This window comes from Lepisosteus oculatus, unplaced genomic scaffold (genome assembly GCF_040954835.1).
Source record: "Lepisosteus oculatus isolate fLepOcu1 unplaced genomic scaffold, fLepOcu1.hap2 HAP2_SCAFFOLD_42, whole genome shotgun sequence".
NCBI classification, from domain to species: Eukaryota; Metazoa; Chordata; class Actinopteri; order Semionotiformes; family Lepisosteidae; genus Lepisosteus; species Lepisosteus oculatus.
In genome coordinates this window covers 1312818-1456996 of record NW_027167956.1, presented here as the reverse complement: position 1 = coordinate 1456996, position 144179 = coordinate 1312818, and the positions used below count along the sequence as shown (strand labels likewise).

The following is a 144179-nucleotide window of genomic DNA, read 5'->3' as shown; positions in this document are numbered from 1 at the left end:
AAGGGGGTATACACTTTCTGTAGACACTTTACTTCCTCTTTTTCCATACTCTAAGAAATGATTTGGGAAACCTGTGGGACACTGGAGGTCATTATACATGAGCCTCTTTCTGCACCTTTTAAGCCATTGAAACCTAGTTGCCTTGTTACAAGTTCTAATATTATAGTAGGTGTGGTTTCTGTCTCCTAATTTCTGAGAATGATCAAATTGGGGAATAAGTTGTAGGGAATACCACTCTTGCACTTCTAAGAAAAGACTATCTCAAATGAAACTCGCTATAGAAAGACATCTTGTTGAAAAATTCTTTATTTTTTGTCATTTCTAAAGAAAAAACATTCATCAAGTCCTTCACAAATGTTTTGTTTGTGACTTTCTCTGTTGTTCCCTTTCACACTCAACTGAACTATGTGTTATGTCTTGTAAACGTAATCAAACATTTCACTTAGGTGTGTGGGTTAACACAAACCCATATTGTATGAAACATTCAGTTTTTCATTCAAGTTTTTTCTAACAATTGCATCCATGCTAGGACTACAGTAAACAACACTTTTTACTAAAGTAAATGAAATTGTTCATTAAACAAGACACATTGTTTTAAATGTATGCAATACGACGACACTAAAAACAACACTGAAACTTTTCATTGAAATACTGTACGAGATTGTGCATATTCAATGGATTTCTCCTGGTGCTTTTTTTCATCAGTCTTTTCATATTCTTGTTCTCTACTCAGGTGTCTCCTGTTCCTTTGGTGATGTCTGCTGTACACACATGGTATCATACACTTGAGCAAAGTGTGATACCACCGTTTGTTCTTCTCCTAAAATAAAGATGAACATTGACAAAAGTCAGAAGCACTCTTTTCTTTGACAGACGAACAAAACAATGCAAGAATAACCATACTCTCTGTTCCTTACTCATTTCTACCTACCTGTTTGACCACTTTGTCTGCTTCAGTCAGGACAGGGTGCTGGGGCTGACTCGGAGCAATCTGAGAAGAGCTCTCTGTGATCTTCTCCCCTACAGTGGCTACATTGTACTCTGTTTGAAATCCAGGTATCGCCTCCGGTAAGTTCCTCGGTCCTTTTTGGGACTTGAAAGGGTAGAATCATTTTGTGACTACATTTCCTTGTCATGCACTGATATGTTCTGGTTTGTGTTCGATTACTGCAGGCGTTCAAGTACTTTCTTTTTGTTCTAGATTGGCAGTGTTTGAAATGGTAGGAACTTGTCAAATTCTCAACTCTGAATGCTCTGTAAACATACTATTTTAGCAATTCTTAGAAATCTGAAAGCAGTGTTACCTGTATCATTTTTTGTCTTGGTAGTAGTATTGCAGCTCCAACATCAGCACTTAAATAATGGTTTGTGATGTTACTTGTCCTTGGAGTTAGTATACTCCTGAGAAGTCAAGAGAAATCTTACGTAAGCATTAATTATGTTTCACTTTTGAAAGCAAAGTACGTGTCAAGTACTTTGAAGGCATTTGTTGATACTTTTAAGCACTTTCGTTGATTATTATTATCCTTCAATTAGTTATTACAAGTCCAACATTCTCTACATGATCTCACTCCATATTCAGAATGTGGGAATACAATTGTTTTAAGGAAATGCCACTGAATAGATAGTAGCTGCACTCTACAAAGATGAATTTGCTAATTAATCAGTGAGGGACACAGCTTATACTTCAGTAGTCTTAGATCATGTAATGATGATTATTGTACTTTATAACTAGCAAAATCCCCATATCCTGTTCATTGCCCCTTTTTCAGTTATGTGGATTGACTTATCCCTGAAGTGGTTAATTCTCACCTTGACATCTCATAGAACAACTGAATCTCTACCAAGGGTGAATGTGTCCTTCCTCTTAATGTCTAAAAGAAAAGGTTAAAATTCATTGAAGCAAAATGCAACAACCCAAAATGTTGGGGAGGTCGTTTCCACAGTTATTTCATATGACAGTGCTTGGAGTGAAACTACATGACCATGGTGGAGAAGAAAAAACACTTTACCTTGTTCCTCCTGACTGATGTCCTTATGCGTGTTTTGCACAGTTGAGCGTTTTGTGTCTTGTCGTCTGTGTAGGCAACAGCCCTCTTCCCTGGGATAGAACTAGATGATATTTAGACACGTTAATTTGACTTCTCCATTGCTCACATTGATGTGGATATGATTATAATGCTCTGTTTTGTGGGCTTCCCAAGAAAACAATAAATCCCTTACTACTTGTTCGAAATGCAGTAGCACAGATCCTAACAAATACAAGAAAGAGAATGTCATTCCTGTTTTGAAAAAACTTCACTGGTCACCTGTATTATCTAGGATAAATTTGAAAGTTCTTTTACTTGTTTTTAAAGCTTTAAGCGACCTAGCACGTCTGTACCTTACTGAATGTCTGTCTTCATATGTTCGTATACGTGACCTGAGATCTGCACATACTGGCCTACTGCAAATACCACATGTGAAATGCAGAAAGAGTGGAGAGGCTGCTTTTTGTTTTTATGCTTCCAAATTATGAAACTCACTTCCACTTTTTATTAGGCAGTCAAGCTCGGTACATTGTTTTAAAAAACATTTGAAAATGTTGCTTTTAGTTAAAGTGGTTCTTTGTTCTTTCTATTTCTGTTTCTTTTTTTAGTTCTCTTTAATTGTTCTTATTTTATTACGACTTTCCTAATTTTTATTTATTTAATTGACATGTATGTTGCTTTACTTTATTGCTGTATTTTCCTTTACAACTGAAAGTATATCTCTCAATTTTAATATTTTATTTTTACGCTTGGTTTTTAAAGCACCAAAGCACTATTTGTATGAAAGGTGCTCTATAGATAAAGTTTTTCATTATTATTTTTAATATTATTATTATACTTTGTTACATTTTTGGTTAGGACAAAGATTCTAGTAGAGGTGGCCTCTTTTACCCCGTTCCAAAAAATTGGAAAACTACCTTCAGAATACACTGACAATGACCATCTACTGTCTCCTCTAACTGTGTATTGTCATCATGCATATCTTGTGTATTATTTTTTGTAGTTGGTTTTGTCATTCTGTAAAGAAGCCACCTTTCAAGGCACTATATAAAATAATGTTTGTTATTATTATTTACATTTTTCATCGTCAAATCTGGCGAAGAGTCTTAAGAGAATATCAAAGAACACGTTGCTCTTACCTTTCCATTCCAAGAAATGCCCTCAGCTCGGATTGCAGAGATTGACCTCTCTGTCTCAAATTCTGAGAAACATAGACTCGATTGAAAAATGACCATTTCCTAAGATTCACATAACATCACCAGTCAACATTTGCCACTTGACATCAATAGAAACCATAGAGTACATGTCATTTCCAATCAGTTTTCTTTCAAGGTACAATACCAATCGCCTTGCCAGAAGAGTTATACTGCGGTAGATAAATATTACAAATGTCAGATACACGCAGAGTTGTTTGGATTACTATGAAAAGATTGGCAAATATATTTATGTTCATTATATTTCTTGGAGTGACAGAGCTAAAGAGAAAACAATACTTACCTTTATCTCTGCAGACAGGATCGCAAGGGATTCCCTTATACTGGGTTCCTATGTAACAAATAATACATTATTCAAAAAACATGATATTTCTCTGTCCATTGGCAGCATGATTGTTTATCATTACAGTTTTAGTTAGCTTTAATTTTGTAAACCCCAAGTAAACATAGTTTGTGCCTTTCTCTGAACTTTTTGGCATTTCAATTCAGTTGTTTGTAAGCTTATTTTACAGTTGCTAGGTTGATGAAGTTCCTGAACTGTGCAGTATTTCTTTTGGGTTTGGTGCGAATCATATTCTAGCGGTTGGGGGAAAAAAGCACAGGTGCCATCCCACCATTAAACCCTGAAACTTACCTTAGCCGATTCTTCAACTAAACCAGACATGTTAACTAAGTGTTACAGTATGTTTCAAAGTGTGTATTTTAGCAAACACAACTGAAGTTCTGTTGTCTCCTTGGAGACACCTGGAACTGGTGTGATGCTGGTTCTATGACATCATTCGTTCTAAATGTAAATGCAGGTATTGGCACAACATAGTAAATTGATGTAAAGTTATGGATCTATTTATGATTTTCACTCAGTTTGAAAGAGTTCCTGTCGTGTGGTTAAACTTTGTGTTACGGAGGGTTAACTGGGGTTCTGGCTACTAGTTAGGCTTGGTCATTCAGTCATCTGGTTCATGAAATAGGAAGCTAAGAGATCTGTGTTTTAGTTTTACTGTTTGTTTTTGTTCCATAGAATAAGAAATGTTTCATTAATATTAGTAATAGAGTAGCTGTTTCTCTAAACAGTGTGTGTCAGTTTGCACTGCAGGTGTGCCAGGTAGAGACCATTTAAGAACCCAAAAATATGCTGTCATTTACTGCCGTGGCTAATTTCTGTTAACCTTGTCTCTCACTCACTTTGATGAGCAAAATGTTCATACATAAAGCATACATTTCTGATTGGTCAGAAGAAGCTTCTTAACATATAAGGTATAAAGAAAGTCAGAAAGTTAGGCACTTAGGTCAGCCTTAGGCAGTTAACCAAGACCATAATCCGATAAGAAGCTATTCCCTTTCATGTTGCTAAATCACATGTAGGATACATGAGTTACACCTCCACTTAAGAGACCTTAAAGAGACCTTGGCCAGCCAGGAGTGTAGAAAACCATAAAACAGTTCTTGAGGACCTAATTGTTAACTCTTAACAGGCAAAGGTTCCTTCAGTCCTATGAGAAATATTTTAGAATTGAACTAAAGTGTGTTTCCGATACAGGAGCATATGTCTGTCAGGGCCTGTTGGAGAGGCCCTGGATGAGAACCCCTGGCTGCAGTTCCACATCCCCCTGAAAGTAAATAGAGCCATAAGCACTGAGCTAAGGACACTGCTCCAGGACATGCTGGCTGTCGATCCTGACCAGCGACCAGAAGCCATCCAGCAGAAGAAGCAAGTCAGGCAAGCCATGGCACGAGAGAAAACATCTTTGTAGTGACTGATAGCAAGATGTCCGTGACCAAGGGCAATTCGTCCGAGTAAAGTCTGATTTCATTTTTATGTCCCGAAAGGCCACTGCCTTTGTGCTGTAGATTTCTGATTTAGACGGGCATTTCTATGGACAACTTTGACTTTTCTGTGGGTCCAATGAAAATAAGTTTTTTAACTTATTCTTTGTTACAGTTTTCGAAAGTTTAAAGACATTCACTGAGTTGACGATAAAGGAAAAGTTTCATCTTTCACCTCTTGGAAGGTAGGCCGGTCAGAGGTACAATATATGTCTTCATGTCTTCATCCTCCATGTTTGTAACTACAGGTTTCACAGTGTTGAGCTAAGACACAAAAACACCTACAAATGGCAGTTCCAAATGTATAAACCTGGGCTGAAAAAGTGTGTACAGTATATACTCTGTGTAGGTCTGATAAAAGTATTCGAGTCAAAGTGTCATATGGATACAAATTCTCATGATTTTGTATTGTGTGTTTTTTCTCTGTTCTGCTTTATTGAAAGAAATCAGATGCTCTTCCTGAAACTTACCTTAGCTGATTCTTCAGCTAAACCAGACAGACTTCTGAAATTCTCAAATATTATCAAATCTTGTTGGTGCAGAGGTGGTGGAGCCCATTACCAACAGACTCACAGCTGAAATTGCTGTGAAAAGGGCTTCTACCAAATATTAACATGTGGGTGAAAATGTAAACAATTGTAATATTTCCTTTTTTTCCCATTGAAAGTATAACATATGTGGTGTGAGAAAGAGGTCCTCATTTAATTGCATGAAACTCTGGCACTGGCGCAACAAACTGAACAAAGTTCAAGGGGGTATACGCTTTCTGTAGACACTTTATTTCCTCTTTTTCCATACTCTAAGAAATGATTTGGGAAACCTGTGGGACACTGGAGGTCATTATACATGAGCCTCTTTCTGCACCTTTTAAGCCATTGAAACCTAGTTGCCTTGTTACAAGGTCTAATATTACAGTAGGTGTGGTTTCTGTCTCCTAATTTCTGAGAATGATCAAATTGGGGAATAAGTTGTAGGGAATACCACTCTTGCACTTCTAAGAAAAGACTATCTCAAATGAAACTCGCTATAGAAAGACATCTTGTTGAAAAATTCTTTATTTTTTGTCATTTCTAAAGAAAAAACATTCATCAAGTCCTTCACAAATGTTTTGTTTGTGACTTTCTCTGTTGTTCCCTTTCACACTCAACTGAACTATGTGTTATGTCTTGTAAACGTAATCAAACATTTCACTTAGGTGTGTGGGTTAACACAAACCCATATTGTATGAAACATTCAGTTTTTCATTCAAGTTTTTTCTAACAATTGCATCCATGCTAGGACTACAGTAAACAACACTTTTTACTAAAGTAAATGAAATTGTTCATTAAACAAGACACATTGTTTTAAATGTATGCAATACGACGACACTAAAAACAACACTGAAACTTTTCATTGAAATACTGTACGAGATTGTGCATATTCAATGGATTTCTCCTGGTGCTTTTTTTCATCAGTCTTTTCATGTTCTTGTTCTCTACTCAGGTGTCTCCTGTTCCTTTGGTGATGTCTGCTGTACACACATGGTATCATACACTTGAGCAAAGTGTGATACCACCGTTTGTTCTTCTCCTAAAATAAAGATGAACATTGACAAAAGTCAGAAGCACTCTTTTCTTTGACAGACGAACAAAACAATGCAAGAATAACCATACTCTCTGTTCCTTACTCATTTCTACCTACCTGTTTGACCACTTTGTCTGCTTCAGTCAGGACAGGGTGCTGGGGCTGACTCGGAGCAATCTGAGAAGAGCTCTCTGTGATCTTCTCCCCTACAGTGGCTACATTGTACTCTGTTTGAAATCCAGGTATCGCCTCCGGTAAGTTCCTCGGTCCTTTTTGGGACTTGAAAGGGTAAAATCATTTTGTGACTACATTTCCTTGTCATGCACTGATATGTTCTGGTTTGTGTTCGATTACTGCAGGCGTTCAAGTACTTTCTTTTTGTTCTAGATTGGCAGTGTTTGAAATGGTAGGAACTTGTCATATTCTCAACTCTGAATGCTCTGTAAACATACTATTTTAGCAATTCTTAGAAATCTGAAAGCAGTGTTACCTGTATCATTTTTTGTCTTGGTAGTAGTATTGCAGCTCCAACATCAGCACTTAAATAATGGTTTGTGATGTTACTTGTCCTTGGAGTTAGTATACTCCTGAGAAGTCAAGAGAAATCTTACGTAAGCATTAATTATGTTTCACTTTTGAAAGCAAAGTACGTGTCAAGTACTTTGAAGGCATTTGTTGATACTTTTAAGCACTTTCGTTGATTATTATTATCCTTCAATTAGTTATTACAAGTCCAACATTCTCTACATGATCTCACTCCATATTCAGAATGTGGGAATACAATTGTTTTAAGGAAATGCCACTGAATAGATAGTAGCTGCACTCTACAAAGATGAATTTGCTAATTAATCAGTCAGGGACACAGCTTATACTTCAGTAGTCTTAGATCATGTAATGATGATTATTGTACTTTATAACTAGCAAAATCCCCATATCCTGTTCATTGCCCCTTTTTCAGTTATGTGGATTGACTTATCCCTGAAGTGGTTAATTCTCACCTTGACATCTCATAGAACAACTGAATCTCTACCAAGGGTGAATGTGTCCTTCCTCTTAATGTCTAAAAGAAAAGGTTAAAATTCATTGAAGCAAAATGCAACAACCCAAAATGTTGGGGAGGTCGTTTCCACAGTTATTTCATATGACAGTGCTTGGAGTGAAACTACATGACCATGGTGGAGAAGAAAAAACACTTTACCTTGTTCCTCCTGACTGATGTCCTTATGCGTGTTTTGCACAGTTGAGCGTTTTGTGTCTTGTCGTCTGTGTAGGCAACAGCCCTCTTCCCTGGGATAGAACTAGATGATATTTAGACACGTTAATTTGACTTCTCCATTGCTCACATTGATGTGGATATGATTATAATGCTCTGTTTTGTGGGCTTCCCAAGAAAACAATAAATCCCTTACTACTTGTTCGAAATGCAGTAGCACAGATCCTAACAAATACAAGAAAGAGAATATCATTCCTGTTTTGAAAAAACTTCACTGGTCACCTGTATTATCTAGGATAAATTTGAAAGTTCTTTTACTTGTTTTTAAAGCTTTAAGCGACCTAGCACGTCTGTACCTTACTGAATGTCTGTCTTCATATGTTCGTATACGTGACCTGAGATCTGCACATACTGGCCTACTGCAAATACCACATGTGAAATGCAGAAAGAGTGGAGAGGCTGCTTTTTGTCTTTATGCTTCTAAATTATGAAACTCACTTCCACTTTTTATTAGGCAGTCAAGCTCGGTACATTGTTTTAAAAAACATTTGAAAATGTTGCTTTTAGTTAAAGTGGTTCTTTGTTCTTTCTATTTCTGTTTCTTTTTTTAGTTCTCTTTAATTGTTCTTATTTTATTACGACTTTCCTAATTTTTATTTATTTAATTGACATGTATGTTGCTTTACTTTATTGCTGTATTTTCCTTTACAACTGAAAGTATATCTCTCAATTTTAATATTTTATTTTTACGCTTGGTTTTTAAAGCACCAAAGCACTATTTGTATGAAAGGTGCTCTATAGATAAAGTTTATCATTATTATTTTTAATATTATTATTATACTTTGTTACATTTTTGGTTAGGACAAAGATTCTAGTAGAGGTGGCCTCTTTTACCCCGTTCCAAAAAATTGGAAAACTACCTTCAGAATACACTGACAATGACCATCTACTGTCTCCTCTAACTGTGTATTGTCATCATGCATATCTTGTGTATTATTTTTTGTAGTTGGTTTTGTCATTCTGTAAAGAAGCCACCTTTCAAGGCACTATATAAAATAATGTTTGTTATTATTATTTACATTTTTCATCGTCAAATCTGGCGAAGAGTCTTAAGAGAATATCAAAGAACACGTTGCTCTTACCTTTCCATTCCAAGAAATGCCCTCAGCTCGGATTGCAGAGATTGACCTCTCTGTCTCAAATTCTGAGAAACATAGACTCGATTGAAAAATGACCATTTCCTAAGATTCACATAACATCACCAGTCAACATTTGCCACTTGACATCAATAGAAACCATAGAGTACATGTCATTTCCAATCAGTTTTCTTTCAAGGTACAATACCAATCGCCTTGCCAGAAGAGTTATACTGCGGTAGATAAATATTACAAATGTCAGATACACGCAGAGTTGTTTGGATTACTATGAAAAGATTGGCAAATATATTTATGTTCATTATATTTCTTGGAGTGACAGAGCTAAAGAGAAAACAATACTTACCTTTATCTCTGCAGACAGGATCGCAAGGGATTCCCTTATACTGGGTTCCTATGTAACAAATAATACATTATTCAAAAAACATGATATTTCTCTGTCCATTGGCAGCATGATTGTTTATCATTACAGTTTTAGTTAGCTTTAATTTTGTAAACCCCAAGTAAACATAGTTTGTGCCTTTCTCTGAACTTTTTGGCATTTCAATTCAGTTGTTTGTAAGCTTATTTTACAGTTGCTAGGTTGATGAAGTTCCTGAACTGTGCAGTATTTCTTTTGGGTTTGGTGCGAATCATATTCTAGCGGTTGGGGGAAAAAAGCACAGGTGCCATCCCACCATTAAACCCTGAAACTTACCTTAGCCGATTCTTCAACTAAACCAGACATGTTAACTAAGTGTTACAGTATGTTTCAAAGTGTGTATTTTAGCAAACACAACTGAAGTTCTGTTGTCTCCTTGGAGACACCTGGAACTGGTGTGATGCTGGTTCTATGACATCATTCGTTCTAAATGTAAATGCAGGTATTGGCACAACATAGTAAATTGATGTAAAGTTATGGATCTATTTATGATTTTCACTCAGTTTGAAAGAGTTCCTGTCGTGTGGTTAAACTTTGTGTTACGGAGGGTTAACTGGGGTTCTGGCTACTAGTTAGGCTTGGTCATTCAGTCATCTGGTTCATGAAATAGGAAGCTAAGAGATCTGTGTTTTAGTTTTACTGTTTGTTTTTGTTCCATAGAATAAGAAATGTTTCATTAATATTAGTAATAGAGTAGCTGTTTCTCTAAACAGTGTGTGTCAGTTTGCACTGCAGGTGTGCCAGGTAGAGACCATTTAAGAACCCAAAAATATGCTGTCATTTACTGCCGTGGCTAATTTCTGTTAACCTTGTCTCTCACTCACTTTGATGAGCAAAATGTTCATACATAAAGCATACATTTCTGATTGGTCAGAAGAAGCTTCTTAACATATAAGGTATAAAGAAAGTCAGAAAGTTAGGCACTTAGGTCAGCCTTAGGCAGTTAACCAAGACCATAATCCGATAAGAAGCTATTCCCTTTCATGTTGCTAAATCACATGTAGGATACATGAGTTACACCTCCACTTAAGAGACCTTAAAGAGACCTTGGCCAGCCAGGAGTGTAGAAAACCATAAAACAGTTCTTGAGGACCTAATTGTTAACTCTTAACAGGCAAAGGTTCCTTCAGTCCTATGAGAAATATTTTAGAATTGAACTAAAGTGTGTTTCCGATACAGGAGCATATGTCTGTCAGGGCCTGTTGGAGAGGCCCTGGATGAGAACCCCTGGCTGCAGTTCCACATCCCCCTGAAAGTAAATAGAGCCATAAGCACTGAGCTAAGGACACTGCTCCAGGACATGCTGGCTGTCGATCCTGACCAGCGACCAGAAGCCATCCAGCAGAAGAAGCAAGTCAGGCAAGCCATGGCATGAGAGAAAACATCTTTGTAGTGACTGATAGCAAGATGTCCGTGACCAAGGGCAATTCGTCCGAGTAAAGTCTGATTTCATTTTTATGTCCCGAAAGGCCACTGCCTTTGTGCTGTAGATTTCTGATTTAGACGGGCATTTCTATGGACAACTTTGACTTTTCTGTGGGTCCAATGAAAATAAGTTTTTTAACTTATTCTTTGTTACAGTTTTCGAAAGTTTAAAGACATTCACTGAGTTGACGATAAAGGAAAAGTTTCATCTTTCACCTCTTGGAAGGTAGGCCGGTCAGAGGTACAATATATGTCTTCATGTCTTCATCCTCCATGTTTGTAACTACAGGTTTCACAGTGTTGAGCTAAGACACAAAAACACCTACAAATGGCAGTTCCAAATGTATAAACCTGGGCTGAAAAAGTGTGTACAGTATATACTCTGTGTAGGTCTGATAAAAGTATTCGAGTCAAAGTGTCATATGGATACAAATTCTCATGATTTTGTATTGTGTGTTTTTTCTCTGTTCTGCTTTATTGAAAGAAATCAGATGCTCTTCCTGAAACTTACCTTAGCTGATTCTTCAGCTAAACCAGACAGACTTCTGAAATTCTCAAATATTATCAAATCTTGTTGGTGCAGAGGTGGTGGAGCCCATTACCAACAGACTCACAGCTGAAATTGCTGTGAAAAGGGCTTCTACCAAATATTAACATGTGGGTGAAAATGTAAACAATTGTAATATTTCCTTTTTTTCCCATTGAAAGTATAACATATGTGGTGTGAGAAAGAGGTCCTCATTTAATTGCATGAAACTCTGGCACTGGCGCAACAAACTGAACAAAGTTCAAGGGGGTATACGCTTTCTGTAGACACTTTATTTCCTCTTTTTCCATACTCTAAGAAATGATTTGGGAAACCTGTGGGACACTGGAGGTCATTATACATGAGCCTCTTTCTGCACCTTTTAAGCCATTGAAACCTAGTTGCCTTGTTACAAGGTCTAATATTACAGTAGGTGTGGTTTCTGTCTCCTAATTTCTGAGAATGATCAAATTGGGGAATAAGTTGTAGGGAATACCACTCTTGCACTTCTAAGAAAAGACTATCTCAAATGAAACTCGCTATAGAAAGACATCTTGTTGAAAAATTCTTTATTTTTTGTCATTTCTAAAGAAAAAACATTCATCAAGTCCTTCACAAATGTTTTGTTTGTGACTTTCTCTGTTGTTCCCTTTCACACTCAACTGAACTATGTGTTATGTCTTGTAAACGTAATCAAACATTTCACTTAGGTGTGTGGGTTAACACAAACCCATATTGTATGAAACATTCAGTTTTTCATTCAAGTTTTTTCTAACAATTGCATCCATGCTAGGACTACAGTAAACAACACTTTTTACTAAAGTAAATGAAATTGTTCATTAAACAAGACACATTGTTTTAAATGTATGCAATACGACGACACTAAAAACAACACTGAAACTTTTCATTGAAATACTGTACGAGATTGTGCATATTCAATGGATTTCTCCTGGTGCTTTTTTTCATCAGTCTTTTCATATTCTTGTTCTCTACTCAGGTGTCTCCTGTTCCTTTGGTGATGTCTGCTGTACACACATGGTATCATACACTTGAGCAAAGTGTGATACCACCGTTTGTTCTTCTCCTAAAATAAAGATGAACATTGACAAAAGTCAGAAGCACTCTTTTCTTTGACAGACGAACAAAACAATGCAAGAATAACCATACTCTCTGTTCCTTACTCATTTCTACCTACCTGTTTGACCACTTTGTCTGCTTCAGTCAGGACAGGGTGCTGGGGCTGACTCGGAGCAATCTGAGAAGAGCTCTCTGTGATCTTCTCCCCTACAGTGGCTACATTGTACTCTGTTTGAAATCCAGGTATCGCCTCCGGTAAGTTCCTCGGTCCTTTTTGGGACTTGAAAGGGTAGAATCATTTTGTGACTACATTTCCTTGTCATGCACTGATATGTTCTGGTTTGTGTTCGATTACTGCAGGCGTTCAAGTACTTTCTTTTTGTTCTAGATTGGCAGTGTTTGAAATGGTAGGAACTTGTCATATTCTCAACTCTGAATGCTCTGTAAACATACTATTTTAGCAATTCTTAGAAATCTGAAAGCAGTGTTACCTGTATCATTTTTTGTCTTGGTAGTAGTATTGCAGCTCCAACATCAGCACTTAAATAATGGTTTGTGATGTTACTTGTCCTTGGAGTTAGTATACTCCTTAGAAGTCAAGAGAAATCTTACGTAAGCATTAATTATGTTTCACTTTTGAAAGCAAAGTACGTGTCAAGTACTTTGAAGGCATTTGTTGATACTTTTAAGCACTTTCGTTGATTATTATTATCCTTCAATTAGTTATTACAAGTCCAACATTCTCTACATGATCTCACTCCATATTCAGAATGTGGGAATACAATTGTTTTAAGGAAATGCCACTGAATAGATAGTAGCTGCACTCTACAAAGATGAATTTGCTAATTAATCAGTCAGGAACACAGCTTATACTTCAGTAGTCTTAGATCATGTAATGATGATTATTGTACTTTATAACTAGCAAAATCCCCATATCCTGTTCATTGCCCCTTTTTCAGTTATGTGGATTGACTTATCCCTGAAGTGGTTAATTCTCACCTTGACATCTCATAGAACAACTGAATCTCTACCAAGGGTGAATGTGTCCTTCCTCTTAATGTCTAAAAGAAAAGGTTAAAATTCATTGAAGCAAAATGCAACAACCCAAAATGTTGGGGAGGTCGTTTCCACAGTTATTTCATATGACAGTGCTTGGAGTGAAACTACATGACCATGGTGGAGAAGAAAAAACACTTTACCTTGTTCCTCCTGACTGATGTCCTTATGCGTGTTTTGCACAGTTGAGCGTTTTGTGTCTTGTCGTCTGTGTAGGCAACAGCCCTCTTCCCTGGGATAGAACTAGATGATATTTAGACACGTTAATTTGACTTCTCCATTGCTCACATTGATGTGGATATGATTATAATGCTCTGTTTTGTGGGCTTCCCAAGAAAACAATAAATCCCTTACTACTTGTTCGAAATGCAGTAGCACAGATCCTAACAAATACAAGAAAGAGAATATCATTCCTGTTTTGAAAAAACTTCACTGGTCACCTGTATTATCTAGGATAAATTTGAAAGTTCTTTTACTTGTTTTTAAAGCTTTAAGCGACCTAGCACGTCTGTACCTTACTGAATGTCTGTCTTCATATGTTCGTATACGTGACCTGAGATCTGCACATACTGGCCTACTGCAAATACCACATGTGAAATGCAGAAAGAGTGGAGAGGCTGCTTTTTGTCTTTATGCTTCTAAATTATGAAACTCACTTCCACTTTTTATTAGGCAGTCAAGCTCGGTACATTGTTTTAAAAAACATTTGAAAATGTTGCTTTTAGTTAAAGTGGTTCTTTGTTCTTTCTATTTCTGTTTCTTTTTTTAGTTCTCTTTAATTGTTCTTATTTTATTACGACTTTCCTAATTTTTATTTATTTAATTGACATGTATGTTGCTTTACTGTATTGCTGTATTTTCCTTTACAACTGAAAGTATATCTCTCAATTTTAATATTTTATTTTTACGCTTGGTTTTTAAAGCACCAAAGCACTATTTGTATGAAAGGTGCTCTATAGATAAAGTTTATCATTATTATTTTTAATATTATTATTATACTTTGTTACATTTTTGGTTAGGACAAAGATTCTAGTAGAGGTGGCCTCTTTTACCCCGTTCCAAAAAATTGGAAAACTACCTTCAGAATACACTGACAATGACCATCTACTGTCTCCTCTAACTGTGTATTGTCATCATGCATATCTTGTGTATTATTTATTGTAGTTGGTTTTGTCATTCTGTAAAGAAGCCACCTTTCAAGGCACTATATAAAATAATGTTTGTTATTATTATTTACATTTTTCATCGTCAAATCTGGCGAAGAGTCTTAAGAGAATATCAAAGAACACGTTGCTCTTACCTTTCCATTCCAAGAAATGCCCTCAGCTCGGATTGCAGAGATTGACCTCTCTGTCTCAAATTCTGAGAAACATAGACTCGATTGAAAAATGACCATTTCCTAAGATTCACATAACATCACCAGTCAACATTTGCCACTTGACATCAATAGAAACCATAGAGTACATGTCATTTCCAATCAGTTTTCTTTCAAGGTACAATACCAATCGCCTTGCCAGAAGAGTTATACTGCGGTAGATAAATATTACAAATGTCAGATACACGCAGAGTTGTTTGGATTACTATGAAAAGATTGGCAAATATATTTATGTTCATTATATTTCTTGGAGTGACAGAGCTAAAGAGAAAACAATACTTACCTTTATCTCTGCAGACAGGATCGCAAGGGATTCCCTTATACTGGGTTCCTATGTAACAAATAATACATTATTCAAAAAACATGATATTTCTCTGTCCATTGGCAGCATGATTGTTTATCATTACAGTTTTAGTTAGCTTTAATTTTGTAAACCCCAAGTAAACATAGTTTGTGCCTTTCTCTGAACTTTTTGGCATTTCAATTCAGTTGTTTGTAAGCTTATTTTACAGTTGCTAGGTTGATGAAGTTCCTGAACTGTGCAGTATTTCTTTTGGGTTTGGTGCGAATCATATTCTAGCGGTTGGGGGAAAAAAGCACAGGTGCCATCCCACCATTAAACCCTGAAACTTACCTTAGCCGATTCTTCAACTAAACCAGACATGTTAACTAAGTGTTACAGTATGTTTCAAAGTGTGTATTTTAGCAAACACAACTGAAGTTCTGTTGTCTCCTTGGAGACACCTGGAACTGGTGTGATGCTGGTTCTATGACATCATTCGTTCTAAATGTAAATGCAGGTATTGGCACAACATAGTAAATTGATGTAAAGTTATGGATCTATTTATGATTTTCACTCAGTTTGAAAGAGTTCCTGTCGTGTGGTTAAACTTTGTGTTACGGAGGGTTAACTGGGGTTCTGGCTACTAGTTAGGCTTGGTCATTCAGTCATCTGGTTCATGAAATAGGAAGCTAAGAGATCTGTGTTTTTGGTTTACTGTTTGTTTTTGTTCCATAGAATAAGAAATGTTTCATTAATATTAGTAATAGAGTAGCTGTTTCTCTAAACAGTGTGTGTCAGTTTGCACTGCAGGTGTGCCAGGTAGAGACCATTTAAGAACCCAAAAATATGCTGTCATTTACTGCCGTGGCTAATTTCTGTTAACCTTGTCTCTCACTCACTTTGATGAGCAAAATGTTCATACATAAAGCATACATTTCTGATTGGTCAGAAGAAGCTTCTTAACATATAAGGTATAAAGAAAGTCAGAAAGTTAGGCACTTAGGTCAGCCTTAGGCAGTTAACCAAGACCATAATCCGATAAGAAGCTATTCCCTTTCATGTTGCTAAATCACATGTAGGATACATGAGTTACACCTCCACTTAAGAGACCTTAAAGAGACCTTGGCCAGCCAGGAGTGTAGAAAACCATAAAACAGTTCTTGAGGACCTAATTGTTAACTCTTAACAGGCAAAGGTTCCTTCAGTCCTATGAGAAATATTTTAGAATTGAACTAAAGTGTGTTTCCGATACAGTAGCATATGTCTGTCAGGGCCTGTTGGAGAGGCCCTGGATGAGAACCCCTGGCTGCAGTTCCACATCCCCCTGAAAGTAAATAGAGCCATAAGCACTGAGCTAAGGACACTGCTCCAGGACATGCTGGCTGTCGATCCTGACCAGCGACCAGAAGCCATCCAGCAGAAGAAGCAAGTCAGGCAAGCCATGGCACGAGAGAAAACATCTTTGTAGTGACTGATAGCAAGATGTCCGTGACCAAGGTCAATTCGTCCGAGTAAAGTCTGATTTCATTTTTATGTCCCGAAAGGCCACTGCCTTTGTGCTGTAGATTTCTGATTTAGACGGGCATTTCTATGGACAACTTTGACTTTTCTGTGGGTCCAATGAAAATAAGTTTTTTAGCTTATTCTTTGTTACAGTTTTCGAAAGTTTAAAGACATTCACTGAGTTGACGATAAAGGAAAAGTTTCATCTTTCACCTCTTGGAAGGTAGGCCGGTCAGAGGTACAATATATGTCTTCATGTCTTCATCCTCCATGTTTGTAACTACAGGTTTCACAGTGTTGAGCTAAGACACAAAAACACCTACAAATGGCAGTTCCAAATGTATAAACCTGGGCTGAAAAAGTGTGTACAGTATATACTCTGTGTAGGTCTGATAAAAGTATTCGAGTCAAAGTGTCATATGGATACAAATTCTCATGATTTTGTATTGTGTGTTTTTTCTCTGTTCTGCTTTATTGAAAGAAATCAGATGCTCTTCCTGAAACTTACCTTAGCTGATTCTTCAGCTAAACCAGACAGACTTCTGAAATTCTCAAATATTATCAAATCTTGTTGGTGCAGAGGTGGTGGAGCCCATTACCAACAGACTCACAGCTGAAATTGCTGTGAAAAGGGCTTCTACCAAATATTAACATGTGGGTGAAAATGTAAACAATTGTAATATTTCCTTTTTTTCCCATTGAAAGTATAACATATGTGGTGTGAGAAAGAGGTCCTCATTTAATTGCATGAAACTCTGGCACTGGCGCAACAAACTGAACAAAGTTCAAGGGGGTATACGCTTTCTGTAGACACTTTATTTCCTCTTTTTCCATACTCTAAGAAATGATTTGGGAAACCTGTGGGACACTGGAGGTCATTATACATGAGCCTCTTTCTGCACCTTTTAAGCCATTGAAACCTAGTTGCCTTGTTACAAGGTCTAATATTACAGTAGGTGTGGTTTCTGTCTCCTAATTTCTGAGAATGATCAAATTGGGGAATAAGTTGTAGGGAATACCACTCTTGCACTTCTAAGAAAAGACTATCTCAAATGAAACTCGCTATAGAAAGACATCTTGTTGAAAAATTCTTTATTTTTTGTCATTTCTAAAGAAAAAACATTCATCAAGTCCTTCACAAATGTTTTGTTTGTGACTTTCTCTGTTGTTCCCTTTCACACTCAACTGAACTATGTGTTATGTCTTGTAAACGTAATCAAACATTTCACTTAGGTGTGTGGGTTAACACAAACCCATATTGTATGAAACATTCAGTTTTTCATTCAAGTTTTTTCTAACAATTGCATCCATGCTAGGACTACAGTAAACAACACTTTTTACTAAAGTAAATGAAATTGTTCATTAAACAAGACACATTGTTTTAAATGTATGCAATACGACGACACTAAAAACAACACTGAAACTTTTCATTGAAATACTGTACGAGATTGTGCATATTCAATGGATTTCTCCTGGTGCTTTTTTTCATCAGTCTTTTCATATTCTTGTTCTCTACTCAGGTGTCTCCTGTTCCTTTGGTGATGTCTGCTGTACACACATGGTATCATACACTTGAGCAAAGTGTGATACCACCGTTTGTTCTTCTCCTAAAATAAAGATGAACATTGACAAAAGTCAGAAGCACTCTTTTCTTTGACAGACGAACAAAACAATGCAAGAATAACCATACTCTCTGTTCCTTACTCATTTCTACCTACCTGTTTGACCACTTTGTCTGCTTCAGTCAGGACAGGGTGCTGGGGCTGACTCGGAGCAATCTGAGAAGAGCTCTCTGTGATCTTCTCCCCTACAGTGGCTACATTGTACTCTGTTTGAAATCCAGGTATCGCCTCCGGTAAGTTCCTCGGTCCTTTTTGGGACTTGAAAGGGTAGAATCATTTTGTGACTACATTTCCTTGTCATGCACTGATATGTTCTGGTTTGTGTTCGATTACTGCAGGCGTTCAAGTACTTTCTTTTTGTTCTAGATTGGCAGTGTTTGAAATGGTAGGAACTTGTCATATTCTCAACTCTGAATGCTCTGTAAACATACTATTTTAGCAATTCTTAGAAATCTGAAAGCAGTGTTACCTGTATCATTTTTTGTCTTGGTAGTAGTATTGCAGCTCCAACATCAGCACTTAAATAATGGTTTGTGATGTTACTTGTCCTTGGAGTTAGTATACTCCTTAGAAGTCAAGAGAAATCTTACGTAAGCATTAATTATGTTTCACTTTTGAAAGCAAAGTACGTGTCAAGTACTTTGAAGGCATTTGTTGATACTTTTAAGCACTTTCGTTGATTATTATTATCCTTCAATTAGTTATTACAAGTCCAACATTCTCTACATGATCTCACTCCATATTCAGAATGTGGGAATACAATTGTTTTAAGGAAATGCCACTGAATAGATAGTAGCTGCACTCTACAAAGATGAATTTGCTAATTAATCAGTCAGGAACACAGCTTATACTTCAGTAGTCTTAGATCATGTAATGATGATTATTGTACTTTATAACTAGCAAAATCCCCATATCCTGTTCATTGCCCCTTTTTCAGTTATGTGGATTGACTTATCCCTGAAGTGGTTAATTCTCACCTTGACATCTCATAGAACAACTGAATCTCTACCAAGGGTGAATGTGTCCTTCCTCTTAATGTCTAAAAGAAAAGGTTAAAATTCATTGAAGCAAAATGCAACAACCCAAAATGTTGGGGAGGTCGTTTCCACAGTTATTTCATATGACAGTGCTTGGAGTGAAACTACATGACCATGGTGGAGAAGAAAAAACACTTTACCTTGTTCCTCCTGACTGATGTCCTTATGCGTGTTTTGCACAGTTGAGCGTTTTGTGTCTTGTCGTCTGTGTAGGCAACAGCCCTCTTCCCTGGGATAGAACTAGATGATATTTAGACACGTTAATTTGACTTCTCCATTGCTCACATTGATGTGGATATGATTATAATGCTCTGTTTTGTGGGCTTCCCAAGAAAACAATAAATCCCTTACTACTTGTTCGAAATGCAGTAGCACAGATCCTAACAAATACAAGAAAGAGAATATCATTCCTGTTTTGAAAAAACTTCACTGGTCACCTGTATTATCTAGGATAAATTTGAAAGTTCTTTTACTTGTTTTTAAAGCTTTAAGCGACCTAGCACGTCTGTACCTTACTGAATGTCTGTCTTCATATGTTCGTATACGTGACCTGAGATCTGCACATACTGGCCTACTGCAAATACCACATGTGAAATGCAGAAAGAGTGGAGAGGCTGCTTTTTGTCTTTATGCTTCTAAATTATGAAACTCACTTCCACTTTTTATTAGGCAGTCAAGCTCGGTACATTGTTTTAAAAAACATTTGAAAATGTTGCTTTTAGTTAAAGTGGTTCTTTGTTCTTTCTATTTCTGTTTCTTTTTTTAGTTCTCTTTAATTGTTCTTATTTTATTACGACTTTCCTAATTTTTATTTATTTAATTGACATGTATGTTGCTTTACTGTATTGCTGTATTTTCCTTTACAACTGAAAGTATATCTCTCAATTTTAATATTTTATTTTTACGCTTGGTTTTTAAAGCACCAAAGCACTATTTGTATGAAAGGTGCTCTATAGATAAAGTTTATCATTATTATTTTTAATATTATTATTATACTTTGTTACATTTTTGGTTAGGACAAAGATTCTAGTAGAGGTGGCCTCTTTTACCCCGTTCCAAAAAATTGGAAAACTACCTTCAGAATACACTGACAATGACCATCTACTGTCTCCTCTAACTGTGTATTGTCATCATGCATATCTTGTGTATTATTTATTGTAGTTGGTTTTGTCATTCTGTAAAGAAGCCACCTTTCAAGGCACTATATAAAATAATGTTTGTTATTATTATTTACATTTTTCATCGTCAAATCTGGCGAAGAGTCTTAAGAGAATATCAAAGAACACGTTGCTCTTACCTTTCCATTCCAAGAAATGCCCTCAGCTCGGATTGCAGAGATTGACCTCTCTGTCTCAAATTCTGAGAAACATAGACTCGATTGAAAAATGACCATTTCCTAAGATTCACATAACATCACCAGTCAACATTTGCCACTTGACATCAATAGAAACCATAGAGTACATGTCATTTCCAATCAGTTTTCTTTCAAGGTACAATACCAATCGCCTTGCCAGAAGAGTTATACTGCGGTAGATAAATATTACAAATGTCAGATACACGCAGAGTTGTTTGGATTACTATGAAAAGATTGGCAAATATATTTATGTTCATTATATTTCTTGGAGTGACAGAGCTAAAGAGAAAACAATACTTACCTTTATCTCTGCAGACAGGATCGCAAGGGATTCCCTTATACTGGGTTCCTATGTAACAAATAATACATTATTCAAAAAACATGATATTTCTCTGTCCATTGGCAGCATGATTGTTTATCATTACAGTTTTAGTTAGCTTTAATTTTGTAAACCCCAAGTAAACATAGTTTGTGCCTTTCTCTGAACTTTTTGGCATTTCAATTCAGTTGTTTGTAAGCTTATTTTACAGTTGCTAGGTTGATGAAGTTCCTGAACTGTGCAGTATTTCTTTTGGGTTTGGTGCGAATCATATTCTAGCGGTTGGGGGAAAAAAGCACAGGTGCCATCCCACCATTAAACCCTGAAACTTACCTTAGCCGATTCTTCAACTAAACCAGACATGTTAACTAAGTGTTACAGTATGTTTCAAAGTGTGTATTTTAGCAAACACAACTGAAGTTCTGTTGTCTCCTTGGAGACACCTGGAACTGGTGTGATGCTGGTTCTATGACATCATTCGTTCTAAATGTAAATGCAGGTATTGGCACAACATAGTAAATTGATGTAAAGTTATGGATCTATTTATGATTTTCACTCAGTTTGAAAGAGTTCCTGTCGTGTGGTTAAACTTTGTGTTACGGAGGGTTAACTGGGGTTCTGGCTACTAGTTAGGCTTGGTCATTCAGTCATCTGGTTCATGAAATAGGAAGCTAAGAGATCTGTGTTTTTGGTTTACTGTTTGTTTTTGTTCCATAGAATAAGAAATGTTTCATTAATATTAGTAATAGAGTAGCTGTTTCTCTAAACAGTGTGTGTCAGTTTGCACTGCAGGTGTGCCAGGTAGAGACCATTTAAGAACCCAAAAATATGCTGTCATTTACTGCCGTGGCTAATTTCTGTTAACCTTGTCTCTCACTCACTTTGATGAGCAAAATGTTCATACATAAAGCATACATTTCTGATTGGTCAGAAGAAGCTTCTTAACATATAAGGTATAAAGAAAGTCAGAAAGTTAGGCACTTAGGTCAGCCTTAGGCAGTTAACCAAGACCATAATCCGATAAGAAGCTATTCCCTTTCATGTTGCTAAATCACATGTAGGATACATGAGTTACACCTCCACTTAAGAGACCTTAAAGAGACCTTGGCCAGCCAGGAGTGTAGAAAACCATAAAACAGTTCTTGAGGACCTAATTGTTAACTCTTAACAGGCAAAGGTTCCTTCAGTCCTATGAGAAATATTTTAGAATTGAACTAAAGTGTGTTTCCGATACAGTAGCATATGTCTGTCAGGGCCTGTTGGAGAGGCCCTGGATGAGAACCCCTGGCTGCAGTTCCACATCCCCCTGAAAGTAAATAGAGCCATAAGCACTGAGCTAAGGACACTGCTCCAGGACATGCTGGCTGTCGATCCTGACCAGCGACCAGAAGCCATCCAGCAGAAGAAGCAAGTCAGGCAAGCCATGGCACGAGAGAAAACATCTTTGTAGTGACTGATAGCAAGATGTCCGTGACCAAGGTCAATTCGTCCGAGTAAAGTCTGATTTCATTTTTATGTCCCGAAAGGCCACTGCCTTTGTGCTGTAGATTTCTGATTTAGACGGGCATTTCTATGGACAACTTTGACTTTTCTGTGGGTCCAATGAAAATAAGTTTTTTAGCTTATTCTTTGTTACAGTTTTCGAAAGTTTAAAGACATTCACTGAGTTGACGATAAAGGAAAAGTTTCATCTTTCACCTCTTGGAAGGTAGGCCGGTCAGAGGTACAATATATGTCTTCATGTCTTCATCCTCCATGTTTGTAACTACAGGTTTCACAGTGTTGAGCTAAGACACAAAAACACCTACAAATGGCAGTTCCAAATGTATAAACCTGGGCTGAAAAAGTGTGTACAGTATATACTCTGTGTAGGTCTGATAAAAGTATTCGAGTCAAAGTGTCATATGGATACAAATTCTCATGATTTTGTATTGTGTGTTTTTTCTCTGTTCTGCTTTATTGAAAGAAATCAGATGCTCTTCCTGAAACTTACCTTAGCTGATTCTTCAGCTAAACCAGACAGACTTCTGAAATTCTCAAATATTATCAAATCTTGTTGGTGCAGAGGTGGTGGAGCCCATTACCAACAGACTCACAGCTGAAATTGCTGTGAAAAGGGCTTCTACCAAATATTAACATGTGGGTGAAAATGTAAACAATTGTAATATTTCCTTTTTTTCCCATTGAAAGTATAACATATGTGGTGTGAGAAAGAGGTCCTCATTTAATTGCATGAAACTCTGGCACTGGCGCAACAAACTGAACAAAGTTCAAGGGGGTATACGCTTTCTGTAGACACTTTATTTCCTCTTTTTCCATACTCTAAGAAATGATTTGGGAAACCTGTGGGACACTGGAGGTCATTATACATGAGCCTCTTTCTGCACCTTTTAAGCCATTGAAACCTAGTTGCCTTGTTACAAGGTCTAATATTACAGTAGGTGTGGTTTCTGTCTCCTAATTTCTGAGAATGATCAAATTGGGGAATAAGTTGTAGGGAATACCACTCTTGCACTTCTAAGAAAAGACTATCTCAAATGAAACTCGCTATAGAAAGACATCTTGTTGAAAAATTCTTTATTTTTTGTCATTTCTAAAGAAAAAACATTCATCAAGTCCTTCACAAATGTTTTGTTTGTGACTTTCTCTGTTGTTCCCTTTCACACTCAACTGAACTATGTGTTATGTCTTGTAAACGTAATCAAACATTTCACTTAGGTGTGTGGGTTAACACAAACCCATATTGTATGAAACATTCAGTTTTTCATTCAAGTTTTTTCTAACAATTGCATCCATGCTAGGACTACAGTAAACAACACTTTTTACTAAAGTAAATGAAATTGTTCATTAAACAAGACACATTGTTTTAAATGTATGCAATACGACGACACTAAAAACAACACTGAAACTTTTCATTGAAATACTGTACGAGATTGTGCATATTCAATGGATTTCTCCTGGTGCTTTTTTTCATCAGTCTTTTCATATTCTTGTTCTCTACTCAGGTGTCTCCTGTTCCTTTGGTGATGTCTGCTGTACACACATGGTATCATACACTTGAGCAAAGTGTGATACCACCGTTTGTTCTTCTCCTAAAATAAAGATGAACATTGACAAAAGTCAGAAGCACTCTTTTCTTTGACAGACGAACAAAACAATGCAAGAATAACCATACTCTCTGTTCCTTACTCATTTCTACCTACCTGTTTGACCACTTTGTCTGCTTCAGTCAGGACAGGGTGCTGGGGCTGACTCGGAGCAATCTGAGAAGAGCTCTCTGTGATCTTCTCCCCTACAGTGGCTACATTGTACTCTGTTTGAAATCCAGGTATCGCCTCCGGTAAGTTCCTCGGTCCTTTTTGGGACTTGAAAGGGTAGAATCATTTTGTGACTACATTTCCTTGTCATGCACTGATATGTTCTGGTTTGTGTTCGATTACTGCAGGCGTTCAAGTACTTTCTTTTTGTTCTAGATTGGCAGTGTTTGAAATGGTAGGAACTTGTCATATTCTCAACTCTGAATGCTCTGTAAACATACTATTTTAGCAATTCTTAGAAATCTGAAAGCAGTGTTACCTGTATCATTTTTTGTCTTGGTAGTAGTATTGCAGCTCCAACATCAGCACTTAAATAATGGTTTGTGATGTTACTTGTCCTTGGAGTTAGTATACTCCTTAGAAGTCAAGAGAAATCTTACGTAAGCATTAATTATGTTTCACTTTTGAAAGCAAAGTACGTGTCAAGTACTTTGAAGGCATTTGTTAATACTTTTAAGCACTTTCGTTGATTATTATTATCCTTCAATTAGTTATTACAAGTCCAACATTCTCTACATGATCTCACTCCATATTCAGAATGTGGGAATACAATTGTTTTAAGGAAATGCCACTGAATAGATAGTAGCTGCACTCTACAAAGATGAATTTGCTAATTAATCAGTCAGGGACACAGCTTATACTTCAGTAGTCTTAGATCATGTAATGATGATTATTGTACTTTATAACTAGCAAAATCCCCATATCCTGTTCATTGCCCCTTTTTCAGTTATGTGGATTGACTTATCCCTGAAGTGGTTAATTCTCACCTTGACATCTCATAGAACAACTGAATCTCTACCAAGGGTGAATGTGTCCTTCCTCTTAATGTCTAAAAGAAAAGGTTAAAATTCATTGAAGCAAAATGCAACAACCCAAAATGTTGGGGAGGTCGTTTCCACAGTTATTTCATATGACAGTGCTTGGAGTGAAACTACATGACCATGGTGGAGAAGAAAAAACACTTTACCTTGTTCCTCCTGACTGATGTCCTTATGCGTGTTTTGCACAGTTGAGCGTTTTGTGTCTTGTCGTCTGTGTAGGCAACAGCCCTCTTCCCTGGGATAGAACTAGATGATATTTAGACACGTTAATTTGACTTCTCCATTGCTCACATTGATGTGGATATGATTATAATGCTCTGTTTTGTGGGCTTCCCAAGAAAACAATAAATCCCTTACTACTTGTTCGAAATGCAGTAGCACAGATCCTAACAAATACAAGAAAGAGAATATCATTCCTGTTTTGAAAAAACTTCACTGGTCACCTGTATTATCTAGGATAAATTTGAAAGTTCTTTTACTTGTTTTTAAAGCTTTAGGCGACCTAGCACGTCTGTACCTTACTGAATGTCTGTCTTCATATGTTCGTATACGTGACCTGAGATCTGCACATACTGGCCTACTGCAAATACCACATGTGAAATGCAGAAAGAGTGGAGAGGCTGCTTTTTGTCTTTATGCTTCTAAATTATGAAACTCACTTCCACTTTTTATTAGGCAGTCAAGCTCGGTACATTGTTTTAAAAAACATTTGAAAATGTTGCTTTTAGTTAAAGTGGTTCTTTGTTCTTTCTATTTCTGTTTCTTTTTTTAGTTCTCTTTAATTGTTCTTATTTTATTACGACTTTCCTAATTTTTATTTATTTAATTGACATGTATGTTGCTTTACTGTATTGCTGTATTTTCCTTTACAACTGAAAGTATATCTCTCAATTTTAATATTTTATTTTTACGCTTGGTTTTTAAAGCACCAAAGCACTATTTGTATGAAAGGTGCTCTATAGATAAAGTTTATCATTATTATTTTTAATATTATTATTATACTTTGTTACATTTTTGGTTAGGAGAAAGATTCTAGTAGAGGTGGCCTCTTTTACCCCGTTCCAAAAAATTGGAAAACTACCTTCAGAATACACTGACAATGACCATCTACTGTCTCCTCTAACTGTGTATTGTCATCATGCATATCTTGTGTATTATTTATTGTAGTTGGTTTTGTCATTCTGTAAAGAAGCCACCTTTCAAGGCACTATATAAAATAATGTTTGTTATTATTATTTACATTTTTCATCGTCAAATCTGGCGAAGAGTCTTAAGAGAATATCAAAGAACACGTTGCTCTTACCTTTCCATTCCAAGAAATGCCCTCAGCTCGGATTGCAGAGATTGACCTCTCTGTCTCAAATTCTGAGAAACATAGACTCGATTGAAAAATGACCATTTCCTAAGATTCACATAACATCACCAGTCAACATTTGCCACTTGACATCAATAGAAACCATAGAGTACATGTCATTTCCAATCAGTTTTCTTTCAAGGTACAATACCAATCGCCTTGCCAGAAGAGTTATACTGCGGTAGATAAATATTACAAATGTCAGATACACGCAGAGTTGTTTGGATTACTATGAAAAGATTGGCAAATATATTTATGTTCATTATATTTCTTGGAGTGACAGAGCTAAAGAGAAAACAATACTTACCTTTATCTCTGCAGACAGGATCGCAAGGGATTCCCTTATACTGGGTTCCTATGTAACAAATAATACATTATTCAAAAAACATGATATTTCTCTGTCCATTGGCAGCATGATTGTTTATCATTACAGTTTTAGTTAGCTTTAATTTTGTAAACCCCAAGTAAACATAGTTTGTGCCTTTCTCTGAACTTTTTGGCATTTCAATTCAGTTGTTTGTAAGCTTATTTTACAGTTGCTAGGTTGATGAAGTTCCTGAACTGTGCAGTATTTCTTTTGGGTTTGGTGCGAATCATATTCTAGCGGATGGGGGAAAAAAGCACAGGTGCCATCCCACCATTAAACCCTGAAACTTACCTTAGCCGATTCTTCAACTAAACCAGACATGTTAACTAAGTGTTACAGTATGTTTCAAAGTGTGTATTTTAGCAAACACAACTGAAGTTCTGTTGTCTCCTTGGAGACACCTGGAACTGGTGTGATGCTGGTTCTATGACATCATTCGTTCTAAATGTAAATGCAGGTATTGGCACAACATAGTAAATTGATGTAAAGTTATGGATCTATTTATGATTTTCACTCAGTTTGAAAGAGTTCCTGTCGTGTGGTTAAACTTTGTGTTACGGAGGGTTAACTGGGGTTCTGGCTACTAGTTAGGCTTGGTCATTCAGTCATCTGGTTCATGAAATAGGAAGCTAAGAGATCTGTGTTTTAGTTTTACTGTTTGTTTTTGTTCCATAGAATAAGAAATGTTTCATTAATATTAGTAATAGAGTAGCTGTTTCTCTAAACAGTGTGTGTCAGTTTGCACTGCAGGTGTGCCAGGTAGAGACCATTTAAGAACCCAAAAATATGCTGTCATTTACTGCCGTGGCTAATTTCTGTTAACCTTGTCTCTCACTCACTTTGATGAGCAAAATGTTCATACATAAAGCATACATTTCTGATTGGTCAGAAGAAGCTTCTTAACATATAAGGTATAAAGAAAGTCAGAAAGTTAGGCACTTAGGTCAGCCTTAGGCAGTTAACCAAGACCATAATCCGATAAGAAGCTATTCCCTTTCATGTTGCTAAATCACATGTAGGATACATGAGTTACACCTCCACTTAAGAGACCTTAAAGAGACCTTGGCCAGCCAGGAGTGTAGAAAACCATAAAACAGTTCTTGAGGACCTAATTGTTAACTCTTAACAGGCAATGGTTCCTTCAGTCCTATGAGAAATATTTTAGAATTGAACTAAAGTGTGTTTCCGATACAGGAGCATATGTCTGTCAGGGCCTGTTGGAGAGGCCCTGTATGAGAACCCCTGGCTGCAGTTCCACATCCCCCTGAAAGTAAATAGAGCCATAAGCACTGAGCTAAGGACACTGCTCCAGGACATGCTGGCTGTCGATCCTGACCAGCGACCAGAAGCCATCCAGCAGAAGAAGCAAGTCAGGCAAGCCATGGCACGAGAGAAAACATCTTTGTAGTGACTGATAGCAAGATGTCCGTGACCAAGGTCAATTCGTCCGAGTAAAGTCTGATTTCATTTTTATGTCCCGAAAGGCCACTGCCTTTGTGCTGTAGATTTCTGATTTAGACGGGCATTTCTATGGACAACTTTGACTTTTCTGTGGGTCCAATGAAAATAAGTTTTTTAACTTATTCTTTGTTACAGTTTTCGAAAGTTTAAAGACATTCACTGAGTTGACGATAAAGGAAAAGTTTCATCTTTCACCTCTTGGAAGGTAGGCCGGTCAGAGGTACAATATATGTCTTCATGTCTTCATCCTCCATGTTTGTAACTACAGGTTTCACAGTGTTGAGCTAAGACACAAAAACACCTACAAATGGCAGTTCCAAATGTATAAACCTGGGCTGAAAAAGTGTGTACAGTATATACTCTGTGTAGGTCTGATAAAAGTATTCGAGTCAAAGTGTCATATGGATACAAATTCTCATGATTTTGTATTGTGTGTTTTTTCTCTGTTCTGCTTTATTGAAAGAAATCAGATGCTCTTCCTGAAACTTACCTTAGCTGATTCTTCAGCTAAACCAGACAGACTTCTGAAATTCTCAAATATTATCAAATCTTGTTGGTGCAGAGGTGGTGGAGCCCATTACCAACAGACTCACAGCTGAAATTGCTGTGAAAAGGGCTTCTACCAAATATTAACATGTGGGTGAAAATGTAAACAATTGTAATATTTCCTTTTTTTCCCATTGAAAGTATAACATATGTGGTGTGAGAAAGAGGTCCTCATTTAATTGCATGAAACTCTGGCACTGGCGCAACAAACTGAACAAAGTTCAAGGGGGTATACGCTTTCTGTAGACACTTTATTTCCTCTTTTTCCATACTCTAAGAAATGATTTGGAAAACCTGTGGGACACTGGAGGTCATTATACATGAGCCTCTTTCTGCACCTTTTAAGCCATTGAAACCTAGTTGCCTTGTTACAAGGTCTAATATTACAGTAGGTGTGGTTTCTGTCTCCTAATTTCTGAGAATGATCAAATTGGGGAATAAGTTGTAGGGAATACCACTCTTGCACTTCTAAGAAAAGACTATCTCAAATGAAACTCGCTATAGAAAGACATCTTGTTGAAAAATTCTTTATTTTTTTTCATTTCTAAAGAAAAAACATTCATCAAGTCCTTCACAAATGTTTTGTTTGTGACTTTCTCTGTTGTTCCCTTTCACACTCAACTGAACTATGTGTTATGTCTTGTAAACGTAATCAAACATTTCACTTAGGTGTGTGGGTTAACACAAACCCATATTGTATGAAACATTCAGTTTTTCATTCAAGTTTTTTCTAACAATTGCATCCATGCTAGGACTACAGTAAACAACACTTTTTACTAAAGTAAATGAAATTGTTCATTAAACAAGACACATTGTTTTAAATGTATGCAATACGACGACACTAAAAACAACACTGAAACTTTTCATTGAAATACTGTACGAGATTGTGCATATTCAATGGATTTCTCCTGGTGCTTTTTTTCATCAGTCTTTTCATATTCTTGTTCTCTACTCAGGTGTCTCCTGTTCCTTTGGTGATGTCTGCTGTACACACATGGTATCATACACTTGAGCAAAGTGTGATACCACCGTTTGTTTTTCTCCTAAAATAAAGATGAACATTGACAAAAGTCAGAAGCACTCTTTTCTTTGACAGACGAACAAAACAATGCAAGAATAACCATACTCTCTGTTCCTTACTCATTTCTACCTACCTGTTTGACCACTTTGTCTGCTTCAGTCAGGACAGGGTGCTGGGGCTGACTCGGAGCAATCTGAGAAGAGCTCTCTGTGATCTTCTCCCCTACAGTGGCTACATTGTACTCTGTTTGAAATCCAGGTATCGCCTCCGGTAAGTTCCTCGGTCCTTTTTGGGACTTGAAAGGGTAGAATCATTTTGTGACTACATTTCCTTGTCATGCACTGATATGTTCTGGTTTGTGTTCGATTACTGCAGGCGTTCAAGTACTTTCTTTTTGTTCTAGATTGGCAGTGTTTGAAATGGTAGGAACTTGTCATATTCTCAACTCTGAATGCTCTGTAAACATACTATTTTAGCAATTCTTAGAAATCTGAAAGCAGTGTTACCTGTATCATTTTTTGTCTTGGTAGTAGTATTGCAGCTCCAACATCAGCACTTAAATAATGGTTTGTGATGTTACTTGTCCTTGGAGTTAGTATACTCCTTAGAAGTCAAGAGAAATCTTACGTAAGCATTAATTATGTTTCACTTTTGAAAGCAAAGTACGTGTCAAGTACTTTGAAGGCATTTGTTGATACTTTTAAGCACTTTCGTTGATTATTATTATCCTTCAATTAGTTATTACAAGTCCAACATTCTCTACATGATCTCACTCCATATTCAGAATGTGGGAATACAATTGTTTTAAGGAAATGCCACTGAATAGATAGTAGCTGCACTCTACAAAGATGAATTTGCTAATTAATCAGTCAGGGACACAGCTTATACTTCAGTAGTCTTAGATCATGTAATGATGATTATTGTACTTTATAACTAGCAAAATCCCCATATCCTGTTCATTGCCCCTTTTTCAGTTATGTGGATTGACTTATCCCTGAAGTGGTTAATTCTCACCTTGACATCTCATAGAACAACTGAATCTCTACCAAGGGTGAATGTGTCCTTCCTCTTAATGTCTAAAAGAAAAGGTTAAAATTCATTGAAGCAAAATGCAACAACCCAAAATGTTGGGGAGGTCGTTTCCACAGTTATTTCATATGACAGTGCTTGGAGTGAAACTACATGACCATGGTGGAGAAGAAAAAACACTTTACCTTGTTCCTCCTGACTGATGTCCTTATGCGTGTTTTGCACAGTTGAGCGTTTTGTGTCTTGTCGTCTGTGTAGGCAACAGCCCTCTTCCCTGGGATAGAACTAGATGATATTTAGACACGTTAATTTGACTTCTCCATTGCTCACATTGATGTGGATATGATTATAATGCTCTGTTTTGTGGGCTTCCCAAGAAAACAATAAATCCCTTACTACTTGTTCGAAATGCAGTAGCACAGATCCTAACAAATACAAGAAAGAGAATATCATTCCTGTTTTGAAAAAACTTCACTGGTCACCTGTATTATCTAGGATAAATTTGAAAGTTCTTTTACTTGTTTTTAAAGCTTTAAGCGACCTAGCACGTCTGTACCTTACTGAATGTCTGTCTTCATATGTTCGTATACGTGACCTGAGATCTGCACATACTGGCCTACTGCAAATACCACATGTGAAATGCAGAAAGAGTGGAGAGGCTGCTTTTTGTTTTTATGCTTCTAAATTATGAAACTCACTTCCACTTTTTATTAGGCAGTCAAGCTCGGTACATTGTTTTAAAAAACATTTGAAAATGTTCCTTTTAGTTAAAGTGGTTCTTTGTTCTTTCTATTTCTGTTTCTTTTTTTAGTTCTCTTTAATTGTTCTTATTTTATTACGACTTTCCTAATTTTTATTTATTTAATTGACATGTATGTTGCTTTACTGTATTGCTGTATTTTCCTTTACAACTGAAAGTATATCTCTCAATTTTAATATTTTATTTTTACGCTTGGTTTTTAAAGCACCAAAGCACTATTTGTATGAAAGGTGCTCTATAGATAAAGTTTATCATTATTATTTTTAATATTATTATTATACTTTGTTACATTTTTGGTTAGGACAAAGATTCTAGTAGAGGTGGCCTCTTTTACCCCGTTCCAAAAAATTGGAAAACTACCTTCAGAATACACTGACAATGACCATCTACTGTCTCCTCTAACTGTGTATTGTCATCATGCATATCTTGTGTATTATTTATTGTAGTTGGTTTTGTCATTCTGTAAAGAAGCCACCTTTCAAGGCACTATATAAAATAATGTTTGTTATTATTATTTACATTTTTCATCGTCAAATCTGGCGAAGAGTCTTAAGAGAATATCAAAGAACACGTTGCTCTTACCTTTCCATTCCAAGAAATGCCCTCAGCTCGGATTGCAGAGATTGACCTCTCTGTCTCAAATTCTGAGAAACATAGACTCGATTGAAAAATGACCATTTCCTAAGATTCACATAACATCACCAGTCAACATTTGCCACTTGACATCAATAGAAACCATAGAGTACATGTCATTTCCAATCAGTTTTCTTTCAAGGTACAATACCAATCGCCTTGCCAGAAGAGTTATACTGCGGTAGATAAATATTACAAATGTCAGATACACGCAGAGTTGTTTGGATTACTATGAAAAGATTGGCAAATATATTTATGTTCATTATATTTCTTGGAGTGACAGAGCTAAAGAGAAAACAATACTTACCTTTATCTCTGCAGACAGGATCGCAAGGGATTCCCTTATACTGGGTTCCTATGTAACAAATAATACATTATTCAAAAAACATGATATTTCTCTGTCCATTGGCAGCATGATTGTTTATCATTACAGTTTTAGTTAGCTTTAATTTTGTAAACCCCAAGTAAACATAGTTTGTGCCTTTCTCTGAACTTTTTGGCATTTCAATTCAGTTGTTTGTAAGCTTATTTTACAGTTGCTAGGTTGATGAAGTTCCTGAACTGTGCAGTATTTCTTTTGGGTTTGGTGCGAATCATATTCTAGCGGTTGGGGGAAAAAAGCACAGGTGCCATCCCACCATTAAACCCTGAAACTTACCTTAACCGATTCTTCAACTAAACCAGACATGTTAACTAAGTGTTACAGTATGTTTCAAAGTGTGTATTTTAGCAAACACAACTGAAGTTCTGTTGTCTCCTTGGAGACACCTGGAACTGGTGTGATGCTGGTTCTATGACATCATTCGTTCTAAATGTAAATGCAGGTATTGGCACAACATAGTAAATTGATGTAAAGTTATGGATCCATTTATGATTTTCACTCAGTTTGAAAGAGTTCCTGTCGTGTGGTTAAACTTTGTGTTACGGAGGGTTAACTGGGGTTCTGGCTACTAGTTAGGCTTGGTCATTCAGTCATCTGGTTCATGAAATAGGAAGCTAAGAGATCTGTGTTTTAGTTTTACTGTTTGTTTTTGTTCCATAGAATAAGAAATGTTTCATTAATATTAGTAATAGAGTAGCTGTTTCTCTAAACAGTGTGTGTCAGTTTGCACTGCAGGTGTGCCAGGTAGAGACCATTTAAGAACCCAAAAATATGCTGTCATTTACTGCCGTGGCTAATTTCTGTTAACCTTGTCTCTCACTCACTTTGATGAGCAAAATGTTCATACATAAAGCATACATTTCTGATTGGTCAGAAGAAGCTTCTTAACATATAAGGTATAAAGAAAGTCAGAAAGTTAGGCACTTAGGTCAGCCTTAGGCAGTTAACCAAGACCATAATCCGATAAGAAGCTATTCCCTTTCATGTTGCTAAATCACATGTAGGATACATGAGTTACACCTCCACTTAAGAGACCTTAAAGAGACCTTGGCCAGCCAGGAGTGTAGAAAACCATAAAACAGTTCTTGAGGACCTAATTGTTAACTCTTAACACGCAAAGGTTCCTTCAGTCCTATGAGAAATATTTTAGAATTGAACTAAAGTGTGTTTCCGATACAGTAGCATATGTCTGTCAGGGCCTGTTGGAGAGGCCCTGGATGAGAACCCCTGGCTGCAGTTCCACATCCCCCTGAAAGTAAATAGAGCCATAAGCACTGAGCTAAGGACACTGCTCCAGGACATGCTGGCTGTCGATCCTGACCAGCAACCAGAAGCCATCCAGCAGAAGAAGCAAGTCAGGCAAGCCATGGCACGAGAGAAAACATCTTTGTAGTGACTGATAGCAAGATGTCCGTGACCAAGGTCAATTCGTCCGAGTAAAGTCTGATTTCATTTTTATGTCCCGAAAGGCCACTGCCTTTGTGCTGTAGATTTCTGATTTAGACGGGCATTTCTATGGACAACTTTGACTTTTCTGTGGGTCCAATGAAAATAAGTTTTTTAGCTTATTCTTTGTTACAGTTTTCGAAAGTTTAAAGACATTCACTGAGTTGACGATAAAGGAAAAGTTTCATCTTTCACCTCTTGGAAGGTAGGCCGGTCAGAGGTACAATATATGTCTTCATGTCTTCATCCTCCATGTTTGTAACTACAGGTTTCACAGTGTTGAGCTAAGACACAAAAACACCTACAAATGGCAGTTCCAAATGTATAAACCTGGGCTGAAAAAGTGTGTACAGTATATACTCTGTGTAGGTCTGATAAAAGTATTCGAGTCAAAGTGTCATATGGATACAAATTCTCATGATTTTGTATTGTGTGTTTTTTCTCTGTTCTGCTTTATTGAAAGAAATCAGATGCTCTTCCTGAAACTTACCTTAGCTGATTCTTCAGCTAAACCAGACAGACTTCTGAAATTCTCAAATATTATCAAATCTTGTTGGTGCAGAGGTGGTGGAGCCCATTACCAACAGACTCACAGCTGAAATTGCTGTGAAAAGGGCTTCTACCAAATATTAACATGTGGGTGAAAATGTAAACAATTGTAATATTTCCTTTTTTTCCCATTGAAAGTATAACATATGTGGTGTGAGAAAGAGGTCCTCATTTAATTGCATGAAACTCTGGCACTGGCGCAACAAACTGAACAAAGTTCAAGGGGGTATACGCTTTCTGTAGACACTTTATTTCCTCTTTTTCCATACTCTAAGAAATGATTTGGGAAACCTGTGGGACACTGGAGGTCATTATACATGAGCCTCTTTCTGCACCTTTTAAGCCATTGAAACCTAGTTGCCTTGTTACAAGGTCTAATATTACAGTAGGTGTGGTTTCTGTCTCCTAATTTCTGAGAATGATCAAATTGGGGAATACCACTCTTGCACTTCTAAGAAAAGACTATCTCAAATGAAACTCGCTATAGAAAGACATCTTGTTGAAAAATTCTTTATTTTTTGTCATTTCTAAAGAAAAAACATTCATCAAGTCCTTCACAAATGTTTTGTTTGTGACTTTCTCTGTTGTTCCCTTTCACACTCAACTGAACTATGTGTTATGTCTTGTAAACGTAATCAAACATTTCACTTAGGTGTGTGGGTTAACACAAACCCATATTGTATGAAACATTCAGTTTTTCATTCAAGTTTTTTCTAACAATTGCATCCATGCTAGGACTACAGTAAACAACACTTTTTACTAAAGTAAATGAAATTGTTCATTAAACAAGACACATTGTTTTAAATGTATGCAATACGACGACACTAAAAACAACACTGAAACTTTTCATTGAAATACTGTACGAGATTGTGCATATTCAATGGATTTCTCCTGGTGCTTTTTTTCATCAGTCTTTTCATATTCTTGTTCTCTACTCAGGTGTCTCCTGTTCCTTTGGTGATGTCTGCTGTACACACATGGTATCATACACTTGAGCAAAGTGTGATACCACCGTTTGTTCTTCTCCTAAAATAAAGATGAACATTGACAAAAGTCAGAAGCACTCTTTTCTTTGACAGACGAACAAAACAATGCAAGAATAACCATACTCTCTGTTCCTTACTCATTTCTACCTACCTGTTTGACCACTTTGTCTGCTTCAGTCAGGACAGGGTGCTGGGGCTGACTCGGAGCAATCTGAGAAGAGCTCTCTGTGATCTTCTCCCCTACAGTGGCTACATTGTACTCTGTTTGAAATCCAGGTATCGCCTCCGGTAAGTTCCTCGGTCCTTTTTGGGACTTGAAAGGGTAGAATCATTTTGTGACTACATTTCCTTGTCATGCACTGATATGTTCTGGTTTGTGTTCGATTACTGCAGGCGTTCAAGTACTTTCTTTTTGTTCTAGATTGGCAGTGTTTGAAATGGTAGGAACTTGTCATATTCTCAACTCTGAATGCTCTGTAAACATACTATTTTAGCAATTCTTAGAAATCTGAAAGCAGTGTTACCTGTATCATTTTTTGTCTTGGTAGTAGTATTGCAGCTCCAACATCAGCACTTAAATAATGGTTTGTGATGTTACTTGTCCTTGGAGTTAGTATACTCCTTAGAAGTCAAGAGAAATCTTACGTAAGCATTAATTATGTTTCACTTTTGAAAGCAAAGTACGTGTCAAGTACTTTGAAGGCATTTGTTAATACTTTTAAGCACTTTCGTTGATTATTATTATCCTTCAATTAGTTATTACAAGTCCAACATTCTCTACATGATCTCACTCCATATTCAGAATGTGGGAATACAATTGTTTTAAGGAAATGCCACTGAATAGATAGTAGCTGCACTCTACAAAGATGAATTTGCTAATTAATCAGTCAGGGACACAGCTTATACTTCAGTAGTCTTAGATCATGTAATGATGATTATTGTACTTTATAACTAGCAAAATCCCCATATCCTGTTCATTGCCCCTTTTTCAGTTATGTGGATTGACTTATCCCTGAAGTGGTTAATTCTCACCTTGACATCTCATAGAACAACTGAATCTCTACCAAGGGTGAATGTGTCCTTCCTCTTAATGTCTAAAAGAAAAGGTTAAAATTCATTGAAGCAAAATGCAACAACCCAAAATGTTGGGGAGGTCGTTTCCACAGTTATTTCATATGACAGTGCTTGGAGTGAAACTACATGACCATGGTGGAGAAGAAAAAACACTTTACCTTGTTCCTCCTGACTGATGTCCTTATGCGTGTTTTGCACAGTTGAGCGTTTTGTGTCTTGTCGTCTGTGTAGGCAACAGCCCTCTTCCCTGGGATAGAACTAGATGATATTTAGACACGTTAATTTGACTTCTCCATTGCTCACATTGATGTGGATATGATTATAATGCTCTGTTTTGTGGGCTTCCCAAGAAAACAATAAATCCCTTACTACTTGTTCGAAATGCAGTAGCACAGATCCTAACAAATACAAGAAAGAGAATATCATTCCTGTTTTGAAAAAACTTCACTGGTCACCTGTATTATCTAGGATAAATTTGAAAGTTCTTTTACTTGTTTTTAAAGCTTTAGGCGACCTAGCACGTCTGTACCTTACTGAATGTCTGTCTTCATATGTTCGTATACGTGACCTGAGATCTGCACATACTGGCCTACTGCAAATACCACATGTGAAATGCAGAAAGAGTGGAGAGGCTGCTTTTTGTTTTTATGCTTCCAAATTATGAAACTCACTTCCACTTTTTATTAGGCAGTCAAGCTCGGTACATTGTTTTAAAAAACATTTGAAAATGTTGCTTTTAGTTAAAGTGTTTCTTTGTTCTTTCTATTTCTGTTTCTTTTTTTAGTTCTCTTTAATTGTTCTTATTTTATTACGACTTTCCTAATTTTTATTTATTTAATTGACATGTATGTTGCTTTACTGTATTGCTGTATTTTCCTTTACAACTGAAAGTATATCTCTCAATTTTAATATTTTATTTTTACGCTTGGTTTTTAAAGCACCAAAGCACTATTTGTATGAAAGGTGCTCTATAGATAAAGTTTATCATTATTATTTTTAATATTATTATTATACTTTGTTACATTTTTGGTTAGGACAAAGATTCTAGTAGAGGTGGCCTCTTTTACCCCGTTCCAAAAAATTGGAAAACTACCTTCAGAATACACTGACAATGACCATCTACTGTCTCCTCTAACTGTGTATTGTCATCATGCATATCTTGTGTATTATTTATTGTAGTTGGTTTTGTCATTCTGTAAAGAAGCCACCTTTCAAGGCACTATATAAAATAATGTTTGTTATTATTATTTACATTTTTCATCGTCAAATCTGGCGAAGAGTCTTAAGAGAATATCAAAGAACACGTTGCTCTTACCTTTCCATTCCAAGAAATGCCCTCAGCTCGGATTGCAGAGATTGACCTCTCTGTCTCAAATTCTGAGAAACATAGACTCGATTGAAAAATGACCATTTCCTAAGATTCACATAACATCACCAGTCAACATTTGCCACTTGACATCAATAGAAACCATAGAGTACATGTCATTTCCAATCAGTTTTCTTTCAAGGTACAATACCAATCGCCTTGCCAGAAGAGTTATACTGCGGTAGATAAATATTACAAATGTCAGATACACGCAGAGTTGTTTGGATTACTATGAAAAGATTGGCAAATATATTTATGTTCATTATATTTCTTGGAGTGACAGAGCTAAAGAGAAAACAATACTTACCTTTATCTCTGCAGACAGGATCGCAAGGGATTCCCTTATACTGGGTTCCTATGTAACAAATAATACATTATTCAAAAAACATGATATTTCTCTGTCCATTGGCAGCATGATTGTTTATCATTACAGTTTTAGTTAGCTTTAATTTTGTAAACCCCAAGTAAACATAGTTTGTGCCTTTCTCTGAACTTTTTGGCATTTCAATTCAGTTGTTTGTAAGCTTATTTTACAGTTGCTAGGTTGATGAAGTTCCTGAACTGTGCAGTATTTCTTTTGGGTTTGGTGCGAATCATATTCTAGCGGTTGGGGGAAAAAAGCACAGGTGCCATCCCACCATTAAACCCTGAAACTTACCTTAGCTGATTCTTCAACTAAACCAGACATGTTAACTAAGTGTTACAGTATGTTTCAAAGTGTGTATTTTAGCAAACACAACTGAAGTTCTGTTGTCTCCTTGGAGACACCTGGAACTGGTGTGATGCCGGTTCTATGACATCATTCGTTCTAAATGTAAATGCAGGTATTGGCACAACATAGTAAATTGATGTAAAGTTATGGATCTATTTATGATTTTCACTCAGTTTGAAAGAGTTCCTGTCGTGTGGTTAAACTTTGTGTTACGGAGGGTTAACTGGGGTTCTGGCTACTAGTTAGGCTTGGTCATTCAGTCATCTGGTTCATGAAATAGGAAGCTAAGAGATCTGTGTTTTAGTTTTACTGTTTGTTTTTGTTCCATAGAATAAGAAATGTTTCATTAATATTAGTAATAGAGTAGCTGTTTCTCTAAACAGTGTGTGTCAGTTTGCACTGCAGGTGTGCCAGGTAGAGACCATTTAAGAACCCAAAAATATGCTGTCATTTACTGCCGTGGCTAATTTCTGTTAACCTTGTCTCTCACTCACTTTGATGAGCAAAATGTTCATACATAAAGCATACATTTCTGATTGGTCAGAAGAAGCTTCTTAACATATAAGGTATAAAGAAAGTCAGAAAGTTAGGCACTTAGGTCAGCCTTAGGCAGTTAACCAAGACCATAATCCGATAAGAAGCTATTCCCTTTCATGTTGCTAAATCACATGTAGGATACATGAGTTACACCTCCACTTAAGAGACCTTAAAGAGACCTTGGCCAGCCAGGAGTGTAGAAAACCATAAAACAGTTCTTGAGGACCTAATTGTTAACTCTTAACAGGCAATGGTTCCTTCAGTCCTATGAGAAATATTTTAGAATTGAACTAAAGTGTGTTTCCGATACAGGAGCATATGTCTGTCAGGGCCTGTTGGAGAGGCCCTGTATGAGAACCCCTGGCTGCAGTTCCACATCCCCCTGAAAGTAAATAGAGCCATAAGCACTGAGCTAAGGACACTGCTCCAGGACATGCTGGCTGTCGATCCTGACCAGCGACCAGAAGCCATCCAGCAGAAGAAGCAAGTCAGGCAAGCCATGGCACGAGAGAAAACATCTTTGTAGTGACTGATAGCAAGATGTCCGTGACCAAGGTCAATTCGTCCGAGTAAAGTCTGATTTCATTTTTATGTCCCGAAAGGCCACTGCCTTTGTGCTGTAGATTTCTGATTTAGACGGGCATTTCTATGGACAACTTTGACTTTTCTGTGGGTCCAATGAAAATAAGTTTTTTAACTTATTCTTTGTTACAGTTTTCGAAAGTTTAAAGACATTCACTGAGTTGACGATAAAGGAAAAGTTTCATCTTTCACCTCTTGGAAGGTAGGCCGGTCAGAGGTACAATATATGTCTTCATGTCTTCATCCTCCATGTTTGTAACTACAGGTTTCACAGTGTTGAGCTAAGACACAAAAACACCTACAAATGGCAGTTCCAAATGTATAAACCTGGGCTGAAAAAGTGTGTACAGTATATACTCTGTGTAGGTCTGATAAAAGTATTCGAGTCAAAGTGTCATATGGATACAAATTCTCATGATTTTGTATTGTGTGTTTTTTCTCTGTTCTGCTTTATTGAAAGAAATCAGATGCTCTTCCTGAAACTTACCTTAGCTGATTCTTCAGCTAAACCAGACAGACTTCTGAAATTCTCAAATATTATCAAATCTTGTTGGTGCAGAGGTGGTGGAGCCCATTACCAACAGACTCACAGCTGAAATTGCTGTGAAAAGGGCTTCTACCAAATATTAACATGTGGGTGAAAATGTAAACAATTGTAATATTTCCTTTTTTCCCATTGAAAGTATAACATATGTGGTGTGAGAAAGAGGTCCTCATTTAATTGCATGAAACTCTGGCACTGGCGCAACAAACTGAACAAAGTTCAAGGGGGTATACGCTTTCTGTAGACACTTTATTTCCTCTTTTTCCATACTCTAAGAAATGATTTGGGAAACCTGTGGGACACTGGAGGTCATTATACATGAGCCTCTTTCTGCACCTTTTAAGCCATTGAAACCTAGTTGCCTTGTTACAAGGTCTAATATTACAGTAGGTGTGGTTTCTGTCTCCTAATTTCTGAGAATGATCAAATTGGGGAATAAGTTGTAGGGAATACCACTCTTGCACTTCTAAGAAAAGACTATCTCAAATGAAACTCGCTATAGAAAGACATCTTGTTGAAAAATTCTTTATTTTTTGTCATTTCTAAAGAAAAAACATTCATCAAGTCCTTCACAAATGTTTTGTTTGTGACTTTCTCTGTTGTTCCCTTTCACACTCAACTGAACTATGTGTTATGTCTTGTAAACGTAATCAAACATTTCACTTAGGTGTGTGGGTTAACACAAACCCATATTGTATGAAACATTCAGTTTTTCATTCAAGTTTTTTCTAACAATTGCATCCATGCTAGGACTACAGTAAACAACACTTTTTACTAAAGTAAATGAAATTGTTCATTAAACAAGACACATTGTTTTAAATGTATGCAATACGACGACACTAAAAACAACACTGAAACTTTTCATTGAAATACTGTACGAGATTGTGCATATTCAATGGATTTCTCCTGGTGCTTTTTTTCATCAGTCTTTTCATATTCTTGTTCTCTACTCAGGTGTCTCCTGTTCCTTTGGTGATGTCTGCTGTACACACATGGTATCATACACTTGAGCAAAGTGTGATACCACCGTTTGTTCTTCTCCTAAAATAAAGATGAACATTGACAAAAGTCAGAAGCACACTTTTCTTTGACAGACGAACAAAACAATGCAAGAATAACCATACTCTCTGTTCCTTACTCATTTCTACCTACCTGTTTGACCACTTTGTCTGCTTCAGTCAGGACAGGGTGCTGGGGCTGACTCTGAGCAATCTGAGAAGAGCTCTCTGTGATCTTCTCCCCTACAGTGGCTACATTGTACTCTGTTTGAAATCCAGGTATCGCCTCCGGTAAGTTCCTCGGTCCTTTTTGGGACTTGAAAGGGTAGAATCATTTTGTGACTACATTTCCTTGTCATGCACTGATATGTTCTGGTTTGTGTTCGATTACTGCAGGCGTTCAAGTACTTTCTTTTTGTTCTAGATTGGCAGTGTTTGAGATGGTAGGAACTTGTCATATTTTCAACTCTGAATGCTCTGTAAACATACTATTTTAGCAATTCTTAGAAATCTGAAAGCAGTGTTACCTGTATCATTTTTTGTCTTGGTAGTAGTATTGCAGCTCCAACATCAGCACTTAAATAATGGTTTGTGATGTTACTTGTCCTTGGAGTCAGTATACTCCTGAGAAGTCAAGAGAAATCTTACGTAAGCATTAATTATGTTTCACTTTTGAAAGCAAAGTACGTGTCAAGTACTTTGAAGGCATTTGTTGATACTTTTAAGCACTTTCGTTGATTATTATTATCCTTCAATTAGTTATTACAAGTCCAACATTCTCTACATGATCTCACTCCATATCCAGAATGTGGGAATACAATTGTTTTATGGAAATGCCACTGAATAGATAGTAGCTGCACTCTACAAAGATGAATTTGCTAATTAATCAGTGAGGGACACAGCTTATACTTCAGTAGTCTTAGATCATGTAATGATGATTATTGTACTTTATAACTAGCAAAATCCCCATATCCTGTTCATTGCCCCTTTTTCAATTATGTGGATTGACTTATCCCTGAAGTGGTTAATTCTCACCTTGACATCTCATAGAACAACTGAATCTCTACCAAGGGTGAATGTGTCCTTCCTCTTAATGTCTAAAAGAAAAGGTTAAAATTCATTGAAGCAAAATGCAACAACCCAAAATGTTGGGGAGGTCGTTTCCACAGTTATTTCATATGACAGTGCTTGGAGTGAAACTACATGACCATGGTGAAGAAGAAAAAACACTTTACCTTGTTCCTCCTGACTGATGTCCTTATGCGTGTTTTGCACAGTTGAGCGTTTTGTGTCTCGTCGTCTGTGTAGGCAACAGCCCTCTTCCCTGGGATAGAACTAGATGATATTTAGACACGTTAATTTGACTTCTCCATTGCTCACATTGATGTGGATATGATTACAATGCTCTGTTTTGTGGGCTTCCCAAGAAAACAATAAATCCCTTACTACTTGTTCGAAATGCAGTAGCACAGATCCTAACAAATACAAGAAAGAGAATATCATTCCTGTTTTGAAAAAACTTCACTGGTCACCTGTATTATCTAGGATAAATTTGAAAGTTCTTTTACTTGTTTTTAAAGCTTTAAGCGACCTAGCACGTCTGTACCTTACTGAATGTCTGTCTTCATATGTTCGTATACATGACCTGAGATCTGCACATACTGGCCTACTGCAAATACCACATGTGAAATGCAGAAAGAGTGGAGAGGCTGCTTTTTGTTTTTATGCTTCTAAATTATGAAACTCACTTCCACTTTTTATTAGGCAGTCAAGCTCGGTACATTGTTTTAAAAAACATTTGAAAATGTTGCTTTTAGTTAAAGTGGTTCTTTGTTCTTTCTATTTCTGTTTCTTTTTTTAGTTCTCTTTAATTGTTCTTATTTTATTACGACTTTCCTAATTTTTATTTATTTAATTGACATGTATGTTGCTTTACTGTATTGCTGTATTTTCCTTTACAACTGAAAGTATATCTCTCAATTTTAATATTTTATTTTTACGCTTGGTTTTTAAAGCACCAAAGCACTATTTGTATGAAAGGTGCTCTATAGATAAAGTTTATCATTATTATTTTTAATATTATTATTATACTTTGTTACATTTTTGGTTAGGACAAAGATTCTAGTAGAGGTGGCCTCTTTTACCCCGTTCCAAAAAATTGGACAACTACCTTCAGAATACACTGACAATGACCATCTACTGTCTCCTCTAACTGTGTATTGTCATCATGCATATCTTGTGTATTATTTATTGTAGTTGGTTTTGTCATTCTGTAAAGAAGCCACCTTTCAAGGCACTATATAAAATAATGTTTGTTATTATTATTTACATTTTTCATCGTCAAATCTGGCGAAGAGTCTTAAGAGAATATCAAAGAACACGTTGCTCTTACCTTTCCATTCCAAGAAATGCCCTCAGCTCGGATTGCAGAGATTGACCTCTCTGTCTCAAATTCTGAGAAACATAGACTCGATTGAAAAATGACCATTTCCTAAGATTCACATAACATCACCAGTCAACATTTGCCACTTGACATCAATAGAAACCATAGAGTACATGACATTTTTAATCAGTTTTCTTTCAAGGTACAATACCAATCGCCTTGCCAGAAGAGTTATACTGCGGTAGATAAATATTACAAATGTCAGATGCAAGCAGAGTTGTTTGGATTACTATGAAAAGATTGGCAAATATATTTATGTTCATTATATTTCTTGGAGTGACAGAGCTAAAGAGAAAACAATACTTACCTTTATCTCTGCAGACAGGATCGCAAAGGAATTCCCTTATACTGGGTTCCTATGTAACAAATAATACATTATTCAAAAAACATGATATTTCTCTGTCCATTGGCAGCATGATTATTTATCATTACAGTTTTAGTTAGCTTTAATTTTGTAAACCCCAAGTAAACATAGTTTGTGCCTTTCTCTGAACTTTTTGGCATTTCAATTCAGTTGTTTGTAAGCTTATTTTACAGTTGCTAGGTTGATGAAGTTCCTGAACTGTGCAGTATTTCTTTTGGGTTTGGTGCGAATCATATTCTAGCGGTTGGGGGAAAAAAGCACAGGTGCCATCCCACCATTAAACCCTGAAACTTACCTTAGCCGATTCTTCAACTAAACCAGACATGTTAACTAAGTGTTACAGTATGTTTCAAAGTGTGTATTTTAGCAAACACAACTGAAGTTCTGTTGTCTCCTTGGAGACACCTGGAACTGGTGTGATGCTGGTTCTATGACATCATTCGTTCTAAATGTAAATGCAGGTATTGGCACAACATAGTAAATTGATGTAAAGTTATGGATCCATTTATGATTTTCACTCAGTTTGAAAGAGTTCCTGTCGTGTGGTTAAACTTTGTGTTACGGAGGGTTAACTGGGGTTCTGGCTACTAGTTAGGCTTGGTCATTCAGTCATCTGGTTCATGAAATAGGAAGCTAAGAGATCTGTGTTTTAGTTTTACTGTTTGTTTTTGTTCCATAGAATAAGAAATGTTTCATTAATATTAGTAATAGAGTAGCTGTTTCTCTAAACAGTGTGTGTCAGTTTGCACTGCAGGTGTGCCAGGTAGAGACCATTTAAGAACCCAAAAATATGCTGTCATTTACTGCCGTGGCTAATTTCTGTTAACCTTGTCTCTCACTCACTTTGATGAGCAAAATGTTCATACATAAAGCATACATTTCTGATTGGTCAGAAGAAGCTTCTTAACATATAAGGTATAAAGAAAGTCAGAAAGTTAGGCACTTAGGTCAGCCTTAGGCAGTTAACCAAGACCATAATCCGATAAGAAGCTATTCCCTTTCATGTTGCTAAATCACATGTAGGATACATGAGTTACACCTCCACTTAAGAGACCTTAAAGAGACCTTGGCCAGCCAGGAGTGTAGAAAAACGTAAAACAGTTCTTGAGGACCTAATTGTTAACTCTTAACAGGCAAAGGTTCCTTCAGTCCTATGAGAAATATTTTAGAATTGAACTAAAGTGTGTTTTTCCGATACAGGAGCATATGTCTGTCAGGGCCTGTTGGAGAGGCCCTGGATGAGAACCCCTGGCTGCAGTTCCACATCCCCCTGAAAGTAAATAGAGCCATAAGCACTGAGCTAAAGACACTGCTCCAGGACATGCTGGCTGTCGATCCTGACCAGCGACCAGAAGCCATCCAGCAGAAGAAGCAAGTCAGGCAAGCCATGGCACGAGAGAAAACATCTTTGTAGTGAGTGATAGCAAGATGTCCGTGACCAAGGGCAATTCGTCCGAGTAAAGTCTGATTTCATTTTTATGTCCCGAAAGGCCACTGCCTTTGTGCTGTAGATTTCTGATTTAGACGGGCATTTCTATGGACAACTTTGACTTTTCTGTGGGTCCAATGAAAATAAGTTTTTTAACTTATTCTTTGTTACAGTTTTCGAAAGTTTAAAGACATTCACTGAGTTGACGATAAAGGAAAAGTTTCATCTTTCACCTCTTGGAAGGTAGGCCGGTCAGAGGTACAATATATGTCTTCATGTCTTCATCCTCCATGTTTGTAACTACAGGTTTCACAGTGTTGAGCTAAGACACAAAAACACCTACAAATGGCAGTTCCAAATGTATAAACCTGGGCTGAAAAAGTGTGTACAGTATATACTCTGTGTAGGTCTGATAAAAGTATTCGAGTCAAAGTGTCATATGGATACAAATTCTCATGATTTTGTATTGTGTGTTTTTTCTCTGTTCTGCTTTATTGAAAGAAATCAGATGCTCTTCCTGAAACTTACCTTAGCTGATTCTTCAGCTAAACCAGACAGACTTCTGAAATTTTCAAATATTATCAAATCTTGTTGGTGCAGAGGTGGTGGAGCCCATTACCAACAGACTCACAGCTGAAATTGCTGTGAAAAGGGCTTCTACCAAATATTAACATGTGGGTGAAAATGTAAACAATTGTAATATTTCCTTTTTTCCCATTGAAAGTATAACATATGTGGTGTGAGAAAGAGGTCCTCATTTAATTGCATGAAACTCTGGCACTGGCGCAACAAACTGAACAAAGTTCAAGGGGGTATACGCTTTCTGTAGACACTTTATTTCCTCTTTTTCCATACTCTAAGAAATGATTTGGGAAACCTGTGGGACACTGGAGGTCATTATACATGAGCCTCTTTCTGCACCTTTTAAGCCATTGAAACCTAGTTGCCTTGTTACAAGGTCTAATATTACAGTAGGTGTGGTTTCTGTCTCCTAATTTCTGAGAATGATCAAATTGGGGAATAAGTTGTAGGGAATACCACTCTTGCACTTCTAAGAAAAGACTATCTCAAATGAAACTCGCTATAGAAAGACATCTTGTTGAAAAATTCTTTATTTTTTGTCATTTCTAAAGAAAAAACATTCATCAAGTCCTTCACAAATGTTTTTTTTGTGACTTTCTCTGTTGTTCCCTTTCACACTCAACTGAACTATGTGTTATGTCTTGTAAACGTAATCAAACATTTCACTTAGGTGTGTGGGTTAACACAAACCCATATTGTATGAAACATTCAGTTTTTCATTCAAGTTTTTTCTAACAATTGCATCCATGCTAGGACTACAGTAAACAACACTTTTTACTAAAGTAAATGAAATTGTTCATTAAACAAGACACATTGTTTTAAATGTATGCAATACGACGACACTAAAAACAACACTGAAACTTTTCATTGAAATACTGTACGAGATTGTGCATATTCAATGGATTTCTCCTGGTGCTTTTTTTCATCAGTCTTTTCATATTCTTGTTCTCTACTCAGGTGTCTCCTGTTCCTTTGGTGATGTCTGCTGTACACACATGGTATCATACACTTGAGCAAAGTGTGATACCACCGTTTGTTCTTCTCCTAAAATAAAGATGAACATTGACAAAAGTCAGAAGCACACTTTTCTTTGACAGACGAACAAAACAATGCAAGAATAACCATACTCTCTGTTCCTTACTCATTTCTACCTACCTGTTTGACCACTTTGTCTGCTTCAGTCAGGACAGGGTGCTGGGGCTGACTCTGAGCAATCTGAGAAGAGCTCTCTGTGATCTTCTCCCCTACAGTGGCTACATTGTACTCTGTTTGAAATCCAGGTATCGCCTCCGGTAAGTTCCTCGGTCCTTTTTGGGACTTGAAAGGGTAGAATCATTTTGTGACTACATTTCCTTGTCATGCACTGATATGTTCTGGTTTGTGTTCGATTACTGCAGGCGTTCAAGTACTTTCTTTTTGTTCTAGATTGGCAGTGTTTGAGATGGTAGGAACTTGTCATATTTTCAACTCTGAATGCTCTGTAAACATACTATTTTAGCAATTCTTAGAAATCTGAAAGCAGTGTTACCTGTATCATTTTTTGTCTTGGTAGTAGTATTGCAGCTCCAACATCAGCACTTAAATAATGGTTTGTGATGTTACTTGTCCTTGGAGTCAGTATACTCCTGAGAAGTCAAGAGAAATCTTACGTAAGCATTAATTATGTTTCACTTTTGAAAGCAAAGTACGTGTCAAGTACTTTGAAGGCATTTGTTGATACTTTTAAGCACTTTCGTTGATTATTATTATCCTTCAATTAGTTATTACAAGTCCAACATTCTCTACATGATCTCACTCCATATCCAGAATGTGGGAATACAATTGTTTTATGGAAATGCCACTGAATAGATAGTAGCTGCACTCTACAAAGATGAATTTGCTAATTAATCAGTGAGGGACACAGCTTATACTTCAGTAGTCTTAGATCATGTAATGATGATTATTGTACTTTATAACTAGCAAAATCCCCATATCCTGTTCATTGCCCCTTTTTCAATTATGTGGATTGACTTATCCCTGAAGTGGTTAATTCTCACCTTGACATCTCATAGAACAACTGAATCTCTACCAAGGGTGAATGTGTCCTTCCTCTTAATGTCTAAAAGAAAAGGTTAAAATTCATTGAAGCAAAATGCAACAACCCAAAATGTTGGGGAGGTCGTTTCCACAGTTATTTCATATGACAGTGCTTGGAGTGAAACTACATGACCATGGTGAAGAAGAAAAAACACTTTACCTTGTTCCTCCTGACTGATGTCCTTATGCGTGTTTTGCACAGTTGAGCGTTTTGTGTCTCGTCGTCTGTGTAGGCAACAGCCCTCTTCCCTGGGATAGAACTAGATGATATTTAGACACGTTAATTTGACTTCTCCATTGCTCACATTGATGTGGATATGATTATAATGCTCTGTTTTGTGGGCTTCCCAAGAAAACAATAAATCCCTTACTACTTGTTCGAAATGCAGTAGCACAGATCCTAACAAATACAAGAAAGAGAATATCATTCCTGTTTTGAAAAAACTTCACTGGTCACCTGTATTATCTAGGATAAATTTGAAAGTTCTTTTACTTGTTTTTAAAGCTTTAAGCGACCTAGCACGTCTGTACCTTACTGAATGTCTGTCTTCATATGTTCGTATACGTGACCTGAGATCTGCACATACTGGCCTACTGCAAATACCACATGTGAAATGCAGAAAGAGTGGAGAGGCTGCTTTTTGTTTTTATGCTTCTAAATTATGAAACTCACTTCCACTTTTTATTAGGCAGTCAAGCTCGGTACATTGTTTTAAAAAACATTTGAAAATGTTGCTTTTAGTTAAAGTGGTTCTTTGTTCTTTCTATTTCTGTTTCTTTTTTTAGTTCTCTTTAATTGTTCTTATTTTATTACGACTTTCCTAATTTTTATTTATTTAATTGACATGTATGTTGCTTTACTGTATTGCTGTATTTTCCTTTACAACTGAAAGTATATCTCTCAATTTTAATATTTTATTTTTACGCTTGGTTTTTAAAGCACCAAAGCACTATTTGTATGAAAGGTGCTCTATAGATAAAGTTTATCATTATTATTTTTAATATTATTATTATACTTTGTTACATTTTTGGTTAGGACAAAGATTCTAGTAGAGGTGGCCTCTTTTACCCCATTCCAAAAAATTGGAAAACTACCTTCAGAATACACTGACAATGACCATCTACTGTCTCCTCTAACTGTGTATTGTCATCATGCATATCTTGTGTATTATTTATTGTAGTTGGTTTTGTCATTCTGTAAAAAAGACACCTTTCAAGGCACTATATAAAATAATGTTTGTTATTATTATTTACATTTTTCATCGTCAAATCTGGCGAAGAGTCTTAAGAGAATAACAAAGAACACGTTGCTCTTACCTTTCCATTCCAAGAAATGCCCTCAGCTCGGATTGCAGAGATTGACCTCTCTGTCTCAAATTCTGAGAAACATAGACTCGATTGAAAAATGACCATTTCCTAAGATTCACATAACATCACCAGTCAACATTTGCCACTTGACATCAATAGAAACCATAGAGTACATGACATTTCCAATGAGTTTTCTTTCAAGGTACAATACCAATCGCCTTGCCAGAAGAGTTATACTGCGGTAGATAAATATTACAAATGTCAGATACACGCAGAGTTGTTTGGATTACTATGAAAAGATTGGCAAATATAATTATGTTCATTATATTTCTTGGAGTGACAGAGCTAAAGAGAAAACAATACTTACCTTTATCTCTGCAGACAGGATCGCAAGGGATTCCCTTATACTGGGTTCCTATGTAACAAATAATACATTATTCAAAAAACATGATATTTCTCTGTCCATTGGCAGCATGATTGTTTATCATTACAGTTTTAGTTAGCTTTAATTTTGTAAACCCCAAGTAAACATAGTTTGTGCCTTTCTCTGAACTTTTTGGCATTTCAATTCAGTTGTTTGTAAGCTTATTTTACAGTTGCTAGGTTGATGAAGTTCCTGAACTGTGCAGTATTTCTTTTGGGTTTGGTGCGAATCATATTCTAGCGGTTGGGGGAAAAAAGCACAGGTGCCATCCCACCATTAAACCCTGAAACTTACCTTAGCCGATTCTTCAACTAAACCAGACATGTTAACTAAGTGTTACAGTATGTTTCAAAGTGTGTATTTTAGCAAACACAACTGAAGTTCTGTTGTCTCCTTGGAGACACCTGGAACTGGTGTGATGCTGGTTCTATGACATCATTCGTTCTAAATGTAAATGCAGGTATTGGCACAACATAGTAAATTGATGTAAAGTTATGGATCCATTTATGATTTTCACTCAGTTTGAAAGAGTTCCTGTCGTGTGGTTAAACTTTGTGTTACGGAGGGTTAACTGGGGTTCTGGCTACTAGTTAGGCTTGGTCATTCAGTCATCTGGTTCATGAAATAGGAAGCTAAGAGATCTGTGTTTTAGTTTTACTGTTTGTTTTTGTTCCATAGAATAAGAAATGTTTCATTAATATTAGTAATAGAGTAGCTGTTTCTCTAAACAGTGTGTGTCAGTTTGCACTGCAGGTGTGCCAGGTAGAGACCATTTAAGAACCCAAAAATATGCTGTCATTTACTGCCGTGGCTAATTTCTGTTAACCTTGTCTCTCACTCACTTTGATGAGCAAAATGTTCATACATAAAGCATACATTTCTGATTGGTCAGAAGAAGCTTCTTAACATATAAGGTATAAAGAAAGTCAGAAAGTTAGGCACTTAGGTCAGCCTTAGGCAGTTAACCAAGACCATAATCCGATAAGAAGCTATTCCCTTTCATGTTGCTAAATCACATGTAGGATACATGAGTTACACCTCCACTTAAGAGACCTTAAAGAGACCTTGGCCAGCCAGGAGTGTAGAAAAACGTAAAACAGTTCTTGAGGACCTAATTGTTAACTCTTAACAGGCAAAGGTTCCTTCAGTCCTATGAGAAATATTTTAGAATTGAACTAAAGTGTGTTTCCGATACAGGAGCATATGTCTGTCAGGGCCTGTTGGAGAGGCCCTGGATGAGAACCCCTGGCTGCAGTTCCACATCCCCCTGAAAGTAAATAGAGCCATAAGCACTGAGCTAAGGACACTGCTCCAGGACATGCTGGCTGTCGATCCTGACCAGCGACCAGAAGCCATCCAGCAGAAGAAGCAAGTCAGGCAAGCCATGGCACGAGAGAAAACATCTTTGTAGTGAGTGATAGCAAGATGTCCGTGACCAAGGGCAATTCGTCCGAGTAAAGTCTGATTTCATTTTTATGTCCCGAAAGGCCACTGCCTTTGTGCTGTAGATTTCTGATTTAGACGGGCATTTCTATGGACAACTTTGACTTTTCTGTGGGTCCAATGAAAATAAGTTTAATTTATTCTTTGTTACAGTTTTCGAAAGTTTAAAGACATTCACTGAGTTGACGATAAAGGAAAAGTTTCATCTTTCACCTCTTGGAAGGTAGGCCGGTCAGAGGTACAATATATGTCTTCATGTCTTCATCCTCCATGTTTGTAACTACAGGTTTCACAGTGTTGAGCTAAGACACAAAAACACCTACAAATGGCAGTTCCAAATGTATCAAATGTATAAACCTGGGCTGAAAAAGTGTGTACAGTATATACTCTGTGTAGGTCTGATAAAAGTATTCGAGTCAAAGTGTCATATGGATACAAATTCTCATGATTTTGTATTGTGTGTTTTTTCTCTGTTCTGCTTTATTGAAAGGAATCAGATGCTCTTCCTGAAACTTACCTTAGCTGATTCTTCAGCTAAACCAGACAGACTTCTGAAATTCTCAAATATTATCAAATCTTGTTGGTGCAGAGGTGGTGGAGCCCATTACCAACAGACTCACAGCTGAAATTGCTGTGAAAAGGGCTTCTACCAAATATTAACATGTGGGTGAAAATGTAAACAATTGTAATATTTCCTTTTTTCCCATTGAAAGTATAACATATGTGGTGTGAGAAAGAGGTCCTCATTTAATTGCATGAAACTCTGGCACTGGCGCAACAAACTGAACAAAGTTCAAGGGGGTATACGCTTTCTGTAGACACTTTATTTCCTCTTTTTCCATACTCTAAGAAATGATTTGGGAAACCTGTGGGACACTGGAGGTCATTATACATGAGCCTCTTTCTGCACCTTTTAAGCCATTGAAACCTAGTTGCCTTGTTACAAGGTCTAATATTACAGTAGGTGTGGTTTCTGTCTCCTAATTTCTGAGAATGATCAAATTGGGGAATAAGTTGTAGGGAATACCACTCTTGCACTTCTAAGAAAAGACTATCTCAAATGAAACTCGCTATAGAAAGACATCTTGTTGAAAAATTCTTTATTTTTTGTCATTTCTAAAGAAAAAACATTCATCAAGTCCTTCACAAATGTTTTGTTTGTGACTTTCTCTGTTGTTCCCTTTCACACTCAACTGAACTATGTGTTATGTCTTGTAAACGTAATCAAACATTTCACTTAGGTGTGTGGGTTAACACAAACCCATATTGTATGAAACATTCAGTTTTTCATTCAAGTTTTTTCTAACAATTGCATCCATGCTAGGACTACAGTAAACAACACTTTTTACTAAAGTAAATGAAATTGTTCATTAAACAAGACACATTGTTTTAAATGTATGCAATACGACGACACTAAAAACAACACTGAAACTTTTCATTGAAATACTGTACGAGATTGTGCATATTCAATGGATTTCTCCTGGTGCTTTTTTTCATCAGTCTTTTCATATTCTTGTTCTCTACTCAGGTGTCTCCTGTTCCTTTGGTGATGTCTGCTGTACACACATGGTATCATACACTTGAGCAAAGTGTGATACCACCGTTTGTTCTTCTCCTAAAATAAAGATGAACATTGACAAAAGTCAGAAGCACTCTTTTCTTTGACAGACCAACAAACAATGCAAGAATAACCATACTCTCTGTTCCTTACTCATTTCTACCTACCTGTTTGACCACTTTGTCTGCTTCAGTCAGGACAGGGTGCTGGGGCTGACTCGGAGCAATCTGAGAAGAGCTCTCTGTGATCTTCTCCCCTACAGTGGCTACATTGTACTCTGTTTGAAATCCAGGTATCGCCTCCGGTAAGTTCCTCGGTCCTTTTTGGGACTTGAAAGGGTAGAATCATTTTGTGACTACATTTCCTTGTCATGCACTGATATGTTCTGGTTTGTGTTCGATTACTGCAGGCGTTCAAGTACTTTCTTTTTGTTCTAGATTGGCAGTGTTTGAAATGGTAGGAACTTGTCATATTCTCAACTCTGAATGCTCTGTAAACATACTATTTTAGCAATTCTTAGAAATCTGAAAGCAGTGTTACCTGTATCATTTTTTGTCTTGGTAGTAGTATTGCAGCTCCAACATCAGCACTTAAATAATGGTTTGTGATGTTACTTGTCCTTGGAGTTAGTATACTCCTGAGAAGTCAAGAGAAATCTTACGTAAGCATTAATTATGTTTCACTTTTGAAAGCAAAGTACGTGTCAAGTACTTTGAAGGCATTTGTTGATACTTTTAAGCACTTTCGTTGATTATTATTATCCTTCAATTAGTTATTAAAAGTCCAACATTCTCTACATGATCTCACTCCATATTCAGAATGTGGGAATACAATTGTTTTAAGGAAATGCCACTGAATAGATAGTAGCTGCACTCTACAAAGATGAATTTGCTAATTAATCAGTCAGGGACACAGCTTATACTTCAGTAGTCTTAGATCATGTAATGATGATTATTGTACTTTATAACTAGCAAAATCCCCATATCCTGTTCATTGCCCCTTTTTCAGTTATGTGGATTGACTTATCCCTGAAGTGGTTAATTCTCACCTTGACATCTCATAGAACAACTGAATCTCTACCAAGGGTGAATGTGTCCTTCCTCTTAATGTCTAAAAGAAAAGGTTAAAATTCATTGAAGCAAAATGCAACAACTTAAAATGTTGGGGAGGTCGTTTCCACAGTTATGTCATATGACAGTGCTTGGAGTGAAACTACATGACCATGGTGAAGAAGAAAAAACACTTTACCTTGTTCCTCCTGACTGATGTCCTTATGCGTGTTTTGCACAGTTGAGCGTTTTGTGTCTTGTCGTCTGTGTAGGCAACAGCCCTCTTCCCTGGGATAGAACTAGATGATATTTAGACACGTTAATTTGACTTCTCCATTGCTCACATTGATGTGGATATGATTATAATGCTCTGTTTTGTGGGCTTCCCAAGAAAACAATAAATCCCTTACTACTTGTTCGAAATGCAGTAGCACAGATCCTAACAAATACAAGAAAGAGAATATCATTCCTGTTTTGAAAAAACTTCACTGGTCACCTGTATTATCTAGGATAAATTTGAAAGTTCTTTTACTTGTTTTTAAAGCTTTAAGCGACCTAGCACGTCTGTACCTTACTGAATGTCTGTCTTCATATGTTCCTATACGTGACCTGAGATCTGCACATACTGGCCTACTGCAAATACCACATGTGAAATGCAGAAAGAGTGGAGAGGCTGCTTTTTGTTTTTATGCTTCCAAATTATGAAACTCACTTCCACTTTTTATTAGGCAGTCAAGCTCGGTACATTGTTTTAAAAAACATTTGAAAATGTTGCTTTTAGTTAAAGTGGTTCTTTGTTCTTTCTATTTCTGTTTCTTTTTTTAGTTCTTTTTAATTGTTCTTATTTTATTACGACTTTCCTAATTTTTATTTATTTAATTGACATGTATGTTGCTTTACTGTATTGCTGTATTTTCCTTTACAACTGAAAGTATATCTCTCAATTTTAATATTTTATTTTTACGCTTGGTTTTTAAAGCACCAAAGCACTATTTGTATGAAAGGTGCTCTATAGATAAAGTTTATCATTATTATTTTTAATATTATTATTATACTTTGTTACATTTTTGGTTAGGACAAAGATTCTAGTAGAGGTGGCCTCTTTTACCCCGTTCCAAAAAATTGGAAAACTACCTTCAGAATACACTGACAATGACCATCTACTGTCTCCTCTAACTGTGTATTGTCATCATGCATATCTTGTGTATTATTTATTGTAGTTGGTTTTGTCATTCTGTAAAGAAGCCACCTTTCAAGGCACTATATAAAATAATGTTTGTTATTATTATTTACATTTTTCATCGTCAAATCTGGCGAAGAGTCTTAAGAGGATATCAAAGAACACGTTGCTCTTACCTTTCCATTCCAAGAAATGCCCTCAGCTCGGATTGCAGAGATTTACCTCTCTGTCTCAAATTCTGAGAAACATAGACTCGATTGAAAAATGACCATTTCCTAAGATTCACATAACATCACCAGTCAACATTTGCCACTTGACATCAATAGAAACCATAGAGTACATGACATTTCCAATCAGTTTTCTTTCAAGGTACAATACCAATCGCCTTGCCAGAAGAGTTATACTGCGGTAGATAAATATTACAAATGTCAGATACACGCAGAGTTGTTTGGATTACTATGAAAAGATTGGCAAATATATTTATGTTCATTATATTTCTTGGAGTGACAGAGCTAAAGAGAAAACAATACTTACCTTTATCTCTGCAGACAGGATCGCAAGGGATTCCCTTATACTGGGTTCCTATGTAACAAATAATACATTATTCAAAAAACATGATATTTCTCTGTCCATTGGCAGCATGATTGTTTATCATTACAGTTTTAGTTAGCTTTAATTTTGTAAACCCCAAGTAAACATAGTTTGTGCCTTTCTCTGAACTTTTTGGCATTTCAATTCAGTTGTTTGTAAGCTTATTTTACAGTTGCTAGGTTGATGAAGTTCCTGAACTGTGCAGTATTTCTTTTGGGTTTGGTGCGAATCATATTCTAGCGGTTGGGGGAAAAAAGCACAGGTGCCATCCCACCATTAAACCCTGAAACTTACCTTAGCCGATTCTTCAACTAAACCAGACATGTTAACTAAGTGTTACAGTATGTTTCAAAGTGTGTATTTTAGCAAACACAACTGAAGTTCTGTTGTCTCCTTGGAGACACCTGGAACTGGTGTGATGCTGGTTCTGTGACATCATTCGTTCTAAATGTAAATGCAGGTATTGGCACAACATAGTAAATTGATGTAAAGTTATGGATCCATTTATGATTTTCACTCAGTTTGAAAGAGTTCCTGTCGTGTGGTTAAACTTTGTGTTACGGAGGGTTAACTGGGCTTCTGGCTACTAGTTAGGCTTGGTCATTCAGTCATCTGGTTCATGAAATAGGAAGCTAAGAGATCTGTGTTTTAGTTTTACTGTTTGTTTTTGTTCCATAGAATAAGAAATGTTTCATTAATATTAGTAATAGAGTAGCTGTTTCTCTAAACAGTGTGTGTCAGTTTGCACTGCAGGTGTGCCAGGTAGAGACCATTTAAGAACCCAAAAATATGCTGTCATTTACTGCCGTGGCTAATTTCTGTTAACCTTGTCTCTCACTCACTTTGATGAGCAAAATGTTCATACATAAAGCATACATTTCTGATTGGTCAGAAGAAGCTTCTTAACATATAAGGTATAAAGAAAGTCAGAAAGTTAGGCACTTAGGTCAGCCTTAGGCAGTTAACCAAGACCATAATCCGATAAGAAGCTATTCCCTTTCATGTTGCTAAATCACATGTAGGATACATGAGTTACACCTCCACTTAAGAGACCTTAAAGAGACCTTGGCCAGCCAGGAGTGTAGAAAAACGTAAAACAGTTCTTGAGGACCTAATTGTTAACTCTTAACAGGCAAAGGTTCCTTCAGTCCTATGAGAAATATTTTAGAATTGAACTAAAGTGTGTTTCCGATACAGGAGCATATGTCTGTCAGGGCCTGTTGGAGAGGCCCTGGATGAGAACCCCTGGCTGCAGTTCCACATCCCCCTGAAAGTAAATAGAGCCATAAGCACTGAGCTAAGGACACTGCTCCAGGACATGCTGGCTGTCGATCCTGACCAGCGACCAGAAGCCATCCAGCAGAAGAAGCAAGTCAGGCAAGCCATGGCACGAGAGAAAACATCTTTGTAGTGAGTGATAGCAAGATGTCCGTGACCAAGGGCAATTCGTCCGAGTAAAGTCTGATTTCATTTTTATGTCCCGAAAGGCCACTGCCTTTGTGCTGTAGATTTCTGATTTAGACGGGCATTTCTATGGACAACTTTGACTTTTCTGTGGGTCCAATGAAAATAAGTTTAATTTATTCTTTGTTACAGTTTTCGAAAGTTTAAAGACATTCACTGAGTTGACGATAAAGGAAAAGTTTCATCTTTCACCTCTTGGAAGGTAGGCCGGTCAGAGGTACAATATATGTCTTCATGTCTTCATCCTCCATGTTTGTAACTACAGGTTTCACAGTGTTGAGCTAAGACACAAAAACACCTACAAATGGCAGTTCCAAATGTATAAACCTGGGCTGAAAAAGTGTGTACAGTATATACTCTGTGTAGGTCTGATAAAAGTATTCGAGTCAAAGTGTCATATGGATACAAATTCTCATGATTTTGTATTGTGTGTTTTTTCTCTGTTCTGCTTTATTGAAAGAAATCAGATGCTCTTCCTGAAACTTACCTTAGCTGATTCTTCAGCTAAACCAGACAGACTTCTGAAATTCTCAAATATTATCAAATCTTGTTGGTGCAGAGGTGGTGGAGCCCATTACCAACAGACTCACAGCTGAAATTGCTGTGAAAAGGGCTTCTACCAAATATTAACATGTGGGTGAAAATGTAAACAATTGTAATATTTCCTTTTTTCCCATTGAAAGTATAACATATGTGGTGTGAGAAAGAGGTCCTCATTTAATTGCATGAAACTCTGGCACTGGCGCAACAAACTGAACAAAGTTCAAGGGGGTATACGCTTTCTGTAGACACTTTATTTCCTCTTTTTCCATACTCTAAGAAATGATTTGGGAAACCTGTGGGACACTGGAGGTCATTATACATGAGCCTCTTTCTGCACCTTTTAAGCCATTGAAACCTAGTTGCCTTGTTACAAGGTCTAATATTACAGTAGGTGTGGTTTCTGTCTCCTAATTTCTGAGAATGATCAAATTGGGGAATAAGTTGTAGGGAATACCACTCTTGCACTTCTAAGAAAAGACTATCTCAAATGAAACTCGCTATAGAAAGACATCTTGTTGAAAAATTCTTTATTTTTTGTCATTTCTAAAGAAAAAACATTCATCAAGTCCTTCACAAATGTTTTGTTTGTGACTTTCTCTGTTGTTCCCTTTCACACTCAACTGAACTATGTGTTATGTCTTGTAAACGTAATCAAACATTTCACTTAGGTGTGTGGGTTAACACAAACCCATATTGTATGAAACATTCAGTTTTTCATTCAAGTTTTTTCTAACAATTGCATCCATGCTAGGACTACAGTAAACAACACTTTTTACTAAAGTAAATGAAATTGTTCATTAAACAAGACACATTGTTTTAAATGTATGCAATACGACGACACTAAAAACAACACTGAAACTTTTCATTGAAATACTGTACGAGATTGTGCATATTCAATGGATTTCTCCTGGTGCTTTTTTTCATCAGTCTTTTCATATTCTTGTTCTCTACTCAGGTGTCTCCTGTTCCTTTGGTGATGTCTGCTGTACACACATGGTATCATACACTTGAGCAAAGTGTGATACCACCGTTTGTTCTTCTCCTAAAATAAAGATGAACATTGACAAAAGTCAGAAGCACACTTTTCTTTGACAGACGAACAAAACAATGCAAGAATAACCATACTCTCTGTTCCTTACTCATTTCTACCTACCTGTTTGACCACTTTGTCTGCTTCAGTCAGGACAGGGTGCTGGGGCTGACTCTGAGCAATCTGAGAAGAGCTCTCTGTGATCTTCTCCCCTACAGTGGCTACATTGTACTCTGTTTGAAATCCAGGTATCGCCTCCGGTAAGTTCCTCGGTCCTTTTTGGGACTTGAAAGGGTAGAATCATTTTGTGACTACATTTCCTTGTCATGCACTGATATGTTCTGGTTTGTGTTCGATTACTGCAGGCGTTCAAGTACTTTCTTTTTGTTCTAGATTGGCAGTGTTTGAGATGGTAGGAACTTGTCATATTTTCAACTCTGAATGCTCTGTAAACATACTATTTTAGCAATTCTTAGAAATCTGAAAGCAGTGTTACCTGTATCATTTTTTGTCTTGGTAGTAGTATTGCAGCTCCAACATCAGCACTTAAATAATGGTTTGTGATGTTACTTGTCCTTGGAGTCAGTATACTCCTGAGAAGTCAAGAGAAATCTTACGTAAGCATTAATTATGTTTCACTTTTGAAAGCAAAGTACGTGTCAAGTACTTTGAAGGCATTTGTTGATACTTTTAAGCACTTTCGTTGATTATTATTATCCTTCAATTAGTTATTACAAGTCCAACATTCTCTACATGATCTCACTCCATATCCAGAATGTGGGAATACAATTGTTTTATGGAAATGCCACTGAATAGATAGTAGCTGCACTCTACAAAGATGAATTTGCTAATTAATCAGTGAGGGACACAGCTTATACTTCAGTAGTCTTAGATCATGTAATGATGATTATTGTACTTTATAACTAGCAAAATCCCCATATCCTGTTCATTGCCCCTTTTTCAATTATGTGGATTGACTTATCCCTGAAGTGGTTAATTCTCACCTTGACATCTCATAGAACAACTGAATCTCTACCAAGGGTGAATGTGTCCTTCCTCTTAATGTCTAAAAGAAAAGGTTAAAATTCATTGAAGCAAAATGCAACAACCCAAAATGTTGGGGAGGTCGTTTCCACAGTTATTTCATATGACAGTGCTTGGAGTGAAACTACATGACCATGGTGAAGAAGAAAAAACACTTTACCTTGTTCCTCCTGACTGATGTCCTTATGCGTGTTTTGCACAGTTGAGCGTTTTGTGTCTCGTCGTCTGTGTAGGCAACAGCCCTCTTCCCTGGGATAGAACTAGATGATATTTAGACACGTTAATTTGACTTCTCCATTGCTCACATTGATGTGGATATGATTATAATGCTCTGTTTTGTGGGCTTCCCAAGAAAACAATAAATCCCTTACTACTTGTTCGAAATGCAGTAGCACAGATCCTAACAAATACAAGAAAGAGAATATCATTCCTGTTTTGAAAAAACTTCACTGGTCACCTGTATTATCTAGGATAAATTTGAAAGTTCTTTTACTTGTTTTTAAAGCTTTAAGCGACCTAGCACGTCTGTACCTTACTGAATGTCTGTCTTCATATGTTCGTATACGTGACCTGAGATCTGCACATACTGGCCTACTGCAAATACCACATGTGAAATGCAGAAAGAGTGGAGAGGCTGCTTTTTGTTTTTATGCTTCTAAATTATGAAACTCACTTCCACTTTTTATTAGGCAGTCAAGCTCGGTACATTGTTTTAAAAAACATTTGAAAATGTTGCTTTTAGTTAAAGTGGTTCTTTGTTCTTTCTATTTCTGTTTCTTTTTTTAGTTCTCTTTAATTGTTCTTATTTTATTACGACTTTCCTAATTTTTATTTATTTAATTGACATGTATGTTGCTTTACTGTATTGCTGTATTTTCCTTTACAACTGAAAGTATATCTCTCAATTTTAATATTTTATTTTTACGCTTGGTTTTTAAAGCACCAAAGCACTATTTGTATGAAAGGTGCTCTATAGATAAAGTTTATCATTATTATTTTTAATATTATTATTATACTTTGTTACATTTTTGGTTAGGACAAAGATTCTAGTAGAGGTGGCCTCTTTTACCCCGTTCCAAAAAATTGGAAAACTACCTTCAGAATACACTGACAATGACCATCTACTGTCTCCTCTAACTGTGTATTGTCATCATGCATATCTTGTGTATTATTTATTGTAGTTGGTTTTGTCATTCTGTAAACAAGCCACCTTTCAAGGCACTATATAAAATAATGTTTGTTATTATTATTTACATTTTTCATCGTCAAATCTGGCGAAGAGTCTTAAGAGAATAACAAAGAACACGTTGCTCTTACCTTTCCATTCCAAGAAATGCCCTCAGCTCGGATTGCAGAGATTGACCTCTCTGTCTCAAATTCTGAGAAACATAGACTCGATTGAAAAATGACCATTTCCTAAGATTCACATAACATCACCAGTCAACATTTGCCACTTGACATCAATAGAAACCATAGAGTACATGACATTTCCAATGAGTTTTCTTTCAAGGTACAATACCAATCGCCTTGCCAGAAGAGTTATACTGCGGTAGATAAATATTACAAATGTCAGATACACGCAGAGTTGTTTGGATTACTATGAAAAGATTGGCAAATATAATTATGTTCATTATATTTCTTGGAGTGACAGAGCTAAAGAGAAAACAATACTTACCTTTATCTCTGCAGACAGGATCGCAAGGGATTCCCTTATACTGGGTTCCTATGTAACAAATAATACATTATTCAAAAAACATGATATTTCTCTGTCCATTGGCAGCATGATTGTTTATCATTACAGTTTTAGTTAGCTTTAATTTTGTAAACCCCAAGTAAACATAGTTTGTGCCTTTCTCTGAACTTTTTGGCATTTCAATTCAGTTGTTTGTAATCTTATTTTACAGTTGCTAGGTTGATGAAGTTCCTGAACTGTGCAGTATTTCTTTTGGGTTTGGTGCGAATCATATTCTAGCGGTTGGGGGAAAAAAGCACAGGTGCCATCCCACCATTAAACCCTGAAACTTACCTTAGCCGATTCTTCAACTAAACCAGACATGTTAACTAAGTGTTACAGTATGTTTCAAAGTGTGTATTTTAGCAAACACAACTGAAGTTCTGTTGTCTCCTTGGAGACACCTGGAACTGGTGTGATGCTGGTTCTATGACATCATTCGTTCTAAATGTAAATGCAGGTATTGGCACAACATAGTAAATTGATGTAAAGTTATGGATCCATTTATGATTTTCACTCAGTTTGAAAGAGTTCCTGTCGTGTGGTTAAACTTTGTGTTACGGAGGGTTAACTGGGCTTCTGGCTACTAGTTAGGCTTGGTCATTCAGTCATCTGGTTCATGAAATAGGAAGCTAAGAGATCTGTGTTTTAGTTTTACTGTTTGTTTTTGTTCCATAGAATAAGAAATGTTTCATTAATATTAGTAATAGAGTAGCTGTTTCTCTAAACAGTGTGTGTCAGTTTGCACTGCAGGTGTGCCAGGTAGAGACCATTTAAGAACCCAAAAATATGCTGTCATTTACTGCCGTGGCTAATTTCTGTTAACCTTGTCTCTCACTCACTTTGATGAGCAAAATGTTCATACATAAAGCATACATTTCTGATTGGTCAGAAGAAGCTTCTTAACATATAAGGTATAAAGAAAGTCAGAAAGTTAGGCACTTAGGTCAGCCTTAGGCAGTTAACCAAGACCATAATCCGATAAGAAGCTATTCCCTTTCATGTTGCTAAATCACATGTAGGATACATGAGTTACACCTCCACTTAAGAGACCTTAAAGAGACCTTGGCCAGCCAGGAGTGTAGAAAAACGTAAAACAGTTCTTGAGGACCTAATTGTTAACTCTTAACAGGCAAAGGTTCCTTCAGTCCTATGAGAAATATTTTAGAATTGAACTAAAGTGTGTTTCCGATACAGGAGCATATGTCTGTCAGGGCCTGTTGGAGAGGCCCTGGATGAGAACCCCTGGCTGCAGTTCCACATCCCCCTGAAAGTAAATAGAGCCATAAGCACTGAGCTAAGGACACTGCTCCAGGACATGCTGGCTGTCGATCCTGACCAGCGACCAGAAGCCATCCAGCAGAAGAAGCAAGTCAGGCAAGCCATGGCACGAGAGAAAACATCTTTGTAGTGACTGATAGCAAGATGTCCGTGACCAAGGGCAATTCGTCCGAGTAAAGTCTGATTTCATTTTTATGTCCCGAAAGGCCACTGCCTTTGTGCTGTAGATTTCTGATTTAGACGGGCATTTCTATGGACAACTTTGACTTTTCTGTGGGTCCAATGAAAATAAGTTTAATTTATTCTTTGTTACAGTTTTCGAAAGTTTAAAGACATTCACTGAGTTGACGATAAAGGAAAAGTTTCATCTTTCACCTCTTGGAAGGTAGGCCGGTCAGAGGTACAATATATGTCTTCATGACTTCATCCTCCATGTTTGTAACTACAGGTTTCACAGTGTTGAGCTAAGACACAAAAACACCTACAAATGGCAGTTCCAAATGTATCAAATGTATAAACCTGGGCTGAAAAAGTGTGTACAGTATATACTCTGTGTAGGTCTGATAAAAGTATTCGAGTCAAAGTGTCATATGGATACAAATTCTCATGATTTTGTATTGTGTGTTTTTTCTCTGTTCTGCTTTATTGAAAGGAATCAGATGCTCTTCCTGAAACTTACCTTAGCTGATTCTTCAGCTAAACCAGACAGACTTCTGAAATTCTCAAATATTATCAAATCTTGTTGGTGCAGAGGTGGTGGAGCCCATTACCAACAGACTCACAGCTGAAATTGCTGTGAAAAGGGCTTCTACCAAATATTAACATGTGGGTGAAAATGTAAACAATTGTAATATTTCCTTTTTTCCCATTGAAAGTATAACATATGTGGTGTGAGAAAGAGGTCCTCATTTAATTGCATGAAACTCTGGCACTGGCGCAACAAACTGAACAAAGTTCAAGGGGGTATACGCTTTCTGTAGACACTTTATTTCCTCTTTTTCCATACTCTAAGAAATGATTTGGGAAACCTGTGGGACACTGGAGGTCATTATACATGAGCCTCTTTCTGCACCTTTTAAGCCATTGAAACCTAGTTGCCTTGTTACAAGGTCTAATATTACAGTAGGTGTGGTTTCTGTCTCCTAATTTCTGAGAATGATCAAATTGGGGAATAAGTTGTAGGGAATACCACTCTTGCACTTCTAAGAAAAGACTATCTCAAATGAAACTCGCTATAGAAAGACATCTTGTTGAAAAATTCTTTATTTTTTGTCATTTCTAAAGAAAAAACATTCATCAAGTCCTTCACAAATGTTTTGTTTGTGACTTTCTCTGTTGTTCCCTTTCACACTCAACTGAACTATGTGTTATGTCTTGTAAACGTAATCAAACATTTCACTTAGGTGTGTGGGTTAACACAAACCCATATTGTATGAAACATTCAGTTTTTCATTCAAGTTTTTTCTAACAATTGCATCCATGCTAGGACTACAGTAAACAACACTTTTTACTAAAGTAAATGAAATTGTTCATTAAACAAGACACATTGTTTTAAATGTACGCAATACGACGACACTAAAAACAACACTGAAACTTTTCATTGAAATACTGTACGAGATTGTGCATATTCAATGGATTTCTCCTGGTGCTTTTTTTCATCAGTCTTTTCATATTCTTGTTCTCTACTCAGGTGTCTCCTGTTCCTTTGGTGATGTCTGCTGTACACACATGGTATCATACACTTGAGCAAAGTGTGATACCACCGTTTGTTCTTCTCCTAAAATAAAGATGAACATTGACAAAAGTCAGAAGCACACTTTTCTTTGACAGACGAACAAAACAATGCAAGAATAACCATACTCTCTGTTCCTTACTCATTTCTACCTACCTGTTTGACCACTTTGTCTGCTTCAGTCAGGACAGGGTGCTGGGGCTGACTCTGAGCAATCTGAGAAGAGCTCTCTGTGATCTTCTCCCCTACAGTGGCTACATTGTACTCTGCATGAAATCCAGGTATCGCCTCCGGTAAGTTCCTCGGTCCTTTTTGGGACTTGAAAGGGTAGAATCATTTTGTGACTACATTTCCTTGTCATGCACTGATATGTTCTGGTTTGTGTTCGATTACTGCAGGCGTTCTAGTACTTTCTTTTTGTTCTAGATTGGCAGTGTTTGAGATGGTAGGAACTTGTCATATTCTCAACTCTGAATGCTCTGTAAACATACTATTTTAGCAATTCTTAGAAGTCTGAAAGCAGTGTTACCTGTATCATTTTTTGTCTTGGTAGTAGTATTGCAGCTCCAACATCAGCACTTAAATAATGGTTTGTGATGTTACTTGTCCTTGGAGTCAGTATACTCCTGAGAAGTCAAGAGAAATCTTACGTAAGCATTAATTATGTTTCACTTTTGAAAGCAAAGTACGTGTCATGTACTTTGAAGGCATTTGTTGATACTTTTAAGCACTTTCGTTGATTATTATTATCCTTCAATTAGTTATTACAAGTCCAACATTCTCTACATGATCTCACTCCATATTCAGAATGTGGGAATACAATTGTTTTAAGGAAATGCCACTGAATAGATAGTAGCTGCACTCTACAAAGATGAATTTGCTAATTAATCAGTCAGGGACACAGCTTATACTTCAGTAGTCTTAGATCATGTAATGATGATTATTGTACTTTATAACTAGCAAAATCCCCATATCCTGTTCATTGCCCCTTTTTCAATTATGTGGATTGACTTATCCCTGAAGTGGTTAATTCTCACCTTGACATCTCATAGAACAACTGAATCTCTACCAAGGGTGAATGTGTCCTTCCTCTTAATGTCTAAAAGAAAAGGTTAAAATTCATTGAAGCAAAATGCAACAACCCAAAATGTTGGGGAGGTCGTTTCCACAGTTATTTCATATGACAGTGCTTGGAGTGAAACTACATGACCATGGTGGAGAAGAAAAAACACTTTACCTTGTTCCTCCTGACTGATGTCCTTATGCGTGTTTTGCACAGTTGAGCGTTTTGTGTCTTGTCGTCTGTGTAGGCAACAGCCCTCTTCCCTGGGATAGAACTAGATGATATTTAGACACGTTAATTTGACTTCTCCGTTGCTCACATTGATGTGGATATGATTATAATGCTCTGTTTTGTGGGCTTCCCAAGAAAACAATAAATCCCTTACTACTTGTTCGAAATGCAGTAGCACAGATCCTAACAAATACAAGAAAGAGAATATCATTCCTGTTTTGAAAAAACTTCACTGGTCACCTGTATTATCTAGGATAAATTTGAAAGTTCTTTTACTTGTTTTTAAAGCTTTAAGCGACCTAGCACGTCTGTACCTTACTGAATGTCTGTCTTCATATGTTCCTATACGTGACCTGAGATCTGCACATACTGGCCTACTGCAAATACCACATGTGAAATGCAGAAAGAGTGGAGAGGCTGCTTTTTGTTTTTATGCTTCCAAATTATGAAACTCACTTCCACTTTTTATTAGGCAGTCAAGCTCGGTACATTGTTTTAAAAAACATTTGAAAATGTTGCTTTTAGTTAAAGTGGGTCTTTGTTCTTTCTGTTTATGTTTCTTTTTTTAGTTCTCTTTAATTGTTCTTATTTTATTACGACTTTCCTAATTTTTATTTATTTAATTGACATGTATGTTGCTTTACTGTATTGCTGTATTTTCCTTTACAACTGAAAGTATATCTCTCAATTTTAATATTTTATTTTTACGCTTGGTTTTTAAAGCACCAAAGCACTATTTGTATGAAAGGTGCTCTATGGATAAAGTTTATCATTATTATTTTTAATATTATTATTATACTTTGTTACATTTTTGGTTAGGACAAAGACTCTAGTAGAGGTGGCCTCTTTTACCCCGTTCCAAAAAATTGGAAAACTACCTTCAGAATACACTGACAATGACCATCTACTGTCTCCTCTAACTGTGTATTGTCATCATGCATATCTTGTGTATTATTTATTGTAGTTGGTTTTGTCATTCTGTAAAAAAGCCACCTTTCAAGGCACTATATAAAATAATGTTTGTTATTATTATTTACATTTTTCATCGTAAAATCTGGCGAAGAGTCTTAAGAGAATAACAAAGAACACGTTGCTCTTACCTTTCCATTCCAAGAAATGCCCTCAGCTCGGATTGCAGAGATTGACCTCTCTGTCTCAAATTCTGAGAAACATAGACTCGATTGAAAAATGACCATTTCCTAAGATTCACATAACATCACCAGTCAACATTTGCCACTTGACATCAATAGAAACCATAGAGTACATGACATTTCCAATCAGTTTTCTTTCAAGGTACAATACCAATCGCCTTGCCAGAAGAGTTATACTGCGGTAGATAAATATTACAAATGTCAGATACACGCAGAGTTGTTTGGATTACTATGAAAAGATTGGCAAATATATTTATGTTCATTATATTTCTTGGAGTGACAGAGCTAAAGAGAAAACAATACTTACCTTTATCTCTGCAGACAGGATCGCAAGGGATTCCCTTATACTGGGTTCCTATGTAACAAATAATACATTATTCAAAAAACATGATATTTCTCTGTCCATTGGCAGCATGATTGTTTATCATTACAGTTTTAGTTAGCTTTAATTTTGTAAACCCCAAGTAAACATAGTTTGTGCCTTTCTCTGAACTTTTTGGCATTTCAATTCAGTTGTTTGTAAGCTTATTTTACAGTTGCTAGGTTGATGAAGTTCCTGAACTGTGCAGTATTTCTTTTGGGTTTGGTGCGAATCATATTCTAGCGGTTGGGGGAAAAAAGCACAGGTGCCATCCCACCATTAAACCCTGAAACTTACCTTAGCCGATTCTTCAACTAAACCAGACATGTTAACTAAGTGTTACAGTATGTTTCAAAGTGTGTATTTTAGCAAACACAACTGAAGTTCTGTTGTCTCCTTGGAGACACCTGGAACTGGTGTGATGCTGGTTCTATGACATCATTCGTTCTAAATGTAAATGCAGGTATTGGCACAACATAGTAAATTGATGTAAAGTTATGGATCCATTTATGATTTTCACTCAGTTTGAAAGAGTTCCTGTCGTGTGGTTAAACTTTGTGTTACGGAGGGTTAACTGGGCTTCTGGCTACTAGTTAGGCTTGGTCATTCAGTCATCTGGTTCATGAAATAGGAAGCTAAGAGATCTGTGTTTTAGTTTTACTGTTTGTTTTTGTTCCATAGAATAAGAAATGTTTCATTAATATTAGTAATAGAGTAGCTGTTTCTCTAAACAGTGTGTGTCAGTTTGCACTGCAGGTGTGCCAGGTAGAGACCATTTAAGAACCCAAAAATATGCTGTCATTTACTGCCGTGGCTAATTTCTGTTAACCTTGTCTCTCACTCACTTTGATGAGCAAAATGTTCATACATAAAGCATACATTTCTGATTGGTCAGAAGAAGCTTCTTAACATATAAGGTATAAAGAAAGTCAGAAAGTTAGGCACTTAGGTCAGCCTTAGGCAGTTAACCAAGACCATAATCCGATAAGAAGCTATTCCCTTTCATGTTGCTAAATCACATGTAGGATACATGAGTTACACCTCCACTTAAGAGACCTTAAAGAGACCTTGGCCAGCCAGGAGTGTAGAAAACCGTAAAACAGTTCTTGAGGACCTAATTGTTAACTCTTAACAGGCAAAGGTTCCTTCAGTCCTATGAGAAATATTTTAGAATTGAACTAAAGTGTGTTTCCGATACAGGAGCATATGTCTGTCAGGGCCTGTTGGAGAGGCCCTGGATGAGAACCCCTGGCTGCAGTTCCACATCCCCCTGAAAGTAAATAGAGCCATAAGCACTGAGCTAAGGACACTGCTCCAGGACATGCTGGCTGTCGATCCTGACCAGCGACCAGAAGCCATCCAGCAGAAGAAGCAAGTCAGGCAAGCCATGGCACGAGAGAAAACATCTTTGTAGTGAGTGATAGCAAGATGTCCGTGACCAAGGGCAATTCGTCCGAGTAAAGTCTGATTTCATTTTTATGTCCCGAAAGGCCACTGCCTTTGTGCTGTAGATTTCTGATTTAGACGGGCATTTCTATGGACAACTTTGACTTTTCTGTGGGTCCAATGAAAATAAGTTTAATTTATTCTTTGTTACAGTTTTCGAAAGTTTAAAGACATTCACTGAGTTGACGATAAAGGAAAAGTTTCATCTTTCATCTCTTGGAAGGTAGGCCGGTCAGAAGTACAATATATGTCTTCATGTCTTCATCCTCCATGTTTGTAACTACAGGTTTCACAGTGTTGAGCTAAGACACAAAAACACCTACAAATGGCAGTTCCAAATGTATAAACCTGGGCTGAAAAAGTGTGTACAGTATATACTCTGTGTAGGTCTGATAAAAGTATTCGAGTCAAAGTGTCATATGGATACAAATTCTCATGATTTTGTATTGTGTGTTTTTTCTCTGTTCTGCTTTATTGAAAGAAATCAGATGCTCTTCCTGAAACTTACCTTAGCTGATTCTTCAGCTAAACCAGACAGACTTCTGAAATTCTCAAATATTATCAAATCTTGTTGGTGCAGAGGTGGTGGAGCCCATTACCAACAGACTCACAGCAGAAATTGCTGTGAAAAGGGCTTCTACCAAATATTAACATGTGGGTGAACATGTAAACAATTGTAATATTTCCTTTTTTCCCATTGAAAGTATAACATATGTGGTGTGAGAAAGAGGTCCTCATTTAATTGCATGAAACTCTGGCACTGGCGCAACAAACTGAACAAAGTTCAAGGGGGTATACGCTTTCTGTAGACACTTTATTTCCTCTTTTTCCATACTCTAAGAAATGATTTGGGAAACCTGTGGGACACTGGAGGTCATTATACATGAGCCTCTTTCTGCACCTTTTAAGCCATTGAAACCTAGTTGCCTTGTTACAAGGTCTAATATTACAGTAGGTGTGGTTTCTGTCTCCTAATTTCTGAGAATGATCAAATTGGGGAATAAGTTGTAGGGAATACCACTCTTGCACTTCTAAGAAAAGACTATCTCAAATGAAACTCGCTATAGAAAGACATCTTGTTGAAAAATTCTTTATTTTTTGTCATTTCTAAAGAAAAAACATTCATCAAGTCCTTCACAAATGTTTTGTTTGTGACTTTCTCTGTTGTTCCCTTTCACACTCAACTGAACTATGTGTTATGTCTTGTAAACGTAATCAAACATTTCACTTAGGTGTGTGGGTTAACACAAACCCATATTGTATGAAACATTCAGTTTTTCATTCAAGTTTTTTCTAACAATTGCATCCATGCTAGGACTACAGTAAACAACACTTTTTACTAAAGTAAATGAAATTGTTCATTAAACAAGACACATTGTTTTAAATGTATGCAATACGACGACACTAAAAACAACACTGAAACTTTTCATTGAAATACTGTACGAGATTGTGCATATTCAATGGATTTCTCCTGGTGCTTTTTTTCATCAGTCTTTTCATATTCTTGTTCTCTACTCAGGTGTCTCCTGTTCCTTTGGTGATGTCTGCTGTACACACATGGTATCATACACTTGAGCAAAGTGTGATACCACCGTTTGTTCTTCTCCTAAAATAAAGATGAACATTGACAAAAGTCAGAAGCACACTTTTCTTTGACAGACGAACAAAACAATGCAAGAATAACCATACTCTCTGTTCCTTACTCATTTCTACCTACCTGTTTGACCACTTTGTCTGCTTCAGTCAGGACAGGGTGCTGGGGCTGACTCTGAGCAATCTGAGAAGAGCTCTCTGTGATCTTCTCCCCTACAGTGGCTACATTGTACTCTGTTTGAAATCCAGGTATCGCCTCCGGTAAGTTCCTCGGTCCTTTTTGGGACTTGAAAGGGTAGAATCATTTTGTGACTACATTTCCTTGTCATGCACTGATATGTTCTGGTTTGTGTTCGATTACTGCAGGCGTTCTAGTACTTTCTTTTTGTTCTAGATTGGCAGTGTTTGAGATGGTAGGAACTTGTCATATTCTCAACTCTGAATGCTCTGTAAACATACTATTTTAGCAATTCTTAGAAGTCTGAAAGCAGTGTTACCTGTATCATTTTTTGTCTTGGTAGTAGTATTGCAGGTCCAACATCAGCACTTAAATAATGGTTTGTGATGTTACTTGTCCTTGGAGTCAGTATACTCCTGAGAAGTCAAGAGAAATCTTACGTAAGCATTAATTATGTTTCACTTTTGAAAGCAAAGTACGTGTCATGTACTTTGAAGGCATTTGTTGATACTTTTAAGCACTTTCGTTGATTATTATTATCCTTCAATTAGTTATTACAAGTCCAACATTCTCTACATGATCTCACTCCATATTCAGAATGTGGGAATACAATTGTTTTAAGGAAATGCCACTGAATAGATAGTAGCTGCACTCTACAAAGATGAATTTGCTAATTAATCAGTGAGGGACACAGCTTATACTTCAGTAGTCTTAGATCATGTAATGATGATTATTGTACTTTATAACTAGCAAAATCCCCATATCCTGTTCATTGCCCCTTTTTCAATTATGTGGATTGACTTATCCCTGAAGTGGTTAATTCTCACCTTGACATCTCATAGAACAACTGAATCTCTACCAAGGGTGAATGTGTCCTTCCTCTTAATGTCTAAAAGAAAAGGTTAAAATTCATTGAAGCAAAATGCAACAACCCAAAATGTTGGGGAGGTCGTTTCCACAGTTATTTCATATGACAGTGCTTGGAGTGAAACTACATGACCATGGTGGAGAAGAAAAAACACTTTACCTTGTTCCTCCTGACTGATGTCCTTATGCGTGTTTTGCACAGTTGAGCGTTTTGTGTCTTGTCGTCTGTGTAGGCAACAGCCCTCTTCCCTGGGATAGAACTAGATGATATTTAGACACGTTAATTTGACTTCTCCATTGCTCACATTGATGTGGATATGATTATAATGCTCTGTTTTGTGGGCTTCCCAAGAAAACAATAAATCCCTTACTACTTGTTCGAAATGCAGTAGCACAGATCCTAACAAATACAAGAAAGAGAATATCATTCCTGTTTTGAAAAAACTTCACTGGTCACCTGTATTATCTAGGATAAATTTGAAAGTTCTTTTACTTGTTTTTAAAGCTTTAAGCGACCTAGCACGTCTGTACCTTACTGAATGTCTGTCTTCATATGTTCCTATACGTGACCTGAGATCTGCACATACTGGCCTACTGCAAATACCACATGTGAAATGCAGAAAGAGTGGAGAGGCTGCTTTTTGTTTTTATGCTTCCAAATTATGAAACTCACTTCCACTTTTTATTAGGCAGTCAAGCTCGGTACATTGTTTTAAAAAACATTTGAAAATGTTGCTTTTAGTTAAAGTGGGTCTTTGTTCTTTCTGTTTATGTTTCTTTTTTTAGTTCTCTTTAATTGTTCTTATTTTATTACGACTTTCCTAATTTTTATTTATTTAATTGACATGTATGTTGCTTTACTGTATTGCTGTATTTTCCTTTACAACTGAAAGTATATCTCTCAATTTTAATATTTTATTTTTACGCTTGGTTTTTAAAGCACCAAAGCACTATTTGTATGAAAGGTGCTCTATGGATAAAGTTTATCATTATTATTTTTAATATTATTATTATACTTTGTTACATTTTTGGTTAGGACAAAGATTCTAGTAGAGGTGGCCTCTTTTACCCCGTTCCAAAAAATTGGAAAACTACCTTCAGAATACACTGACAATGACCATCTACTGTCTCCTCTAACTGTGTATTGTCATCATGCATATCTTGTGTATTATTTATTGTAGTTGGTTTTGTCATTCTGTAAAAAAGCCACCTTTCAAGGCACTATATAAAATAATGTTTGTTATTATTATTTACATTTTTCATCGTAAAATCTGGCGAAGAGTCTTAAGAGAATAACAAAGAACACGTTGCTCTTACCTTTCCATTCCAAGAAATGCCCTCAGCTCGGATTGCAGAGATTGACCTCTCTGTCTCAAATTCTGAGAAACATAGACTCGATTGAAAAATGACCATTTCCTAAGATTCACATAACATCACCAGTCAACATTTGCCACTTGACATCAATAGAAACCATAGAGTACATGACATTTCCAATCAGTTTTCTTTCAAGGTACAATACCAATCGCCTTGCCAGAAGAGTTATACTGCGGTAGATAAATATTACAAATGTCAGATACACGCAGAGTTGTTTGGATTACTATGAAAAGATTGGCAAATATATTTATGTTCATTATATTTCTTGGAGTGACAGAGCTAAAGAGAAAACAATACTTACCTTTATCTCTGCAGACAGGATCGCAAGGGATTCCCTTATACTGGGTTCCTATGTAACAAATAATACATTATTCAAAAAACATGATATTTCTCTGTCCATTGGCAGCATGATTGTTTATCATTACAGTTTTAGTTAGCTTTAATTTTGTAAACCCCAAGTAAACATAGTTTGTGCCTTTCTCTGAACTTTTTGGCATTTCAATTCAGTTGTTTGTAAGCTTATTTTACAGTTGCTAGGTTGATGAAGTTCCTGAACTGTGCAGTATTTCTTTTGGGTTTGGTGCGAATCATATTCTAGCGGTTGGGGGAAAAAAGCACAGGTGCCATCCCACCATTAAACCCTGAAACTTACCTTAGCCGATTCTTCAACTAAACCAGACATGTTAACTAAGTGTTACAGTATGTTTCAAAGTGTGTATTTTAGCAAACACAACTGAAGTTCTGTTGTCTCCTTGGAGACACCTGGAACTGGTGTGATGCTGGTTCTATGACATCATTCGTTCTAAATGTAAATGCAGGTATTGGCACAACATAGTAAATTGATGTAAAGTTATGGATCCATTTATGATTTTCACTCAGTTTGAAAGAGTTCCTGTCGTGTGGTTAAACTTTGTGTTACGGAGGGTTAACTGGGGTTCTGGCTACTAGTTAGGCTTGGTCATTCAGTCATCTGGTTCATGAAATAGGAAGCTAAGAGATCTGTGTTTTAGTTTTACTGTTTGTTTTTGTTCCATAGAATAAGAAATGTTTCATTAATATTAGTAATAGAGTAGCTGTTTCTCTAAACAGTGTGTGTCAGTTTGCACTGCAGGTGTGCCAGGTAGAGACCATTTAAGAACCCAAAAATATGCTGTCATTTACTGCCGTGGCTAATTTCTGTTAACCTTGTCTCTCACTCACTTTGATGAGCAAAATGTTCATACATAAAGCATACATTTCTGATTGGTCAGAAGAAGCTTCTTAACATATAAGGTATAAAGAAAGTCAGAAAGTTAGGCACTTAGGTCAGCCTTAGGCAGTTAACCAAGACCATAATCCGATAAGAAGCTATTCCCTTTCATGTTGCTAAATCACATGTAGGATACATGAGTTACACCTCCACTTAAGAGACCTTGGCCAGCCAGGAGTGTAGAAAACCGTAAAACAGTTCTTGAGGACCTAATTGTTAACTCTTAACAGGCAAAGGTTCCTTCAGTCCTATGAGAAATATTTTAGAATTGAACTAAAGTGTGTTTCCGATACAGGAGCATATGTCTGTCAGGGCCTGTTGGAGAGGCCCTGGATGAGAACCCCTGGCTGCAGTTCCACATCCCCCTGAAAGTAAATAGAGCCATAAGCACTGAGCTAAGGACACTGCTCCAGGACATGCTGGCTGTCGATCCTGACCAGCGACCAGAAGCCATCCAGCAGAAGAAGCAAGTCAGGCAAGCCATGGCACGAGAGAAAACATCTTTGTAGTGAGTGATAGCAAGATGTCCGTGACCAAGGGCAATTCGTCCGAGTAAAGTCTGATTTCATTTTTATGTCCCGAAAGGCCACTGCCTTTGTGCTGTAGATTTCTGATTTAGACGGGCATTTCTATGGACAACTTTGACTTTTCTGTGGGTCCAATGAAAATAAGTTTAATTTATTCTTTGTTACAGTTTTCGAAAGTTTAAAGACATTCACTGAGTTGACGATAAAGGAAAAGTTTCATCTTTCACCTCTTGGAAGGTAGGCCGGTCAGAGGTACAATATATGTCTTCATGTCTTCATCCTCCATGTTTGTAACTACAGGTTTCACAGTGTTGAGCTAAGACACAAAAACACCTACAAATGGCAGTTCCAAATGTATAAACCTGGGCTGAAAAAGTGTGTACAGTATATACTCTGTGTAGGTCTGATAAAAGTATTCGAGTCAAAGTGTCATATGGATACAAATTCTCATGATTTTGTATTGTGTGTTTTTTCTCTGTTCTGCTTTATTGAAAGAAATCAGATGCTCTTCCTGAAACTTACCTTAGCTGATTCTTCAGCTAAACCAGACAGACTTCTGAAATTCTCAAATATTATCAAATCTTGTTGGTGCAGAGGTGGTGGAGCCCATTACCAACAGACTCACAGCTGAAATTGCTGTGAAAAGGGCTTCTACCAAATATTAACATGTGGGTGAAAATGTAAACAATTGTAATATTTCCTTTTTTCCCATTGAAAGTATAACATATGTGGTGTGAGAAAGAGGTCCTCATTTAATTGCATGAAACTCTGGCACTGGCGCAACAAACTGAACAAAGTTCAAGGGGGTATACGCTTTCTGTAGACACTTTATTTCCTCTTTTTCCATACTCTAAGAAATGATTTGGGAAACCTGTGGGACACTGGAGGTCATTATACATGAGCCTCTTTCTGCACCTTTTAAGCCATTGAAACCTAGTTGCCTTGTTACAAGGTCTAATATTACAGTAGGTGTGGTTTCTGTCTCCTAATTTCTGAGAATGATCAAATTGGGGAATAAGTTGTAGGGAATACCACTCTTGCACTTCTAAGAAAAGACTATCTCAAATGAAACTCGCTATAGAAAGACATCTTGTTGAAAAATTCTTTATTTTTTGTCATTTCTAAAGAAAAAACATTCATCAAGTCCTTCACAAATGTTTTGTTTGTGACTTTCTCTGTTGTTCCCTTTCACACTCAACTGAACTATGTGTTATGTCTTGTAAACGTAATCAAACATTTCACTTAGGTGTGTGGGTTAACACAAACCCATATTGTATGAAACATTCAGTTTTTCATTCAAGTTTTTTCTAACAATTGCATCCATGCTAGGACTACAGTAAACAACACTTTTTACTAAAGTAAATGAAATTGTTCATTAAACAAGACACATTGTTTTAAATGTATGCAATACGACGACACTAAAAACAACACTGAAACTTTTCATTGAAATACTGTACGAGATTGTGCATATTCAATGGATTTCTCCTGGTGCTTTTTTTCATCAGTCTTTTCATATTCTTGTTCTCTACTCAGGTGTCTCCTGTTCCTTTGGTGATGTCTGCTGTACACACATGGTATCATACACTTGAGCAAAGTGTGATACCACCGTTTGTTCTTCTCCTAAAATAAAGATGAACATTGACAAAAGTCAGAAGCACACTTTTCTTTGACAGACGAACAAAACAATGCAAGAATAACCATACTCTCTGTTCCTTACTCATTTCTACCTACCTGTTTGACCACTTTGTCTGCTTCAGTCAGGACAGGGTGCTGGGGCTGACTCTGAGCAATCTGAGAAGAGCTCTCTGTGATCTTCTCCCCTACAGTGGCTACATTGTACTCTGTTTGAAATCCAGGTATCGCCTCCGGTAAGTTCCTCGGTCCTTTTTGGGACTTGAAAGGGTAGAATCATTTTGTGACTACATTTCCTTGTCATGCACTGATATGTTCTGGTTTGTGTTCGATTACTGCAGGCGTTCAAGTACTTTCTTTTTGTTCTAGATTGGCAGTGTTTGAGATGGTAGGAACTTGTCATATTCTCAACTCTGAATGCTCTGTAAACATACTATTTTAGCAATTCTTAGAAATCTGAAAGCAGTGTTACCTGTATCATTTTTTGTCTTGGTAGTAGTATTGCAGCTCCAACATCAGCACTTAAATAATGGTTTGTGATGTTACTTGTCCTTGGAGTCAGTATACTCCTGAGAAGTCAAGAGAAATCTTACGTAAGCATTAATTATGTTTCACTTTTGAAAGCAAAGTACGTGTCAAGTACTTTGAAGGCATTTGTTGATACTTTTAAGCACTTTCGTTGATTATTATTATCCTTCAATTAGTTATTACAAGTCCAACATTCTCTACATGATCTCACTCCATATTCAGAATGTGGGAATACAATTGTTTTAAGGAAATGCCACTGAATAGATAGTAGCTGCACTCTACAAAGATGAATTTGCTAATTAATCAGTGAGGGACACAGCTTATACTTCAGTAGTCTTAGATCATGTAATGATGATTATTGTACTTTATAACTAGCAAAATCCCCATATCCTGTTCATTGCCCCTTTTTCAATTATGTGGATTGACTTATCCCTGAAGTGGTTAATTCTCACCTTGACATCTCATAGAACAACTGAATCTCTACCAAGGGTGAATGTGTCCTTCCTCTTAATGTCTAAAAGAAAAGGTTAAAATTCATTGAAGCAAAATGCAACAACCCAAAATGTTGGGGAGGTCGTTTCCACAGTTATTTCATATGACAGTGCTTGGAGTGAAACTACATGACCATGGTGGAGAAGAAAAAACACTTTACCTTGTTCCTCCTGACTGATGTCCTTATGCGTGTTTTGCACAGTTGAGCGTTTTGTGTCTTGTCGTCTGTGTAGGCAACAGCCCTCTTCCCTGGGATAGAACTAGATGATATTTAGACACGTTAATTTGACTTCTCCGTTGCTCACATTGATGTGGATATGATTATAATGCTCTGTTTTGTGGGCTTCCCAAGAAAACAATAAATCCCTTACTACTTGTTCGAAATGCAGTAGCACAGATCCTAACAAATACAAGAAAGAGAATATCATTCCTGTTTTGAAAAAACTTCACTGGTCACCTGTATTATCTAGGATAAATTTGAAAGTTCTTTTACTTGTTTTTAAAGCTTTAAGCGACCTAGCACGTCTGTACCTTACTGAATGTCTGTCTTCATATGTTCCTATACGTGACCTGAGATCTGCACATACTGGCCTACTGCAAATACCACATGTGAAATGCAGAAAGAGTGGAGAGGCTGCTTTTTGTTTTTATGCTTCCAAATTATGAAACTCACTTCCACTTTTTATTAGGCAGTCAAGCTCGGTACATTGTTTTAAAAAACATTTGAAAATGTTGCTTTTAGTTAAAGTGGGTCTTTGTTCTTTCTGTTTATGTTTCTTTTTTTAGTTCTCTTTAATTGTTCTTATTTTATTACGACTTTCCTAATTTTTATTTATTTAATTGACATGTATGTTGCTTTACTGTATTGCTGTATTTTCCTTTACAACTGAAAGTATATCTCTCAATTTTAATATTTTATTTTTACACTAGGTTTTTAAAGCACCAAAGCACTATTTGTATGAAAGGTGCTCTATAGATAAAGTTTATCATTATTATTTTTAATATTATTATACTTTGTTACATTTTTGGTTAGGACAAAGATTCTAGTAGAGGTGGCCTCTTTTACCCCGTTCCAAAAAATTGGAAAACTACCTTCAGAATACACTGACAATGACCATCTACTGTCTCCTCTAACTGGTGTATTGTCATCATGCATATCTTGTGTATTATTTATTGTAGTTGGTTTTGTCATTCTGTAAAAAAGCCACCTTTCAAGGCACTATATAAAATAATGTTTGTTATTATTATTTACATTTTTCATCGTAAAATCTGGCGAAGAGTCTTAAGAGAATAACAAAGAACACGTTGCTCTTACCTTTCCATTCCAAGAAATGCCCTCAGCTCGGATTGCAGAGATTGACCTCTCTGTCTCAAATTCTGAGAAACATAGACTCGATTGAAAAATGACCATTTCCTAAGATTCACATAACATCACCAGTCAACATTTGCCACTTGACATCAATAGAAACCATAGAGTACATGACATTTCCAATCAGTTTTCTTTCAAGGTACAATACCAATCGCCTTGCCAGAAGAGTTATACTGCGGTAGATAAATATTACAAATGTCAGATACACGCAGAGTGGTTTGGATTACTATGAAAAGATTGGCAAATATATTTATGTTCATTATATTTCTTGGAGTGACAGAGCTAAAGAGAAAACAATACTTACCTTTATCTCTGCAGACAGGATCGCAAGGGATTCCCTTATACTGGGTTCCTATGTAACAAATAATACATTATTCAAAAAACATGATATTTCTCTGTCCATTGGCAGCATGATTGTTTATCATTACAGTTTTAGTTAGCTTTAATTTTGTAAACCCCAAGTAAACATAGTTTGTGCCTTTCTCTGAACTTTTTGGCATTTCAATTCAGTTGTTTGTAAGCTTATTTTACAGTTGCTAGGTTGATGAAGTTCCTGAACTGTACAGTATTTCTTTTGGGTTTGGTGCTAATCATATTCTAGCGGTTGGGGGAAAAAAGCACAGGTGCCATCCCACCATTAAACCCTGAAACTTACCTTAGCCGATTCTTCAACTAAACCAGACATGTTAACTAAGTGTTACAGTATGTTTCAAAGTGTGTATTTTAGCAAACACAACTGAAGTTCTGTTGTCTCCTTGGAGACACCTGGAACTGGTGTGATGCTGGTTCTATGACATCATTCGTTCTAAATGTAAATGCAGGTATTGGCACAACATAGTAAATTGATGTAAAGTTATGGATCCATTTATGATTTTCACTCAGTTTGAAAGAGTTCCTGTCGTGTGGTTAAACTTTGTGTTACGGAGGGTTAACTGGGCTTCTGGCTACTAGTTAGGCTTGGTCATTCAGTCATCTGGTTCATGAAATAGGAAGCTAAGAGATCTGTGTTTTAGTTTTACTGTTTGTTTTTGTTCCATAGAATAAGAAATGTTTCATTAATATTAGTAATAGAGTAGCTGTTTCTCTAAACAGTGTGTGTCAGTTTGCACTGCAGGTGTGCCAGGTAGAGACCATTTAAGAACCCAAAAATATGCTGTCATTTACTGCCGTGGCTAATTTCTGTTAACCTTGTCTCTCACTCACTTTGATGAGCAAAATGTTCATACATAAAGCATACATTTCTGATTGGTCAGAAGAAGCTTCTTAACATATAAGGTATAAAGAAAGTCAGAAAGTTAGGCACTTAGGTCAGCCTTAGGCAGTTAACCAAGACCATAATCCGATAAGAAGCTATTCCCTTTCATGTTGCTAAATCACATGTAGGATACATGAGTTACACCTCCACTTAAGAGACCTTGGCCAGCCAGGAGTGTAGAAAACCGTAAAACAGTTCTTGAGGACCTAATTGTTAACTCTTAACAGGCAAAGGTTCCTTCAGTCCTATGAGAAATATTTTAGAATTGAACTAAAGTGTGTTTCCGATACAGGAGCATATGTCTGTCAGGGCCTGTTGGAGAGGCCCTGGATGAGAACCCCTGGCTGCAGTTCCACATCCCCCTGAAAGTAAATAGAGCCATAAGCACTGAGCTAAGGACACTGCTCCAGGACATGCTGGCTGTCGATCCTGACCAGCGACCAGAAGCCATCCAGCAGAAGAAGCAAGTCAGGCAAGCCATGGCACGAGAGAAAACATCTTTGTAGTGAGTGATAGCAAGATGTCCGTGACCAAGGGCAATTCGTCCGAGTAAAGTCTGATTTCATTTTTATGTCCCGAAAGGCCACTGCCTTTGTGCTGTAGATTTCTGATTTAGACGGGCATTTCTATGGACAACTTTGACTTTTCTGTGGGTCCAATGAAAATAAGTTTAATTTATTCTTTGTTACAGTTTTCGAAAGTTTAAAGACATTCACTGAGTTGACGATAAAGGAAAAGTTTCATCTTTCACCTCTTGGAAGGTAGGCCGGTCAGAGGTACAATATATGTCTTCATGTCTTCATCCTCCATGTTTGTAACTACAGGTTTCACAGTGTTGAGCTAAGACACAAAAACACCTACAAATGGCAGTTCCAAATGTATAAACCTGGGCTGAAAAAGTGTGTACAGTATATACTCTGTGTAGGTCTGATAAAAGTATTCGAGTCAAAGTGTCATATGGATACAAATTCTCATGATTTTGTATTGTGTGTTTTTTCTCTGTTCTGCTTTATTGAAAGAAATCAGATGCTCTTCCTGAAACTTACCTTAGCTGATTCTTCAGCTAAACCAGACAGACTTCTGAAATTCTCAAATATTATCAAATCTTGTTGGTGCAGAGGTGGTGGAGCCCATTACCAACAGACTCACAGCTGAAATTGCTGTGAAAAGGGCTTCTACCAAATATTAACATGTGGGTGAAAATGTAAACAATTGTAATATTTCCTTTTTTCCCATTGAAAGTATAACATATGTGGTGTGAGAAAGAGGTCCTCATTTAATTGCATGAAACTCTGGCACTGGCGCAACAAACTGAACAAAGTTCAAGGGGGTATACGCTTTCTGTAGACACTTTATTTCCTCTTTTTCCATACTCTAAGAAATGATTTGGGAAACCTGTGGGACACTGGAGGTCATTATACATGAGCCTCTTTCTGCACCTTTTAAGCCATTGAAACCTAGTTGCCTTGTTACAAGGTCTAATATTACAGTAGGTGTGGTTTCTGTCTCCTAATTTCTGAGAATGATCAAATTGGGGAATAAGTTGTAGGGAATACCACTCTTGCACTTCTAAGAAAAGACTATCTCAAATGAAACTCGCTATAGAAAGACATCTTGTTGAAAAATTCTTTATTTTTTGTCATTTCTAAAGAAAAAACATTCATCAAGTCCTTCACAAATGTTTTGTTTGTGACTTTCTCTGTTGTTCCCTTTCACACTCAACTGAACTATGTGTTATGTCTTGTAAACGTAATCAAACATTTCACTTAGGTGTGTGGGTTAACACAAACCCATATTGTATGAAACATTCAGTTTTTCATTCAAGTTTTTTCTAACAATTGCATCCATGCTAGGACTACAGTAAACAACACTTTTTACTAAAGTAAATGAAATTGTTCATTAAACAAGACACATTGTTTTAAATGTATGCAATACGACGACACTAAAAACAACACTGAAACTTTTCATTGAAATACTGTACGAGATTGTGCATATTCAATGGATTTCTCCTGGTGCTTTTTTTCATCAGTCTTTTCATATTCTTGTTCTCTACTCAGGTGTCTCCTGTTCCTTTGGTGATGTCTGCTGTACACACATGGTATCATACACTTGAGCAAAGTGTGATACCACCGTTTGTTCTTCTCCTAAAATAAAGATGAACATTGACAAAAGTCAGAAGCACACTTTTCTTTGACAGACGAACAAAACAATGCAAGAATAACCATACTCTCTGTTCCTTACTCATTTCTACCTACCTGTTTGACCACTTTGTCTGCTTCAGTCAGGACAGGGTGCTGGGGCTGACTCTGAGCAATCTGAGAAGAGCTCTCTGTGATCTTCTCCCCTACAGTGGCTACATTGTACTCTGTTTGAAATCCAGGTATCGCCTCCGGTAAGTTCCTCGGTCCTTTTTGGGACTTGAAAGGGTAGAATCATTTTGTGACTACATTTCCTTGTCATGCACTGATATGTTCTGGTTTGTGTTCGATTACTGCAGGCGTTCAAGTACTTTCTTTTTGTTCTAGATTGGCAGTGTTTGAGATGGTAGGAACTTGTCATATTCTCAACTCTGAATGCTCTGTAAACATACTATTTTAGCAATTCTTAGAAATCTGAAAGCAGTGTTACCTGTATCATTTTTTGTCTTGGTAGTAGTATTGCAGCTCCAACATCAGCACTTAAATAATGGTTTGTGATGTTACTTGTCCTTGGAGTCAGTATACTCCTGAGAAGTCAAGAGAAATCTTACGTAAGCATTAATTATGTTTCACTTTTGAAAGCAAAGTACGTGTCAAGTACTTTGAAGGCATTTGTTGATACTTTTAAGCACTTTCGTTGATTATTATTATCCTTCAATTAGTTATTACAAGTCCAACATTCTCTACATGATCTCACTCCATATTCAGAATGTGGGAATACAATTGTTTTAAGGAAATGCCACTGAATAGATAGTAGCTGCACTCTACAAAGATGAATTTGCTAATTAATCAGTGAGGGACACAGCTTATACTTCAGTAGTCTTAGATCATGTAATGATGATTATTGTACTTTATAACTAGCAAAATCCCCATATCCTGTTCATTGCCCCTTTTTCAATTATGTGGATTGACTTATCCCTGAAGTGGTTAATTCTCACCTTGACATCTCATAGAACAACTGAATCTCTACCAAGGGTGAATGTGTCCTTCCTCTTAATGTCTAAAAGAAAAGGTTAAAATTCATTGAAGCAAAATGCAACAACCCAAAATGTTGGGGAGGTCGTTTCCACAGTTATTTCATATGACAGTGCTTGGAGTGAAACTACATGACCATGGTGGAGAAGAAAAAACACTTTACCTTGTTCCTCCTGACTGATGTCCTTATGCGTGTTTTGCACAGTTGAGCGTTTTGTGTCTTGTCGTCTGTGTAGGCAACAGCCCTCTTCCCTGGGATAGAACTAGATGATATTTAGACACGTTAATTTGACTTCTCCGTTGCTCACATTGATGTGGATATGATTATAATGCTCTGTTTTGTGGGCTTCCCAAGAAAACAATAAATCCCTTACTACTTGTTCGAAATGCAGTAGCACAGATCCTAACAAATACAAGAAAGAGAATATCATTCCTGTTTTGAAAAAACTTCACTGGTCACCTGTATTATCTAGGATAAATTTGAAAGTTCTTTTACTTGTTTTTAAAGCTTTAAGCGACCTAGCACGTCTGTACCTTACTGAATGTCTGTCTTCATATGTTCCTATACGTGACCTGAGATCTGCACATACTGGCCTACTGCAAATACCACATGTGAAATGCAGAAAGAGTGGAGAGGCTGCTTTTTGTTTTTATGCTTCCAAATTATGAAACTCACTTCCACTTTTTATTAGGCAGTCAAGCTCGGTACATTGTTTTAAAAAACATTTGAAAATGTTGCTTTTAGTTAAAGTGGGTCTTTGTTCTTTCTGTTTATGTTTCTTTTTTTAGTTCTCTTTAATTGTTCTTATTTTATTACGACTTTCCTAATTTTTATTTATTTAATTGACATGTATGTTGCTTTACTGTATTGCTGTATTTTCCTTTACAACTGAAAGTATATCTCTCAATTTTAATATTTTATTTTTACACTAGGTTTTTAAAGCACCAAAGCACTATTTGTATGAAAGGTGCTCTATAGATAAAGTTTATCATTATTATTTTTAATATTATTATACTTTGTTACATTTTTGGTTAGGACAAAGATTCTAGTAGAGGTGGCCTCTTTTACCCCGTTCCAAAAAATTGGAAAACTACCTTCAGAATACACTGACAATGACCATCTACTGTCTCCTCTAACTGGTGTATTGTCATCATGCATATCTTGTGTATTATTTATTGTAGTTGGTTTTGTCATTCTGTAAAAAAGCCACCTTTCAAGGCACTATATAAAATAATGTTTGTTATTATTATTTACATTTTTCATCGTAAAATCTGGCGAAGAGTCTTAAGAGAATAACAAAGAACACGTTGCTCTTACCTTTCCATTCCAAGAAATGCCCTCAGCTCGGATTGCAGAGATTGACCTCTCTGTCTCAAATTCTGAGAAACATAGACTCGATTGAAAAATGACCATTTCCTAAGATTCACATAACATCACCAGTCAACATTTGCCACTTGACATCAATAGAAACCATAGAGTACATGACATTTCCAATCAGTTTTCTTTCAAGGTACAATACCAATCGCCTTGCCAGAAGAGTTATACTGCGGTAGATAAATATTACAAATGTCAGATACACGCAGAGTGGTTTGGATTACTATGAAAAGATTGGCAAATATATTTATGTTCATTATATTTCTTGGAGTGACAGAGCTAAAGAGAAAACAATACTTACCTTTATCTCTGCAGACAGGATCGCAAGGGATTCCCTTATACTGGGTTCCTATGTAACAAATAATACATTATTCAAAAAACATGATATTTCTCTGTCCATTGGCAGCATGATTGTTTATCATTACAGTTTTAGTTAGCTTTAATTTTGTAAACCCCAAGTAAACATAGTTTGTGCCTTTCTCTGAACTTTTTGGCATTTCAATTCAGTTGTTTGTAAGCTTATTTTACAGTTGCTAGGTTGATGAAGTTCCTGAACTGTACAGTATTTCTTTTGGGTTTGGTGCTAATCATATTCTAGCGGTTGGGGGAAAAAAGCACAGGTGCCATCCCACCATTAAACCCTGAAACTTACCTTAGCCGATTCTTCAACTAAACCAGACATGTTAACTAAGTGTTACAGTATGTTTCAAAGTGTGTATTTTAGCAAACACAACTGAAGTTCTGTTGTCTCCTTGGAGACACCTGGAACTGGTGTGATGCTGGTTCTATGACATCATTCGTTCTAAATGTAAATGCAGGTATTGGCACAACATAGTAAATTGATGTAAAGTTATGGATCCATTTATGATTTTCACTCAGTTTGAAAGAGTTCCTGTCGTGTGGTTAAACTTTGTGTTACGGAGGGTTAACTGGGCTTCTGGCTACTAGTTAGGCTTGGTCATTCAGTCATCTGGTTCATGAAATAGGAAGCTAAGAGATCAGTGTTTTAGTTTTACTGTTTGTTTTTGTTCCATAGAATAAGAAATGTTTCATTAATATTAGTAATAGAGTAGCTGTTTCTCTAAACAGTGTGTGTCAGTTTGCACTGCAGGTGTGCCAGGTAGAGACCATTTAAGAACCCAAAAATATGCTGTCATTTACTGCCGTGGCTCATTTCTGTTAACCTTGTCTCTCACTCACTTTGATGAGCAAAATGTTCATACATAAAGCATACATTTCTGATTGGTCAGAAGAAGCTTCTTAACATATAAGGTATAAAGAAAGTCAGAAAGTTAGGCACTTAGGTCAGCCTTAGGCAGTTAACCAAGACCATAAGCCGATAAGAAGCTATTCCCTTTCATGTTGCTAAATCACATGTAGGATACATGAGTTACACCTCCACTTAAGAGACCTTAAAGAGACCTTGGCCAGCCAGGAGTGTAGAAAACCGTAAAACAGTTCTTGAGGACCTAATTGTTAACTCTTAACAGGCAAAGGTTCCTTCAGTCCTATGAGAAATATTTTAGAATTGAACTAAAGTGTGTTTCCGATACAGGAGCATATGTCTGTCAGGGCCTGTTGGAGAGGCCCTGGATGAGAACCCCTGGCTGCAGTTCCACATCCCCCTGAAAGTAAATAGAGCCATAAGCACTGAGCTAAGGACACTGCTCCAGGACATGCTGGCTGTCGATCCTGACCAGCGACCAGAAGCCATCCAGCAGAAGAAGAAAGTCAGGCAAGCCATGGCACGAGAGAAAACATCTTTGTAGTGAGTGATAGCAAGATGTCCGTGACCAAGGGCAATTCGTCCGAGTAAAGTCTGATTTCATTTTTATGTCCCGAAAGGCCACTGCCTTTGTGCTGTAGATTTCTGATTTAGACGGGCATTTCTATGGACAACTTTGACTTTTCTGTGGGTCCAATGAAAATAAGTTTAATTTATTCTTTGTTACAGTTTTCGAAAGTTTAAAGACATTCACTGAGTTGACGATAAAGGAAAAGTTTCATCTTTCATCTCTTGGAAGGTAGGCCGGTCAGAGGTACAATATATGTCTTCATGTCTTCATCCTCCATGTTTGTAACTACAGGTTTCACAGTGTTGAGCTAAGACACAAAAACACCTACAAATGGCAGTTCCAAATGTATAAACCTGGGCTGAAAAAGTGTGTACAGTATATACTCTGTGTAGGTCTGATAAAAGTATTCGAGTCAAAGTGTCATATGGATACAAATTCTCATGATTTTGTATTGTGTGTTTTTTCTCTGTTCTGCTTTATTGAAAGAAATCAGATGCTCTTCCTGAAACTTACCTTAGCTGATTCTTCAGCTAAACCAGACAGACTTCTGAAATTCTCAAATATTATCAAATCTTGTTGGTGCAGAGGTGGTGGAGCCCATTACCAACAGACTCACAGCTGAAATTGCTGTGAAAAGGGCTTCTACCAAATATTAACATGTGGGTGAACATGTAAACAATTGTAATATTTCCTTTTTTCCCATTGAAAGTATAACATATGTGGTGTGAGAAAGAGGTCCTCATTTAATTGCATGAAACTCTGGCACTGGCGCAACAAACTGAACAAAGTTCAAGGGGGTATACGCTTTCTGTAGACACTTTATTTCCTCTTTTTCCATACTCTAAGAAATGATTTGGGAAACCTGTGGGACACTGGAGGTCATTATACATGAGCCTCTTTCTGCACCTTTTAAGCCATTGAAACCTAGTTGCCTTGTTACAAGGTCTAATATTACAGTAGGTGTGGTTTCTGTCTCCTAATTTCTGAGAATGATCAAATTGGGGAATAAGTTGTAGGGAATACCACTCTTGCACTTCTAAGAAAAGACTATCTTAAATGAAACTCGCTATAGAAAGACATCTTGTTGAAAAATTCTTTATTTTTTGTCATTTCTAAAGAAAAAACATTCATCAAGTCCTTCACAAATGTTTTGTTTGTGACTTTCTCTGTTGTTCCCTTTCACACTCAACTGAACTATGTGTTATGTCTTGTAAACGTAATCAAACATTTCACTTAGGTGTGTGGGTTAACACAAACCCATATTGTATGAAACATTCAGTTTTTCATTCAAGTTTTTTCTAACAATTGCATCCATGCTAGGACTACAGTAAACAACACTTTTTACTAAAGTAAATGAAATTGTTCATTAAACAAGACACATTGTTTTAAATGTATGCAATACGACGACACTAAAAACAACACTGAAACTTTTCATTGAAATACTGTACGAGATTGTGCATATTCAATGGATTTCTCCTGGTGCTTTTTTTCATCAGTCTTTTCATATTCTTGTTCTCTACTCAGGTGTCTCCTGTTCCTTTGGTGATCTCTGCTGTACACACATGGTATCATACACTTGAGCAAAGTGTGATACCACCGTTTGTTCTTCTCCTAAAATAAAGATGAACATTGACAAAAGTCAGAAGCACACTTTTCTTTGACAAACAATGCAAGAATAACCATACTCTCTGTTCCTTACTCATTTCTACCTACCTGTTTGACCACTTTGTCTGCTTCAGTCAGGACGGTGCTGGGGCTGACTCTGAGCAATCTGAGAAGAGTTCTCTGTGATCTTCTCCCCTACAGTGGCTACATTGTACTCTGTTTGAAATCCAGGTATCGCCTCCGGTAAGTTCCTCGGTCCTTTTTGGGACTTGAAAGGGTAGAATCATTTTGTGACTACATTTCCTTGTCATGCACTGATATGTTCTGGTTTGTGTTCGATTACTGCAGGCGTTCTAGTACTTTCTTTTTGTTCTAGATTGGCAGTGTTTGAGATGGTAGGAACTTGTCATATTCTCAACTCTGAATGCTCTGTAAACATACTATTTTAGCAATTCTTAGAAGTCTGAAAGCAGTGTTACCTGTATCATTTTTTGTCTTGGTAGTAGTATTGCAGCTCCAACATCAGCACTTAAATAATGGTTTTTGATGTTACTTGTCCTTGGAGTCAGTATACTCCTGAGAAGTCAAGAGAAATCTTACGTAAGCATTAATTATGTTTCACTTTTGAAAGCAAAGTACGTGTCATGTACTTTGAAGGCATTTGTTGATACTTTTAAGCACTTTCGTTCATTATTATTATCCTTCAATTAGTTATTACAAGTCCAACATTCTCTACATGATCTCACTCCATATTCAGAATGTGGGAATACAATTGTTTTAAGGAAATGCCACTGAATAGATAGTAGCTGCACTCTACAAAGATGAATTTGCTAATTAATCAGTGAGGGACACAGCTTATACTTCAGTAGTCTTAGATCATGTAATGATGATTATTGTACTTTATAACTAGCAAAATCCCCATATCCTGTTCATTGCCCCTTTTTCAATTATGTGGATTGACTTATCCCTGAAGTGGTTAATTCTCACCTTGACATCTCATAGAACAACTGAATCTCTACCAAGGGTGAATGTGTCCTTCCTCTTAATGTCTAAAAGAAAAGGTTAAAATTCATTGAAGCAAAATGCAACAACCCAAAATGTTGGGGAGGTCGTTTCCACAGTTATTTCATATGACAGTGCTTGGAGTGAAACTACATGACCATGGTGGAGAAGAAAAAACACTTTACCTTGTTCCTCCTGACTGATGTCCTTATGCGTGTTTTGCACAGTTGAGCGTTTTGTGTCTTGTCGTCTGTGTAGGCAACAGCCCTCTTCCCTGGGATAGAACTAGATGATATTTAGACACGTTAATTTGACTTCTCCATTGCTCACATTGATGTGGATATGATTATAATGCTCTGTTTTGTGGGCTTCCCAAGAAAACAATAAATCCCTTACTACTTGTTCGAAATGCAGTAGCACAGATCCTAACAAATACAAGAAAGAGAATATCATTCCTGTTTTGAAAAAACTTCACTGGTCACCTGTATTATCTAGGATAAATTTGAAAGTTCTTTTACTTGTTTTTAAAGCTTTAAGCGACCTAGCACGTCTGTACCTTACTGAATGTCTGTCTTCATATGTTCCTATACGTGACCTGAGATCTGCACATACTGGCCTACTGCAAATACCACATGTGAAATGCAGAAAGAGTGGAGAGGCTGCTTTTTGTTTTTATGCTTCCAAATTATGAAACTCACTTCCACTTTTTATTAGGCAGTCAAGCTCGGTACATTGTTTTAAAAAACATTTGAAAATGTTGCTTTTAGTTAAAGTGGGTCTTTGTTCTTTCTGTTTATGTTTCTTTTTTTAGTTCTCTTTAATTGTTCTTATTTTATTACGACTTTCCTAATTTTTATTTATTTAATTGACATGTATGTTGCTTTACTGTATTGCTGTATTTTCCTTTACAACTGAAAGTATATCTCTCAATTTTAATATTTTATTTTTAAGCTTGGTTTTTAAAGCACCAAAGCACTATTTGTATGAAAGGTGCTCTATAGATAAAGTTTATCATTATTATTTTTAATATTATTATTATACTTTATTACATTTTTGGTTAGGACAAAGATTCTAGTAGAGGTGGCCTCTTTTACCCCGTTCCAAAAAATTGGAAAACTACCTTCAGAATACACTGACCATGACCATCTACTGTCTCCTCTAACTGTGTATTGTCATCATGCATATCTTGTGTATTATTTATTGTAGTTGGTTTTGTCATTCTGTAAAAAAGCCACCTTTCAAGGCACTATATAAAATAATGTTTGTTATTATTATTTACATTTTTCATCGTAAAATCTGGCGAAGAGTCTTAAGAGAATAACAAAGAACACGTTGCTCTTACCTTTCCATTCCAAGAAATGCCCTCAGCTCGGATTGCAGAGATTGACCTCTCTGTCTCAAATTCTGAGAAACATAGACTCGATTAAAAAATGACCATTTCCTAAGATTCACATAACATCACCAGTCAACATTTGCCACTTGACATCAATAGAAACCATAGAGTTCATGACATTTCCAATCAGTTTTCTTTCAAGGTACAATACCAATCGCCTTGCCAGAAGAGTTATACTGCGTTAGATAAATATTACAAATGTCAGATACACGCAGAGTTGTTTGGATTACTATGAAAAGATTGGCAAATATATTTATGTTCATTATATTTCTTGGAGTGACAGAGCTAAAGAGAAAACAATACTTACCTTTATCTCTGCAGACAGGATCGCAAGGGATTCCTTTATACTGGGTTCCTATGTAACAAATAATACATTATTCAAAAAACATGATATTTCTCTGTCCATTGGCAGCATGATTGTTTATCATTACAGTTTTAGTTAGCTTTAATTTTGGAAACCCCAAGTAAACATAGTTTGTGCCTTTCTCTGAACTTTTTGGCATTTCAATTCAGTTGTTTGTAAGCTTATTTTACAGTTGCTAGGTTGATGAAGTTCCTGAACTGTGCAGTATTTCTTTTGGGTTTGGTGCGAATCATATTCTAGCGGTTGGGGGAAAAAAGCACAGGTGCCATCCCACCATTAAACCCTGAAACTTACCTTAGCCGATTCTTCAACTAAACCAGACATGTTAACTAAGTGTTACAGTATGTTTCAAAGTGTGTATTTTAGCAAACACAACTGAAGTTCTGTTGTCTCCTTGGAGACACCTGGAACTGGTGTGATGCTGGTTCTATGACATCATTCGTTCTTAATGTAAATGCAGGTATTGGCACAACATAGTAAATTGATGTAAAGTTATGGATCCATTTATGATTTTCACTCAGTTTGAAAGAGTTCCTGTCGTGTGGTTAAACTTTGTGTTACAGAGGGTTAACTGGGGTTCTGGCTATTAGTTAGGCTTGGTCATTCAGTCATCTGGTTCATGAAATAGGAAGCTAAGAGATCTGTGTTTTAGTTTTACTGTTTGTTTTTGTTCCATAGAATAAGAAATGTTTCATTAATATTAGTAATAGAGTAGCTGTTTCTCTAAACAGTGTGTGTCAGTTTGCACTGCAGGTGTGCCAGGTAGAGACCATTTAAGAACGAAAAAATATGCTGTCATTTACTGCCGTGGCTAATTTCTGTTAACCTTGTCTCTCACTCACTTTGATGAGCAAAATGTTCATACATAAAGCATACATTTCTGATTGGTCAGAAGAAGCTTCTTAACATATAAGATATAAAGAAAGTCAGAAAGTTAGGCACTTAGGTCAGCCTTAGGCAGTTAACCAAGACCATAATCCGATAAGAAGCTATTCCCTTTCATGTTGCTAAATCACATGTAGGATACATGAGTTACACCTCCACTTAAGAGACCTTAAAGAGACCTTGGCCAGCCAGGAGTGTGGAAAACCGTAAAACAGTTCTTGAGGACCTAATTGTTAACTCTTAACAGGCAAAGGTTCCTTCAGTCCTATGAGAAATATTTTAGAATTGAACTAAAGTGTGTTTCCGATACAGGAGCATATGTCTGTCAGGGCCTGTTGGAGAGGCCCTGCGTGAGAACCCCTGGCTGCAGTTCCACATCCCCCTGAAAGTAAATAGAGCCATAAGCATGGAGCTAAGGACACTGCTCCAGGACATGCTGGCTGTCGATCCTGACCAGCGACCAGAAGCCATCCAGCTGAAGAAGCAAGTCAGGCAAGCCATGGCACGAGAGAAAACATCTTTGTAGTGACTGATAGCAAGATGTCCGTGACCAAGGGCAATTCTTCTGAGCTAAGTCTGATTTCATTTTTATGTCCCGAAAGGCCACTGCCTTTTTGCTGTAGATTTCTGATTTAGACGGGCATTTCTATGGACAACTTTGACTTTTCTGTGGGTCCAATGAAAATATTTATTTTTACTTATTCTTTGCTACAGTTTTCGAAAGTTTAAAGACATTCACTGAGTTGACGATAAAGGAAAAGTTTCATCTTTCACCTCTTGGAAGGTAGGCCGGTCAGAGGTACAATATATGTCTTCATGTCTTCATCCTCCATGTTTGTAACTACAGGTTTCACAGTGTTGAGCTAAGACACAAAAACACCTACAAGTGGCAGTTCCAAATGTATCAAATGTATAAACCTGGGCTGAAAAAGTGTGTACAGTATATACTCTGTGTAGGTCTGATAAAAGTATTCGAGTCAAAGTGTCATATGGATACAAATTCTCATGATTTTGTATTGTGTGTTTTTTCTCTGTTCTGCTTTATTGAAAGAAATCAGATGCTCTTCCTGAAACTTACCTTAGCTGATTCTTCAGCTAAACCAGACAGACTTCTGAAATTCTCAAATATTATCAAATCTTGTTGGTGCAGAGGTGGTGGTGCCCATTACCAACAGACTCACAGCTGAAATTGCTGTGAAAAGGGCTTCTACCAAATATTAACATGTGGGTGAAAATGTATACAATTGTAATATTTCCTTTTTTCCCATTGAAAGTATAACATATGTGGTGTGAGAAAGAGGTCCTCATTTAATTGCATGAAACTCTGGCACTGGCGCAACAAACTGAACAAAGTTCAAGGGGGTATACGCTTTCTATAGACACTTTATTTCCTCTTTTTCCATACTCTAAGAAATGATTTGGGAAACCTGTGGGACACTGGAGGTCATTATACATGAGCCTCTTTCTGCACCTTTTAAGCCATTGAAACCTAGTTGCCTTGTTACAAGGTCTAATATTACAGTAGGTGTGGTTTCCGTCTCCTAATTTCTGAGAATGATCAAATTGGGGAATAAATTGTAGGGAATACCACTCTTGCACTTCTTAGAAAAGACTATCTCAAATGAAACTCGCTATAGAAAGACATCTTGTTGAAAAATTCTTTATTTTTTGTAATTTCTAAAGAAAAAACATTCATCAAGTCCTTCACAAATGTTTTGTTTGTGACTTTCTCTGTTGTTCCCTTTCACACTCAACTGAACTATGTGTTATGTCTTGTAAACGTAATCAAACATTTCACTTAGGTGTGTGGGTTAACACAAACCCATATTGTATGAAACATTCAGTTTTTCATTCCCGTTTTTTTTAACAATTGCATCCATGCTAGGACTACAGTAAACAACACTTTTTACGAAAGTAAATGAAATTGTTCATTAAACAAGACAAATTGTTTTAAATGTATGCAATACGACGACACTAAAAACAACACTGAAACTTTTTATTGAAATACTGTACGAGATTGTGCATATTCAATGGATTTCTCCTGGTGCTTTTTTTCATCAGTCTTTTCATATTCTTGTTCTCTACTCAGGTGTCTCCTGTTCCTTTGGTGATGTCTACTGTACACACATGGCATCATACACTTGAGCAAAGTGTGATACCACCGTTTGTTCTTCTCCTAAAATAAAGATGAACATTGACAAAAGTCAGAAGCACTCTTTTCTTTGACAGACGAACAAACAATGCAAGAATAACCATACTCTCTGTTCCTTACTCATTTCTACCTACCTGTTTGACCACTTTGTCTGCTTCAGTCAGGACAGGGTGCTGGGGCTGACTCTGAGCAATCTGAGAAGAGCTCTCTGTGATCTTCTCCCCTACAGTGGCTACATTGTACTCTGTTTGAAATCCAGGTATCGCCTCCGGTAAGTTCCTCGGTCCTTTTTGGGACTTGAAAGGGTTGAATCATTTTGTGACTACATTTCATTGTCATGCACTGATATGTTCTGGTTTGTGTTCCATTACTGTAGGCGTTCAAGTACTTTCTTTTTGTTCTAGATTGGCAGTGTTTGAGATGGTAGGAACTTGTCATATTCTCAACTTATTTTCTCTATGAGACTCTGAATGCTCTGTAAACATACTATTTTAGCAATTCTTAGAAATCTGAAAGTAGTGTTACCTGTATCATTTTTTGTCTTGGTAGTAGTATTGCAGCTCCAACATCAGCATTTAAATAATGGTTTGTGATGTTACTTGTCCTTGGAGTTAGTATACTACTGAGAAGTCAAGAGAAATCTTCCGTAAGCATTAATTATGTTTCACTTTTGAAAGCAAAGTACGTGTCAAGTACTTATAAGGCATTTGTTGATACGTTTAAGCACTTTCGTTGATTATTATTATCCTTCAATTAGTTATTACAAGTCCAACATTCTCTACATGATCTCACTCCATATTCAGAATGTGGGAATACAGTTGTTTTAAGGAAATGGCACTGAATAGATAGTAGCTGCATTCTACAAAGATGAATTTGCTAATTAATCAGTTAGGGACACAGCTTATACTTCAGTAGTCTTAGATCATTTAATGATGATTATTGTACTTTATAACTAGCAAAATCCCCATATCCTGTTCATTGCCCCTTTTTCAGTCATGTGGATTGACTTATGCCTGAAGTGGTTAATTCTCACCTTGACATCTCATAGAACAACTGAATCTCTACCAAGGGTGAATGTGTCCTTCCTCTTAATGTCTAAAAGAAAAGGTTAAAATTCATTGAAGCAAAATGCAACAACCCAAAATGTTGGGGAGGTCGTTTCCACAGTTATTTCATATGACAGTGCTTGGAGTGAAACTAAATGACCATGGTGAAGAAGTAAAAACACTTTACCCTGTTCCTCCTGACTGATGTCCTTATGCGTGTTTTACACAGTTGAGCGTTTTGTGTCTTGTCGTCTGTGTAGGCAACAGCCCTCTTCCCTGGGATAGAACTAGATGATATTTAGACACGTTAATTTGACTTCTCCATTGCTCACATTGATGTGGATATGATTTTATTGCTCTGTTTTGTGAGCTTCCCAAGAAAACAATAAATCCCTTACTACTTGTTCGAAATGCAGTAGCACAGATCCTAACAAATACAAGAAAGAGAATATCATTCCTGTTTTGAAAAAACTTCACTGGTCACCTGTATTATCTAGGATAAATTTGAAAGTTCTTTTACTTGTTTTTAAAGCTTTAAGCGACCTAGCACGTCTGTACCTTACTGAATGTCTGTCTTCATATGTTCCTATACGTGACCTGAGATCTGCACATACTGGCCTACTGCAAATACCACATGTGAAATGCAGAAAGAGTGGAGAGGCTGCTTTTTGTTTTTATGCTTCTAAATTATGAAACTCACTTCCACTTTTTATTAGGCAGTCAAGCTCGGTACATTGTTTTAAAAAACATTTGAAAATGTTGCTTTTAGTTAAAGTGGTTCTTTGTTCTTTCTATTTCTGTTTCTTTTTTTAGTTCTCTTTAATTGTTCTTATTTTATTACGGCTTTCCTAATTTTTATTTCTTTAATTGACATGTATGTTGCCTTACTGTATTGCTGTATTTTCCTTTACAACTGAAAGTATATCTCTCAATTTTAATATTGTATTTTTACGCTTGGTTTTTAAAGCACCAAAGCACTATTTGTATGAAAGGTGCTCTATAAATAAAGTTTATTATTATTCTTTTTAATATTATTATTATACTTTGTTACATTTTTGGTTAGGACAAAGATTCTAGTAGAGGTGGCCTCTTTTACCCCGTTCCAAAAAATTGGAAAACTACCTTCAGAATACACTGACAATGACCATCTACTATCTCCTCTAACTGTGTATTGTCATCATGCATATCTTGTGTATTATTTATTGTAGTTGGTTTTGTCATTCTGTAAAGAAGCCACCTTTCAAGGCACTATATCAAATAATGTTTGTTATTATTATTTCCATTTTTCATCGTAAAATCTGGCGAGGGGTCTTAAGAGAATATCAAAGAACTCTTACCAAAGTTGCTCTTACCTTTCCATTCCAAGAAATGCCCTCAGCTCGGATTGCAGAGATTGACCTCTCTGTCTCAAATTCTGAGAAACATAGACTCGATTGAAAAATGACCATTTCCTAAGATTCACATAACATCCCCAGTCAACATTTGCCACTTGACATTGAAGAATGATGTGAAGACAGGGGTTTGAATTTAATCCTTTCTGTAGGGGGTTTAGACTTCTAAGTCACAAGCTGGGGTTTATGGCAGGAAAGGGGATTAACTGATAAGGACTGCAGATGCAAGCTAGGAACCCCCCTGGGTGTAATGTTAATCTGACCATTTGCCCAGAACATCGTAAACTGGCCAAATACCATGAACCCCCCTCTCTACCATCAGACCGAGTGACGTCAGAAACGGAGAAGAAAACACTATATAACCCAAAAGTTTGTAACAGTACGGCGAACAATACTTCGGTTTTGTTGTTTCTTGCGGGAAACAAGACTTCGGCTTTATTGTTCTTTGCATGCAATAAACTCATTTGTTTTACTTCATCTCGGGATCAAGAACCTTATCTCTTCTGTTACACCAGTCCCCTACAAGTCTGATGTGCCCTACCGCTGATCAATTTCCATATGAGAATAGCCAGAGTGGAAACCCTCAGCTGGTGCCCTGTGAACTGTGTCACAGGAAGTTTGCTGTAGAGAGGCTGGAGAAACACAGCAAGATCTGCAAGAAGCTTCAGAATTCAAAGAGGGAGGTTTTTGACTCTTTCAAGCACAGGGCCAAGGGAACAGAACTGGAGACATACATCCATAAGAAGAAGGTTAGACCGCCAATTGTGGTAAGGGCTATCCTTAAACTCTTTCCAAGCTTCCCTTGTTTTCTCCTAGAGTCAGACTCAGCTTATAAATCAATGTAAACAATAAATAAGTGTTTTATGAAGTACTCTTCTGAAAAACTGCCGCAAAGGCACATTTGCCAGACAGAATAAATGGGTCTTAGTGACTTCTGAATTCTGTTGTAAAAATCTACATGAGATATCAAGCAAATAGCACTCACGGGAAACAAAACCATAACTAAATTGTACTCTCTACCCAATGACATGAAAGGTAGGCCCAGAAAGCTACGTTATTACTGTATTGATATTTTCTTGCCTTGTGAATGGTTTGCGACCAGACTGTGTACGCAGTGCTAGTCTGGACTTTTTCTGGAAGCTGTTTCATTGGTTTCATTTCCTGTTCCCAGCTGAGAAAGAACAACTGGAGGCAGAAACACGAGGATTTCATTCGGAGCATCAAATAGGCCAGGGAGGTGCAGCAGGTGATCACGCAAGTAGGGAAGGTTGTGAACCTGCCCCAGCGCCCCGCGAATCCAAACCCCGACTACGTGCCCTGCCCTCACTGCGGCCGGCGCTTTGCCCCCAGGCCGGCACAGAGGCACATCCCCAAGTGTCAGCACATCAGGAGCCGCCCTCCTCCTCCTCCTCACAGATGAAAACTGATGTGAAGAAGAGTAAAAGAGTCATGATCTTGGCTCACGACTCACGTCCTGCTTTTTCTTTTTAGAAATATATTTAGCACAGTTCATCCGTATGATGATAAAAAAAAATGTTACCTTGTTTTAATAAAATGATTTTTTTTTGGTGGACTGGTGTTTGCGTAACTGTGGTTATTTCAGTTTTTTTCCCTTGCGAAAATGTGTGTTGACCGTGAAAATAAATTTCAAGCTGTTCTTATCATTCATACACCTTGACCTCCTAAAAATAATTGTTCAACCTGGAACGTACAATTAGCAGGCAATAGAACAGGTCACATTGGCCTTGGAACCATCAAAAAGTAGTATTCACACATTCTCTGCATCAATTTTCCTTTAAAACAACTGAAAAAGCAAGGTAAAGTGTGATTGATTTTTTAATGAAAGTTATTTGATTTAATTTATTTAATTTTCATAATATTTGAAATATGTTGAGATTAATGTGACTCAATATTATCTGCAGCTCTTACACTCCAGGCACCTGATAAAGTGGAACGCAGTGTCTTTGCCTTACATGGCGCTCAGCTCTTCCTCAATCCCAGCAGAAGCAGCAGCCTCCGGGTCCTGCCTCATGCACAGCTTAAAATGCAACACCGAGTAATACAACAAACAACAGGGAAAACCATTCACGATCAGACACATCCGTTGATTGCTGGCTCTCAGTAAAGGGACATTGCTGTGGTCCACGCATGAATCTGTTTTCCAAGTGCCTTATCCAATACAGTGTTGAGGCCAGTTTTCCCAGAAGCCATCTAAAGGGGAACACACAATAACTTGTAAAACCTCCAATTTACATCACAAAATAGACTACATTTCAAGGTTAAAGAATTACCATGTTCTGCGATTCAGAACGAGGCAGCAAAACTTCCTGTAATCTGATGTGGCCCTGTGACATTGTAAAGGAGCAGGCTTGTGAATACATCTCGTTTAATCCAATGGAAATATTGCTCTCAACTTTTTTACGTTTTTGCCAATAAATAATATTACATTGTTAACTCTGCATAAAGAACCTTGGAATGGAACGTTTTTTGCAGTGAAATGTTTGCTGCATAACCTATACCTTTTCTCTCCTACATCACATTGCATTAGTCATCACAGTGATTAGTGAGCAGGAAGGGCTGCATCACATTGCAATTTGTGTGGAACTTGAATGCGAATTTGTTACAACATGGCGTAACTTACAGTACTTTCACAAAATTCATGATTTTGTGCTCAATTTTGAGTTTGTAGTTTTTCTATAATGTCAATGATTTTATTTTGTGACTGAAATTAAATACTTTTGTGTCTGCAAAATTGGGACTGTAGTTCCACCTTAACCTACTAGTACTGTATGTCTTTGGACTGTGGGAAGAAACTTGAGCACCTGGAAGAAATCCACACAAATGAAGGGAGAACATACAATTCCATCCAGACTGCACCCCAGGAATTGAACCCAGGACCCCAGCTCTGTGAACCACAGTGCCACCTCATTGCTATAGTCACTATAATTAATGTCAAAACTCATTTGCAAATGAGCCGCCTGGGATCCAAAAGGATCAAGACAAGGATCCAAACAAAGCACTATCCCAAAGCTTGGCTTTGTACAGTATATCATACAGGGCTTGATGCAGAAGGCAGATAATCTAAGTCCATGCAATAATTGCTAAGGGAAAGTGACTTTGTGTTTTTGGAGGGAAGTCACTCAACATGGAGCTGTGTTAGTGAAATGATTGTTCTGATGTACGGCTGATGTCCAAACACTGAAAACATGATTGTGTATGCAATCGCACTCCTGAGCTCCATTGGGTATGGTTAAAATAACTTTTTATAGTTCATCACATTCAAAGTGTGTGTACCTGATGAAAGTGTAACACGCATTTGGAGGAGTTATTCAGGATTTTCTTTCATTCAACTATTTCAAGACCCATTATTTTCAGATGTTGTAGTATACGTGAATAATGAAAGGCCTTCATATTACACAATGAAGGAATGACTTTGCAGGTGTGAAGAATAAAAGATTAATTCAGCTCACTTTGGGGAGTTTCACAATGGCCCTCCTTATAGAAATGTGGGTTTGATTAAAGGAGTAAAGAAAAAGCACTGAATAATATTTGCTTCTGTAAACGTAATCATCTCAAAATATGGTTGAAGAAATTGAAGAAGGTTAAACATAATCCAAAACGTATACGGTCAATTTAAGTACAACCAGAATTCTAGTGTTTATGCAATGCATCTGTGGGTTGATATGAAATACGGCCGTTCTTAAACTAAACGAGGTTATCGAGAGCATATTCCGAGTACGGCTGTGGCCAGTTCTACTGTGAACTGTGAGGACCGTATCTTATCCTGAACTGGCTGTGCGAATACCGTCCTCTGCTGGCAGAAGGAATAGATTACAACGGCACTGTATTGGCGATTAGTCCTATTGCTAGAATATTGAAACAACAAGGAGTCCGCGGAGTCAAGCAATGCTGAATGAACAAGTACCTGAAATTCAATAGGATTTTGTGTATTGATTACAAATAGGTGTGAAATTCTCATGTACAGTGGTATTCATGGATTCCTTACACAAGCAGCCGTTGTTATGATACTTTCGTAATCTGAATATAAATCTGTTATCTACCTGAAACTGTAATTATTGAATAGATTAATGTCTTTGAAATGCTTCATTAACTGGGCAGTTTCCATGTTTGGAAATGTTTTTATTTTGATTGCTGATTGCTAGATACTGTATGTTTAATAGGCATGCTGTTAATATTTTCTACAAGAGCCAAATAAGACAGTTATGCTGTAGTAAGTTCTATATAAGTTAAATAACATAAGTTATAATTTGTTCTGAGGTCAATTTGAATCTCATACTAAATTACTGGTGTCCTTTTATCTGAGAAACACTACCTGATTGATCACCTGATGCCTAGAAATTAGCATGCACAGTAGCCCAGCGTTTAGCATTGCTAGCTCACAGTGCTGAGGCCCTGGGTACACTTCTGGACCTGGGGTGCTATCTGTATGGAGCTTGTATGTTCTCCCCATGTTTGCATGAGTTTGCTTTGGGTGCTCCGGCTTCCTCCCACAGTTCAAAGAACTACTGGTAGGTTAATTGGCTTCTGGGATAATTGGTGAGTGTCTGTGTCTTCCCTGCATTGGACTACCATCCAGTCCCAGGTATCTCCTGCCTATTACTTTCTGAGGCTCTGGCTCCCCCGTGCCCCGCGACCCCCTGACCCCCTGACCCCCTGACCCTGAATTGGATGAAGCGGTTAGAAAATGGGTGGTTTCTGTTATGCTCTGGTCATGCTCTGCCATAGCAACAACTTGTAAAAAATGCAGATGCTAGGATTTAACTCAAAGAAGGAGCTCAGATCACTGTGTTGGCATCACTGTACAGGTGTCCGGTGTGTTTTAGAACATATGTTAAAATCTTATTTACTAACTTCTAGACTTTTTACCCCCCATATCAGTCTGCAGGTGCACAGTGGTCTGTGGACACCCTCCTTGCTCTGTCGTAAAACAGGAAATAAAAAGCAACTGGTTTTGACTTTAATGCACTGAGACTGTGGAACTCACAGAACTCTCTTGTCAGAAAGGCAGCTTCTAACAGCTTTTAAGTGAAGACTAAGAACACTTTTCTATTTTATTAAAATAGATTATATATGTTTTGTTTAAATATATGTTATAAATGTTAAAACGACAGCTCGTATAAGCTTGTATTTTTACCTTTCGATCATTTTTAGAATTGCTCTGAGTTGCTTTTACCATGATAAACAGTACAAAATATGAGGTGTTGAACTTGTCAAAAGTTTTAAAGCGCTTTATGACGTAAAGTGTGATGACAGTCCTTGGCGGTCTATGTAACAATTCTTCTTGAAGTAGGTCATCGGGCTAACAGTACATAAACATTACAGCTCAAGTGCTTTTGTATCTGAACACTTTTAGGTAAGTAATTTAGCAGCTGCGGTATTAATCGTGATTTTAATGGCAAATTCAATTGCAGGTAAAATAAAAATGGCGGATAACTTTCTTTCTAGCTCCGTGAAGCGGTCGCGCCACATTATACATATATACAATAATAAGAAACATAATATGTACAGTAGAATTTTTCACTTTAAGCTGGCATTATCCAGAACCGGGTCAGGGCCCGGACCCGGACCGTGCAGTGTGGTCCGTCGGCCTTCTAAAGATGTTTAGGAGATCGAGGCGCCCTTGGATTTGATTAGAAACTTGCATAATTTCTTAACTTGACCCCATTATCCTAAAAAAAAAACGGCCAGGCCCAGACCAAAGCATGAAGGCTGCGAGGATCGGGGGACTCTCATTTTTGGTCACAGCGTACAGTAGTAGATCAGTAACCTCTGTTTATCGTGATAACCTTTAATTATTTTCCAGTACTTTTTTAAATGATAAAACACATTGTCTCGCCAGTTTTGCTAAAGATAGGGTTTTAGTGTTTACGCATAAATTTGTAAGCCGTAGGTTTAAATCTCGTGTTCTTATTTGCCGCATTTTCATCGTAAGAGAGGCGCTCGTTTGCGATTTACGCGCTGAATATTGTAAGCAGAGGAGCCTTAAGGCACAGCCTCGCCTTAACACCATCGTTTGCATTGTTATTGTCATCCAGAAAAGCAGTCGTAAGAAAATGAATCTGTGGCGGCCCCGAACATTAAAAAACTATATCTAGACTGCAAATACATCCCAATCTTACTATCAACACGTTTTAAGAGCCCTCTCCTTTCCACCGGTATACAAGCTAAGAGAGAAATGTTGGAAATCCCATCTGAAGTAGCCCTCGTCTCAGCTTCGGAGCTGTGAGCGATGGGGATCATAATTAAAAGGGGGTACAGTTACTTTGAAAATGTGTATGTGATACTTAAATTTAAATAAAATAAAAAGATAAATTATATAACACAGACTGCTATCAATGTCCATGTGTTTAAGACGTATGAATCGGTTTTAAAACAGGCACACCCCTTTACTTCTCACAAATCCAACTGGAGTCTCAGTCCGTCGTCGCGATGAATTAGGAGCTCAGATGTAGGCTAAGTGATTGCAATTTACTTATTTAAAAGAACCACTTCAAATCAAAAGGGAGACATTTTGTAATGGTAGTTATCGTATTATACAGTATACGTAATTGTAGATATACAGTACATAAAGGGTATGAATAGGTGTGAGCTTTTACTGTATATTTAATATTTTATCTGACCCATTTGTAGAAACCGCCTACTCAGATTTAGTTAAGTGGTCTGCCACCATAAAGACAGAAAAATATAATGACATCCTGTTACATTAACTGTAAAATAAACGCCGTAACTGCGGCCATATGAAAATTTGGATAAAGATTATACAAACATCCTAAGGAGCTCTATGACATATGAGCGTCGTAATAATGGTTGGTGACCTGACGTAACAGTGCTCCCTGAATTACGTGATCTGTATTTACCCAAATACAGATATATCACAGGGAGATGCAGTCAAACATTGCATTGCTATCGTCGTGGTGAACTATTTCTCCGCTGTTTGAGACTTGTTTGGTAAGTGTCATCAAATATTCTTGTCAATTTGTAGCGAAATCGATATACTGTATCATAATCCTTCAGCTATCTATAATGTAGTGAAACGGCTAATTAATATTGATAAATTCCCTTATTCACAGTGACTTTTGCTCAAACCCCTGTTGCATAATGGGTTAATTTTATATAAAAAACATTTATATCATAGATATAATACAAGCTTTGAAATGAAATAGTACATTTCCAGGTTTCAGTTAAACATTTTTAAAAAAGCTCATGACTTTAAGCATTCTGAACATTGAGAATGTTATTTGGGAAACAAATGTTTTTTATAATGTTTATGTTTAGGATCTGTCTCCTACTGAGTCAGCATGCAGCATTCAACACCATTATGTTTAATATTAAAAAGTTGTGTATTTCCTGAATTGTTTTTTTTATTCTTTTCTATTAGACCATACTAGACTGTGCAGGATATCATTTATTTGCCATTTTTGCCTTTTCCAGATACCTGGGAAACAAAGCTCATATCTCATTTGCCAATGGAGCCCAGTCCTAAGCCTGGTGCTCTGTCCCCCTCCCCGAAGGACACAGACTCGAATCGACCCGCGCCCTTAAGGCGACAGGATCTGATCTCCACGTACTGCCCGCCTCCCAAGATACAGCTTCTGAAGGACACCTTCCAAGAGAAACTGATGCAGGAAAAGGAGAAAAAAATGATCGCCATATACAATCGACGGCAGGAGGCGGCTCTACAGAAGATGAGAAAATCTTTCCAATATGTCAAATACGCTGCGGAGAAGAAGACGGGGAACAGCTATCGCTTCCAAACCCAACAGGGCCCCGAGAAGAACATTGTGGGGTATGATCGGTCTTACCCCCTGAAGCCTATGGGTAACAGGAAAGTCTCCGGCCCTGGTGAGGCTCGGGCTGTGGACCGCCCGGAAGCACAGAGTGATTCCTTGTTTGCCCCCACCCCGCCTCAGGATGGTCATGAGAGGCCCTGCGAGAGGCCGGGCAGGAGGGACTCAAGAGTACACAAACCTAAGGACAGGACTGTCCTCCCCATGGTGGCGACCCCTCCAGGGCAATGCCCTTCTCATGCCAATGGGAAGGAGCACTTTCAGTTGCAAGAGGAGCTACGAAAAGTGGCCGAGGCAGAGGCCGCGCTGAAGGAGGAGCATCGCCGGAGGGAGGCCAGTCTGCAGGATGTGATGCGCCGGAAGGAGGCCATGATGAAGGACGAGATTCGCCAGAAGGAGGCCATGATGCAGGCGAAGCTCTTTAGAGCTCAGGAGGAGCTGAGGATGGTTCAGAGAGAGATGGAAGACTCCAGAGAGGTGGCCGGAAGGGAAAATAGAGGACTCCTGACCCGAAGGAAGACACTCCAGGCGAGGCAGAGCGAGCTTCGCCCCAGAGGACCTCAAGAGAAAGTACCTCAAGAAAGCAAGGCTCCCTGAAAGTGACGTGTCAGCGGCACAGGCCGCGCAGGCCCACTTCAGAAATAACACCGCATGTCTGGATGAACAAACTCTGTCAGTGGAAAACAGATATTTGTCCCCTACAAGTCTGATGTGCCCTACCGCTGAGCAATTTCCATATGAGAATAGCCAGAGTGGAAACCCTCAGCTGGTGCCCTGTGAACTGTGTCACAGGAAGTTTGCTGTAGAGAGGTTGGAGAAACACAGCAAGATCTGCAAGAAGCTTCAGAATTCAAAGAGGAAGGTTTTTGACTCTTTCAAGCACAGGGCCAAGGGAACAGAACTGGAGACATACATCCATAAGAAGAAGGTTAGACCGCCAATCGTGGTAAGGGCTATCCTTAAACTCTTTCCAAGCTTCCCTTGTTTTCTCCTAGAGTCAGACTCAGCTTATAAATCAATGTAAACAATAAATAAGTGTTTTATGAAGTACTTTTCTGAAAAACTGCCGCAAAGGCACATTTGCCAGACAGAAGAATGGGTCTTAGTGACTTCTGAATTCTGTTGTAAAAATCTACATGAGATATCAAGCAAATAGCACTCACGGGAAACAAAACCATAACTAAATTGTACTCTCTACCCAATGACATGAAAGGTAGGCCCAGAAAGCTACGTTATTACTGTATTGATATTTTCTTGCCTTGTGAATGGTTTGCGACCAGACTGTGTACGCAGTGCTAGTCTGGACTTTTTCTGGAAGCTGTTTCATTGGTTTCATTTCCTGTTCCCAGCTGAGAAAGAACAACTGGAGGCAGAAGCACGAGGATTTCATTCGGAGCATCAAATAGGCCAGGGAGGTGCAGCAGGTGATCACGCAAGGAGGGAAGGTTGTGAACCTGCCCCAGCCCCCCGCGAATCCAAACCCCGACTACGTGCCCTGCCCTCACTGCGGCCGGCGCTTTGCCCCCAGGCCGGCACAGAGGCACATCCCCAAGTGTCAGCACATCAGGAGCCGCCCTCCTCCTCCTCCTCGCAGATGAAAACTGATGTGAAGAAGAGTAAAAGAGTCATGATCTTGGCTCACGACTCACGTCCTGCTTTTTCTTTTTAGAAATATATTTAGCACAGTTCATCCGTATGATGATAAAAAAAATGTTACCTTGTTTTAATAAAATGATTTTTTTTTGGTGGACTGGTGTTTGCGTAACTGTGGTTATTTCAGTTTTTTTCCCTTGCGAAAATGTGTGTCGATCGTGAAAATAAATTTCAAGCTGTTCTTATCATTCATACACCTTGACCTCCTAAAAATAATTGTTCAACCTGGAACGTACAATTAGCAGGCAATAGAACAGGTCACATTGGCCTTGGAACCATCAAAAAGTAGTATTCACACATTCTCTGCATCAATTTTCCTTTAAAACAACTGAAAAAGCAAGGTAAAGTGTGATTGATTTTTTAATGAAAGTTATTTGATTTAATTTATTTAATTTTCATAATATTTGAAATATGTTGGGATTAATGTGACTCAATATTATCTGCAGCTCTTACACTCCAGGCACCTGATAAAGTGGAACGCAGTGTCTTTGCCTTACATGGCGCTCAGCTCTTCCTCAATCCCAGCAGAAGCAGCAGCCTCCGGGTCCTGCCTCATGCACAGCTTAAAATGCAACACCGAGTAATACAACAAACAACAGGGAAAACCATTCACGATCAGACACATCCGTTGATTGCTGGCTCTCAGTAAAGGGACATTGCTGTGGTCCACGCATGAATCTGTTTTCTAAGTGCCTTATCCAATACAGTGTTGAGGCCAGTTTTCCCAGAAGCCATCTAAAGGGGAACACACAATAACTTGTACAACCTCCAATTTACATCACAAAATAGACTACATTTCAAGGTTAAAGAATTATCATGTTCTGCGATTCAGAACGAGGCAGCAAAACTTCCTGTAATCTGATGTGGCCCTGTGACATTGTAAAGGAGCAGGCTTGTGAATACATCTCGTTTAATCCAATGGAAATATTGCTCTCAACTTTTTAACGTTTTTGCCAATAAATAATATTACATTGTTAACTCTGCATAAAGAACCTTGGAATGGAACGTTTTTTGCAGTGAAATGTTTGCTGCATAACCTATACCTTTTCTCTCCTACATCACATTGCATTAGTCATTACAGTGATTAGTGAGCAGGAAGGGCTGCATCACATCGCAATTTGTGTGGAATTTGAATGCGAATTTGTTACAACATGGCGTAACTTACAGTACTTTCACAAAATTCATGATTTTGTGCTCAATTTTGAGTTTGTAAAGTTTTCTATAATGTCAATGATTTTATTTTGTGACTGAAATTAAATACTTTTGTGTCTGCAAAATTGGGACTGTAGTTCCACCTTAACCTACTAGTACTGTATGTCTTTGGACTGTGGGAAGAAACTGGAGCACCTGGAAGAAATCCACACAAATGAAGGGAGAACATACAATTCCATCCAGACTGCACCCCAGGAATTGAACCCAGGGCCCCAGCTCTGTGAACCACAGTGCCACCTCATTGCTATAGTCACTATAATTAATGTCAAAACTCATTTGCAAATGAGCAGCCTGGGATCCAAAAGGATCAAGACAAGGATCCAAACAAAGCACTATCCCAAAGCTTGGCTTTGTACAGTATATCATACAGGGCTTGATGCAGAAGGCAGATAATCTAAGTCCATGCAATAATTGCTTAGGGAAAGTGACTTTGTGTTTTTGGAGGGAAGTCACTCAACATGGAGCTGTGTTAGTGAAATGATTGTTCTGATGTACGGCTGATGTCCAAACACTGAAAACATGATTGTGTATGCAATCGCACTCCCGAGCTCCATTGGGTATGGTTAAAATAACTTTTTATAGTTCATCACATTCAAAGTGTGTGTACCTGATGAAAGTGTAACACGCATTTGGAGGAGTTATTCAGGATTTTCTTTCATTCAACTATTTCAAGACCCATTATTTTCAGATGTTGTAGTATACGTGAATAATGAAAGGCCTTCATATTACACAATGAAGGAATGACTTCGCAGGTGTGAAGAATAAAAGATTAATTCAGCTCACTTTGGGGAGTTTCACAATGGCCCTCCTTAAAGAAATGTGGGTTTGATTAAAGGAGTGAAGAAAAAGCACTGAATAATATTTGCTTCTGTAAACGTAATCATCTCAAAATATGGTTGAAGAAATTGAAGAAGGTTAAACATAATCCAAAACGTATAAGGTCAATTTAAGTACAACCAGAATTCTAGTGTTTATGCAATGCATCTGTGGGTTGATATGAAATACGGCCGTTCTTAAACTAAACGAGGTTATCGAGAGCAAATTCCGAGTACGGCTGTGGCCAGTTGTATTGTGAACTGCGAGGACCGTATCTTATCCTGAACTGGCTGTGCGAATACCGTCCTCTGCTGGCAGAAGGAATAGATTACAACGGCACTGTATTAGCGATTAGTCCTATTGCTAGAATATTGAAACAACAAGGAGTCCGCGGAGTCAAGCAATGCTGAATGAACAAGTACCTGAAATTCAATAGGATTTTGTGTATTGATTACAAATAGGTGTGAAATTCTCATGTACAGTGGTATTCATGGATTCCTTACACAAGCAGCCGTTGTTATGATACTTTCGTAATCTGAATATAAATCAGTTATCTACTTGAAACTGTTATTATTGAATAGATTAATGTCTTTGAAATGCTTCATTAACTGGGCAGTTTCCATGTTTGGAAATGTTTTTATTTTGATTGCTGATTGCTAGATACTGTATGTTTAATAGGCATGCTGTTAATATTTTCTACAAGAGCCATATAAGACAGTTATGCTGTAGTAAGTTCTATATAAGTTATATAACATAAGTTATATTTTGTTCTGAGGTCAATTTGAATCTCATACTAAATTACTGGTGTCCTTTTATCTGAGAAACACTACCTGATTGATCACCTGATGCCTAGAAATTAGCATGCACAGTAGCCCAGCGTTTAGCATTGCTAGCTCACAGTGCTGAGGCCCTGGGTACACTTCTGGACCTGGGGTGCTATCTGTATGGAGCTTGTATGTTCTCCCCATGTTTGCATGAGTTTGCTTTGGGTGCTCCGGCTTCCTCCCAAAGTTCAAAGAACTAATGGTAGGTTAATTGGCTTCTGGGATAATTGGTGAGTGTCTGTGTCTTCCCTGCATTGGACTACCATCCAGTCCCAGGTATCTCCTGCTTATTACTTTCTGAGGCTCTGGCTCCCCCGTGACCCCCCGACCCCCTGACCACCTGACCCTGAATTGAATGAAGCGGTTAGAAAATGGGTGGTTTCTGTTATGCTCTGGTCATGCTCTGCCATAGCAACAACTTGTAAAAAATGCAGATGCTAGGATTTAACTTAAAGAAGGAGCTCAGATCACTGTGTTGGCATCACTGTACAGGTGTCCGGTGTGTTTTAGAACATATGTTAAAATCTTATTTACTAACTTCTAGACTTTTTACCCCCCATATCAGTCTGCAGGTGCACAGTGGTCTGTGGACACCCTCCTTGCTCTGTCGTAAAACAGGAAATAAAAAGCAACTGGTTTTGACTTTAATGCACTGAGACTGTGGAACTCACAGAACTCTCTTGTCAGAAAGGCAGCTTCTAACAGCTTTTAAGTGAAGACTAAGAACACTTTTCTATTTTATTAAAATAGATTATATATGTTTTGTTTAAATATATGTTATAAATGTTAAAACGACAGCTCGTATAAGCTTGTATTTTTACCTTTCGATCATTTTTAGAATTGCTTTGAGTTGCTTTTACCATGATAAACAGTACAAAATATGAGGTGTTGAACTTGTCAAAAGTTTTAAAGCGCTTTATGACGTAAAGTGTGATGACAGTCCTTGGCGGTCTATGTAACAATTCTTCTTGAAGTAGGTCATCGGGCCAACAGTATATAAACATTACAGCTCAAGTGCTTTTGTATCTGAACGCTTTTAGGTAAGTAATTTAGCAGCTGCGGTATTAATCGTGATCTTAATGGCAAATTCAATTGCAGGTAAAATAAAAATGGCGGATAACTTTCTTTCTAGCTTCGTGAAGCGGTCGCGCCACATTATACATATATACCATAATAAGAAACATAATATGTACAGTAGAATTTTTCACTTTAAGCTGGCATTATCCAGAACCGGGTCAGGGCCCGGACCCGGACCGTGCAGTGTGGTCCGTCGGCCTTCTAAAGATGTTTAGGAGATCGGGGCGCCCTTAGATTTGATTAGAAACTTGCATAATTTCTTAACTTGACCCCATTATCCTAAAAAAAAAACGGCCAGGCCCAGACCAAAGCATGAAGGCTGCGAGGATCGGGGGACTCTCATTTTTGGTCACAGCGTACAGTAGTAGATCAGTAACCTCTGTTTATCGTGATAACCTTTAATTATTTTCCAGTACTTTTTTAAATGATAAAACACATTGTCTCGCCAGTTTTGCTAAAGATACGGTTTTAGTGTTTACGCATAAATTTGTAAGCCGTAGGTTTAAATCTCGTGGTCTTATTTTCTGCATTTTCATCGTAAGAGAGGCGCTCGTTTGCGATTTACACGCTGAATATTGTAAGCAGAGGAGCCTTAAGGCACAGCCTCGCCTTAACACCATCGTTTGCATTGTCATTGTCATCCAGAAAAGCAGTCGTAAGAAAATGAATCTGTGGCGGCTCCGAACATTAAAAAAACTATGTCTAGACTGCAAATACATCCCAATCTTACTATCAACACGTTTTAAGAGCGCTCTCCTTTCCACCGGTATACAAGCTAAGAGAGAAATATTGGAAATCCCATCTGAAGTAGCCCTCGTCTCACCTTCGGAGCTGTGAGCGATGGGGATCATAATTAAAAGGGGTACAGTTACTTTGAAAATGTGTATGTGATACTTAAATTTAAATAAAATAAAAAGATAAATTATATAACACAGACTGCTATCAATGTCCATGTGTTTAAGACGTATGAATCGGTTTTAAAACAGGCACACCCCTTTACTTCTCACAAATCCAACTGGAGTCTCAGTCCGTCGTCGCGATGAATTAGGAGCTCAGATGTAGGCTAAGTGATTGCAATTTACTTATTTAAAAGAACCACTTCAAATCAAAAGGGAGACATTTTGTAATGGTAGTTATCGTATTATACAGTATACGTAATTGTAGATATACAGTACATAAAGGGTATGAATAGGTGTGAGCTTTTACTGTATATTTAATATTTTATCTGACCCATTTGTAGAAACCGCCTACTCAGATTTAGTTAAGTGGTCTGCCACCATAAAGACAGAAAAATATAATGACATCCTATTACATTAACTGTAAAATAAACGCCGTAACTGCGGCCATATGAAAATTTGGATAAAGATTATACAAACATCCTAAGGAGCTCTATGACATATGAGCGTCGTAATAATGGTTGGTGACCTGACGTAACAGTGCTCCCTGAATTACGTGATCTGTATTTACCCAAATACAGATATATCACATAGGGAGATGCAGTCAAACATTGCATTGCTATCGTCGTGGTGAACTATTTCTCCGCTGTTTGAGACTTGTTTGGTAAGTGTCATCAAATATTCTTGTGAATTTGTAGCGAAATCGATATACTGTATCATAATCCTTCAGCTATGTATAATGTAGTGAAACGGCTAATTAATATTGATAAATTCCCTTATTCACAGTGACTTTTGCTCAAACCCCTGTTGCATAATGGGTTAATTTTATATAAAAAACATTTATATCAAAGATATAATACAAGCTTTGAAATGAAATAGTACATTTCCAGGTTTCAGTTAAACATTTTTAAAAAAGCTTTAAGCATTCTGAACATTGAGAATGTTATTTGGGAAACAAATGTTTATTATAATGTTTATGTTTAGGATCTGTCTCCTACTGAGTCAGCATGCAGCATTCAACACCATTAGGTTTAATATTAAAAAGTTGTGTATTTCCTGAATTGTTTTTTTTATTCTTTTCTATTAGACCATACTAGACTGTGCAGGATATCATTTATTTGCCATTTTTGCCTTTTCCAGATACCTGGGAAACAAAGCTCATATCTCATTTGCCAATGGAGCCCAGTCCTAAGCCTGGTGCTCTGTCCCCCTCCCCGAAGGACACAGACTCGAATCGACCCGCGCCCTTAAGGCGACAGGATCTGATCTCCACGTACTGCCCGCCTCCCAAGATACAGCTTCTGAAGGACACCTTCCAAGAGAAACTGATGCAGGAAAAGGAGAAAAAAATGATCGCCATATACAATCGACGGCAGGAGGCGGCTCTACAGAAGATGAGAAAATCTTTCCAATATGTCAAATATGCTGCGGAGAAGAAGACGGGGAACAGCTATCGCTTCCAAACCCAACAGGGCCCCGAGAAGAACATTGTGGGGTATGATCGGTCTTACCCCCTGAAGCCTATGGGTAACAGGAAAGTCTCCGGCCCTAGTGAGGTTCGGGCTGTGGACCGCCCGGAAGCACAGAGTGATTCCTTGTTTGCCCCCACCCCGCCTCAGGATGGTCATGAGAGGCCCTGCGAGAGGCCGGGCAGGAGGGACTCAAGAGTACGCAAACCTAAGGACAGGACTGTCCTCCCCATGGTGGCGACCCCTCCAGGGCAATGCCCTTCTCATGCCAATGGGAAGGAGCACTTTCAGTTGCAAGAGGAGCTACGAAAAGTGGCCGAGGCAGAGGCCGCGCTGAAGGAGGAGCATCGCCGGAGGGAGGCCAGTCTGCAGGATGTGATGCGCCGGAAGGAGGCCATGATGAAGGACGAGATTCGCCAGAAGGAGGCCATGATGCAGGCGAAGCTCTTTATAGCTCAGGAGGAGCTGAGGATGGTTCAGAGAGAGATGGAAGACTCCAGAGAGGTGGCCGGAAGGGAAAATAGAGGACTCCTGACCCGAAGGAAGACACTCCAGGCGAGGCAGAGTGAGCTTCGCCCCAGAGGACCGTGGGTCAACCACCGCTCTAAGGCCGTGCCTCTTCTGACCTGCAGAATGGAGAAGCAAAAAGCCTTCACTCCAAGGAAAGCCCTTCCATTCAAAGGAGACAACCTTGATTATGGTTCTCCAATGGAAGACGGCGGATGCGCAGAATCGCACTTTCCCTCTGCGCTTTCCCATCAGGAGAGACGTCAAGTGAGCCCTTGCAGCCGTGGGCTAGAAGACGTCCCCTGTGGAAGGAGAAAGTACCTCAAGAAAGCAAGGCTCCCTGAAAGTGACGTGTCAGCGGCACAGGCCGCGCAGGCCCACTTCAGAAATAACACCGCATGTCTGGATGAACAAACTCTGTCAGTGGAAAACAGATATTTGTCCCCTACAAGTCTGATGTGCCCTATCGCTTAGCAATTTCCATATGAGAATAGCCAGAGTGGAAACCCTCAGCTGGTGCCCTGTGAACTGTGTCACAGGAAGTTTGCTGTAGAGAGGTTGGAGAAACACAGCAAGATCTGCAAGAAGCTTCAGAATTCAAAGATGAAGGTTTTTGACTCTTTCAAGCACAGGGCCAAGGGAACAGAACTGGAGACATACATCCATAAGAAGTAGGTTAGACCGCCAATCGTGGTAAGGGCTATCCTTAAACTCTTTCCAAGCTTCCCTTGTTTTCTCCTAGAGTCAGACTCAGCTTATAAATCAATGTAAACAATAAATAAGTGTTTTATGAAGTACTCTTCTGAAAAACTGCCGCAAAGGCACATTTGCCAGACAGAATAAATGGGTCTTAGTGACTTCTGAATTCTGTTGTAAAAATCTACATGAGATATCAAGCAAATAGCACTCACGGGAAACAAAACCATAACTAAATTGTACTCTCTACCCAATGACATGAAAGGTAGGCCCAGAAAGCTAAGTTATTACTGTATTGATATTTTCTTGCCTTGTGAATGGTTTGCGACCAGACTGTGTACGCAGTGCTAGTCTGGACTTTTTCTGGAAGCTGTTTCATTGGTTTCATTTCCTGTTCCCAGCTGAGAAAGAACAACTGGAGGCAGAAGCACGAGGATTTCATTCGGAGCATCAAATAGGCCAGGGAGGTGCAGCAGGTGATCACACAAGGAGGGAAGGTTGTGAACCTGCCCCAGCCCCCCGCGAATCCAAACCCCGACTACGTGCCCTGCCCTCACTGCGGCCGGCGCTTTGCCCCCAGGCCGGCACAGAGGCACATCCCCAAGTGTCAGCACATCAGGAGCTGCCCCCCTCCTCCTCCTCACAGATGAAAACTGATGTGAAGAAGAGTAAAAGAGTCATGATCTTGGCTCACGACTCACGTCCTGCTTTTTCTTTTTAGAAATATATTTAGCACAGTTCATCCGTATGATGATAAAAAAAATGTTACCTTGTTTTAATAAAATGATTTTTTTTTGGTGGACTGGTGTTTGCGTAAATGTGGTTATTTCAGTTTTTTTCCCTTGCGAAAATGTGTGTCGATCGTGAAAATAAATTTCAAGCTGTTCTTATCATTCATACACCTTGACCTCCTAAAAATAATTGTTCAACCTGGAACGTACAATTAGCAGGCAATAGAACAGGTCACATTGGCCTTGGAACCATCAAAAAGTAGTATTCACACATTCTCTGCATCAATTTTCCTTTAAAACAACTGAAAAAGCAAGGTAAAGTGTGATTGATTTTTTTAATGAAAGTTATTTGATTTAATTTATTTAATTTTCATAATATTTGAAATATGTTGGGATTAATGTGACTCAATATTATCTGCAGCTCTTACACTCCAGGCACCTGATAAAGTGGAACGCAGTGTCTTTGCCTTACATGGCGCTCAGCTCTTCCTCAATCCCAGCAGAAGCAGCAGCCTCCGGGTCCTGCCTCATGCACAGCTTAAAATGCAACACCGAGTAATACAACAAACAACAGGGAAAACCATTCACGATCAGACACATCCGTTGATTGCTGGCTCTCAGTAAAGGGACATTGCTGTGGTCCACGCATGAATCTGTTTTCTAAGTGCCTTATCCAATACAGTGTTGAGGCCAGTTTTCCCAGAAGCCATCTAAAGGGGAACACACAATAACTTGTACAACCTCCAATTTACATCACAAAATAGACTACATTTCAAGGTTAAAGAATTATCATGTTCTGCGATTCAGAACGAGGCAGCAAAACTTCCTGTAATCTGATGTGGCCCTGTGACATTGTAAAGGAGCAGGCTTGTGAATACATCTCGTTTAATCCAATGGAAATATTGCTCTCAACTTTTTAACGTTTTTGCCAATAAATAATATTACATTGTTAACTCTGCATAAAGAACCTTGGAATGGAACGTTTTTTGCAGTGAAATGTTTGCTGCATAACCTATACCTTTTCTCTCCTACATCACATTGCATTAGTCATTACAGTGATTAGTGAGCAGGAAGGGCTGCATCACATCGCAATTTGTGTGGAACTTGAATGCGAATTTGTTACAACATGGCGTAACTTACAGTACTTTCACAAAATTCATGATTTTGTGCTCAATTTTGAGTTTGTAAAGTTTTTCTATAATGTCAATGATTTTATTTTGTGACTGAAATTAAATACTTTTGTGTCTGCAAAATTGGGACTGTAGTTCCACCTTAACCTACTAGTACTGTATGTCTTTGGACTGTGGGAAGAAACTGGAGCACCTGGAAGAAATCCACACAAATGAAGGGAGAACATACAATTCCATCCAGACTGCACCCCAGGAATTGAACCCAGGACCCCAGCTCTGTGAACCACAGTGCCACCTCATTGCTATAGTCACTATAATTAATGTCAAAACTCATTTGCAAATGAGCAGCCTGGGATCCAAAAGGATCAAGACAAGGATCCAAACAAAGCACTATCCCAAAGCTTGGCTTTGTACAGTATATCATACAGGGCTTGATGCAGAAGGCAGATAATCTAAGTCCATGCAATAATTGCTTAGGGAAAGTGACTTTGTGTTTTTGGAGGGAAGTCACTCAACATGGAGCTGTGTTAGTGAAATGATTGTTCTGATGTACGGCTGATGTCCAAACACTGAAAACATGATTGTGTATGCAATCGCACTCCCGAGCTCCATTGGGTATGGTTAAAATAACTTTTTATAGTTCATCACATTCAAAGTGTGTGTACCTGATGAGAGTGTAACACGCATTTGGAGGAGTTATTCAGGATTTTCTTTCATTCAACTATTTCAAGACCCATTATTTTCAGATGTTGTAGTATACGTGAATAATGAATGGCCTTTATATTACACAATGAAGGAATGACTTCGCAGGTGTGAAGAATAAAAGATTAATTCAGCTCACTTTGGGGAGTTTCACAATGGCCCTCCTTAAAGAAATGTGGGTTTGATTAAAGGAGTGAAGAAAAAGCACTGAATAATATTTGCTTCTGTAAACGTAATCATCTCAAAATATGGCTGAAGAAATTGAAGAAGGTTAAACATAATCCAAAACGTATAAGGTCAATTTAAGTACAACCAGAATTCTAGTGTTTATGCAATGCATCTGTGGGTTGATATGAAATTTGGCCGTACTGCATTTCGAACAAGTTGTAAGGGATTTAGCCAGGAGAGGTATTCTCATTCACTCAGTAAGGTCTTTATTCATTTTGCAATATGGGAAAAAGCCATCACCTGTCTGCGCAGAGAAGTGAAAGCTGATTCAAAAGCAAGCAGGGAGACCCCTTGTTTTATATCTTTTTTAAGCTGATGCAACACTTCAAGGACAGGCAAAGCAGTCATTTTCCATTCCTTATAGTTTTTTGTTTTAAGCAAAGAAGAGCAGTTATTCAAATGGTTTCTCACACTCCCTTCTTCAAGCAGCCGAGATAAACAGTATTAAAACATCCTGTGCCCTTGACAAGTTGGGTGCTATCACACTTTGTTCTAAGTATCCAGCTGCTTCTGCAGCACAGCTCTGTCCGTAAACAACATAGAATAAAACACTTTTTCTCAGTAACTTTTCATTACATTCCCTCCTTTTTATCCTTAAATGTGTTCAAACCACAGAGTCCTCATAGGGGTCACCCTAGTCAGACAACAGCACAACAGCAAAAACACTACAACAGGCATGAATAGCTTTAAGAAAAACAGTCCCCAAGACCCAAAAAATGATTTTAACCATGAAAAGAAGGGGAACTCATTGCCAATGCCCTGTTCTTGATTTACCCTGTTCTTAAGTTCTTTCAGCCGGTGTATTGCGAGGGTGAGGTGACCATGGTCATCATCACTAGCAGGGATATACAGATGCAGCCATTCAAAACAAGCGGGCGATACCGCATTATTTTGCGGTGTGCTTATCGCGGTGTAACACAAGTTACCATATTAATACCGTGTATTCTCGCATAGTACCGCATAATACCACATGTTCTAATGAATGACCTTGGACAAGCTGTAAACTCAAAGTATTGCCCTGGTCCACATTCTTTTTTTCATTGACCGTCTTTGTAAAAGTAACACCACAGCATTTCGTTGATCCAATCACGCATTTGTTTCCAATCATGCAAAGTACAGTCATTTTTGAGAATCTCCAATTCACCATGCCTTTTGCACGCTCATAAGAGATATTGATTTAGGAACATAAACATATTACTGTATGCAAACTGTACTGTATACAGTATGTATATGTATATTTAATGTCTTTACTGTGCCCGTTTAAGTATTAAATATTTATATGGAATTTTACCACTGAAGGGAAATCTTAGTAGCTGAGCATAAAAAGAATAGGAGCATAACGCGTGTGAAGGCCATTTTGGAACATAAACATACAGTATTACAGTATGTAAACTGTATATGGCTGGTCTCGGTACAAAAATACACACCAGTATTCCATTTCTCCCTAAACAATATTAAGCATCGAAGTCTTTAACTAACATGTGAAATAACGTGTGTATAAAAAGTGGTAGTTTTAAGCTTTTCTGCAAATACGCTCAATACAGGAGCAAACAAGCATACTTTTAGAATTTGATTAATAGGGAATATAATATGGAATCGCATATCTAAAGAAATTAATAATGATATAATTCTATTCATGTGCTGAACTTGTAAGCGAGAGGTTGACTGTTCAAATCCAGCCTGTGCCATGACTTTTCTTTTAACAAGCATTTCTTTGAAGAAATAAAATAGCAATATTATGGACAATTAATTGACTTTTTATATTTCTAAATATCACAACATGTTCGAATCTAAGTCATTTTTTAATAACAATGAATAGTCACCACGCATGCTTACACAGCTCCCTGGGTAAAGTATCACAAAGTCTTAGAGAACTTAACATTTTTATTATCAACAAATTGTAAATATGCTGTTTACATTGGGGTTATTAATATTTCACTTGAGTGTATGGGGGATTGTCAGCAGACCCCCCCCCCCCCCCTCTTAGACTGCGCAAACAATTTTTTTAATTTTTAGAAAGAAATGGCGGCTGTATGCTTTACAATATAAACATTTACTGTCAAACTTTAAATCAACAATTGATTTAAAGATGATCTGTCAAAGTTCAATGGAAAACAATATTGTTTTTGTTTTTGTTGTTTTTATCCCGTAAGGCACTTTGAGAAGCCACCTTTAAAGGCGCTATATAAAGGCACTGATTCCTATGGAATGTGTATTCTTTCTTCTTTTTTTCAGCATGGAATAAACCTATTACGTGATTTTAAGGTTTGTGTGAGAAGCCAGGGTATCAGCTTGTTCCCCCCTCCCGCACCTCTCTCTGTACAGTAGAGGCTCCTGTCCTGACTGGTGGAGCTCATACAACTGTGTCTGGAGAGGATCCATGGTATCAGGGTCAACCCCATGGCTATGCAGCTTGTTTCCCCCCCTGCACCTCTCTGTGTACAGTAGAGCCTCCTGTCTTGACTGGTGGAGCTCATTCAGCTGTATCTGGAGAGGATCAAGCGGGGTATCAGCTTCAAACCTACGGCTGGGCAGCTTGTTCCCGCCTCCTGCCCCCCTCTGTGTACAGTAGAGCATTCTCTCATGACTGGTGGAGCTCATACAGCTGTGTCTCTAGAGGATCCAGGGTATCAGCTTCAACCCCATGGCTGGGTAGCTTGTTCCCCCCTCCCGCCCCTCTCTGTGTACAGTAGAGCCTCCTGTCTTGACTGGTGGAGCTCATACAGCTGTGTCTGGAGAGATCCAGGGTATCAGCTTCAACCCCACGGCTTGCAACTTGTTCCCCTCTACCACCCCTCTGTGCGTACAGTAGAGCCTCCAGTCCTGACTGGTGGAGCTCATACAGCTGTATCTGGAGAGGGAGGGAGAGAGGGGTGCGGAACCAGGGAACTATTTTCATGGAAAACGGGCGATCTCCCCAGCCCGTATGCCCCTTTCACTGTGTGGCAGCTGCAATAGTCAGCGGCCTACCTAAACCCCGCCCTGACCACTCCTGTCCTGCCCCTCACCGCACACCCCAGCCGGGTGTTCTTCAGCCGCCCCCCAGGGCGAAAGCGCTACAATGCTAAAAATAAGACACACTCTGCAGACATTCACAACAGCGACTGTCAGAAGATAGGACACAGCAACTCAGACACCCATTGAATGGAAAGGGTCACTTTAATGTGACCGCGCGCCAGCAAAGAGAGAGATACACACCAGTTTTCATTGTCAAAAAGTAATTGTTTTTTACTTTTGTACAATTTGTTTTACATTCCTCTTGTTTAACAGGAATGTTTTGTTTCTGGACAGACTGTTAAACTAGGGGAAAGAGTGCCTATGAAAGACGGGTTCCTTTCGCGAAGTCTGGAGACATTAGAAGCTTGCCACACCCGGACTGTTACACCAACGCATTAGCAAGTTAAAGCTATCCCATTGAGGAGCTGGGCGCAATAATTGTTTTGTTCCTTGATTTTCTGATCTGCAAGGCCATTTGAATTCTGTCTGGCATTGCCAGATTGTGAAAAAATAAAAGTATTTAAATCATAAGATACAATCTACAGACATTCACAACATATACATATCTTAAAACATTTACATATCTTGTTAAATTATTACTTTAAATATGTACTTTAAGTTACTGAAACAGCCAGTTAATAAAATCGTTGCAATTTTGTTCTTGTTTGGAGGTGGGGATATTCTGACAATTGATTTAAAGACAATCGGTCAAAGTGAAATGAAATACAATATTACGCTGGGTAAACGTTCCGAGGTCAAATTCTTCCGTGATGGGGGTACCTTTAAAGGTCTAAGCCGGAAACCATCATTATGTCTAATTTTTGATTCTCTCTTCCAAACGAGAACAAAATTGCGACAATTTTATTAGCAGGCTGTTTCAGTAACTCAAAGTATTCATTTAAAGTAATAATTTAACAATAAATCCCGCACCCAGCAGAAGAATCCTACTCCGTTGGGCTGCTGAGCAAGGCCCTTAACCCCAACTGCTCCAGGGGCGCTGTACAATGGCTGACCCTGTACTCTGACCACAGGCTCTCTCCCTATCTCTTTCATCTGTGTGTCTGTGTATCTCATGGAGAGCAAGCTGGGGTATGCGAAAAGATAATTACGAATGCAAGAAATTGTAAAGGTTTAATAAAATAATGTTGTTGTATATCTAAGCCAGTCTTCCTGCATCCCTCTTCTGCACTATAGGCATGGCTTTTATTCTGTTTGCTCCATTTCTAAAACTTTTTGCTCATGTGCATTTTTGTTTTTTTTTACACCTCTAGCACTTTAACGTCCTGAATTTTCATTTGCCTTAATTTGTAGAATGAATTTGAGTTTTAGCCTTAAAAATCTTAAGTTTTCACTATCTTTTGTTTCTTGTCCTACAACTGTTATTATTGATCACCATGACTTCATTCAGCCTTTCCTGAACGTCTATGACAGGCAGAGAGAGTGCTGTTTCTGGTGCGATATTTTGCAGCTGACATTTCACTGTTTTAAACGAACAAGAAATTAGATTGCTCATAAATCACTTATTCTATATAAATACACCGTAATTGCCCTCCGAAAATCCTCTTTTTCTTGTTCGTTTTAGAGACCTTGATCGAAACTGATTTTAGATGTCAGAAAGGATTTATTTTCTCTGTATTTCCTACATTGCTTTGTCGAGATTTTAACTTTATATTTAGGCTCAGATTTCAACTATAAATCGTACACTAATTAATAGCAGTGAATACTGATGTTTTGCTCCCTCTTACCACAAAAATATATATGTTTTGTAGCTGGGATGAACTTTATTTCGTACGCGTAGCTACTGCGATTTGGACACGAAGCGGTTAAAGATGGCGGCAAATCAGGCACCCAGAGGGGGGGGGGGGGCGTCTTCTCGCCTCCATAACTAAAATGCCAAATAGGAGTGGCTTAAGCGACATACACAGTCGTGTAACTGACAGTTTGAGGTAGCCTATCGTGTAAATTTCGCTTTGTTGCTGATAGGTTAAGCTTTCGAAACTCTGCCCCAAATTCATGTGACTGATTTTTCGCCCTGTTTCGTTGGTTAAACGCAATGATCACAAGCACCACCATGGTAACTGGGATGTGTAGTTTTTAATTCCGTTTGAATTATAACTGTACGTACTGTCTTCATATTTGGCCAGGGCTTTAAAGAGAAGGCGCGCCAAAAAATGTCGGTGCCGTCGTCTCCGCTTTAAAGGTACAACCGTGCTGGAAGAATTTGACCTCGGAAGTTTGCCCAGCGCACTTCAAGTACTGCACCTTCTCACACGTGTAGCCAGCTGCGTTGAGCCGTGGTTATATGATGTCATCTTTTATTTTATTATTTTATTTTGTGAACTTCCCCCAGATGAGTTCCGTTTTTCTGTATGGAGTTGGCTTTGCGACAGCCCTTGGGGTTTGTGAAGGTGCCCCTGGGGTCACAGGCGGCTCGTTTCTCTGGGGAGCCCTCAGACGCGCTGTGGCCGCCAGTCGGGTGAGACGCCAGCGGCATTTTTAATTTTATTTTCATTACAGATTCGTGTGGCGACATTATATATATTATTTCTGTAGTAGTACAGTTGTGTGCCAGATGAATCGCGGTAATGCACGAAGGTGATGTTTAATGCCTCACACGGTGTTGACCCACATGTTGTGTTTTGCTGAGCAGGAGAGAGAGAGACATTCAGCGTGTGTGACGCCAACGGGTTTTCTGTTCTAGAGGCTCTGTCATCCGTTGTGTTATAATTGTTTTCTTTCTTATTTAGTATTTCAGGTGTGTCGATTTTATGAACCAAATGTTAACGTACAACACGGGAAAAGGTGCATTGTAGAGTAAGATAACGGATATCGGCTTGTATCGTGGAGAGGACGTATAATGTGCTGAAAGATGGGAAGAGAAAGGGGCGATTTCTGCGCGCATTCTAATCATTGTGATTGATTTGATATTGATCTGATATGTGTGGTCATGTGAATGTACATAGATGGTGGGTATGGTGTTAATAATATATGATATGATATAATTACTTGTATATATCATATATCATTCTTTCTATTTTTATATATGGTAATCCTTCTAGATATTATGATTCTGTTTCCCGAAAGCGTCGTAGCGCTAAGAACATCGTAAACTCGCTCTTAAGCTCGATCGTTAATTGACGAGTGTTTCCCAAAACCCATCGTAACTGAAGTAGCACGTTAAATCCTTCGTCATCTACGTGCTCCCCGACCCGCTCGTTCATCACTAAGTGCTTCTTAAACTGGCCTCCTCCTGCCCACCCTGAGCGCCAGAGATCGCCAGACAGAGCACAGTCACTTCACGGCAGGGGCATCCTCTGGGAATACAGGACACTAAGAGTTTATATGAAGGACTTTGATATTGTGTTGTACTGTGTCAGAGGAAATTCGAAAAAAGAACATTTATTTATACTCATGAATTTATGAGTCATCTTGGGTATATTTCATATTCATTTTTATACTTGACTAGATGATATTATTTTCAGTATGAAACGCAGGGCGGGCTGAGAACAGCACCTGGGTTCTACCGGACTGTATAGCGGGACGGAGGCTGGGATACAGTCTCTTCCCTTCAGGTGTGTGTGTGTGTTAGTGAAGGTGCAGCGCTGTAACCCCTGTCCTGTGTGTGTACCTTTCCCGATTCGAGTTAATAAATGTGTTGTTCAGCCCCAGTCCTGAGTCCCACGCCTGCTCCATTCCGTACCCAAACCCGCGGTCGATACCGCGTAGTTCAACACCGTTTGATGTTCTGTCGTGATTGTTGACGGTAAAGCTTAGATCTACTTGTTTTTAAATTTGATTATAGGTCCTGTATTTGTTGAGTGACACATGCCAAGCTTAGTAGTTAATGTTTCCATTGAGTTCCAGTACACCCAATAACTATAAATAACAGTTTTTCTCATGAAATATTGATTCTTAACTATGGCAGCGCGCCAAAAAATATTGCTTTAAATCAAGGACGTCGTGCGGGACGCATACACTGTCCACGCAGTTAATCTTGGTTTTCTTTTACGGCATGTCAGTCATTTCTTTTCTTTGCTCTTAGAAACAATAAGGTCCCTTTTTGTGCCTATCTATATGCTTTTGCTTAAACTATGATGTCAAGTTTACTTCATATTCCTTTTCACAACTTTATTTCATCCCACTGAAGGACCAAAACCGACACCATATAATGAAAGAATTGTCAATCGATTGTTTACATACGTACATACGTACATCGTAAAGTTGCTTGAAAGTCTCCAAGATTAGTTGTTTTCGGGAAACTCACCCCTGTTCTTTATCTTTCTGCTCTCACTGTGTTTATTACCGCCATCTACTGTCTCCTCTAACTGTGTATTGTCAGCATGCATATCTTGTGTATTATTTATTGTTGTTGGTTTTGTCATTCTATTAAGACGCCACCTTTCAAGGCGCTATATAAATTAATGTTTATTATTATTATTTATTTTTTTAAAGTTGTACATTCTGACGCAATGAGATTTTTAGATTTTGAGATTCTCATATTTTTGGCTTCTACAACAAACAGTAACAATGCGCTTGAATGGTTCTGCAAAAGTTTAGCTGTATCTTTAAAGCCATCCTCATCTTTATCAGGTACAAAGAAAAGAAGGTAGGCCGGCTTCTGTTTGGAATGTTTTAGTTAGTTTTAATTTTTTAAACCCCAAGTAAACATATTTTGTGCCTTTCTCTGAACTTTTTTGCATTTCAGTTCAGTTGTTTTTAAGCTTATTTTACAGTTGCTAGGTTCTTGAACTGTGCAGTATTTCTTTTGGGTTTTGTGCAAATCATATTCTAACGGTTGTGGGGAAAAAGCACAGGTGCCATCCCACCATTAAACCCTGAAACTTACCTTAGCCAATTCTTCAACTAAACCAGACATGTTAACTAAGTGTTACAGTATGTTCTTCGAATGTGTGTCAGCCAATCAGATTTCAGGACTGGAATTATTGGTTTTGTAATAGGGAATATAGTATGGAATCACGTATCTAAAGAAATGAATAATGATATTAATTTAAGGATCTGAATATCTAAAAATATGTATCTATATAGCAGGTAGTATTACTGTATTCCACTTTCTTTGTAAATACGGAATAACAGATTCACAACGCGAAGCTGTGTCACTCTTCTGGGTAAAAAAAGACGTTTTGAACACCCTGTTTTTAATAAGCTGCTGAGTAAAGAACAGGAATGTTCCTGCTGTCAGTCTTTACCGAAGATATCCCTAATAGTATTAATAATGAATGACCTTGGACAAGCTGTAAACTCAAAGTATTACCCTGGTCCACATTCTTTGTAATCGTCTTTGTAAACAAAAAAACTTTATTTTGTGTGACGATATAAAGTTTTCACGAAACCTCCTCGAGTTGTGAGAACACGTGCTTTGTGTATACAGCACATTGTGAATGTTTTCACAGCCTTCATTTTGTCGTTTTTATGGCATTTTTTGACCACACACGAATATTCTTATGTCCATATCTTCGCAGGGGAATCAGTGCGAATTGTAATACTAATTAAATGACCGCGGGCACTTTCCACCCCCTCTACATTCTCCGAGTAGAATAGGCTAACCTTCTAATGAAAGACAGTCCACCCTCCCCCACGGAAAGGAAAAGTGCCCGCAGGCAGGCAGTATGGTCAGTAACAGTGAACAGTTTTAACTGCACTGCATCCCAGAGAATACCAGGGCGCATTTTTTCTACTCCCTGGCGGAAACGGGCTTCCATAAGAATCAGTATAGCTTCTGGGAAATCCATTTTACCTGCATTAAAGTTGAACTCGTTCAGAGCGCCGTACATTGCAAACTCCAAGCGTTTCATTATGAGCTGAAGACCCTCACAGCTGAAGAAGGATTCACAGCCGAAACAATATTATTAGAGTTCATAAAGCCTGTATTACGTACTATGCCTATGTCTGCAATACACCTTTGCTAGTTAATGCTACAGTACTTCACTTTCTCGGGCGTGATTTTTTTAGGTAAAATCCAGGCTAGCAGGCTTCTTTTGTGATCTTCCTAAGATTGTTGAGCGCGGTGTCAAAATGTTTCCATATGAAAGGCAGTGACGTCACCATCCTGAGGTGTGTGTAGTAGATCAGTGATGTGGTTGAGCGTGAATTGTGGTTCACGAATTGTAATTCTCCTAAAAAGAGAATTAAAGTTTCACATAACAAGGCATGAGGTGTGCTGGCAGCTGTGGGATGCAGTTGTGGCCTGGCACGTTGAGGTGCGCTTTCAGCTGTGTGTGGTCTGACGCAGTGGTGGCCTGGCACGGTGAGGTGCGCTGGCAGCTGTGTGGTGTGACGCAGTGGTGGCCTGGCACGGTGAGGTGCGCTGGCAGCTGTGTGATGCAGCTGTGGCCGGGCTCGGTGAGGTGCGCTGGCATCTGTGTGACGCAGTTGTGGCCTGGTACGGTGAGGTGTGCTGGCATCTGTGTGACGCAGTTGTGGCCTGGTACGGTGAGGTGTGCTGGCAGCTGTGTGATGCAGTGGTGGCTTGGCACGGTGAGGTGCGCTTTCAGCTGTGTGACGCAGTGGTGGCCTGGCACAGTGAGGTGCGCTGGCGGCTGTGTGGTGTGACTCAGTGGTGGCCTGTCACGGTGAGGTGCACTGGCGGCTGTGTGGTTTGACGTAGTGGTGGCCTGGCACGGTGAGGTGCGTTGGCAGATGTGTGACGCAGTGGTGGCCTGGCACGGTGAGGTGCGCTGGTGGCTGTGTGGTGTGACTCAGTGGCGGCCTGGCACGCTGAGGTGCACTGGCGGCTGTGTGGTGTGACGCAGTGGTGGCCTGGCACGGTGAGGTGTGCTGGCAGATGTGTGGTGTGACTCTGTGGGTGCCTGGCATGGTGAGGTGTACTGGCAGCTGTGTGGTGTGACGCAGTGGTGGCCTGGCATGGTGAGGTGCACTGGCAGCTGTGTGGTGTGACACAGTGGTGTCCTGGTACGGTGAGTTGTGCTTTCAGCTGTGTGATGCAGTGGCTGCTAGGCACAGTGAGGTGCACTGGCACCTGTGTGGTTTGACGCAGTGGTGGCCTGGCACCTTGAGGTGTGCTGGCAGCTGTGTGACGCAGTGGTGGCCTGGCACGGTGAGGTGCGCTGGCAGCTGTGTGACGCAGTGGTGGCCTGGCACGGTGAGGTGCGCTGGCAGCTGTGTGATGCAGTGGTGGCCTGGCACGGTGAGGTGCGCTGGCAGCTGTGTGACGCAGTGGTGGCCTTGCACTGTCAGGTGTACTGGCAGTTGTATGATGAAGTGGTGGCCGGGCACGGTGAGGTGTGCTGGCAGCTGTGTGACGCAGTGGTGGCTGGGCACGGTGAGGTGCGTTGGCAGATGTGTGACGTAGTGGTGGCCTGGCACGGTGAGGTGCGCTGGCAGCTGTGTGACGCAGCTGTGGCATAATACGGTGAGGTGCGCTGGCAGCTGCGTGATGCAGCTGTGGCCGTGCTCGGTGAGGTGTGCTGGCAGCTGTGTGACGCAGTTGTGGCCTGGTACGGTGAGGTGTGCTGGCAGCTGTGTGACGCAGTGGTGGCTTGGCACGGTGAGGTGCACTGGCGGGTGTGTGGTGTGACACAGTGGTGGCCTGGCATGGTGAAGTGTGCTGGCAGCTGTGTGACTCAGTGGTGGCCTTGCACGGTCAGGTGTACTGGCAGTTGTATGATGAAGTGGTGGCCGGGCACGGTGAGGTGCACTGGCACCTGTGTGACGCAGTGGTGGTCTGGTACGGTGCGCTGCCACCTGTGTGGTGTGATTCAGTAGTGGCCGGGAACTTTGAGGTGCGCTTGCAGCTGTGTGATGCAGTGGTGGCTGGGCATGGTGAGGTGCGCTGGTAGATGTGTGACGCAGCTGTGGCAGGGTTCAGTGAGTTGCGCTGGCAGCTGTGTGACGTAGTTGTGGCCTGGTACGGTGAGGTGTGCTGGCAGCTGTGTGACGCAGTGGTGGCTTGGCACGGTGAAGTGCGCTTTCAGCTGTGTGACGCAGTGGTGGCCTGGCACAGTGAGCTGCGCTGGCGGCTGTGTGGTGTGAGGCAGTGGTGGCCTGGCACGGTGAGGTGCGCTGGCAGCTGTATGGTGTGATTCAGTGCTGGCCTGGCATGGTGAGCTGCGCTGGCAGCTGTGTGGTGTGACGCAGTGGTGGCCGGGTACTTTGAGGTGCGCTGGCAGCTGTGTGGTGTGACACAGTGGTGGCCTGGCATGGTGAGGTGCGCTGGCAGCTGTGTGACGCAGTGGTGGCCTGGCACGGTGAGGTGCGCTGGCAGCTGTGTGTTGTGACGCCGTGGTGGCCTTGCACGGTGAGGTGTGCTTGCAGCTGTGTGACGCAGTGGTGGCCTGGTACGGTGAGGTGCACTCGCAGCTGTGTGGTGTGACGCAGTGGTGTTCATCAGGCACAAGTTCATCAGTGAAAAGACCACTGGCATTTTTCCTTCCCCCTACATTCTCAGAGCAGAATCGAATTTAATATTAGCATAATTTATTACAGTGCTAAGTTTAATATTTTTTATTTACTAATAGTTTATGCTAACACCTAACTTTTTTAACGTGAGAAGTACTAATGTAAGTACCTACTGTACTGTACTTAAGTTCTACCATAAGAAGTAGTGCTGTATGCAACAAAAAAAAAGGAGTGGTGAAACAGCCCTACTCATACAGTATCAGTATCAACAGACATTGTATCAGTATCACTTCTTGCTTTGTGCTGGGTTTTGGAGTTTTCCAAACATAGTCTTTCAGCTAATGCCATACCATCCTTATTGGATTTAAATCTGGAGATTCGGCTGGAGTTTTCACCCAGTTCACTCGTTCTGCTATAAGCCTCGCCCTTGCTGCTGTGTGTTTCGGATCGTTGTCTTGAAAGAGACTGTGCCTTGATCCAATGTGCTCCCTGATATATGGGGCGGCATGCTGTGTGACCCCGACTTCCTCGAAGAATTCCCGATCCATAATTCCTTCGAAATAAAATTGTTTTTCAAGCAATGTAATGCAAGGTGCTTTCTAACGTTGGGCAATGTGTTTTTTCTCGAAATTTTGTTTCGAGAGACTAGATAAGTAATTCAAGTGTTTATGATAAGTCACTGTTGTGAATGTCTGTGGAGTGTATCTTATTAGCCTGTCCTGACTGGTGGAGCTCATCCAGCTGTGTCTGGATATCTTGGTCAAATATTCGGGTAGTATGTATTGTCTGTTTAGGGTTCTGTAGCATTCCACACGGCTGGGCAGCTTGTTCCCCCCTCCCTCCCCTCTCTGTGTACAGTAGAGCCTCCTGTCCTGGCTGGTAGAGCTCATCCAGCTGTGTCTGGCTAATATTAAAGCCAGTACTTTAATGTTGTTTTCTGTATGTTTATCAATAGTGGGTATTGCCCTAATTCGGTCCTGCACCCGTTGTTAGGTGTTTTTTAGGTGTTGTTAGGGCTTCTACCAAATATGAACACATGGCTTTAAAATGTATACAATTGTAATATTTCCTTTTTTCCCTTTGAAAGTATAACATATGTGGTGTGAGAAAGAGGTCCTCATTTAATTGCATGAAACTCTGGCACTGGCGCAACAAACTGAACAAAGTTCAAGGGGGTATACGCTTTCTGTAGACACTTTATTTCCTCTTTTTCCATACTCTAAGAAATGATTTGGGAAACCTGTGGGACACTGGAGGTCATTATACATGAGCCTCTTTCTGCACCTTTTAAGCCATTGAAACCTAGTTGCCTTGTTACAAGGTCTAATATTACAGTAGGTGTGGTTTCCGTCTCCTAATTTCTGAGAATGATCAAATTTGGGAATAAGTTGTAGGGAATACCACTCTTGCACTTCTAAGAAAAGACTATCTCAAATGAAACTCGCTATAGAAAGACATCTTGTTGAAAAATTCTTTATTTTTTGTCATTTCTAAAGAAAAAACATTCATCAAGTCCTTCACAAATGTTTTGTTTGTGACTTTCTCTGTTGTTCCCTTTCACACTCAACTGAACTATGTGTTATGTCTTGTAAACGTAATCAAACATTTCACTTAGGTGTGTGGGTTAACACAAACCCATATTATATGAAACATTCAGTTTTTCATTCCCGTTTTTTCTAACAATTGCATCCATGCTAGGACTACAGTAAACAACACTTTTTACTAAAGTAAATGAAATTGTTCATTGAACAAGACACATTGTTTTAAATGTATGCAATACGACGACACTAAAAACAACACTGAAACTTTTCATTGAAATACTGGACGAGATTGTGCATATTCAATGGATTTCTCCTGGTGCTTTTTTTCATCAGTCTTTTCATATTCTTGTTCTCTACTCAGGTGTCTCCTGTTCCTTTGGTGATGTCTGCTGTACACACATGGTATCATACACTTGAGCAAAGTGTGATACCACCGTTTGTTCTTCTCCTAAAATAAAGATGAACATTGACAAAAGTCAGAAGCACTCTTTTCTTTGACAGACGAACAAAACAATGCAAGAATAACCATACTCTCTGTTCCTTACTCATTTCTACCTACCTGTTTGACCACTTTGTCTGCTTCAGTCAGGACAGGGTGCTGGGGCTGACTCTGCGCAATCTGAGAAGAGCTCTCTGTGATCTTCTCCCCTACAGTGGCTACATTGTACTCTGTTTGAAATCCAGGTATCGCCTCCGGTAAGTTCCTCGGTCCTTTCTGGGACTTGAAAGGGTAGAATCATTTTGTGACTACATTTCCTTGTCATGCACTGATATGTTCTGGTTTGTGTTCGATTACTGCAGGCGTTCAAGTACTTTCTTTTTGTTCTCGATTGGCAGTGTTTGAGATGGTAGGAACTTGTCATATTCTCAACTCTGAATGCTCTGTAAACATACTATTTTAGCAATTCTTAGAAATCTGAAAGCAGTGTTACCTGTATCATTTTTTGTCTTGGTAGTAGTATTGCAGCTCCAACATCAGCACTTAAATAATGGTTTGTGATGTTACTTGTCCTTGGAGTTAGTATACTCCTGAGAAGTCAAGAGAAATCTTCCGTAAGCATTAATTATGTTTCACTTTTGAAAGCAAAGTACGTGTCAAGTACTTTGAAGGCATTTGTTGATACTTTTAAGCACTTTCATTGATTATTATTATCCTTCAATTAGTTATTACAAGTCCAACATTCCCTACATGATCTCACTCCATATTCAGTGTAGCTCCACTCTACGAAAATGAATTTGCTAATTAATCAGTCAGGGACACAGCTTATACTTCGGTAGTCTTAGATCATTTAATGATGATTATTGTACTTTATAACTAGCAAAATCCCCATATCCTGTTCATTGCCCCATTTCCGGTCATGTGGATTGACTTATGCCTGAAGTGGTTAATTCTCACCTTGACATCTCGTAGAACAACTGAATCTCTACCAAGGGTGAATGTGTCCTTCCTCTTAATGTCTAAAAGAAAAGGTTAAAATTAATTGAAGCAAAATGCAACAACCCAAAATGTTGGGGAGGTCGTTTCCACAGTTATTTCATAAGACAGTGCTTGGAGTGAAACTACATGACCATGGTGAAGAAGTAAAAACACTTTACCTTGTTCCTCCTGACTAATGTCCTTATGCGTGTTTTGCACTGTTGGGCGTTTTGTGTCTTGTCGTCTGTGTAGGCAACAGCCCTCTTCCCTGGGATAGAACTAGATGATATTTAGACACGTTAATTTGACTTCTCCATTGCTCACATTGATGTGGATATGATTATAATGCTCTGTTTTGTGGGCTTCCCAAGAAAACAATAAATCCCTTACTACTTGTTCGAAATGCAGTAGCACAGATCCTAACAAATACAAGAAAGAGAATATCATTCCTGTTTTGAAAAAACTTCACTGGTCACCTGTATTATCTAGGATAAATTTGAAAGTTCTTTTACTTGTTTTTAAAGCTTTAAGCGACCTAGCACGTCTGTACCTTACTGAATGTCTGTCTTCATATGTTCCTATACGTGACCTGAGATCTGCACATACTGGCCTACTGCAAATACCACATGTGAAATGCAGAAAGAGTGGAGAGGCTGCTTTTTGTTTTTATGCTTCTAAATTATGAAACTCACTTCCACTTTTTATTATGCAGTCAAGCTCGGTACATTGTTTTAAAAAACATTTGAAAATGTTGCTTTTAGTTAAAGTGGTTCTTTGTTCTTTCTATTTCTGTTTCTTTTTTTAGTTCTCTTTAATTGTTCTTATTTTATTACGACTTTCCTAATTTTTATTTCTTTAATTGACATGTATGTTGCTTTACTGTATTGCTGTATTTTCCTTGACAACTGAAAGTATATCTCTCAATTTTAATATTTTATTTTTACGCTTGCTTTTTAAAGCACCAAAGCACTATTTGTATGAAAGGTGCTCTATAAATAAAGTTTATTATTATTATTTTTAATATTATTATTATACTTTGTTACATTTTTGGTTAGGACAAAGATTCTAGTAGAGGTGGCCTCTTTTACCCCGTTCCAAAAAATTGGAAAACTACCTTCAGAATACACTGACAATGACCATCTACTGTCTCCTCTAACTGTGTATTGTCATCATGCATATCTTGTGTATTATTTATTGTAGTTGGTTTTGTCATTCTGTAAAGAAGCCACCTTTCAAGGCACTATATAAAATAATGTTTGTTATTATTATTTACATTTTTCATCGTTAAATCTGGCGAAGAGTCTTAAGAGAATATCAAAGAACACGTTGCTCTTACCTTTCCATTCCAAGAAATACCCTCAGCTCGGATTGCAGAGATTGACCTCTCTGTCTCAAATTCTGAGAAACATAGACACGATTGAAAAATGACCATTTCCTAAGATTCACATAACATCACCAGTCAACATTTGCCACTTGACATCAATAGAAACCATAGAGTACATGACATTTCCAATCAGTTTTCTTTCAAGGTACAAAACCAATCGCCTTGCCAGAAGAGTTATACTGCGGTAGATAAATATTACAAATGTCAGATGCACGCAGAGTTGTTTGGATTACTATGAAAAGATTGGCAAATATATTTATGTTCATTATATTTCTTGGAGTGACAGAGCTAAAGAGAAAAAAATACTTACCTTTATCTCTGCAGACAGGATCGCAAGGGATTCCCTTATACTGGGTTCCTATATAACAAATAATACATTATTCAAAAAACATGATATTTCTCTGTCCATTGGCAGCATGATTGTTTATCATTACAGTTTTAGTTAGCTTTAATTTTGTAAACCCCAAGTAAACATAGTTTGTTCCTTTCTCTGAACTTTTTGGCATTTCAATTCAGTTGTTTGTAAGCTTATTTTACAGTTGCTAGGTTGATGAAGTTCCTGAACTGTGCAGTATTTCTTTTGGGTTTGGTGCGAATCATATTCTAGCGGTTGGGGGAAAAAAGCACAGGTGCCATCCCACCATTAAACCCTGAAACTTACCTTAGCCGATTCTTCAACTAAACCAGACATGTTAACTAAGTGTTACAGTATGTTTCAAAGTGTGTATTTTAGCAAACACAACTGAAGTTCTGTTGTCTCCTTGGAGACACCTGGAACTGGTGTGATGCTGGTTCTATGACATCATTCGTTCTAAATGTAAATGCAGGTATTGGCACAACATAGTAAATTGATGTAAAGTTATGGATCCATTTATGATTTTCACTCAGTTTGAAAGAGTTCCTGTCGTGTGGTTAAACTTTGTGTTACGGAGGGTTAACTGGGGTTCTGGCTACTAGTTAGGCCTGGTCATTCAGTCATCTGGTTCATGAAATAGGAAGCTAAGAGATCTGTGTTTTAGTTTTACTGTTTGTTTTTGTTCCATAGAATAAGAAATGTTTCATTAATATTAGTAATAGAGTAGCTGTTTCTCTAAACAGTGTGTGTCAGTTTGCACTGCAGGTGTGCCAGGTAGAGACCATTTAAGAACCCAAAAATATGCTGTCATTTACTGCCGTGGCTAATTTCTGTTAACCTTGTCTCTCACTCACTTTGATGAGCAAAATGTTCATACATAAAGCATACATTTCTGATTGGTCAGAAGAAGCTTCTTAACATATAAGGTATAAAGAAAGTCAGAAAGTTAGGCACTTAGGTCAGCCTTAGGCAGTTAACCAAGACCATAATCCGATAAGAAGCTATTCCCTTTCATGTTGCTAAATCACATGTAGGATACATGAGTTACACCTCAACTTAAGAGACCTTAAAGAGACCTTGGCCAGCCAGGAGTGTACAAAACCGTAAAACAGTTCTTGAGGACCTAATTGTTAACTCTTAACAGGCAAAGGTTCCTTCAGTCCTATGAGAAATATTTTAGAATTGAACTAAAGTGTGTTTCCGATACAGGAGCATATGTCTGTCAGGGCCTGTTGGAGAGGCCCTGCATGAGAACCCCTGGCTGCAGTTCCACATCCCCCTGAAAGTAAATAGTGCCATAAGCACGGAGCTAAGGACACTGCTCCAGGACATGCTGGCTGTCGATCCTGACCAGCGACCAGAAGCCATCCAGCTGAAGAAGCAAGTCAGGCAAGCCATGGCACGAGAGAAAACATCTTTGTAGTGACCGATAGCAAGATGTCCGTGAGGGCAATTCGTCTGAGTAAAGTCTGATTTCATTTTTATGTCCCGAAAGGCCACTGCCTTTGTGCTGTAGATTTCTGATTTAGACGGGCATTTCTATGGACAACTTTGACTTTTCTGTGGGTCCAATGAAAATAAGTTTTTTAACTTATTCTTTGTTACAGTTTTCGAAAGTTTAAAGACATTCACTGAGTTGACGATAAAGGAAAAGTTTCATCTTTCACCTCTTCGAAGGTAGGCCGGTCAGAGGTACAATATATGTCTTCATGTCTTCATCCTCCATGTTTGTAACTACAGGTTTCACAGTGTTGAGCTAAGACACAAAAACACCTACAAGTGGCAGTTCCAAATGTATCAAATGTATAAACCTGGGCTGAAAAAGTGTGTACAGTATATACTCTGTGTAGGTCTGATAAAAGTATTTGAGTCAAAGTGTCATATGGATACAAATTCTCATGATTTTGTATTGTGTGTTTTTTCTCTGTTCTGCTTTATTGAAAGAAATCAGATGCTCTTCCTGAAACTTACCTTAGCTGATTCTTCAGCTAAACCAGACAGACTTCTGAAATTCTCAAATATTATCAAATCTTGTTGGTGCAGAGGTGGTGGAGCCCATTACCAACAGACTCACAGCTGAAATTGCTGTGAAAAGGGCCTCTACCAAATATTAACATGTGGGTGAAAATGTATACAATTGTAATATTTCCTTTTTTCCCATTGAAAGTATACATATGTGGTGTGAGAAAGAGGTCCTCATTTAATTGCATGAAACTCTGGCACTGGCGCAACAAACTGGTCAAAGTTCAAGGGGGTATACGCTTTCTGTAGACACTTTATTTCCTCTTTTTCCATACTCTAAGAAATGATTTGGGAAACCTGTGGGACACTGGAGGTCATTATACATGAGCCTCTTTCTGCACCTTTTAAGCCATTGAAACCTAGTTGCCTTGTTACAAGGTCTAATATTACAGTAGGTGTGTTTTCCGTCTCCTAATTTCTGAGAATGATCAAATTGGGGAATAAATTGTAGGGAATACCACTCTTGCACTTCTAAGAAAAGACTATCTCAAATGAAACTCGCTATAGAAAGACATCTTGTTGAAAAATTCTTTATTTTTTGTCATTTCTAAAGAAAAAACAGTCATCAAGTCCTTCACAAATGTTTTGTTTGTGACTTTCTCTGTTGTTCCCTTTCACACTCAACTGAACTATGTGTTATGTCTTGTAAACGTAATCAAACATTTCACTTAGGTGTGTGGGTTAACACAAACCCATATTGTATGAAACATTCAGGTTTTCATTCCCGTTTTTTCTAACAATTGCATCCATGCTAGGACTACAGTAAACAACACGTTTTACTAAAGTAAATGAAATTGTTCATTAAACAAGACACATTGTTTTAAATGTATGCAATACGACGACACTAAAAACAACACTGAAACTTTTCATTGAAATACTGGACGAGATTGTGCATATTCAATGGATTTCTCCTGGTGCTTTCTTTCATCAGTCTTTTCATATTCTTGTTCTCTACTCAGGTGTCTCCTGTTCTTCTGGTGATGTCTGCTGTACACACATGGTATCATACACTTGAGCAAAGTGTGATACCACCGTTTGTTCTTCTCCTAAAATAAAGATGAACATTGACAAAAGTCAGAAGCACTCTTTTCTTTGACAGACGAACAAATAATGCAAGAATAACCATACTCTCTGTTCCTTACTCATTTCTACCTACCTGTTTGACCACTTTGTCTGCTTCAGTCAGGACAGGGTGCTGGGGCTGACTCTGAGCAATCTGAGAAGAGCTCTCTGTGATCTTCCCCCCCTACAGTGGCTACATTGCACTCTGTTTGAAATCCAGGTATCGCCTCCGGTAAGTTCCTTTTTGGGACTTGAAAGGGTAGAATCATTTTGTGACTACATTTCCTTGTCATGCACTGATATGTTCTGGTTTGTGTTCGATTACTGCAGGCGTTCAAGTACTTTCTTTTTGTTCTAGATTGGCAGTGTTTGAGATGGTAGGAACTTGTCATATTCTCAACTTATTTTCTCTATGAGACTCTGAATGCTCTGTAAACATACTATTTTAGCAATTCTTAGAAATCTGAAAGCAGTGTTACCTGTATCATTTTTTGTCTTGGAAGTAGTATTGCAGGTCCAACATCAGCACTTAAATAATGGTTTGTGATGTTACTTGTCCTTGGAGTTAGTATACTCCTGAGAAGTCAAGAGAAATCTTACGTAAGCATTAATTATGTTTCACTTTTGAAAGCAAAGTACGTGTCAAGTACTTTGAAGGCATTTGTTGATACTTTTAAGCACTTTCGTTGATTATTATTATCCTTCAATTAGTTATTACAAGTCCAACATTCTCTACATGATCTCACTCCATATTCAGAATGTGGGAATACAGTTGTTTTAAGGAAATGCCACTGAATAGATAGTAGCTGCACTCTACAAAGATGAATTTGCTAATTAATCAGTCAGAGACACAGCTTATACTTCAGTAGTCTTAGATCATGTAATGATGATTATTGTACTTTATAACTAGCAAAATCCCCATATCCTGTTCATTGCCCCTTTTTCAGTCATGTGGATTGACTTATGCCTGAAGTGGTTAATTCTCACCTTGACATCTCATAGAACAACTGAATCTGTTTCATTTACTTTAGTAAAACGTGTTGTTTACTGTAGTCCTAGCATGGATGCAATTGTAAGAAAAAACTTGAATGAAAAACTGAATGTTTCATACAATATGGGTTTGTGTTAACCCACACACCTAAGTGAAATGTTTGATTACGTTTTCAAGACATAACACATAGTTCAGTTGAGTGTGAAAGGGAACAACAGAGAAAGTCACAAACAAAACATTTGTGAAGGACTTGATGAATGTTTTTTCTTTAGAAATGACAAAAAATAAAGAATTTTTCAACAAGATGTCTTTCTATAGCGAGTTTCATTTGAGATAGTCTTTTCTTAGAAGTGCAAGAGTGGTATTCCCTACAACATATTCCCCAATTTGATCATTCTCAGAAATTAGGAGACGGAAACCACACCTACTGTAATATTAGACCTTGTAACAAGGCAACTAGGTTTCAATGGCTTAAAAGGTGCAGAAAGAGGCTCATGTATAATGACCTCCAGTGTCCCACAGGTTTCCCAAATCATTTCTTAGACTATGGAAAAAGAGGAAATAAAGTGTCTACAGAAAGCGTATACCCCCTTGAACTTTGATCAGTTTGTTGCGCCAGTGCCAGAGTTTCATGCAATTAAATGAGGACCTCTATCTCACACCACATATGTTATACTTTCAATGGGAAAAAAGGAAATATTACAATTGTATACATTTTCACCCACGTGTTAATATTTGGTAGAAGCCCTTTTCACAGCAATTTCAGCTGTGAGTCTGTTGGTATAGGGCTCCACCACCTCTGCACCAACAAGATTTGATAATATTTGAGAATTTGAGAAGTCTGTCTGGTTTAGCCTAAGAATCAGCTAAGGTAAGTTTCAGGAAGAGCACTTGTTAATATTTGGTAGAAGCCCTAACAACAACTAAAAAACACCTAACAACGGGTGCAGGACTGAATTAGGCCACTACCCACTATTGATAAACATACATAAAACAATATTAAAGTACTGGCTTTAATATTAGCCAGACACAGCTGGATGAGCTCTACCAGCCATGACAGGAGGCTCTACTGTACACAGAGAGGGGTGGGAGGGGAGAACAAGCTGCCCAGCCCTGTGGAATGCTACAGAACCCTAAACATAGTACACACTAGCTGAATATTTAACCAAGATATCCAGACACAGCTGGATGAGCTCCACCAGTCAGGACAGGCTAATAAGATACACTCCACAGACATTCACAACAGTGACATATCATAAACACTTGAATAACGTATCTAGTCTCTCGAAACAAAATTTCGAGAAAAAACACATTGCCCAATGTTAGAAAGCATCTTGCATTATATTGCTTGAAAAATAATTTTATTTCGAAGGGATTATAGATCGTGAATTCTTCGAGGAAGTCGTGGTCACACAGCATGCCGCCCCATATATCAGGGAGCACATTGGATCAATGCACCGTCTCTTTCAAGACAACGATCCGAAACACAAAGCAGCAAGGGTGAGGCTTATAGAAGAACAAGTGAACTGGATGAAAACTCCAGCCGAATCTCCAGATTTAAATCCAATAGAGATGGTATGGCATTCGCTGAAAGACAATGTTTGGAAAACTGCTAAACCCAGCACAAAGCAAGAACTGATACTGATACAATCTCTGTTCATACTGACACTGTATGTGTAGGGCTGTTTCACCACTCCTCCTTTTTTGTTGCATACAGCAGTACTTCTTATGGTAGTACTTAAGTACAGTACAGTTGGTACTTACATAAGTACTTCTCGCGTTAAGAAAGTTAGGTTTTAGCATAAACTATTAGTAATAAATAATATTAAACTTAGCACTGTAATAAATTATGCTAATATTAAATTCGATTCTGTTCTGAGAATGTAGGGGGAAGGAAAAATGCCAGTGGTCTTTTCACTGATGAACTTGTGCCTGATGAACACCACTGCGTCACACCACACAGCTGGCAGCGCACCTCACCGTTCCAGGCCACCAATGCGTCACCCAGCTACCGGCGAAACTCACCCTGCCCGGCCATAACTGCATCACACGACACAGCTACCAGCGCACCTAACCGTGCTAGGCCACCACTGCGTCACACAGATGCCAGCACACCTCACCGTGCCAGGCACCCACTGCGTCACACAACTCCCAGCGCGCCTCACCGTGCCCGGCCACCACTGCGTCACACCACACAGTTCCCAGCGCACCTCAACGTGCTAGGCCACCACTGCTTCACACAGCTGCCATCGCACCTCACCGTGCCAGACAACCACTGCGTCACACAGCTGCCAGCGCTCCTCACCGTGCCCGGCCACAGCTGCGTCACACCACACAGCTGCCAGCGCACCTCACTGTGCCGGGCCACCACTGCGTCACACCACACAGCTGCCAGCGCACCTCACCGTGCTGGGCCACCACTGCGTCACACAGCTGCCAGCGCACCTCACCGTGCCCAGCCACAGCTGCGTCACACAGCTACCAGCGCACCTCACTGTGCTAGACCAACACTGCATCACACAGCTGCCAGTGCACCTCAGCATGCCAGGCCACCACTATGTCATACCACAGCTGCCAGCTCACCTCACTGTGCCAGGCCACCACTGCGTCACACAACTCCCAGCGCACCTCACCATGCCAGGCCACCACTGCATCACATAGCTACCAGCACACCTCACCGTACCAGGCCACCACTACATCACACAGCTGCCAGCGCACCTCACTGTGCTAGACCAACACTGCATCACACAGCTGCCAGCGCACCTCACAGTGCCGGGCCACCACTGCGATATACCACACACCTGCCATCCAACCTCACTGTGACAGGCCACCACTGCATCACACCACACAGCTGCCAGCGTACTTCACCTTGCCAGACCACCACTGCATCATACAGCTGCCAGCACACCTTACCGTGCAAGGACAACACTGCGTCACACCACACAGCTTCCAGCACACCTCACCGTGCCAGACCACCACTGCGTCAAACAGCTGCCAGCGCAAGTCACCGTGCTAGGCCACCACAGAGTCACACCACACAGCTACCAGCGCACCTCACCGTTCCAGGCCACCAATGCGTCACCCAGCTACCGGCGAAACTCACCCTGCCCGGCCATAACTGCATCACACGACACAGCTACCAGCGCACCTAACCGTGCTAGGCCACCACTGCGTCACACAGATGCCAGCACACCTCACCGTGCCAGGCACCCACTGCGTCACACAACTCCCAGCGCGCCTCACCGTGCCCGGCCACCACTGCGTCACACCACACAGTTCCCAGCGCACCTCAACGTGCTAGGCCACCACTGCGTCACACAGCTGCCATCGCACCTCACCGTGCCAGACAACCACTGCGTCACACAGCTGCCAGCGCTCCTCACCGTGCCCGGCCACAGCTGCGTCACACCACACAGCTGCCAGCGCACCTCACTGTGCCGGGCCACCACTGCGTCACACCACACAGCTGCCAGCGCACCTCACCGTGCTGGGCCACCACTGCGTCACACAGCTCCCAGCGCACCTCACCGTGTCAGGCCACCACTGCATCAAACCACACAGCTGCAAGCGAACTTCACCGTGCCAGGCCACCACTGCATCATACAGCTGCCAGCGCACCTAACCGTGTCAGGCCTCCACTGCCTCACACAACTCCCAGCACACCTCAACGTGCCAGGCCACAGCTGCGTCTCACCACACAGCTGCCAGTGCACCTCACTGTGCCAGGCCACCACTGCGTCACACAGCTGCCAGCGCACCTCACCGTGCCAGGCCACCAACACTGTCACACAGCTGCAAGTGCACCTCACTGCGCCAAGCCACCACTGCGTCACACAGCTGAAAGCGCACCTCACTGTGCCCGGCCACAGCAGCGTCACACACCTGCCAGCGCACCTCACCGTGCCCGGCCACCACTGCGTCACACCACACAGATCCCAGCGCACCTCACCATGCTAGGCCACCACTGCGTCAAACAGCTGCCAGCGCACCTCACCGTACAAGGACAACACTGCGTCACACCACACAGCTTCCAGCACACCTCACCGTACCAGGCCACCACTGCGTCACTCCACACAGCTGCCAGCGCACCTCACCGTGCCAGGCAACCACTGCGTCACACAGCTGCCAGCGCACCTCACTGTGCCAGGCCTACACTCCATCACACAGCTGCCAGCGCACCTCACAGTGCCGGGCCACCACTGCGATATACCACACACCTGCCATCCAACCTCACTGTGACAGGCCACCACTGCATCACACAGCTGAAAGCGCACCTCACCGTGCCAAGCCACCACTGCGTCACACAACTCCCAGCGCACCCCACCATGCCAGGCCACCACTGCATCACATAGATACCAGCACACCTCACCGTACCAGGCCACCACTACATCACACAGCTGCCAGCGCACCTCACTGTGCTAGACCAACACTGCATCACACAGCTGCCAGTGCACCTAAGCATGCCAGGCCACCACTATGTCATACCACAGCTTCCAGCTCACCTCACTGTGCCAGGCCACCACTGCGTCACACAACTCCCAGCACATCTCACTGTGCCAGGCCAACACTGCGTCATACCACACACCTGCCAGCGCACCTCACTGTGCCAGGCCACCACTGCGTCACACAACTCCCAGCGCACCTCATCGTGTCCGGCCACCACTGCGTCACACCACACAGTTCCCAGCACACCTCACCGTGCTAGGCCACCACTGCGTCACACAGCTGCCATCGCACCTCACCGTGCCAGACAACCACTGCGTCACACAGCTGCCAGCGCTCCTCACTGTGCCCGGCCACAGCTGCGTCACACCACACAGCTGCCAGCGCACCTCACCGTGCTGGGCCACTACTGCGTCACACAGCTGCCAGCGCACCTCACCGTGTCAGGCCACCACTGCATCAAACCACACAGCTGCAAGCGAACTTCACCGTGCTGGGCCACCACTGCATCATACAGCTGCCAGCGCACCTAACCTTGTCAGGCCACCACTGCGTCACACAACTCCCAGCGCACCTCAAAGTGCCAGGCCACCACTGCGTCATACCACACACCTGCCAGCGCACCTCACCGTGCCCGGCCACCACTGCGTCACACCACACAGCTGGCAGTGCAGCTCACCGTGCCTGGCCACCATTGTGTCATACAGTTCCCAGCGCAGCTCACCATGCCAGCCCACCACTGCGTCACACTACACAACTGCCAACGCACCTCACCGTGCAAAGCCACCACAGCGTCATACCACACAGTTGCCAGCACACCACACTGTGCCAGGCCACCACTGCGTCACACAGCTGCCAGCATACCTCACCGTACCAGGCACCACAGCGTCACACACCTGCCAGCGCACCTCACCATGCAAAGCCACCACTGCGTCATACCACACAGCTGTCAGCACACCACACTGTGCCAGGCAACCAATGCATCACACAGCTGCCAGCGCACCTCACCGTACCAGGCCACCACTGCATCACACCACACAGCTGCCAGTGCACCTCACTGTACCCGGCCACCACTGCATTACACAGCTGCAAGCGCACCTCACCGTACCAGGCCACCACTGCGTCACACACACAATTACCAGTAGCACCTCACTGTGCCCAGCCACCAGTGCATCACACAGCTGCCAACGCACCTCACAGTGCCAGGCCACCACTGCGTCACATATCACACATCTGCCAGTGCACTTCACCAAGTCAGGCCACCACTGCATCACACATCTGCCAGTGCACCTCACAGAGCCAGGCCACCACTGCATCACACCACACAGCTGCCAGTGCACCTCACTGTACCCGGCCACCACTGCATCACGCAGCTGCCAGCACATCTCACTGTACCAGGCCACCACTGCGTCACAGCACACAGCTGCCAGCACACCTCACGATGCCAGCCCACCACTGCGTCACACTACACAACTGCCAATGCACCTCACCATGAAAGGCCACCACTGCGTCACATACACAATTGCCAGTGCACCTCACTGTGCCCAGCCACCAATGCATCACAAGCTGCAAGCGCACCTCACTGTGTCAGGCCACCACTGTGTCGCACTACACAACTGCCAGTGCACCTCACCGTGCCAGGCCACCACTGAGTTACACTACACAACTGCCAGCGCACCTTACCGTGCCAGGCCACCACTACGTCACACACACAATTGCCAGTGCACCTCACTGTGCCCAGCCACCACCGCGTCACACAGCTGCCAGCGCACCTCAACGTGCCAGGCCACCACTGCCTCACACCACACAATTGCCATTGCAACTCACAGTGCCAGGCCACCACTGAATCACATATCACACATCTGCCAGTGCACCTCACCGTGCCAGGCCACCACTGCATCACACAACACAGCTGCCAGCGCATCTCACCGTACCAGGCCACCACTGCGTCACACCACACAGCTGCCAGCGCACCTCAACGTGCCAGGCCACCACTCCCTCACACCACACAATTGCCAGTGCAACTCACAGTGCCAAGCCACCACTCACTGCATCACATATCACACATCTGCCAGTGCATCTCACCATACCAGGCCACCACTGCGTCTCACAAGTGCCAGAGCACCTTACCTTGCCAGCACTACGTCACACCACACAGCTGCCAGCGCACCTCACAGCTCCAGGCCACCACTGCATAACATATCACACAGCTGCCAGTGCACCTTACCGTACCCGGCCACAACTGCATCACACACCCGCCATCGCACCTCACCGTACCAGACCACCACTGCGTCACACCACACAGCCGCCAGAGCACCTCACCGTGCCAGGCCACCACTGCATCCCACAGCTGCCAGCACACATCACCGTACCAGACCACCACTGCGTTATACAGTTCCCAGCGCACCTCACCATGCCAGCCCACCACTGCGACACACTTCACAGCTGCCCAGCCAACACTGAATCACACAGCTGCCAGCGCACCTCACCGTGCCAGGCCACCACTGCGTCACAGAGCTGCAAGCGCTCCTCACCGTGCCAGGCCACCTCTGCTTCACAGCACACAGCTGCCAGTGCACCTCACTGTGCCAGGCTACCACTGAATCACACTACACAACTGCCAGCGCACCTCACCGTGCCCGGCCACCACTGCGTCACACCACACAGCTGGCAGTGCAGCTCACCGTGCCCGGCCACCATTGTGTCATACAGTTCCCAGCGCAGCTCACCATGCCAGCCCACCACTGCGTCACACTACACAACTGCCAACGCACCTCACCGTGCAAAGCCACCACAGCGTCATACCACACAGCTGCCAGCACACCACACTGTGCCAGGCCACCACTGCGTCACACAGCTGCCAGCATACCTCACCGTACCAGGCACCACAGCGTCACACACCTGCCAGCCCACCACTGCGACACACTACACAGCTGCCAGTGCACTTCACCGTGCCAGGTCACCACTGCGTCACACTACACAACTGCCAACGCACCTGACCATGAAAGGCCACCAGTGTGTCATACCACACATCTGCCAGCACACCACACTGTGCCAGGCCACCACTGCGTCACAAAATTGCCAGCGTACCTCACCGTGCCAGCCCACCACTGCGTCACACAGCTGCCAGCGCACCTCAACGTGCCAGGCCAGCACTACGTCACACCACACAGCTACCAGTGCACCTCACCGTGCCAGGCCACCACTCTATCACACCACACAGCTGCCAGCGCACCTCACCGTGCCAGGCCACCACTCCATCACAAAGCTGCCAGCGCACCTCACCATACCAGGCCACCACTGCGTCACACTAAACCACTGCCAGCGCACCTCACCGTGCCAGGCCACCACTGCGTCACACTACACAACTGCCAGCACACCTCACTGTGCCAGGCCACCACTGCGTCACGCATCTGCCAGTGCACCTCACTGTACCAGGCCACCACTGCGTCACACCACACAGCTGCCAGCGCACCTCACCATGCCAGCCCACCACTGCGTCAAACCACACAGCTGCAAGCGCACCTCACTGTACCCAGCCACCACTGCGTCACACAGCTGCCAGCGCACCTTACCATGCCAGGCCAGCA

At 39.1% G+C, this 144179-nt stretch overlaps 1 long non-coding RNA gene across 1 annotated transcript; it reads left to right on the top strand.

Moving 5' to 3' along the window:
• Nucleotides 1-96392: 96392 nt before the first annotated feature.
• Nucleotides 96393-97825, top strand: LOC138229260 (uncharacterized). The gene is made up of 2 exons (XR_011185713.1): nt 96393-97019; nt 97424-97825. It is a non-coding gene; the product is annotated as an uncharacterized lncRNA (long non-coding RNA).
• Nucleotides 97826-144179: the final 46354 nt, after the last annotated feature.